Source organism: Neolamprologus brichardi, unplaced genomic scaffold (genome assembly GCF_056152115.1).
Source record: "Neolamprologus brichardi isolate AB-2024 unplaced genomic scaffold, ASM5615211v1 NODE_ptg000032l+_length_1147064_cov_1, whole genome shotgun sequence".
In the NCBI taxonomy this organism is placed as follows: Eukaryota; Metazoa; Chordata; class Actinopteri; order Cichliformes; family Cichlidae; genus Neolamprologus; species Neolamprologus brichardi.
The window spans coordinates 391,075-535,253 of NW_028270039.1; the positions used below are offsets into that span (position 1 = coordinate 391,075).

Genomic DNA, 144,179 nt, shown 5'->3' on the forward strand with positions numbered 1-144,179 from the left:
GATCATTTATGTGAATATTATTAGTTGAACCAGCAGTTGTACCATCACTCCTGAACAACAGATTGTGTTCATGGATTTGTGATCCTCACAGGTCAGCAACTACAGACATGATTTATAGAATATGATCCTGGACACTGGACAATATATATGTTTTTAAAATGAGCTAAAAAATGAACATATGTTAAACAGCAGGGGCGATTCTAGGATCAGAGCTTTGGGGGTGCTGAGCACCCAGAGAGCTGCCCAGCCAGGCAAGATAAACCTGTCTCTGTCAGTCCCTGCATCCTTAAATGTTGTCCCGAGTTCTCTCTGACTGTCACTTTGGTGCATTTAAACCCCTGTTCCTCCCTGTCCTCATCGTCTGTTGTCTTCGTCTCCGTTTTCAGTCATCACAATTTTACCATCTCTGTGCAAGTTTGCAAATTTCTTTATTAAATCATAAGATTCTTAAATTCATCAAGTCTCTCTGTGCCTGGGTCCTCGTCACAAAACATGACATCACTGTTTTGTACATTTTAATACAATTTAATCCCACATTTGTGAAAGAAAAGCAAAACACGTTTTTTGAAAAGTCTGTAACAAAACCATCAAATCTGATCAAGGTTATTTAAATGCTGCAAAAGAAGAATGGATTGGAATAAAAAAAAGTACATATGCTAACCTTAATTACTGGGGAGAATAATGAATGATGCTCATAGTGAGTAAAAAGTAAACTGAGTGCATTTTTTGGACAGAGCTGCACTTTTAATGTGTATGTATAATATAATACAGATACATCAAAAACACTCCCACAACAGAATAAATTATTACAAATAAATTATTACATAATATTAACAAAAACTATAAAAATGGACGCAACCTTGCATGTGGTAGAATGTATACAATGTATGAAAACATCTTTACTGCAGATGCTAATTTTACTAATTTAATAATACTAATTTTGTGTTGTAAGATTTATGACTTTCATGCTTTCATAGTGGTACTTGGGAGAGCTTGACATTTTATCAGGTGGTACACACTGTAAAAGGTTTGAGAAACACTGATAAGTGTATGTGTCCTTTTGGAAAACATTTAAAGCTGCTGTACAGAATCTTTGAAACAAGCTTAAAACATTTTTAGAATATAAACAGAGCACTCTGCTTCTCTTTTCAACTCCTCACTCCACCAGGGCTGTTTGGCACTTTCTGATAGTGTGCAAATGTGATGCACACAGATAACTGGACGGTCCAAAAGTTGGCCTACCTATTACTGGCTGAGGTTTTAGTAGAGTTGTGGCTGAACCACATAAAAATATGTCATTAATTTTAATCTCCCCAATCAATTATAATGTTATGTTGGAATGTTGTTAAAGAGGGTCAAAATGCTTAAACCCAGTTTGTTTTGCAGATTCTGTATAACAGCTTTAATATAGGGAGGACACAACTTCCTGACTGTGAGTAAAATCAGGTTTTTTCTCTTTGTCAGTTGAACAGTTTCTGTTGTGCCTGTCACTGCTCCCTGTCCGTTTTCTTACCTGGTTCTTCCTGACCTTGTACTTTCTCCTCATGTTCCCCTCTTTCCTCTCTCCCTCTTTGGACTGACAATCATACACAAATAGATTGTATTCAATTAGATGAAAAATTACATTAATATGAAATAAATTCTATTAAGATCGCTAACAAAAAGTCATCTCTCAGTGTACTTTCAACCAAAAGGCAAATAACCAAGCCACATGAACATCTAATAAAAGATATAAATATTGAAACACTGATCCAACATTATTCTTGATTGACGGATCATTTGATTTTACACTTTTACCTGAATGTGGCTCCTTTTTTTGAAAAAACTTCCTTATATCCATTATGAACCTGGCTGTCTCTCTGTACACAAACACACACACACACACACACACACACACACACACACACACACACACACACACCAGGAGTTATAAGGTTAATGGGCATTCAGTCAGTTAGTATCCATTTCAAACAGGACAGTGGTAACCAACAGTAGGCTGCGGACAATTTAAAGTTTTAGATTTTAAATAGGCTGTAAACATTTCAATGGGAGCAACAGGACGGTGAAATGTCGCTGAATTTACTACAGAGCAGGACGGATTGTAGAGTAGCAAACATTGTCGGAAAACACGCTTTCAACACTGCAGGTTACTTGGTGTAATGTTTTTCAACTAAAAAGAAACATGGTCTGACTCCTACCTAACTATATAAAGAGTAACTGAAGGTTAAATGCAGCTAATATGTCCTGTTTTAAGCCAGGCACTTACACCTCCGCTCCGCTGCGTCTCAGCCACCATGCTCTGGCAGCAAGAGCGCTAGAGCCAGAGCAGGGGAGAGCTGGAACAAACCATTTTGGGAGGAGGAGAGGGGGTTATCTATACCCTTGTTGTTAAAATGTTACGTCTCAAACAAGTACAGTACTGTATGCTTTTTATATTTTTTAGCAGTGTGTCACACAAACAGCAAATATTGTAAAAAAAAAAAAAAAAAAAAGTAGGAAATCTTTGGGGGTGCTTTGATTCATTTTGGGGGTGCTGAAACACCCCCAAAAATGGGCTAAAATCGCCCCTGTTAAACAGTATTAATACATTTAACACCGAGAGAAGAAGTAATTCGTTTTACTTATGATGCTATGCACAGTTTACCAATAATGCAGCTTCATATGCAGTGGGGTGTTTTTATGATGTTTTATTTAAATCATAACTATGGTAACATTATATTTCTGACTTGAGGTGTGTATGGTCAGTCTATCATCTCTGCACATTACCACACACTACTGCTCCAAGGGATACATCAGAAGGTATTTGGGGTTAGTGGCAGGGATTCAGTGTTGGGAACTTTTAAAATGTATTCCATTACAGATTACAGATTACATGCCCCAAAATGTATTCTGTAACGTATTCCGTTACTCAATGAGAGTAACGTATTCTGAATACTTTGGATTACTTAATATATTATCATGCTGTTTACAACTACATGAATGTACTATTGCTGTGATTTATTACTGTTATTGAAGGTCCCCGGCTCCGAACCGTAGTAAAGGGACCTCTGGCTAATACGGTGGGTTCTGTGTCGGCTCGAAAACTAGCTTTACTTTGTTGTCTGGGTCAACTTTGCTAGCAGAGACAGAGAGAGGCGTTGAAAGGCTGCTCCAACAGAACTTATTGTTTCAGAGGAAAACACGAACACGTTGTACAGTCGAGTCTTAATAGCTTACTTACAACTGGGCTCGTCAGGCTCTCTTCTTGGCTGCAGTGGTTATTATTATATTTACATGCTTCCAGCTCCCGTTTCTGCTCGATGACAGCTCGTACTTTTCCTTTTTCTCCCTCCCTCGCTCACAGACACATAACGGGTATGGCAGTCCATTCTCCCTGCAGCACGGACTACACTGCCCATGATGCTACATTCTTTAGAGCTATACCTGTAGCATTCTGCCTGTTAGCTTAGCACAACAACAACAAAAAGGCCTCTCTCACCCAGGAAACACAGAGAGAGAGCGTCACCCTGTGACCATGGCAACCGTAACGCTGCCGCCTGGAACAACAGAACGTAGCTGTCAAACAAAACCCAAACAGTCCTGACCCGCCACAATATGAAACAGGGAAGTACCGCCGTGTAATCCATTTATTTCAACAAAGTAACTGTATTCTAAATACCACCTTTTTAAACGGTAACTGTAACGGAATACAGTTACTCATATTTTGTATTTTAAATACGTAACGGCAGTACATGTATTCCGTTACTCCCCAACACTGCAGGGATTGAACCAGCAACCGTTCAGTTGGGAGACGTCTGCTCTACCTCCAGAGCTGTCCTACCTTAGTAAGCTCTAAGATAATGACAGATGTGGAACAACATCGCACAGCGTGACAATGCATAACATAAAGTGACAGAGTGAGTTTTGGTTAATTGTATTCTCCAGTCACAGCATGCGAGGCTGACAGGACTGCATCAGAACACTGGAAACAAATGTTAGTGATCATTTGTCCGTTTGTTAAAAAACAATAACATTATTAGATACCACGGTAACATAGTTTACCACATTATTTGCAGTAGTTTGTTACAATGCAGTTTACAATTCAGGACACTGTTTGAGCCCTTCAACAACATCAACATGCAAAATAATTGCATGAGTATTTTGACACCTATTTTCCTAGATGGGTAGATCTGAGGAGTTTGAGGGAAATCATAACACTCTGAACTCATCATAAAAGACTCAGGGGGGAAAAATGGTATTTCTAAAATGAGGGCAATGCTCCTGTAGGCAGAAGCCCTTCACTTGCATTAATTTGCTATTTTTTGCATGCGGCCTGAAACATTTTGATGAGCTCTCTAGGGGCTGCTGTCAGCCTCACCATGGCAGTACTTACCACTTCAATCTGTAGTGCTTTTCTACTGTGAGAGAGCTGTGTGTATGTGCATGCTCTGTGCAACTGCCGGTGTGTTGATTGTGAAAGGGCCATGGTTAAAAAAAACCACCTTCGGTTACAGCTACTGGACAGGACAGGAAAAATGAGAATGGATCAGAGCTTCCAAAATGAGAAAACAGCAAAGCAAAAAAATTTTAAAGAGAAAATGTGTGCAATCATGTCATTTTAGCTTTCACTCAACAGTACACTCAGCAGGACATCGTGCTGCCGAATATGTGTTTGTGGACGAGAGTGTGTATGAGAGAGAGAGGTAGGGAGATGAAACACATGAAGAGCACATTACACACAGCTGTTCTTTAAGCTGCGAGCCGCTTTTCATCTCAATCACATTTTAAATATCTCATGAACAGTGTCAGTGCTGGAGGGACAACTGTGGCACTGAGGTGAAATAAAAAAGCAGGTTAAAAAACAGAAGAACAGGAGAACCAGACCCCACTGCAGCTAACAGCACCAAAGATCGCCTCGCTCCGTTTGTCTTTTTCTAAATGAAAAAACAAATCAGGCTTTTTGCATCTGTTTTTAGTGGGTGTGAGAATCGCGCTGAATATAGAGTGTTTTGGCCAAACGCGATCTTTGCTCATCACCAACTTCCCAGGACACGCTGCACATTTGGGATTGCTTTGGTTTTAAACCTACATCTGGGTTGGACAACAACAAGGATCATATGCTTCACCACTCTACCTGTCAGTTCCTATTAATGCATCCTTTTAATATGAGTTTTACTTTCAAGGAAACAAACCACTTCATTAGAAAAATAAGATGTCAAAGACATATGTATATAAAAACGTGATCACTCCCCTCTCGCCCCTGTGGGCGGTCTATCCTTCAAGCTCCTCTACCAGAGGCCTGGGAGCTTGAGGGTCCTGCAGTATCTTAGCTGTTCCCAGGACTGCGCTCTTCTGGACAGAGATCTCCGACGTTGTTTCTGGGATCTGCTGGAGTCCAGCAGCCTCGGGGGGCTGGACTTGGGGTGAAACCCTTCATTCACGGTCAGGAGGTTCCTCGTCTTGATGTCAGTGGCTTCCAATGGAATATTGACTCATTACAGAAACACATTCAATTCAGTTTTATTTATATAGCGCCAAATCACAACAAATGTCGCCTCAAGGCGCTTCATAGATACAGAGAAAAACCCAACAATCATATGACCCCCTATGAGCAGCACTTTGGCGACAGTGGGAAGGAAAAACTCGCTTTTAACAGGAAGAAACCTCCAGCAGAACCAGGCTCAGGGAGGGGCGGGGCCATCTGCTGTGATTGGTTGGGGTGAGAGAAGGAAGACAGGACAAAGACATGCTGTGGAAGAGAGACAGAGATTAATAACAGATATGATTCAATACAGAGAGGTCTGTTAATACATAGTGAGTGAGAAAGGTGACTGGAAAGGAAAAACTCAATGCATCATGGGAATCCCCGGCAGCCTACGTCTATTGCAGCATAACTAAGGGAGGATTCAGGGTCACCTGGTCCAGCCCTAACTATATGCTTTAGCAAAAAGGAAAGTTTGAAGCCTAATCTTGAAAGTAGAGATAGTGTCTGTCTCCTGAATCCAAACTGGAAGCTGGTTCCACAGAAGAGGGGCCTGAAAACTGAAGGCTCTGCCTCCCATTCTACTTTTAAATACTCTAGGAACAACAAGTAGGCCTGCAGAGCGAGAGCGAAGTGCTCTAATAGGGTGATATGGTACTACAAGGTCATTAAGATAAGATGGGGCCTGATTATTTAAGACCTTGTATGTGAGGAGCAGGATTTTGAAGAACCAGGCAGGTTTCTGGTTGTGCAGAGTCGTTGGGGAACCATAAATAAACCTAGTAGAGTCCAGAGTTTGGAGAACTAATCTGAAAAATATAATAGCGTGAACAGTAAAACTGCAGAGGTTAAGAAATGCAGACTGAGTAGTGTGATAAGAGAGGCTGCTGGCAGATATGGATAATATGATAAACTTGAACTTTTTCCCTTTTTACAATCATTTATTAAAATGTGTTTCATATTCAGTTGCAGCTGTGAGGTCAGTTTACAATGCAGGCAGTGATTTCTTCATTCCTTCACAGTGAGCATGTTTTTATAAATAATAACTAAAATCACATTTTATCCAAGTTCATTTTTAACTTGTTCATTATGCTTTTCTTCTGCATTAATTAATTTAGGTATTGGATTTGTTTGCTAGTAGGTTGTTAAACATATTACCGTCACGATCTGTAATGAAATGATCTAAATTTAATCTTAAATACTTCTCACTGTGGACTCCTACAGCTACGAAGGAAATCCTCTTCAGTTCACGTTAAACAGCCTTGCTGTTGGCTTCTCTTTCCTAATCGTTTGCTACTTACTGTACATTCATTACGTTTCTGTGAGAAGCAGCTACTTCTCACTGCTTTGAGTCCATGGCCTTTACCAAACATCCGTTTCCTGTGTGTCACATGACTCGCGCTCTGCTGTCATTCAGTAGCTCTTAGCAAAGCACGTCAACCAGCGTCAGATTTCTTAGGTTTCTGCACCTTATCCGACAATGGCAACACTGGTGGCAAACAGGGCGATGGATGTGAACGGCCTGGCTGCGGCTTCGAGGACACATACCCAGGCTGTGACCAGGAACTACATCTCTCAGCCCCGGCTAAGTACGTTGCTAATGCAAGCTACCTGCTAACAAGGTTGTTGTGTTGCGTTCGGTGATGTAGTTACGGTAGGAAACGGGATAACTTTGACTCGATGTATAAATGTAGCATTTAAAATGGCACAAGGGACAGTATGTTTACGGACTCGTGCAATAGGTTAATGTGTAGTGTGAGAATATAAAGGTGTAAGATTGCGCTTAAGTCTCGGATATCCCATTGAACGGGGACGCAGCATTAGAGGGCATTAGCGTTAGCTAACTATCCACCTGTGGTGCTGTACACAGGGTGTTAAACAAACCAGCTTTTATTTTATAAATATTAATAATTAAATGCGAGTAATTCGGCAAATGAACCTTACTGCTGCTGTACATGCTGCGTTTGAGAATATGTCATTTCTGTCAAACAGCAGTGTAGCCACGCTAGCATGCTGCCTTTCACTAATGTCTCGGAACTATTCATGAGATATACTCAGCGTGCGGGGATATGCGGTACACTCAACTGGTCACGCATTTAAAATGTCATATCTGCGTGTTTGCAGTGTTTTACAGGCAGAACTATATTACACAGCCTACTGGTCGTATGGGCCAGATGGATGATCTGTCATGTGATCGGATCACATGAGGCAGCCCGTGGTTAGGGAAGCTGACGTTCATGCTCTCGTGACAAGAATTTCGACATCGCTTTGTAAAACGAATGACACAAAACTGTAGAAAATGTGAAGATTTACAGAGATCTTTTAAAACATGGACTCTCATGTGTCATCTGTCTCTTAGGTGTGGTGATGCGGTATCTATACAGGGGCACCTAATATTGATATGTTTTCATTCAATTACACTGTGAGAATATTACAGACAGGAAGGCAAATGTCTGTAATATTCAGTCTGGCCTGGACTGACTGCAGTCACTGCTGACATTGTTGAAGGTTTGCAAATAATTTCAAAATCATTTCTCCATGCACACTGTTCCCATTAGTCTGAAGCTCAGCTGGTTGAGCAAATGTAATAGTCACATGATCATTTCTGTTTTCTGTGAGTTTCTATCTATGCAAACAGCAACACATTTGTGATTTTCACAGGTTTATCACAGATCATTACTGTATTATTGCAAACAGACTGCAGGTTATTACCAGCTTTACCCCATATGACTGATGACTGACCGCAGACTGTCTGTGGCAGGTTTTAGTCACCGTCTTATTGTCAGCAAAAACACACCAATTATTACAGCACATGTCATATCAAAAATGTGACAATAATTTCATATTGTGAGTAAAATATGATAAAAAATATTATTATTGGGTGTCTGGTGATTCCCATCTTTACTATCTGTAGTTATTTGCTCTTATATGGTTGTAACTAAAGGTGATATTTTCATCAGCAGCACATCTGTTGCATATTTAGTTGTTTTAAGTTATTAAACTCCCCGAAAGAAAATGGAAACAATTGAACTGTCAGTCCATTTGTTGGTAATTCACTTTTGCTAAAGTCAGGATTCTGGTGTAGGCACATTTAAAGTTATAAGAAGCTGTACTGTGTTCTTCTCTTTGTGGAACTTCCCCTTCAGTCACCATCCACCCAGCTGGCTGTAGAGGAAACACCTCAGCCCCACCTCTCTGACGCTGCACATGCAGGTTGATGTCGTTACCTCATCAGAAGCTAAAGAGGACAAATCCAATATTACAAGGATTGATTTCTAAACCAAGTTGTGAACTTAAAGTGTTGCTAACCAATCACACAGCAGCTGTTGTGAAACAGTTCTGAAATGCTGCTTTTTGACATCTTCAGTTGAATTAAACAGGATTCCTAAACAACTGTCATAAAACACTAAGAACATATAAGAACATTTAAATGAGAGCAGAAATCTCTATGAACACATTAAAGCTACTAAATGTTTTAAATTAATTCATCATTTACATGAATAGTTGATACGTTAATATTTAAAAAGTGTTTTCCCAAACAAAAGCACATTTAACGCACATGTGCTCGTACAGATATTTTAATAATATTAAGTGAGAAAAGTTGATCTACAGCACGATCAATCATTTGAAAGATTACCAATGGGCTTGACCTCAGTATGCTGGATTTCCTTCACATTAATGTAGACATTTCCTCTGTAATGTGACACACAAAAGGTACAATGGGTGCATAAAACTCAGAATCCTGAACAAACCTAACCCACACCAACTCTTATTATAACATGTTGTCACGACTGCAAAATGTCAGTTATTGATCATATACCCAGTGTCTTCTGCTGATCCGTATCAGGGTTTGGAATAAACTACTCGGGGTTCTTTGCTTTAAGTCCAGGCCTGGTTGACAATCCTTGAATTCTGTGAAGAAAAGCTTGAAATGTTCCTCTCTCTCTCTATCTCTCTATCTATATATATATATATATATATATATATATATATATACACACACATAGATATATATATATATTTTTTTTTTTTTCAAAGACCATATAGGATATATATGCAGTCTAAACTAAGGCATAAAAATATGTCTTTGCTTTGTTTCTGGAGGGTTTTGTGCTGCTGAAACAGATGTTATGATGGTGCAGACATTAGTTAATATTAATGATGAATCAGTGTAGTGTACCTGGCCCATGGACATTTTTAATGGCTTTCAAAAGCTTTTATTTTTATGTTTACAAATATGAATGTGATGTAATTACTACAATATTTTATATTATTTGACTTTTAAAAATGTTACAAAAGCCTTGAAATGTTGATGGTCTGGTGCAGCCACGCCCCCCTTTAGACTCAGCCCTGTTTCCTGCAGGTATGGCTTCCATGTAAAATGTTTCGCGCTGTACAATCTAAAGGTGGTGTCACATTAGGTTAACAGGTCATCTGCATATTTGAATACAACTTGTTGTTGGTTACTGCAGGTTGTGTAAAACACACAGTGGTGGATGGAGCAGCTACAAAGTTTCTTTTCTTCAGGTCAGAGTTTGTTGATCAGGAGCTTTGATGAAGGCGTCCTAATCGAGTTTATTTATAATCATATTATTGGAATGACTCGATGAATCATTGCAGGCCTAATTAGGAGCAGAGCATGAGGTTTTAAAAGGGTTTGTGCTGCTTCCACTTAGCTGTGTGATGGTGAGTCTTGGCTGGGCTGCTGCAGAAGCCCTGAGCCATGAGGCCAGAGAGCTGTTTTTTTTCTTTCCTGCTCTTTATGCAAGTGTCAGAGAAGCAAGCATGGACTAAAAGCCTCTCAGCAAACTGGAAGGAAATGACTTAATGGTGCTCAGGCCATCTGAGAGCTAAGCAGAAAGGATGCAACATGTGATAAAACCCATCTTGTAAAAACATTGAACAATCCTGCTTCTGAAATACTCTAATTTTGCCATCTTTTTTGTCTCATCAAACACATTACCAAACAGCAGCAGTCCACACTTATGATGAGGCAGCAATTTAGAGCTAAATGATAATCTCAAGTAACTGTTTGGAAAAGTGTGTTTGTCAAATAGTGCAGGTGCTGCATTCACAGTGTGTGTAGCCCTGCTGGAGGAGACGTGTGTTTCCATTTGTCTTCAACATGCTGCTTATATTTGGCAAAGGCAATGTCTTTGTCCCAGTCTAAAGGTAGTGTGTGACATTGACTTTAGTGCAAAACCATTGAATTTATACATCATTGAATTCCAGTAATATAGGCCCATAAAAGAAACCTGTAGTTTCTGGTGTCCAGTTCATTTAAAATCCTGGAGCTTGAACAACATGTTAGTGGAGCTTGGTCTCAAGAGAACAAAGAAGCAAAGAAAGCATAATCTGCAGCATGGATGGGGCCAACTGTAACTCAGTCTGTTGGCGAGCTTTAACATGGTATAGAGATGTCTCTAAAATAAGTGTCTCTTATGTCGTCTTTGTTACACAGAACTATCTGAGAAATGCTGAAAATTTGAGTTGCTTTGAAGAAAATACTTGGCAGGTGATTGGGTTAAACATTTGTCCCTTTTTACCATGGGCTGACTTCAGCCAATCAGATAAGCAAAATGGGATACAGACATTGGCTTGTCATGAAACTATTGTTTGTCACTATGTCAGGAACATTCACAGTCACTGTGTAAAGCGTTCGTCTAAAACGTGCCGTGATTAGTCCAACTGTGAGCACGGCTACCTGGTAAGATATACGTGATCAGTGTACTGCAACCTTTGACCTCTCACAGATTCTGATGCTGCAGGTTTGACCAAAATTCACTGAACCAGCAGCAAAAGAAGATCCAAACTACGCTTCACGTTTGGATGAACTGCCTCTGACTTTTGCTGTTTTGCTTCCACCACGATGAAATCGCACTTCCTGCACAGCTCTCTCTCAGTGTGTATGTGTGGGTCATGCTTTTATACTAGAATATATTGTACCATGGGTGATGGTCAATTGGATCTGTGTCCAGTTTTGACCAAGTATGTAGGAGGGAGCTAAAGAAAACTCATGTTTGTCCCTCTGCCATGAAAGGCTAATGGGGTTTGTCATCATCTCGCTGGGTGGGTGGGCAGCGTGGACACTTAAGTTCGTAAATATGATGGCAGCAAACCACTCCAGTGTGAGCTGGAGGCCCCCGCTTGATGACCCAACAGAGCCACATCCACATACAGCAGAGATGGCATCCTACGGCCACCGAGGTGAAAGCCTTTTGCCACGTGGCTTTGCTAAACAGCCTTCAGAGGCACAAGCAAAACGTTCTTTAACCATCCCAATGATGGCGTTCACGGCGATGGGCGAGTCGTCTCCAAGTTTCTATACTCTGGTGTAGGAAGGCATGTTGGTGGGATTGCAGACATCCTCAAAGCATTCCCCACATCACCTGACTGCATCCTTAGTTGAAGTCAGTAGCACCTCACCCACACTACACCACGTGAACACCGCTTTCCTGCTCGGAGTCGCCTGATGGCTTTTGAGGTTTTCAGCTACCTCAAGAACTTCACTCCTCTTGGAACGCTGGGGCCGCCACAGACTAACCAAGCCTAATAGGGCTCCTGTAGCACCTCCCCGAGGTGTCTGGTGTCCACCATACCTACAACTGGCACCAACCTTCTTGCAGACACACCTCACTTTGAACTCAGAATGTCCCCAGCCTCCCTCACAATGCTGTAGAGGTTCTGTTGAAGATCCTAATTAAAGATCTTCTGCACCGGGGCCTCTGCTGTCCCGGACAGCTGTTAGCTCAAAGTGGTTCCAGCCTGAGCTGTACGTTCAGCTGGTGTGTCTTGCGGTGAAAAAAAAATTGCAGCAAAAAATTTTTTTTGCTGGCACAACTTCACCTGCTTCCAAGGTGCATGGAGAGAAGAAAAGAAGCAGGAACTCCAGCAACACTTGAACAACTTTAATAACAGACCAACGCGTTTCGGCTTGTGGCCTTCATCAGGGTCATAGTAAAACACTGTAAAAATTGCTTAAATACAAGACAAGAAACAGAAAAAAATTTCAAATTAACCAGTCAAAACTTCATAGATATGTCAGCTGACATATAATAGGTACACAGCAAATCCAGCATGTCCAAATTAACACTGTCAGATTTGATTTCAACACTATTAAAGTGTCTATATGGCTCCACACCAGAGAGTGTTAATTTAACTCTTTTTGGAGAGTTGGTACGTTAACTCTGATTTAGTGTTAAACACCAAATCTGTCTGGAGTTGATCATTTAACACTTGGTGTTAAGAGTTTATATATTAACTCTCAAAGAGTATTTTAGTTTAACTACGTAAGAGTTATCTTCTAATTAATTCTAAAAAGTATAATAAACATTTACTAAAAAGACGCAATGGTTTTTGAAAAACATTTATTCTGAACTGTGCACCACAATTTCAAAACATTTTCTGAAAGATGTAACAGTGTACATGTTCTCACTTTCATTAGAATTTTGTTTATCAAAAGGTCTGACATAGGTGAGCTGGTAAATGCAAATAACATCACTTATTTCTTCAATACAATGTGCATGTTCTTCATTCATCACTTTGTGGAACTTCAACGCACTTCTCCTCTCCCCCATATTCCATCTTCACAAGCATATCCTATGTGGAGATTGAATAAAAATTAGTTGACACTAATTAATGGCACAAATCAGTTGCAGCACAGTAAAAAAAAAAAAAAAAGGAATCCTCTTTGAGACATTACTTGTGTAAAGTATTTTCCCAAAAGACAAGGACACAGGCAACAGATAATACTGAACTAAATGTAAAACCTCAACCTTTTTCATTTTTACCTAAACCGTGTGCACAAAACTCTGGAGGGATCTAAATGCTAACGTAGAACCCAGTCAGGATGTCTGCTACTGCTGTTTGCTCGTTTTTTTATGGGAGATCGTTTTCAGGCTTCAAGTAGCACCATTATACCAACATTTCACATTCTAGACATTGTTTTAGGTGTATTTGACCAAAGGTTTGACTGAAAATTCACATGCAAGCTTTTTTTCAAGGCTGTGGTATTTGCCCGCAAACAATACCTTTCAGCTAGCTAAAACAGAATATTATGCTATCAGCGAGCAACACGGCTAATGCCTTTCAGCTAGCTAAAACAGAATATTATGCTATCAGCGAGCAACACGGCTAATACCTTTCAGCTAGCTAAAACAGAATATTATGCTATCAGCGAGCAACACGGCTAATGCCTTTCAGCTAGCTAAAACAGAATATTATGCTATCAGCGAGCAACACGGCTAATGCCTTTCAGCTAGCTAAAACAGAATATTATGGTATCACCGAGCAACATGGCTAATGCCTTTCAGCTAGCTAAAACAGAATATTATGCTATCAGCGAGCAACATGGCTAATACCTTTCAGCTAGCTAAAACAGAATATTATGCTATCAGCGAGCAACATGGCTAATACCTTTCAGCTAGCTAAAACAGAATATTATGCTATCAGCGAGCAACATGGCTAATACCTTTCAGCTAGCTAAAACAGAATATTATGCTATCAGCGAGCAACATGGCTAATGCCTTTCAGCTAGCTAAAACAGAATATTATGCTATCACCGAGCAACATGGCTAATGCCTTTCAGCTAGCTAAAACAGAATATTATGCTATCAGCGAGCAACATGGCTAATGCCTTTCACACAGCTTTGTCTCAACTCCAAAGAGCCACAGAAGTAAAAGCTAATAATAATAATTGAAACAATCTTTGAAAAAATGACTTACCAAGCATGGCAAACAACTCAAATATGTAGAGCAAAATGTTCTGAAACGGCTTCACTTCAGCTTCGATTGGAGCCGTGCTGGGGGCAGAGTCTGTGAATTTACTCTATTGGTGTCATAGCCCCTGTAGGAGTTCAGAGTTAAGAGGTCAAGAGTTAATGTTTCCATTGTAACACCTCCAGATTTGACATAGAAACACTCATTTTTAACACTCGATTTTAACTACTATCATTTTACACCTCAGAGTTACATTAAAAGAATGTGACTCTACTTAGAGTAAAATTAACTCTAAGACTACTAACACCAAAACATTTAACACTTTTGAATTTGCTGTGTAGGTATTGGTTAATTGGCTAAGTCACGCCCAAGTAAATACTGGACTAGATCATTACTGATGAGGAGGGGGGGGGTGACATAACCCCCATATGTCTGAAAATAACACATGCATGAAATGCATAATATGCTATAAATATACACACAGGTTAAAAAAAATAAAATAAAAAGGTGGGGGGGGGGGGGGGGGGGGGGCATCTTTAATGGTAAAAGCACGTTTGAATTAGAAAACAAGATTACATCATCACATGGGAACACATTTGTTAAAAGATCCTTATTTATGTATCTAAAATGTAAAATATCTCAAATTTAGACTTGAATTGTAGACTTAAGATGAGATGTCTAAATCGCTACTTCATCTTTGGCTAAAATAATAAGATTAATTAAATTATTACTCATGTGAGAGTAATAGTAGTAATAGTAAGTAGGTATCTTGCGGTTACCCAGTTCAAGGTTGGTACTTGACCACAGTTGAGCTTTGTTAGTATTCATCTCTGTCAGTAACAGTAGGAACATCAAGAATGATACCTAATTTGACAATATTATTGAAAATAGTAAAAAAAATTATATTTCGGCTTTTTTAAAAACTTCCTGCTGTTCAAACTGTTACTGAGCAGTGATTCCAAAACCCACTGCACTCACCAAATCTCGAGCATGCTCAGATCAGCCGCTGTTAGTTTAAAGAAAAGTCCAACATCACTATACTTTGAACAACGTCCAACCAGTTTAGGTTAGTACTTCAAGCCATCAAACAGTCTATAAGATCAGAGTGTGGAGCTGGTTTTCCACTGCGATGCCGACGTGACAGAGTCTGAGAGAAGCAGCTTGAAAATCCTCTCAGAGATGGAGCAGGAAAATAAACAAATAAAAAGGCTTTCTCATCAGACCAAGTCCTTTCTTTTAAGAGGCCTTTGTCTCTCTCATGTCAAATGCGACAAAAGCTATTAGCCCATGAAATGGCTTGTCTTTGTTTTAGTGGTGCATTCTGTCATTTAGTGCTATGAAAAGACATGGAGCAAGGCACTACATTTCTTTGTGAAGATTTAATTATTGGTAATAATGTAGTCACGATAAACAAATGTCTCATCTGTCACTATGAAAGTAATTTCTATAAAATCAATGTTATTTTTTGCAACAGTTCTATAATCCACATTCTAATTAGGTTTAAGCAGCTAGCTTGTCAGTAGGAAAAAAGACTCTTGCGTGGGCGTTTGCCATTCTTTTCATGAAAGAACATTAAAATGTACGCTGAGGATCTGACACCATTTCAGTCTGTTGCAGGAACAGAAACCAATCAGCACACACTAGTTTCACTGACCACTCACGGCTCACTTCCTGAAATCCCTCACCTTAAGAGCTGGTGGCTGTTGTTAGAAGAAATGCAGGAAATTCTCCACTGCAGAACTTAAACCTCGGACTGTAAGATGAGCATGATTTTGTTCAGGTTAAACACCCTGATGATTAAATGTGCAGTCGAGTATCTTTGTGCCCCAGCTCACAGCAGATCTGTACTGTTGCAGCAGTGTGGCCTCTTTTGTTCTCTGCTCGATAGTTTCTGTTTATTGAATCGTTCAGTTTCTTTTTGCTCATCACTCATTTTATTAAACATGAGTTTTGAAACGCGCTGCTTCCATTTCTTGTTTGTTTGGACAGAAATAGTAAATGTGTATATTTTTCATGTAATGATCCCTTAAAAATGTGTCCTGTAATTTATTATAATAATGCATTTAGGTCCCGGGTAGCCTGGGTATGACAGCTGTCATAGGATAAAGTACGTTTGGCTTAGCTTGATGTTATAAAAGCGTGAGGCTGCTGCACATAATGAGCACTGAGTTCTGTGGGGAACCCGTCTTTGTCTGCAGGACGTATTTGGGGAACAGCTTGTAAGGGCTTCTTTGTTGGACCGCTCTGAAGCCGCTGTCCCAGACCTTATCTTGACTCTAGTCTGGGACGACCCCGCAGGATGTGTTTGTGTGTTTTTAATCTTTTAATTCATTAATGCTTTTTTTAAGGATTTCTTAAGTTTGTGTAAATTGTCTTTATTTGTACCTGCTGATGAAAGAAATGAATTGAATGGATAAGCTAGCACAATAAAATGCTCTTCATCTGCTCCAAATAGCAGGAGGCTGTTGCTCTGTCAAAGCGTCGAGCTATTGTAAGTAAAGCACGAGGCTATCTGTGTGATAACCAGCTGCCTCTCTCGGTTTTCCTCTGCTAGCAAAAAGGCCCTGCGTACAAGAGACCCCACTCTGTTAAAAATGTGCTCCTGCTTCATGCCTGATTACATTTCCTCCCAATCAGAGCAGTGTGCTAGGAAGTCATCTTTATATGGAGTACCTGTGCACCTGCAACGTTAAAAGCCTGCCTCGTTTTCTAGTGGTGTCAAACCCAGATGCTGATTGGTTGGTGGAGATGTGCCTGTTTCTGACGCCCCGCCCCCTGATTTTAAAATGTTTTCATTTTTTTGATTTATTCCAAAAGTCTGTCATTGGTTAACGAAACATTCAGCTTGTCCTTCATCTGTTTGCTTCATTTTAGTTGCACTATTTCATTTCCCGTCTCTAATGTTGAAAGCACAAAGTAGTTTGCTTGGATAAAAATAATGTCGGGATATTTTTCCAGCGCTTGAACTGCATCACGGCTCAGTCGGATGAAACACTCTGATCTATAGAAGCAGACGTTGATTCCACTTCATGATGCAAAAGCCCAGCAAGGCTGAGGACTGGTAGTTACAGCTGATGAACCACACACTCGCTGTAAATAACGGGAATAAACAAAGTCAAGTATTAATTTTGGTAAGATCGACTGATTTGGGTTTTCTCTTTTGGGAAAATCAAAGGGATGATGTGCCAGTAATCATCCTGCTAAAGCCGAGTCGCTCCCTGGTGCCTCCGTCAGAGTGAATGTCAGGCGTGGAAATGCTCGTATGAATGAGGCAGAATGAGGTTTGGGCTAAAACACACTGACATTGTGTTCATTCGGCTCAAACGGTGCATTTTAATGGAAAGTTTAGCAGTGCAGGTTTTTGGTCTTTGATATGCATCAGCAGACAGGCTTGAGCTCCGCCATCGCAGACTGTGGCGGGCTAAGGTAGATCGCACTCTGCTCTACAGTGTTGGTGAAGTCAGCAGGACCACCTGCAGCACGTTAGGCTAACCCTCCAGGCCACAGCTGATCTCTGCTGCTGCAGCTCGAGATGCTGGAGCTGAACGACATTAGCAACTGTTAACAACAGCAAGCTCAGAATCAAGTATTCAGCTGTTTGTTTTGATCCATCAGGTGTGACCTACCTCTGTAAACAACAGCTGATTCAGAGACAGTTTGGTAGATGTGCCGGCAGTCTGCGTCGGGCTAACTCGTATGAATTAGCTGAGGGGTGTGTGTGTGTGTGTGTGTGTGTGTGTCTGTGTGTGTGTGTGTGTTTGTGTCTGTGTGTGTGTGTGTGTGTGTGTGTGTCTGTGTGTGTGTGTGGGAGCTGGTCGTAGGTTTTAATCAGCCAGCATTCCTGTGTCCAGTGGGGCTGTGGGAATCCCGTGAAGTAGAGGCTAAGACGTGATTGTGAGAGTGCACATCACAGCAGCCACTGCTTTGTAGCCCTCGCTTATTGTCAGAATGATGATGCTCCCCCATTTCCATCCTAGGCCAGACTCCCCCTTTCCTCCCTTCTCCTCCCCTTGAGTCCCCCCCCTCTTTCTGCTGGGAAATTGAATTGTGTTGGAATGCTCTGTGCCTCTTTTCTCTGGCACTTGAATGGGCTCTTTAGTATTTCACACCAAGGTGTCCTTCAGGGTGCGAGGTCAGGCTACCAAAACAGCTTCTAGTGGCGGATTAGGACCAATTAACATCTTTGTACACAAAGGGCTCTGGCAGCTGAACAGGCTGCAGGGTGACCCACGCCGCTGTTGCATGCCAAACCAGGGGAACGCTGTACTTGAGCTGAAGTAGCAAAAGAGGGGTGGAGAAAGTTTTCTAAACCTATTGGGAAATGTTGCTACTTCACACCTCATGAACATATAGCCCATTGATGAGTCGTTACCTTGTGAAATGAGAGAGCAAACCACTTATTTTTTTTCCATCATCACAGTTATACACGAGAGTGTTCCCTGAACTGTTGTCTTTTTTTCTTCCCCTTTCATGTACTGATGGGTTAGCGTGTTGGGCCAGGGTTAGGCCTTTAATCCGACGAGCTGCTCGTTCAGAGCCTGTACACACTTTAGACTTTGTGCCACCGAGGCGTCCGTTTGTTGTGATCGATGAACGCCACACAGGCTCGTTTTAACGTTACGTTAGTACTGATACAAGTTATTCCAGTAAAAATTAAAATTTGATTAAAATACTCTGACTTGCAGCACCAGCTGTTTAACTCGACCTACACGATGTAGGCTGAGGTGAAATAACAGGATCCTGTTTATTTGCCACTAACCTCGCTGCTCTTTGACACGCTGTGTCCAACATGTCTCTGAAACAATGCTGTGACTGTTTTACCTGATAGGACAACGACCATGACAATGCAAAGCTCCTTTTTGTTACATAGTAACATTTTCCTTGCACCATTATTATTGAGTATAATTACTAGAGGTGGGAATCACCACACATCCCACGATACGATATTATTGCAATTTTTAAAAATATTTTGCGATATTCAGATTCTGTACATAAAGGTAAACTTTATCAATATTCATTTTCTCTAATATCAAAGTCTCACACTCAGTCTTTCTCTCATTTCAGTTTGATTGTTGACAAACTGAACGGTTTGTATTACAGTCTAGTCCAACTTAACTGAATCAACCATCTGGTACAATTATAGCTATTCTGAACTCTGCAGTTTATGAAAACTATGCAGCCCCTTCAGCAACTGAAGAATTTGAAAGTAAATTAAAACAAAATATAATTTTACATTAAATAAAAAAGTTTTAAACTTAATTAAAATAAAACATGTCTTAAATTAAAATAAGTAAACTGTCATGTTTATTAAACACATTTGGACAGTGAAGGAATGTCAGGATTCTTGCTCAGAAAAAGGATCAACATGCTCTGAAGTCAGAGCACAAAAACCTTTTTGTAACAAAGTATCGATTTCTGCTGTCCCTGTATCCATACATTATTAGCAAACAAAATATCACCATGCTACACAGTATCCATTTCCCCCACCCCTAATAATTACCCTGATGCATCTCTTTTGAGGCCTGTTAGCAACTTCTAGTTTGAGTCTGTGTTCATAAACTTGGCTAATCTGTTGGGTAATCTGATGCTATGAATATTCACTGGAATTGTCAAATAAAGCTTTTTTGTTATGTAGTGTGAAGCGCTTTGGGGTCCACAGGGACTAAGTGAAGCTCTATACCAGGGGTCTGCAACCTTTTACACCCAAAGAGCCATTTGGACCCGGTTTCACGCAAAAGAAAACACTCGGAGCCACAAATACTTTTTGACATCTAAAATGAAGATAACACTGTATATATTGTTTTTTACCTTTATGCTTTGTGTGAACAACTAAGGTGTGTTGCTTATGAAATCCATGAAGTGCTACAGAGAAAATTACATTTTATTTATGTAATCAACACATTTTGAACTCTTAAAGAAATATAACAAAAGGAAAGACACCAACCTGAACTAAAATGATCCATGTAGCAAACAAAAACTGTTCTCAGCCACCACCCTTATATCGCCTTTGGGCTGTTGGAGCCTTGACCTGACTTTTAAAAAATAAAAAAGCACTATGCTGCTGAAAAATTAAAAGTAGATATTTGCAAAATTCTGCCTAAATATGTATTTTACCAGGTTAATGCGTGCGGTGGGGCGTGGTCTGCAGCGCTGCTGCAGGGGGGCGGACGCACCTGAGCCACACCCGCAATCATGCCTCGCTGCCTTTACGTCTGCGCTATCTGTGCTGTTGTGTTGTTGATGGTGTATGTCGGGCTGTGAGCTGAAAAGCTACAGCCGGCTGTATGCGTACAGCAACCGTGTGTGAAAAGTGGTCAATAAAGAGATGCTGAAAAGCGTGTTCATGCAAACATCGTCGGTCTGCCGTGATATGTTTACAATAAGACTTATGGTCCCGAACCTCTGCGCACAGCGTCTGCTAATCGGGGCTGTACGAAGTCAGTTTACGCAGGACTGTAAGCTGTCATCTGTCAGGCGTGAGCGGTGTTTGTCTTTAACATAGTTCATGGTGGAGAATAGCTGCTGACATAATGTGGATCCGAAGATCCATAACTGGCCTACCTGGGGTTGAAAGTCTCGATAAATGCACGGCGTTTCAGCGGGACACCGGCTTCCGCGAGTGTGACGCTTATTTTGAGCGATGAAAAAATAATAGAATATAATTTTATTTTTATATTTCAATATCACAATAATCTTCCAATTTAGAACTACAAGTTAAAAAAAAGAACTAAACACAAATAAAATACACTTCAGCTAAATACTAATTTATTTTCCCAAACCACGCGGAGCCGCAGTATAAGGACTAAGGAGCCGCAGTATAAGGACTAAAGAGCCGCATGCGGCTCTGGAGCCGCAGGTTGCCGACCCCTGCTCTATACAAATACAGGCCATTTACCATGCAGCTGTTTAAGGTTTAACGTATAAACATGCCAATTATTCCAGGAGTGATCATGTAAAATAGTTCTTGGTCAGTCGTCCTTGTCAGGAGCTGCAGGTTCACCGTGTGATGTGCTCTCCAGTGTAGTTACACACTCTGCCATCATGCATGTGTTTCAGAAAAGCATAATGACCAAACACAGATCCTGAATAAACAGAATATAGTTTTCTGCTGTCAGATTATGTGGATTATACACAGCCAGCAGCTTGTTATCACAGATACATGTTGGCTAGTGTGAACTGGATGCAGATGAGGCCATGTTGTTCACAGGAATATGTTTTAGCTATCAGGTTAATGAAGAGTTTAAGAGACTGTGCAGGCTCACAGTGTGTCAGCGTTTCTGAAACACCTTCAATGACCAATGTGAGCATTTGGATCATTCCTGACACGCGTGTTCGTTTCTCTGAACTACACGTGACTGTCCTCACAGATCTGATCCAGAGTTTGACTTTGCCTGAATGTTTCTTCATTTTCTACACCAAACAACACAACAGAAAGTATCACTGCTGTTCCTTTGTCTTTATGTTATGTGTCAGGTTTATATGCAGATGTCAGACTCTGTTAACACCTGTGCTGGCTGTCAGGGGGGCGGGGATGTCCGTGAGGTTGATGACACTGGTATTCTTGGTTCAGTGTTCTGGTATTATTTGGTCAGAGTGGTGCTCGTTCGTGTTGTTTAAGGAAAGCTGTATATTAAATGATGAAACCATGGACTTCCTGCCTGTCAGTGAGAAATGAGCAAAGCAAAGGTCATCTATAACCCCCCCCCCTCGCGCTGCAGTGCAAGGCCTTGTACAACAAACAGACAACTCGAGTCATTCACTGGAAAGTGGACCCTGAGGCAAGAACTGAGATAAAGGCTGTTTAGAGTAAAACATTTTATTTTGGAGAGGAAATGTTATTTATTTCTTTATTTTTTGTGTTTGTGCTGCCCTTGGTTTTCATCATCACACTTGAGCCATCTTTTATCGCGCTAACTCAACAGCCCCATCCTCCCAGCACCACCTCCCATTCAGACCTCGTGTTCAACACAGACGCACACAGTGTGTGTCTGACTAATAGAGGGTAAAATGCAGGTGTGTGGGAAATGGCTGCAATACTGTAGCGCATTGACAGGTTATTTTGTTGGCCCCTGCCTAATTAGTGGCATAGTGGATGCACCCCGCTAAGCTTTAGTGCTTTATGTTCGTAGCAGTCTGCTCTAATTTCCCCGAGCCTTTGATATCAGCCCAGAGATTGACAGTTCACACATAAAGAAGAACAGCAGACCCTGATAGAAACAATGCCGCCACCTTCAGTCCCCCACTCCAACGCTCCCTGCACGTCTGCGTTTTACCACCCAGCTCTACAGATGTTCAGAGCAGAGGAATGGCGCTGAACATTATTAATGTTTGCGTGGCGCATTTTATTGCTTACTTCACAGAACCAGGACACTCTGCTGACCTGCTGCTCTGATGTGGTCTGAAAGCAGTTGTGTTTAAAAGAGACTGAACCTGCGCTCCTTATTTACACTTTGTAATATCACCGTCATTTATGGGCTTGTTTAACTTCCTGTCTGCTGCCACAGCTTAAACACCAGTTTAGTATACTCCAGGTTAGGACAGGAAGGACCTATGTACATCTATTGATGAATATGATGGGGCGACGGCAATTTAAGGAAGGTCGCGGATGGAGTAGAGGCTGCCTGCTCTTGGATTTGTAAAGCCAGCGATCGTTGTTAGGTGCAGCTCTGCAGAAGAAACTGGACGAGTGGAGTTTTAATGAACTCGCTGCTTCAAAAATCTTCCTTCATTTTGATGATAGTGATGGAGAACAGTGCAGAGGGTTACACTTGAAATGGGTGTAGAGCACAGTGAATATTTGTAGTAATGCTAATGTGGTGTTGTAGGTGACGCAGTGGATTTGTTTTATTATCTGATTGATTCTGATTAGACTGAATTTATTTTGACTCTCATAGTCATGACATCAGCCCTGCATCTGCTCTGAATGACCTGGATTCTCAGTCACATTGACCCTCATCATCATCATCATCATTATTATTATTAATATTATTATTATTATTATTATTATTATTATTATTATTGTTCAGGGCACAGCCCTAACAGGTAAGCGCCTTCATTCCCACACCAGATGGAGACCCGTCCTTGAGTCTGTTGGAGGTTACTTCCTGTTAAAGTGCCAGATGCTGCTCTCTAATATTCTACGATCGTTGCCTCACGCTGACGAGACTGTTATGATTAAAAAGGGTAATTGAATTAATTACAGGTGATAAACTGCTTGTGTGAATGCTGTGTTCAGTAAAAGGCTTGAGTCCTGCAGTAGAGTAGAAAAGCTTTGTCCATTACTGTTGTACTGATGTTACGCTGCAGTCGCACACATTCAGGGATATCACATTGTTTTCTGTTTTTATAGGATACTAGAGGTGGGAATCACCATCCATCCCACGATACGATATTATTGCAATTTTTAAAAATATTTTGCGATATTCAGATTCTGTACATAAAGGTAAACTTTATCAATATTCATTTTCTCTAATATCAAAGTCTCACACTCAGTCTTTCTCTCATTTCAGTTTTATTGTTGACAAACTGAACGGTTTGTATTACAGTCTAGTCCAACTTAACTGAATCAACCATCTGGTACAATTATAGCTATTCTGAACTATGCAGTTTATGAAAACTATGCAGCCCCTTCAGCAACTGAAGAATTTGAAAGTAAATTAAAACAAAATATAATTTTACATTAAATAAAAAAGTTTTAAACTTAATTAAAATAAAACATGTCTTAAATTAAAATAAGTAAACTGTCATGTTTATTAAACACATTTGGACAGTGAAGGAATGTCAGGATTCTTGCTCAGAAAAAGGATCAACATGCTCTGAAGTCAGAGCACAAAAACCTTTTTGTAACAAAGTATCGATTTCTGCTGTCCCTGTATCCATACATTATTAGCAAACAAAATATCACCATGCTACACAGTATCCATTTTTCCCCACCCCTATAGGATACTGTGACGACTTCACACGTTGCAAACAGGCACACAGCTCCTCACTAACAGCTGAAGTATTCGTATCACACTTTAGGAGGAAAGTATTAAACACTTATTGATGTTTACCTGTTTAACTCTAACAGCTCCGTCAGCCGTCTTCTGGACTGTAGTTAATAACTGGAAAAATGAGTCCGAGTGTTTTTGAGATGTTTGCTATCCTCATGCTGCAGGATGGGATCAGAATCCTTCTTATGGTATCAAAAATGGTATCGAGTATTTGTGTGGATCTCAGTGTTGAGTTTGAAATTGTAATATTGCGAGAACCCGAATATGAAGTATTTAATGTATATAACATCTGCTCCGGTTCTCATGAGTCGTACGCTTTGATTGATTCGTGTGATTGATTGTGTGACGGTGTAATCGAACAATGTAAAATTCCTCCATTTCTTGACCTGACATTTGGCTTTTTGTGACATTTTAGGGCTGAAAGTGCAGTAAAATTGTTCTCACAGCAAAAGGTCAGCCTGCGGTGATTAGCAGTTTTGGCTGTGGAGAAGTCTGCTTATTGCACTGATGATAGGTGGCTCGCTGCAGAAGGAAATTGAAGTATTGTGTGTTATTTTCCTGTTCTGCTGCCTGTTGAGGTTCAGAAAGGAGTAACCTGTCTCTCTATTCCAGCCTACTCCACTGTATCGGGTGTAAATGGACCCCTGGTGATCCTGGATAATGTGAAGGTAAGGCTGCAAAGAAATTCTGTTTTCATCAGGCGTTCTGTCCGTGGTGCTGCTAATACTCGTTCATCTATTGTGCAAATCCTCTTACAATATGTATTAATTAGGTTGCAAATAGTGGCAACTCCAAATGTTTGCAGAAGTCAGTATAAATCAGCACTTTATTATCCGGTGTGCTCTTTTATAACAATGATAAAAATGTGTTTTTCTGTTGCTGTAGTAACAGTGTTGAATCTCTTTGAATTAGTTCCCCAGGTATGCTGAGATTGTTCACCTGACCTTGCCAGATGGTACCAAGAGGAGCGGGCAGGTCCTCGAGGTGATTGGAACCAAGGCAGTTGTTCAGGTAAGAAATAGTGAGTGGAAACGAAAGCATATCAGCTGACAGCCTCTGTGCTGTAAGCTCTGTGCTTACTCCTTACTTGTGCCCATGCCCCAACGTCCAGTTTGTTTGATTACTGATTGATGATCGTGGCCTGCTTGAAAGGTTCGGTTGGACTCAGGTAAGGTACATGTGCCTTAGCATGGATCTTCATCCTTCCTCAATGACAGCTTACGCCATTAAAATGGCTTTGTTATACATAAAAATATTTTTCCAGTTAAGCTGCCAAATACATGAAATGATAGATGATATGGGGACCAAAGCATACACAAGAATCCAAACCTGGTTGGGCACCATTCAAGGTCCTAGAATACATGCATTAACCATGCAAACACTGTAACTTACTATTGTGTTGTCTGAATGCTCCATAGTAGCATGCTAGCCTTTTTCATACTAGCCACAATAACCTGACAGAAGGAAGAAATGTTCCATGCAGAGACCAACAGCACCTCATACAGCTTTGCATGTTGGTTGGTTGTGACACGATGGTTGAACCAACCAATCAGCAGATATAAAGAGGTTATGGTTGGAGGTGTCTCACCAATAAAACTGAAAAAGAGCCTGGCACAGCCACCACATGAATCTACAAACACACACATGCACCATGAGCGCACACAGCCACACAAAAGAAGGGATAGCACAGCCGTAGACTCGACAATGCAACATCAAAGGAATCTACATTTAACATCATCATGATCAAGTAGTCAATAGTTCAAAATGGCTAAACTGCAATTGAACTTACTACTGATAATTAGAGCAGGAGAGTTGTAGGTCTTTGATCATCACTGTGCTGTAGTTTCATTGTAGCAAATATGTCCGTGTAGAGCACCTAAAACAAAGGCTGTGATATTTATTTGTTCAGGCAAACAGTGACTCTCATAAACCAGCACTGTTTGCCTAAAGTGAGCATTCCTATCCCAGTAGTATTTGCATTTATTTATTTATCTATTGCCTTTCCTGTCGGCACTGTAGCAATCAGAATTATTGTCTGAAGGCCAAGAAACATGCCCAACAGATTTATTTTCCTAAGTAAACCATTACGGCTTTGCTGTACTGGTTCACTTGATTGTCATATTTCATTTCACCTTTATTCTTTATTTATTTTTTACTTTCACATTTTTAACAATAGAAACAGACAGGACCGGGGGACAGGAAAGGAAAAGAGAAGTTGGGAAGAGGCTGAACAAAAGGAGAGGGAAAGAAAAACGGAGGGGTAGAGAGACGAGAGAAAACACACACAAAACGCGCTCGATCACCTGCTGGGAAAAAAAACAAGCAAAAAGGGAACAACGCTGTAGGAAAACCACAGCGACAACCTAGATAAGCATAAGTAACAGTAAATAATAAATATTGAATGATACTGAGCAGCACACAAAACCAACAACGAACGATATGTTTAGAGGCAGCAGCCAAGGAGTTTACAAGGTTTCTCCATGTAACTGTCTAATAGTAGGTGTGGGGAGCCATAGCCCTGCCCCCAATGACATTAAGCAGGCATGGAGTAGATCCAGGCCCCAGACATCTAGAGGCCCCCCAGAGCACGAGAGCCCCAGGAAGGACCACCGGAGGGGCAGCCGCAGACGGGGGGTCACCCAGCAGCCACAGGGCAGAAGCCACAGGGGGCTGCGTGCCTGCAGACTCCACTGGTAGCCGGCTATGCGCGGGTGGTCTGAACCCCAGGCTTAGAGGCCCGAGATCTGAGGGCCTCACACACCCCTGAAGGGGCCCGTCTGAGCCACAGGCGCCAGGCCCCGCCAAGCAGCCGCTGGGAGTGAGCCAGTACACGCCCGAGCCCCGGACACCAAGAACCACCAACACACCGACAGGTGGTGGCATCAGACATCAGCAAGGAGTGTGGCGAGGTCGCAGCAGATGGCCCCGCCCCTCCTTGAGCCTGGTTCTGCCTTTCTTCCTGTTAAAAGGGAGTTTTTCCTTCCCACTGTTGCCAAAGTGCTTGCTCATAGGGGCTCATATGATTGCTGGTTTTTCTCTGTATGTATTATTGTAGGGTCTATCTTACAATATGAAGCGCCTTGAGGCGACTGTTGTTGTGATTTGGCGCTATATAGATAAAACTGAGTTGAATTCCCGGCCCCCCACCCCAGACTACAAACAGAGAACGGGGGTGTGAAGAACCTATACCTCACTCCGCATGCTCATATGTGGCGTTGCTCATGGTACCCTCTGCAGCTGTTGTCATCACAGGCTCTCCCGAGAACTCTCCATGTCTACATGTATTTAAAATTGAGAGGTGGGCACCGGGACTGGAGGTGGGGTTGATTAAACAGACCATCCCTTGGCCGTTTACTGTGCCCACTCCTAAAGCCCTAAATGTATGTGTGTGTCATGAGAGTTTAAGTAATGCAAGTGTGTAAGTTGTAGAATAAAATTGAGGCCCAGGTGTCCAAGAAGGGACAGAGGTCGAATGCTTTCCCTGCACCTCAGTGACGCACCTGTACCTCTGCATGTGTGGTGGTGTGATGGAGTGGGAGGAGGGAGGCAATTCCGGTTGACGAGGGAAGGATTGGGGGGGGGGACAAAGTACCCCCTCCCTGGAACCCGCTCCTCCGCTGATCCAGGTTAGGGCTAGATCAGCCCTGGCCCAGCCCTGGCGCGGAGGGTTAGATCAGCCCTGGCCCAGCCCTGGCGCGGAGGGCCAGGGTTGGGCCCCTGTGAACGCATCCACCCACAACCCCAGCAACACAGACCAACCAGGACCCAAGCCCCCAAGGCCCAATCCGGAGGTGGAGCACTCCCAGAACCCCAAATCCCCAAGTCTACCCCAGAGCCACGCAGGGGCAGCTAGGGTTACCAAGTTGGTAACCTATGTCTGCCGACACAGACCCTCCCCCAGCTGCACGCAGGTGCCAGAAAAACACCACCCAAGAGCCGCCAGCGTTCCATCCAGGTCATGACCACAGCCCCTGGGTTGTAATTGTCAGGTCTATTGCCTTGACTATATGAGTAGTTGTTAGAAGCCCATCTTGAACATCCATTGACTGTATAGTGCACTCTATGTAGTATTTTATATTGTATTAATTGTAGACTGGGATTTCTAAACAATTTAAGTTTAAAGGGAACTCATCCCTGACCCTGAGTCAATCCATATTATAGATTGGAGGTGCTGAATCTCATTCCCACAGCTTCATACTCATACTTCCAATGCAAGCTGGAGGCCATCAGCTGATCAAGCCAACAGAACCACATAATCTGCTAAAAGCAGAGATGAGATTCTGAGACCACCCTAGTGGAAAGCCTTTGACCACTTAGCTAACCCCATAAATTCCATCTATAAAAATTACGAACAGAATGGGTGACAAAGGGCAGCCGGGCAGAGTCATCACACACCGGGAACAAGTCCGACTTATTGCCAGCTATGCGGACCAAGGTCTTGCAACGGTTGTATAAGGACTGAATGGCCCGTAGCAATGGGCCAGACACCCCATACTCCCAAAGCACTCCCCACAGGACACCCCGAGGGACACGGTCGAATGCCTTCTCTAATTCTACAAAACACATGTAGACTGGTTGGGCAAACTCCCATGCACCCTCAAGTATCCTTGAGAGGATAAAGAGCTGGTCAAGTGTTCCACGACTAGGACAAAAAACCGCACTGTTCTTCCTGTATCCAAGGTTTGACTAGCGGGCCCTTCCTGCACCCTGGCATAGACTTGCCCAGGAAGGCTGAGTAGTGTGATCCCCCTGTAGTTGGAACACACCCCCTGGTCCAGCTTCTTAAAGATGGGAACCACCACTCCAGTCTGCCAATCCAGAGGTACCGTCCCTGATCTCCAAGCAACATTGCAGAGGCGTGTCAACCAAGACAGTCCTACAGCATCCAGAGCCTTCAGGAGCTCAGGGCGGACCTCATCCACCCTGGGAGCTCTGTTTAACTGTCTCAGTGACCTCACACCTAGAGCTGTCCTCGTCCCCAGACTCTGCTTCCTCCACGTTCCAGTGGGATTAAGGAGATCCTTGAAGCATTCCTTTCACCGCTGACAATGTCCTCAGTCAAAGTCAGCAGCTGCACCCGCACTATACACCGTGCAGGTAGAGCACTGCTTTCCCCTCCTGAGTCATCTGACGGTTTGCCAGAATCTCTTCGAGGCAGTCCGAAAGTCTTTTTCCATGGCCTCTCCAAACCCCTCCACAACCAAGTTTTTGCCTCAGCTACTACCCGAGATCGCTCAGGTAGTAGCTGTAGCTGACCTATCAGCTGCCTCCGAAGTCCCACGGGCTAACCAAGCTCGGTAGGCCTCCTTCTTCAGCCTGGCGGCTCCCTTCGTCTCCGGTGTCCACCATTTGGTTCAGGGGTTACCACCACTACAGGCACCAACCACCTTGCGGCCGCAGCTCAGTGCAGCGGCTTCGGCAGCGGAGGTGCTGAACATGGTCCATTCGGACTCAATGTCCCCAGTCTCCCTCAGACTGCTGTTGAAGCTCTGCCAGAGGTGTGAGTTGAAGATCTCACGAACCGGGGCCTCTGCCAGGCGTTCCCAGTGCCCCCAAACGTATGCTGACGGGGCACTGTCTGGCATCCTCCCCTGCCACCTGATCCAACTCACTACCAGGTGGTGATCAGTTGACAGCTCACCCCGTCTTTACCCGAGGGTCCAGAACACGTGGAATTGCTCATTAATTCTAATCTTATCTCTAATAGCACCAGGCTAAGATTAATGTTAACCTAATGCATAATCCTGAACATTTCAGCATGTAGCAGCAGCTTATTTGAACCATGTATCAACCCTCAGAGACTACTGTGTAGTGTCTGTAATTGGTTAGTGAGGGGAGGAGCTCAGTGCCGGACTGTCTGCAGCTCTGCCATGTGAAGTCACGCGTCAGCTGACGGGAGCAAAGATGTCTGTTGGTGTCTGTGTTGAAAATGAGTTCCATATTAATTCTTATATTGATTAATATCTAAGCATTGATTTGTTAATGAATTAATGTTTTTGACAACCCTGATAACCAGTAAACATGTAACTAACATGCTGAGGATGTCTTTGCTTTCTGTGTTGCTTCAGGTGTTTGAGGGAACATCAGGTATTGATGCCAAGAAGACAGCATGTGAATTCACCGGTGATATCTTGCGTACCCCGGTGTCAGAGGACATGCTAGGTATGATCAACATGATTTAATGATTAAAATGCTATAGCATGCTGAATTAATGCAGTCAGCTTCTTTGCTTGTTACGCTAATTTCTAAATAAACTGTAAAATCAAATAATTAAATCAAAGCTTTTATTTTAATGTTCTTCACTGTGACTGTCTCAGTACAACACAAGGTTACATACATTTGAATAGAAGCAGAAAGTAGAGATGCTTTTCCTTTTTTTGAAGTCATCACTAACACGAGTTTATAATTGCTGGTTACTTCAAAGTAAAGCAGCACAAAGTAGACAGAATGTGCTTGCAGGTCTCATCTCATTAAACAATGATGTAATGTCTAAATGCCTCCTTACCAAAATATTTCCTTTTATAGGTCGTGTGTTCAATGGTTCAGGCAAACCTATCGATCGCGGGCCGACTGTTCTGGCTGAAGATTACTTGGACATCATGGGTATGTTAACCTCTTACTTTCCTGCTGCTAAGTCCTATAAGAATCCAGTGTCGTAAACAGAAACTTATAAAATCATTCAGGTACAATGTCCTAAAAAATCACCAAATAGTTATTGTTAGGGTTTTATTATTATTATTATTATTATTATTATTAATATTGACCAAAGCTCACTCAGCAGTGTATTCTGAACTGTTTTACTGTCCCAGGTGTGAACATGAGTGAAATACCACAATAACATTAATTTATTTTTACTCATTCATTTTTTTGCTAATACAGTTAAGTGTCCTTTTTAATAGTGTTAAACTGTTTTCTTCAGTTCATTTTGTCTCCTTAACAAAAGAACATTTCAAGAACTTTAGCTTCATTTGTGAGAAATGAAATGTTTTACGTAAACCAAACGTAAATGGTGGTTTACGACACCAACTCTCTGCCATCTATAATCCAGTTTTGAGATCCTCCCCAGACGCCTTAACGCCCACTCACATCCTGGGCCATCTGACCTCAGGAAATCACATGATAAGGTGGGGCCAGGTTTCACAATGAGCTCACCTGAAACTCTGGCTGATTGGGACCCACACCCAGTTTCACACCTTGGCTCATGTGATTAGAGGATCATCAGGGGGTCCTTTTGTCCCTCTGTGGGGGGAAACTCCCACTAGGTTTATATGTGGGACTCTCCACCATTTGACCTTAGAACTGAAGAAGCTTCTCGGATGAAGGTGAAACGTCTTCAAGTAACTTAAAGAAGTCCAGACGCTTTTCTTTGCAAGCTCCTTTGACTTTAACAGGAAATGTTTTTATTTTGAAGTTTAGGAAATTATCCTAACATTCTGCTACTCGCGGAATAGCAAGTAAATGTTCAAATGTTGAGTACACAACAGACATGAATGCCAGCCTGCTCTCATTCTGCAATCAATCAATTTATGAGCACATGTACAAACAACACAGGTTGATTAAAGTGCTGTACACAGTAGAAAGTAACACACACGAAGAACAAAACCAAAGCTAGTGAGCAAAGCTGTGTTTCAGATGGGTTTAAGGATGTCGAGTGTTGAGAGATCCTGATATGAGGAGGCAGACTGTTCCAAAGTTTGGGGCCAGTCTCCTCTGGGCTTCAGTCTTATCAGCTTCTCAGCAGTGTGTCAGTTTTCATGGCTGTTTTGAGCCATTTAAAGTTGGCTCGGCTAACGTTATGTCAGGTTGGTGCATAAGATGAGCCATCGTGTTCATGAAATTCCCAGAGTCATTAAATTTTTGTAATAAAATATCGATACTCCGTGTCCGTGTGTTGAGCCAGTATTCCCAAATATCACTATGCTATAGATTTTTTTCCCAGAATAAACCCAACCAGTCAAAGTTTGGGGTCCTACAATCCTACATTTACCATCAATACTTTATCCACTCAGTGCGTTGAATATTAATGCTGTTGTAAAAGGTAGAAACAGTAGATGTTACTGCAGTAATCACAGCCATGGGTCCTTTTATAAAGGAAGTATTTAAGTCCTTTCTTCTGGAACAGTCTTCCATAGGTTGGATGGATATGATGGTCACTCTTTGCATGTCATGTGATCAGTCTGCATCCATAGGCGCTTGATAGGATTAACCCTAAGCCCGGTCAACACCTAACCACTCTTAGCGCCGTGCTGCAGCTCGTGGTCACACTACAGGGCCACAGTGGCTCTGATCCTGTGGCAGCTACACAGTTTGACATGCTGTTGTGAAATATTGATAGATTAGTGCCGGTGAACCACATGAGTGAGAGTTCCTGAGCAGGTCTCTGTGCACATCCTTGGATAACCCCATTCAAAGTCACTAATGAGTTGTGACTAATTCTCTGCACCCCCCATTGCTCATGACGGTAGACCAGGTTATCCACTAATTGAAAGGCCTGTCAGATGTTTTCTGTGCCAGATACTGACCTGCGTAAGACGTCTGTGTTTGACTTTAAGCAGGTGGTAGGACTGGGAAAGTGCCCTATAAGTGCAGTTACCCTTTGATCATATAGTAAGCAAGCAGCGGCTTAATTGGCAGAATTCCTAACAGTCATTTGTCTAATGCAGCTGTTGTCCTTGTACTATTATTTAATGGTGCAGCTCAGAAGAGCGTGTTGAAACTGTAATAGGAAATATTCTCATTGACTCAGTATGTAGCCACTGTAACTAGAATGTAAACTATGCTCAGCAGAGTTTTATTGGAGCACATGAATGTACAGTGTAAGTTAGCTTCCACAATAACACAATATAATTGCTTCTGATTGTTCACATCAAATTAATAATCTCACTTTCCATTTAAGCCGTTGCACAGCCTTTTACTTTCATCACCATTTTCTTACTATGTTTTTTCTGCCGCGTGTTTTGTCTGGTCAGGTCTGTGGGACTGACCTGTATGATGAACAGTGAAGTGTGCTATTGCTTCCTTTGTGTCCAGCTGAATACGTGTTTCTGTCTCCAGGTCAGCCCATCAACCCTCAGTGCCGTATCTACCCTGAGGAGATGATCCAGACTGGCATCTCAGCCATTGATGGCATGAATAGCATTGCTCGAGGACAGAAGATCCCCATCTTCTCTGCCGCTGGGCTGCCCCACAATGAGGTGAGATCAGCATACCATTTTATGTCTTTAGTGACAACGCCAAGAAGTCTCAATGCTGGTAAAATGCTGGGCCACTAGGTACCACTGGAAGCACTGAATATCTCTTTATCTTTATTGAGAATCAATCCCCCGTAAACACCAGAGCATACCTGAGTATCAGCTGAGATAAGTGTGTTTAGCATTATGTTCATGTAGTGTTTGGTGTCTCTGTAGTGGCTTCAGAGTGAACTCTGATAGCATCTTCACATGATGCCACTCGAGTCAGTGTCAGTTTAGGCAGAAGACTGAAAATGAGGTGACCCTTCCCATTGCATGTAGTCTGTTGCAACAAGAATAACTTCATTAAACCTATTGCATTACTTCCTGTGTTCATTTGGTATCGCATGCAGATTTTGATAAGGAAGAAGTGCATGGAGTAGGGGTGCACCGATACCGATACTGTAAAATGTGTGTGTACTCATACTCGTAAAAGTTAACCGATACCATGAACCGATACCAACTTATTTCATTAATCAGAGGGTGGCTTGTCATTTCTGTTGTAGTTTTTTAGATTGGTCACTAGGGGGACATCCCACGCTAAACAGGCACAGGGTTAGGCGAGTGAGACTGGCAGCTCCAGATAAAAAAGAGAAACTGGAGGCTGCTGTAGCTAGGCTAAACAAAATGTCAGCAGTGTGGAACAGCCAACTTTAACTCAGGTTTTGGAAAAGCGATGAAAAATGTCAAGAGAAAATCCACGGGCAGTTAAAATAACAGAGGCTCGACTCATTTTATCGCTCTGGATGACCAGCCAATGCCGGTCGTGGAAAACATAGGATTGAACCGTCTTCTCAGCATACTCGAGCCGCGATATGAAATTGGACACTCTGCAATAATTTAAAAGTTTATTTTATTCCAAACAGAAGTGTTTATTTATTATTCTGAAAGCTCGAGACAGTGCCAATAGTTCAGTGATATTTTGTTAAATTACAATGTGGAGACTCCGCAATAATTTAACAGAAGTGCTTATTTTTCACTTGAAATTTTTTTTGTGGTCATTTTTATTACGATTTTATTTTTTATCAGCAGAGAATAAAATAAAGCCTGTCTTCCAATTCATTGCATTTGTGTGTGTGTGTGTGTGGTAGAAGTATCGGTTTTTGTACTCAGTATCAGCAAGTACTCAGATCCAAGTATCGTATCGGTTTGAAAAAATTGGTATCGTTGCATCCCTAGCATGGAGTAAAACGCAAAAATAATGTGTCTCTGTCTGGTTTGTAATTCTGACATCATCAGATGTTTCTGGGTCCAAAACTCCGTCAGCTTCAGGTCCCAAAGTCAAACGAACACTGCAGCATCACTGAGAGTTAAAAACTGTCTAAAGTCTTTCATCTTTAATAAAACGATCAGCGTTGCTGCTTTACCAGGTGTAACAATTGAGTTTAACATCCAGGCATCCATGAAAACAGAATTTATTACATTTAACAGACTTAGAAGTTAGCAGGAAGTTAGCTCGCTAGCTCGCTAGCTTCCACCTAAGCATGATATAGCATGTTCTGACTGAGAGATTTCTGAAAAATTTAAACGTACAGCTCTGCTCTCACTTCCAACATAAATGAAGACAGAAAACTAAACAGCAGTGACGTTTGTAGGGTTACTGAAGTTGGGCTAGCTGGTATATAATGTTGTGCTACGTGACCGCTAGCGACACAGCTATGTTAGCATAACATAAACACAGTGAAGCTGGAGGATGAACGCTAACTTCTTTCCACTCGATAAAAGTTAACGTGAGGGTTCCCGATGGTTAGAGACAAATGCAATCGCATGGCAGGATGCTGTAAACGGACCAAACTTCGGTCAGGAGAACAACTGAGATAATCCATCTACAATACGAGGTTAGTCATTCATACATGCATGGGCTGCAGTTACATCGTAACGGTTTAAAAACTGAGCTTTAAAATGAACAGTGGTAATAAAAACTGAGAGAGGCCGACAGTGATCACTGACTGTTTTTAGGGGCTTGTTCAGATTAAATAGAACAAGATTCAAAGCATTAAAACATGTTAAAAACACAACAGCCATAATAAATTCAGAGTAGTGTGGTTTATACGTCCTCACTTAGAGACCAGATATGGTTCGGACAGTCTTAGTTTGCCAGATCACCAGAGACCAGAGGAGGTTAAAGTAGTGCTATCCACCCACCTAATACGTGCTCTGTGGTCCAAATAACAACAATTAGAAAAACCAAACCGACACCAGGGAGTTTATGTCCCACTTCCCGCATACAGGAAAAGAATACGGTACTAATGGGAGAGCACCATTACAGTGATGGATGGTTTATCATGGAGTGGACAGATATTACATTTACAGCCACTTACATACTTTTTAATTTAGGTATTTATTTAGGTGTTCATGTGTAAAGGCTGAGGAGATAAAGTAGAATTTACTTCAAACAAACAGAAGCAGCACTTTGTTTTCTTCTCTTTAGAGCTGAGAGTAATGGATATGTGTGGCTCCTCCTCATCCTCACTCATGTCAGAGTTCAGACGTGGACAGCTTGTGGATTACATTATTATTACATTTGTTACAAATGTAATGATTATTTATTACATTACTGATAAAACAAGATAAAAAGAATTGACCTCAGGCAGCTGGTGATCAGTCAGTGCAGCCCTCGTCTTTAGTCTGTCCTTTTGAACCTTTGTCTCTTAAACTCGCAGCTTTAAACTCATCCCTGTACTCTGGGAGGTCGTGCTTTTACCAAACTGTTGTACCAAGAACTCACAGCTGCTTTGAATACACCAACAACTTTTTGCTAGCTCAGAGGTTTAAGCTACATGCTTTGGGATATGTTGAGGTCCAATTTTGTGGAAGTCTTTCAGTGGAAATGTTTAACATGAGTGAGTGGGATGAGTCATGAGTGGTAGCTGTGGTCCTTCTGTGTCACATGACAGCTGTTTTGTTTCCTTTTTGGAAGTTTTTGTGCCTCACAGTGGAAATCCATGACTCAGTTGTAGTGTGTTCATGTTCAGACACTTCACAAATGTACTACATCCCCAAATATCCCTCATGTATAAAGCTGGGTCAGGTTCAGTGTGTTCAGCTCAGGAGCACCAGCTTTATTGTTAGGATTTGATCACCAGCCTAATTTGTGCTCTGTGGACACTAGGGCTGCCACAAACGATTATTTTGATAGTCGACTAGTCACCGATTATTTTTGCGATTAGTCGACTAATCAGATCATCATCCATTGGACGTAAAACATACAGCTTATTGCACCAGCAGCATCTGCTCTTATATAACTATCATTAGCTTACAGCTTTAAGTGTTTAAGGTCTGTGCTAACTAAAAATAAAGACAAGATGATAGTTTATTAAATTTTAATGAAATTTGCAGATTGTTTCGGTGAAGTTTAATAAACTCCTTGCTATCTAAAATATAACAGGACACCGGAGTATTTTCTCCAGCATCTCACACTTCTGATAATCAGCTGTCTGCTTGACGTTTATTATCATAGCATCCACAGCACCCACAGATGCTGATTCCACAGAATCATGTGACCACAAACGCACAGGTGCCATTTTCTTTTGATCTGTCAGCAGGTACTTTTGTAAATATGTTCCCACATTTGTTTCCACGGTGCCCACAAAAGCCACCCAGGATCATTTTGCATGATTAACGTGCTGCAGAAGGGCCCAAACAAACACACAACGTGTTCTCCACCTAATTATGGTCTGTTTGGTGTCATTGTGTCATCAAGCACACGTGACAGAGCTCCTCCATGCAGGCCTTTTCCCTGTGGCCCAGGTGGCTGAACTCAAGGTGCGCAGAGAGGTCAGGGTCATGTCACACGTTCACTACAGCGACGTCTCTGCAGTCGTATGTGTAATGTGGTGGTTTATGCAGGGATTGAATGTCAGATATGAAACGGTAATGAGAGTCCTGATGGAGAGGCAGCTGCTCAGTCACAGTGGGAGTGGCTGTAGTTTCCTTGGTGATTGTCTCATTAATAATAGCAGCTATAGTCTGTAAATAGCACGTGATAGTTTTGAACCTGAAGCTTTCGTATGATTTGACTCCAGCTTACATGTTGTTTGAGAGCCTTTTGTCGACTGTTAGCCTTCTTCTGTCCGCCTGTGTGTCTGAATCTGTTTCTCATTGGTGCTTTCAGATTGCTGCACAAATCTGTCGTCAGGCTGGCCTGGTGCAGAAGTCCAAGGATGTGATGGACTACAGCGCAGACAACTTTGCCATTGTCTTCGCAGCCATGGGGGTAAGCAGACAAATCGCAGCATTCAGCTTTTCAAACTCTTCCCAGCCCATCTGTGGCTTTAATCCCCCTCTTAACCTTGATGTGACACCTTGTTCCCTCCTCCCGCCCTGCATTTTGTCCTTTATTCACCAGGTGATTTAACCTTTAAGTCCCTCTTGTTATTTCTGCACCTCTGAGCAGAGCCCCCAGCCATGTAGACAGCTTAGTAATTCAAAGGCCACCGTCAGCCTCCCGTATCAAGTTCTGTGTTCCTCAGCTGCTCCTTCCATCTGTTGTAATGCTCAATTGTGATGGCTTGACCTCCAAGCAACACACACACACACACACACACACACACACACACACACACACACACACACTTGCTTCACTTGCTAAATGTAGTCCTTCATCCTTTCACCTCACACAGTTCACATCCTGTGGTGGTTGGTGTGTGACGACTGTGGATAAGCATTTTTAACACACAGTGTGCACCATCGCAGCATCAGAGTGAATCACGCTGAAACGGCGTGCTGAACTTCACACCTCCAACTGAAACTCTTCCTCCGGGTTGTCATCCTAACGCGGGGTCAGCGACCGGGACTCTGCTCGCTGTGACGTTTAAAAATCAGGAATTATTCTTATCCTGGTCTGTTACTTTTTTAAATGTCACTGTAAGTTTATGAGGTTGTGGTGATTTTGTAAAATGAAACACTCAAACTATGTGTGCTAACTGCTGATGTGTGACGCCTGCGTGTGATTTTCACCACGGATGAATCCAAGAAAAGTTTCTGAAAACGCCTTTAATGCCACGTGTGCAGATGGATTTGTTTTCACTGCCAGTGTGCTAAACAACAACAAGTTTGTGTTGCAGAACATTCCCAGCACAAACACAAAGCCTTTGCTGAAAAATATGGAAAACACCTGATTCAGAAGGCTGGAGGACTGAAATCCAACTACGTGTGCTGGTTTGTTGGCTGCTCAGGAAATAGTCAGGCCCAGGAAGCCGTTAACAGCAGGAGAGTATATAAAAGATTTCAGAATATGTCTTTGTCAGACTGCAGGTGTAAGTCAAACATATATGTCCAAGTTCAAACTTTGGACAGCTGATCTTGAAGATGCTGCCTGTCAGAAGGCCATTCTTACTCAAGAATAGGGTGATACTGGGTGTCCTGGGCGCGGCCCGCCGGGGGGTCGTCCTGGGCGAGGCCCGCCGTGGGGTCGTCCTGGGCGCGGCCCGCCGGGGGGTCGTCCTGGGCGCGGCCCGCCGGGGGGTCGTCCTTGGCGCGGCCCGCCGGGGGTCGTCCTTGGCGCGGCCCGCCGGGGGGTCGTCCTGGGCGCGGCCCGCCGGGGGGTCGTCCTGGGCGAGGCCCGCCGGGGGTCGTCCTTGGCGCGGCCCGCCGGGGGGTCGTCCTGGGCGCGGCCCGCCGGGGGGTCGTCCTGGGCGCGGCCCGCCCGGGGGTCGTCCTTGGCGCGACCCGCCGGGGGGTCGTCCTGGGCGAGGCCCGCCGGGGGTCGTCCTTGGCGCGACCCGCCTGGGGGTCGTCCTGGGCGAGGCCCGCCGGGGGGTCGTCCTGGGCGCGGCCCGCCGGGGGACGTCGGTGTGTTTCTGATTGTTTTGGTCAGACTTTGCAGTGACCTGCCAGAGGTCGCGGCTCTGGCAGTGCTCATCGTGTCTAACAGTATAACATCAAGTCCATTAAGGAACTCTGTGGTGATTGAATGTGGTTCTCACAGCCATTAGTCACATGTGCTATATGGTAAATAACATGTCTGTGTAGCTGTGATGACAGTGAACTGCTCACCTGGTACTAATGTTGTGAACCTACCACATGAAACAGTAAGTAACAGTAATTGAAACTGAAGGAGGATCATGAACGTGTTTATATTAATGATGTAAACTGAACTGTCCTTATGTGGAGTTTTACTTGCGTTACAAACATCACGTTCCCTTCTTTACCACCTGTCCAGTATCTTTCCTTCATGCCTTCAGACGTTCCTGCGTCTCTCAGGACACCTCACAGTGTGTGAAGCCACTAATGTTGCAGAGATGATTTCTGAAATGCTCATGGCATCTGTTTCAGGTCAACATGGAAACGGCTCGTTTCTTCAAGTCTGACTTCGAGGAAAATGGCTCTATGGACAATGTCTGCCTTTTCCTCAACTTGGCCAACGACCCCACGTAAGACTCAGAAATGACCTCCAGAATAGTCTGGCTGATGGTGTACATGTGTGCTGCTGTGTGTGTTACTCGTAATCGTTTGTCTCGTGGACTGAGAGCTACTAAAGATCTTTTCTCTTGCGGCTAACTAGCATCGAGCGTATCATCACTCCCCGCCTGGCGCTGACTACAGCAGAGTACCTGGCCTACCAGTGTGAGAAACATGTGCTGGTCATCCTCACTGACATGAGTTCCTACGCTGAAGCTCTGAGAGAGGTACGACTGCCTTTACTTTCTTTGGCTGATGTTTAGGTGTTGTTTGTCAAAATAACATCAGTGTAAAAGCCAAATCCCAATGAGTCACAACGTTGTAATATAATGGTATTCAGGGCTCTAGAGTGCGACCATAATTTTCAATGATGCGACTAAAAAAGATCTTTGGTCGCACCGGTGCGACCAGCTGTTCAAAAACGTAAACACGAGCCGACGCATCACAATCAGCTTTCTCTTTCTCACACGGACACGCCGTCGGGGCTGAAAGCCGACAGCTCGCTGACTCTGATGCGTCCGCGCTTTGTGTTTCCGTCTTTTTTGCGCTCGATTCTGAGCTGCAGGTTTTATCTCTCTAACCAAAATTCACTTAAGCAGCAGCAGAAGATCCAAACTACGCTCCACATTTGATCAATGTCGTCATTAATGCCCTCTGACTTTTGCTGTTTTGCTACCAGCAGATAAAATCACACTTCCTGCACAGCTCTCTCTCTCTCTGTACTTCAAGAACAATTTGTCTCAAATCTCTGTTTCCAGCATCATTCATTCGCTTATCACCCACCAGTCTACCGTTGTTTACAGCGCTGTCGGCCGCCTAATTTCTGCTGTTCAATACTGAAGAAATGTAAACTTTTTAAAACGATGCAATAAAGTGTATCTGCTATAGAAAACAGGGCAGGAAAATCTCCTTCATGTTTTTCTGTTTTATCCTCAGTTACTTTGACACAAAGGCCTCTGCTGTGATGCTCACACCTCTGATGAAGTCTCACATGTGTCAGCGCTGATAAATCATCAGAATTATAATATTTCTGACTGTCTGAGGCAAAATCAAATTGAATGGAATCAGGACCTCGTGAATCGAATGGATTACAGAAATCAGTGATGATACCCAGCCGTAGTGAGCAGCCTCGGCCTGACAGAAGTGGATGTAGCTGTGGGTAAAAAGGTGGAAAGAACTACTGATAACTTTTTTGTTAAGTTAAGGCCTGATCCTTCTGAAATTCATAGCCAGCTCTGACACGGAGCCATCAACCTCTGGGCGCTGAAAAAGCAGCAGTGTGTCCAGAAAACACATCATATGCTGCGATAAATGCCCAAGTGTCCCTCTAACACTGCCTTTCAGTGGCAGCAGGTCGTCAGAGGAGCCGACGTGAGGATCACGTTTAACATTGTCTACAGCAGCGGTCTCCAACCTTTTTTGCGCCACGGACCGGTTTATGCCCGACAATATTTTCACGAACCGGCCTTTAAGGTGTCGCGGATAAATACAACAAAATAAAACTAGTACCGGTACCAAAAAAAAGAAGATTTATTCATAACACACGTGAAAAGACCCAGGAAAACCGAGTTAATGATAAAAACGATAACAAAATAACGCTGAAAACCGATAAAAACCCTGAAAACTATACATTTCACACCTGAGCCTCAACTCTCGCGGCCCGGTACCAAACGACTCACGGACCGGTACCAGTCCGAGGCCCGGGGGTTGGGGACCGCTGGTCTACAATATCACCAAAGAGAGCCAACGCACTTTAAGCACAAGCTTGTTAGTGAATCACAAATCAATATTGTCTGTGTGGACAGCACATGTCACATGTGCACGTGTAAAACTGCGATGTTCAGCGATGCGGTTGAAAAAGTTTGGCGCACCAGGGCAACGGTGGCAAAAAGGTAGTCCAGAGACTGCGTGTTCATTAACGCTACGGCTGGTTTTGTTGTTTTAATGCAGATAAGTTAAACAAATCCAATGACTCCTCATCCCTCACAGTCGTCGTGGTTCTTCTTTATGAAAGGTTGTTTACATTTACCACTCTGATCTGAAGAGTCTTTGGACGACTCTGGTAGCAAGAATCCACATTTTAGATGTTTTTGGTGTTTCACGAGTCCTGTAATAAAAAGTCTTAACCTCACTCGTGGCCTCGGATCCTTTAGCCCACAGTGACACCACTGAGATTCCCTCCTGACCCAGTATGAACCTTCCAGATCCCTCAGGTCATCTGGATCCGGTCTTTTAGCAGTTCCCAGAGTCAGAACCAGACACGGAGAAGCTGCATTCAGCTTTTATGCTCCTTATATCTGGAACAAACTCCCAGAAAGCCTCAGATCAGCTGAAACACTCAGTTTATTTAAATCCAGGTTGAAGACTCACCTGTTCTCAGCTGCATTTGAATAAAGCACCAAATCCACACTTAAGCTTAAATTTCAAAACTTACATTTTAACTACTGATTTTATCTGTTTTGATTTTATCTACTGTTTTGTTTGTTAGTTTGTTTTCTTGTTTTAATCAATTTTAAATCATGCTTTTTATTTGTTTTTGTTTCTAATGTCTCTGTAAAGCACTTTGAATCACCTTGTTGTTGAATTGTGCTGTACAGATAAACTTACCTAATACTGACCAAAGGACACTGAAACGCTGCTTACATGGTGACAACACTGACTCAGAGTTAGCAACACATTTTTCTGGCACAGCCTCCGAGCTGCACGGAGAAGACGAGGAGCTGATGTTGTGACGCTGCAGTGACACTTACAGGGTTAGGGAGCAGCTCTTTAGCCTTCTGGCTCATTGCAAGACTGTCTGTTTAAATTAATGTTCATTGGTCAGCTGGTTTATTTGTACTGCAAGTGTCGCTGGAGTGTCCACAACAACATTAACTCATCATGCTGCTGTGCGTAGAGGGAACATTTAGCCTTTAGGTTTTCACATTTCCATGGCTGATATTTGTTGCCAGGGGCCGTAAATGCCTCTGAAGGCTGCACGTTGTACCTCTGAGAGGGAAAACAAAAGCCAGATCTTCATGGGTGTTGGTGGATTATATATCCATTGTCACAGAGGCTTTACTGAGCAATTCTGCAGGAAACCTGAGCTGCTGCCACATCCCAGTAAATATAAATCAGCTGAATAATCAGGCTCATCTGCAGAAGCTGACGTGGTCGGCGAGTTCTTCTTCTAGTTAAATCCTAGAAGTTGTTTTTAATTGTTTTCACATTCAGTTTACCTGCATCGTCTCTCTCTCTCTGCCACACACACACATGTATATGCCACATATTGAGCAGTGTATGGTAAACACTGAAGCAGCACAGAGTCAACCCCCCCCCCCCCCCCCCCCCCCCCGTGTAAAACGTCAGCAACATTAGCACAAAGGTGATAGACTCACTAAAGTCGTGAGCTGCTGCTGAAAGGGAGGATAATGTGTCCTTCAGTCTACTAGGAAATACCTTAACTTCATTATTGTAGGTCTGGCTTTAAAAGGAAACGGACCCCCCCGGTCCCCACTCCCCCCACACCCACTGCCCTCCTTTCTCCTTGTTGCGAGGAGTCGGGTCCTCTCAACTCACTGCTTTGTGTCTCCGTAATAATCCTTTTGTGTTGCACAGTTTGCTGTTTCAATATGTTGGCACAGCACAGTGTGGGTTTTTAAAGGGTGCATGTGTGTTTGCTGTTCGTAACCTTGGCACATGTACGGCTGCACCAATAGTCAACTGAGCCTCGGACTCGATGGGTAATTCAGCGCGTACAAAGAGCCGGGACATTAACATTTAACTTCTGTTTCCATTCACGGGCGTGAAGGTTGAATTTTGCATTGACTCTGCTGTTCAGTATCGTGTGGACTGCCCATCAACCTTTCAATCCACCGATGAATAGGATCCATTTTCCTTCGCTCTTGCTCTGAATCCGGTGAACTTTTAGAACAAAGATTTGCTTTGGTCATTTTTGTAGAGGGTCTCAAACAGAAAGGCGGCATTTCCAACCAGCTCTTTGCCTCCTTTGTAACCAGAATGGACGAGTCGGCATCACTTGACTCTGCAGACGTAAAGGCTAGTGTTTGTGTCGTTTTGAGTCTGACAATAATTTGATGTCTTCAGTTTAAATCCTGTGTTGCCGCCCGTTTACCCCGAGGATGCAGAATGATGATGTACCAACCTCTGAGTTGTTTCAGACCAAATTTAAATCAGGGGTGAAAACACTCAGTTTTTAAAGTTTCTTTTCCAATCATATTGGGCTTGGAGGGGATCGTTCCCTAACCTTGGCCACAGCGGTGAGCAGCACCATCGCCTCACATCGTTTCAGACCTTGGAGTTTGTGTTGTCTACTCCAGCTTCCTCCCTCCATGGGTGGTAAATAACTGCAGATCTGTGGTTAACTGTAACCAGTCGAAAGTGTTTGGACTGGCCAGTGAGACCAGTAAACACTAGACTACATCCAGTACCAGTGACCAAAATAAATGACACAACTTTAACATTTTCCCAGATGTGATTCAAATATAAAGGAAATGGGAATGTCTGTTTACAGCCTCTGTCTGCCTCCCCAACTCCTCCTCGTTTAGGTCTCCGCTGCCCGAGAGGAAGTGCCTGGGCGTCGAGGGTTTCCTGGCTACATGTACACAGATCTGGCCACCATCTATGAACGCGCCGGCAGAGTGGAAGGCAGAAACGGCTCCATCACCCAGATCCCCATCCTGACCATGCCCAACGATGGTGAGAGCACGCCGCCACGCCATTTCTCTAGCTGTGTGTGGTCATCACAGTCTGAGTTAATCTGTCCACGAGGCAACTGAATTAATGGAGGAGGTGTCTAAAATAGAAAGAGTAGACATTTTTGATGCCGTCAGTTACCATGGCAACATGTATGAAGAGCCTGCTCCTGTCTGAACATGACCCCCCCACAACACTGCAGGGAGGGTGATTGTGTTGGCTTTAAAAAAACTCCCTGCTCTGCAGTAACAGCCTCTCTGTGCTGGTGCAGTCACGTCTTCATCGTTCCAGTGTCAACTAATGCCTTTGTCTCTTTGAACAGACATCACTCATCCAATTCCTGATCTGACTGGATACATCACAGAGGGCCAGGTGTACGTGGACAGACAGCTGCACAACAGACAGGTACGTGTCAGTCAGGCCTTTGAACCTGTGGTCTCACACGCCTCGCTTTAAACCTGAAAAACAATATTAATGATAACTGATGATGTCTGCAGACGATTGTGCCCGAGTCCTCCGTGTCCACCTGAGGCGGCTCTGTCACATCTGCAGAAAGCAGTCTGTGTACCAAGAGCACATGCTCCCTGCACACGTGTAGATCTACACGCTCACTGCACATGCTCACTGCACATGCTCACTGCACACATGCTCACTGCACACATGCTCACTGCACACATGCTCACTGCACACGCTCACTGCATACATGCTCACTGCACACGTGTAGATCTACATGCTCACTGCACATGCTCACTGCACACGCTCACTGCACACGCTCACTGCATACGCTCACTGCACACGCTCACTGCACACGCTCACTGCATACATGCTCACTGCACACGTGTAGATCTACATGCTCACTGCACATGCTCACTGCACACGCTCACTGCATACGCTCACTGCACACGCTCACTGCACATGCAGATCTACATGCTCACTGCACATGCTCACTGCACATGCTCACTGCATACGCTCACTGCACACGCTCACTGCACACGCTCACTGCATACATGCTCACTGCACACGTGTAGATCTACATGCTCACTGCACATGCTCACTGCACATGCTCACTGCATACGCTCACTGCACACGCTCACTGCACACGCTCACTGCACACGCTCACTGCATACATGCTCACTGCACACGTGTAGATCTACATGCTCACTGCACATGCTCACTGCACATGCTCACTGCACACGCTCACTGCATACGCTCACTGCACACGCTCACTGCACATGCAGATCTACATGCTCACTGCACATGCTCACTGCACACATGCTCACTGCACATGCTCCCTGCACACGTGTAGATCTACATGCTCACTGCACACATGCTCACTACGCACATGCTCACTGCACACGCTCACTGCACACGCTCACTGCACACGCTCACTGCACACGCTCACTGCACACATGCTCACTGCACACATGCTCACTGCACACATGCTCACTGCACACGCTCACTGCACACGCTCACTGCACACGCTCACTGCACACACGCTCACTGCACACGCTCACTGCACACATGCTCACTGCACACATGCTCACTGCACACATGTAGATCTACATGCTCGCTGCACATGCTCGCTGCACATGCTCACTGCACACGCTCACTGCACACGCTCACTGCACACATGTAGATCATGTTTGATGGACACTCGACCAAACAGAAACATTGTTGTTTATAAGTTTTTTGGGTGTTTTTTTACGTTGTCTGACAAAGTCAGTGTGACAGGAAACGCTAACCTGCCAGAAGGAGAGTCTTTGATCCACGTGCTGCATGTGTGGTTTTTCCTGCGATGTGTTTGACACGAGTCTCCTCTAAGGTTTGATCGAAGCTGTAAACCAAAGCTAGACTCTCTAGTGTGTTCCAAACTACATGATCCTGCACGTTTCAAAGTAACTGATCAAACTGTAGCCCTGCGTGCTTTCTCAGCTGCTGTGTTTTTGGACAGCTGCAGGGACACACGGGACCATGAGCTGTGAATGTTAGAGCACAGCTTGCTGAGGAGTTCGTCCTTATCTTGTTCCACACCAGACTTTTCATCCCAGTTAAATCAGACTTTGGTCAGAGTTGTTTGGACAGGTCTGCAGTGTGGACACAGCGCAGAGACAGATCTTTTAACACCTGTAACCTCATTCTACGTCTTTCAGATCTACCCACCTATCAACGTGCTGCCCTCTCTGTCCCGTTTAATGAAGTCTGCCATTGGAGAGGGGATGACCAGGAAGGACCACGCTGATGTGTCAAACCAGCTGGTAAACAGTCTCGCACGTTGCACCATGAATGATGTGTATGAAGAGGGCAGCAGTGATAGTTCAGTGAGCGTGTGTGTGTCTGCAGTATGCCTGCTATGCCATCGGTAAGGACGTGCAGGCCATGAAGGCCGTGGTGGGAGAAGAGGCGCTCACCTCGGACGATCTGCTGTATCTGGAGTTCCTGCAGAAGTTTGAAAAGAACTTTATTGCTCAGGGTAAGAAAAACAGACTGGTTCACAGCAACTGTGTAACAGGAATGTGTCCACAACACAATAACACAACATTTCATATACAGCATTTTATTCACAGAGTTTTCTCCTGCTTTCCTTCCTCACTGACACCTTCATTAGATTCAATTTATGCGCTCAAGTATTTATAAAAAGGTTGGTTAGAAGAGCTGCAGGAAAGCAGGGCACGATGAACTGCTACAGCTAACTGATATTTGAAGCATCTGGAGACACTAAGGGCTTTTATTTTGAAGGTGTGTCTCGACCCTCCTCCTTCATCGTGTGGGTCAGCTTCCTCGTAGTGCTGCCTGGTTGTTGTGACTGCACTTGGGGACAGAGTTGCTCCTTCAGGGTTAAAGTAATGATGGACGTGGTTTGTCTTCACCAGTGTTGGTCAAGTTACTTGAAAAAAGTAATCAGTAACTAATTACTGATTACTTCCCCCAAAAAGTAATCCCATTACTTTACTGATTACTTATTTTCAAAAGTAACTAATTACTTAGTTACTTTTTAAAAACACGATTTACAACCTGAATAGGTGATAAAGTGATAGATCTTTCAGCCCAATTCTACTTTTTCTGCATAATCATCATACAAAATGTAATCAAATGGAAAAGTCTCTTTTTAAAACTTGTTTTATTAGTTTTAATCTTTTAACTTTATGCATCAAGCAAACATTTAATTATCTGCAACATTCTCTGACTGGAAGAAATTAGTTTAACATTCAAACCTATTTTCTGCACATTCCAGCACATAAAATAAAATATTTTTTGTGTTTACACTCAGTCTTTCAAATAGATGCAAGTAAAACACAGCAGAAAATAAATAAAGTCAAAGACTAGCGGTCCTGTTGCTCTATTTTCACCTGTAAAGCAGGAGTGGGGTAGGCGGAGGGTTACCCTGGTGCAGGTGTGCAGCGGTCAGTGGAAGAATCTGCGAGTTTCTCTGTGAGTTTCCCATTACGTCGTAGCTACTCGGTGCTTGTTTGGAAGTTTAGGGGTTTTTTTCGCTGTAAAAAGAAGTTTTCTTCCCACGCACAACGGACACTAATGTTTTTGTCACTTTTTATGGAATCAAACTCAAAGTAAGGTCAGTACTTCCACGCTTTAAACGCTGCACGCTCATACTCTCTCTGCACTCGATATATGATCCATTGTTGATCTGCACACAGCTGTTGTCACGAACGTCGCACTCGCTTACGTCACTGTCATGAGACATTCTCGCAAAAAATCACGGTTTTAGTAACGCAGTAACGCAGCGTTCCTACGGGAAAGTAACGGTAATCTAATTACCGTTTTTGCAATAGTAATCCCTTACTTTACTCATTACTTTAAAAAAGTAATCGGATTACAGTAACGCGTTACTGCCCATCTCTGGTCTTCACGATCACCTCCTGTCAGCCTCGTGTGCAGGATCAACGTGCTTCCATTGGACCCTGCTGTGCAGCTCAGTGTTTGCAGTCACAGTGAAGTCTGTTTGTTTTGAATATGATTTGTAAGATTGTTACTGTTTAGTAAACAACAGATGTGTAGTTGTTATCTCACAGCAGTGAGGTCAGCCTGTAATCAGCGCTCTGCTGTGAATACCTGCAGTTATTCTGGCATTTATTGTATGTCTGAGGTTACGTTGTTCCTGGAAAATATTGATCTGTGAGGGTTCCTTCTTTTCTTCCCTTTGAGTGACTAACGTGTTGAAATGGCTTCTTGGTAAATACTGTACATACAGAGGTTTTCCTCTTCTCAACACTAATAGATTCCAGTAGCAGAGAGAAATATGTCCTGTGCATCCCCACAGCAGTATCCAAGCATGTGAGAAGCTCACGTCAGAGTGTATATGGAGGCGGCTCTGCAGACGTCAGTGATGAGGCTGCTGCAGGTTGCTCAGCTCTCACTGATCATCTCAGCACAGACGCTTTAGCTGAGTCGGTCTGAAGACTGAGCTTGGGTTAAAATAAAGCAGAGCACTTGGTCATGGAGTACACATGTCAGTGTTAATCAGCTGACTGTGTGTTACTGTAGGGTCTACAGTGTACAGCACCTGGAGGCGACTGCTGTTGACATTTGTTTCTGTATAAATACGTTTGAATTTACTGAGTCTTTTTCATTGTCATCACGTTTCTGTTTTAAAGGACACACTGATAAAAGCTACATGTTACTGCAGGTATAACACAGGTGTGTGTTTTAACTGTGATTGCTCTGTGTGTCAGGCCCGTACGACAACAGGACGGTGTACGAAACCTTAGACATCGGCTGGCAGCTGCTGCGAATCTTCCCCAAGGAGATGCTGAAGAGGATTCCTCAGAGCACGCTGGCAGAGTTTTACCCCCGAGAGTCTGCTCGTCACTGAGGCGTCACCGCGCTCTGCTAACACGCCCTGTTTCCATGTCCCAGTGATAATATCCCTCCTTTAGATTCACTGTAGTGTGCTCGTGTATGAAAAGTGTCTGAGTAAAGAGTAAGTGTATCCTAATCAGTCCTTATTTATTGTGCTGTTATATATCAGGATATCTTCTTTTTCAAATAAAGCAAAGGTTTCCTGTTGAGACCCGTGATGATACCTGAAGATGTTATTTCATGATTTAGTAACAGAAACACACGTACAGGTGCTTGTTTGAAGGACGTCAGTGCTCTTTGCTCCCCGTGTTACGTGGACCTGGATGCTTCTCTGGACCTTCTCGCTTCTTCTCTGCATTTACATTTTTGTGGTGTTTTGATTTGTGTTGCAAAAACATGAGTGAGTGTATTTTAAAGAAATCACATCTGTCTGCAGAAACAGCTTCTTGTGCAACCATGGTTCTGTGAGTTTACATTAAATTATATGACGGTGCTTTGTTGTGTGTCCTGGATCATTGTCCCCTCCTGCCAGCATCAGAGCTAGAAACACACATCTGTCAGCGGCTGTAACAGAAGTATAAATGTGTAACTACAAGGCTCCCTCATCCTTTCTTTGTTCAGCTGTGAACCAGCTCTGAGTTCCTGCTGACACAGCCAGCCTCCCTCACTGCCTGCATCAGCTGTTAGCATCAGAGCCAGTTAAGCTAACGTCATCCGTCTGTGTGGAGCTGCTACAGGATCCGATGTGCTGCTCACAGACGAGCAGAGGATAAATGAAGGCTCTGTGTTTCATGTTGGTCTGCTTCACATTTAATGTGTTTGAATGGAAAATTAATCTGAGCAGCTGTTCACGGGTTCATTTATAGTGACTGAAGTGGATACAAAGTAAACAGGCAGCGTCTTCTTCTACTGTTGATATTTCTGTATTTAATGTTGCCAGAACATTTATGAGCCGGGCTGAAATCACAGAATTATTATTGTTGTTGTTTTTAATTCTTTCGAGGTTAAAGTGGAGATTCTAGTTGTTCAGAGACAAACCTCCACGGTCAGTGAACTCGTGCTTCAGAGACGGTTTTATTACAAAGGACATGATTCTGGCACAAAACCACACAAACAATGTGCCAAGTAGAGGTGGGTTTTTATAATCGATTTATCGATTAAAGTCGATTCTGGCTTGGATAAGGTGATATCATTCATTAAAATCCTGAATCGATTTTTTTAATATTAATTTATTTTGCCCAAAACGCCGGAATCTCAGGTTAAACCTCACAAAACCACCAAACAGCTGAAACAGTAAATGAGAGCAGGAACACGGATTCTGCACAGAGACGTGAACACAAAGCATCAGAATCAGTGAGATGTGACTTTCTCACCCAACGGCACGGACACGGTCGGGCTGAAAGCCGACAGCTCGCTGATTCTGATGTTTCGGGGGTCGAGCTTTGTGTTCACGCCCTTTTTGCTGATTCTAAAGCTGTTCGTTTATCTCTCTCCAAACAATATTGACTGAACCAGCAGCAAAAGAAGATCCAAACTAGCTTCACATAAACATCTCATAAACTCACTCTGACTTTTGCTGTTTTGTTTCCACCACCATAAAATCACACTTCATGCACAGCTCTCTCTCTCTCTTCATTATTCGCTTGCTTGTTACGCACAAGTCTACGTTGTTTACAGCCTGTCGGCCGCTGTTTTTGTCCTTTTACTTACTTCCGAAAACAAAACTTAATTTCTGCCGTTCAACAGGCTTCTGAACAAATTTAAACTTTAAAATTATACAAAATGCAAAACGCCGTGTCTCTAATAAAACCTCTGTAACTTCAGAGGTGATGTTCATGTGTTGATTAATGGTTTTCTTTCGTTTTTGATCGACTGCAGAATATTTTTATAAAATCCAGAACAGGAAAATCACCTTCATGTGTTTCTGTTTTATCTTCAGCTGACACAAAGGCCTCTGCTGTGACGCTCACACCTTTGATAAAGTCTTGCGTGTGTCAGCTTCCTTTTTATAGATAGAAAAATATGTAAATGTACTGATCTGAATTATAATATTTCTGACTGTCTGAGGCAAAATTTCCCAGATTTATATCGAATCTATCGAATTGAATTGACTCGGAATCGAATCGATTCTAGAGATCAGTGACGATACCCAGCCCTAGTGCCAAGGTAGGTGTCTGTGGACAGGACGTTTCTATACGAGCTTTCAAGTCCTGTTTTCATTGTTTTATATTATTCTTTATATTTCTGGTTTTATTGTGAAGCACTTTGTGACTCGTATCTATGAAACGTGCTGTGTGAATACAATCAAATAGACGTGAGTGACGTTTCATGAAACAGCGAGAGATGAGCGTCGTTACGTTACGACAGAAATGACACGTTTATTATTGTCACGTGGTGTCTGACGTTTTGCCTGATTATTTGTATCCTCTGTGTCTTTACTGTATAAAGAGCCGAGACTCCAAAGTTTCAGGAGTAATAAGTCATTAAAGGAAGTGTTACTAAAGATCAAGAATGGCAGATATCAGCGTTACATCCTCGTACATAAAGAGGATGTGTTGCATGACACGTGTTTCATGAAGCCATCTACACTAAGCTTGTTGTAAAGGTGGCAGTTCGTCTGGAATCAAGTGTAATCCGCACATTCCGACTTTATTCTCAGAATAATCACTAATATTGTTCCTAATGTGGCCCTGATGCTCCCAGCGTCTCTTATCTTAGCTGTGCGCCAGTGTCACCTGGGCAGGTGTGTCCTGAAAGAACACTTCCTGTTGGACTTTGGACAAGGGTTTTTGTCATGGCTGCGGAGGAGCTCGACAGAATTCATGTGATTACAAACCTGTCGGATCAGGGTAAGTTTCTTTTCTGCTCCTGTAGGGTTAGGGTCCTCCAGCGTTTCCAGTAGCAACGCTGCATTTTACTGCAGTGACATCACAGTCCAGCAGTTTAAGATCCTGAAGAGCGTCTAAGATTTACTGCTCGCCCAGTGTTGAGGGCTGGGTTATCACATAGCTGCTTATTTGCCTTCTCCAAGGGTTTCTATGGCCAAAGGTGTGTACAGCAAGTCCAACGTGGATTAAACAGCTAATCTTAAATCAAGTCTGTGGTGAAAAAAGAGGTGGGACCCAGTTCACGACCCCTCGTGTCAGTCTGTGTAAAGACACTTTGGATGAGACAGAAGAGAAGCGTGGAAGGCTGATCATCCATGTAGATGACCGACGTCTGGGTTTACGCTCGCTTGCTGACTGTCGTGGCTCACTGGGCAACTTGATGAAACTTAAAATGGTCCCAGTGGGAGAAAAGTTTCGTCACTGGTTTACCTTATTAACAGTTAGTATAAGGAATGAACAATGGGCTGTGAGGTCATTGATCATTAATGTGCACTTTGTCATGAACATTGATCAATAACCATGAGTCCATTCACAGAGAGGTGGGGAATGGCTGCAATCACAGCATGTAAGATGGTGACAGATGTAACCTCAGAGATGGTCCTTTCCTTCTCACGTAAATGGCCTCCTTGACTCCGCCCTCAAACCAGCGTTCCTCCCTGTCCAGGATGTTACATCCTCATCATTGAAAGAGTGTCCACTGGCCTGTAGGTGTGAAGACTGCAGAGTCCTGACCTGACGAGGTGGCTCTTCTGTGTCGTGCCCAGAGGTTGTTTGGTTTCCTCGATGTCTGTTTGTGTCGGGGACCCGATCCTTGGGGTGGACCAGTTTTTGGCGCAGCATGTTTTGGGGTTTAAAGGTCACAGAGACCCGGTGTTTAGAAAAAATGCGTCTCAGCTGCTCCGATACTCCTGACACGTACGGGTTAGCTACAGGTTTTCTCTTAGGCAGCGGTTGTTCTTCTCTCCTGGATCAGCTGGAGCTTTCTTTAGGAGCCTTCCCAGCTCTGACAAAAGTCCAGCTGGGATAACCACGTTGACTCAGGGCCTTCTTCATGTTCTTCTGCCTCCCTGGCTGCTGTGTCAGTGGGGATGGTGCTCGCTCTGTGCTGTAATCTGCAGTCAGCTGTGACTGAGGAAGTCACTTGGATGAGTGATGAAAGGTAGCAGCTTTGGTCTTAATGAAATTAACATCAGAGGGTTAGTGAGACAAGCCCTCCAAATACAACTCGAACAGGTGGATCCACTGACACTCTTTTCTGTTTTCTTTTCACTAGTTTTGAATTTGGCTCAGTGTCACTAATTGTTGCATGAGGACAATACAGGGACTGCACAAGTAGTCCTCTAAGATGTCACATAAATCTGTGCCAGAAAGTCTCTGTCAGCACAGTCCCAGGAGCATGGGGGCGATTCAGGAGACAGGCAGGTATCGACAGCAGCATGACAGGCGTGTCTCACCTGATTCCTACAGAGCACCTGACTGGAAGACGCCTCTTTCAGCACACCAGTACGTTGCTCTCATAATGGGAAGGCAACGTAGATGCTGATGGGACCAGCATCTGCATCTGCAAGAGGCTTACTAAATGACCTCCAGTACCCCACTGGTGTAAATGTGTCTGACCAGTCAGAAACAGACTGAAGGTGGCCTCAGCGTCCTCTGCTCGGCTCCTACTCTTCCTACCTTCCTGTCCATCTCCACCGTCACATAAGGACAAATGCAAAAACATAATATTAAAATAAGTGCTCACAGTAGTTGATCATCAGTTAATTAAGTGCAGTTAATTAGCCCCACACGGCTGCTAGTTAGCTGCTAACTCTCATGAAAGAAGCTGGGGTGTATTTGTATTCACTGGATGGAGTCCTGTGGAAACTTTGGTTTTCTCTGTAGATCAAAGATGAACGTGGCTGTTGTCACTGTTGTTTTTGTGCATTTCAAAGACTGTTGTGTTAAGATTGTGGCTTCTGTCATTCTGGAGCCAAACGTGACCATATTTTAATAAGACAGAGAAGTGCTAAGTTATTACCTAATGCAAGCCTGCATCCATGAACTGTTTGGTGTCTGTGCATTACTGCAGGCCAACCTGGAGGTATCCAGCATTGTCCTCAACCTGGACAACATCTGCCTGGCTTTAGAGTCCAGATTAGAGTTGGACAGCCTGAATCCAGTGATGGTCTTCATGCAGACCTCTATCCTGCCGTTGTCTCGAGTTCCTGCTCCAGCTTTCTCTATGCTTGTCCTTAGACTCTGTGGTCCTGTCCCTCAGCACTCCTGAACACTCCTGACCCTCTCACCTTCTCTCTGGTGCCGCTCTGAAGGCCCTCTTCTTGTCCTTGAGGAGGGCTGTGATGTCCGTAGTCACCCACAGCTTCTTATTTGGGAACAGTGCACAGTCCAAGCCGGGACAATGGAGTTGGTGTAATCATTACACCAGTAATATAACCTGGCCCTTGTTAGAGTACGGATACATAACGATGTTTGAGGCATGCTCTGAAAACATTTGGGTTAAGTGTGTTTTTGTAGTATAACTGAAGTTAAAACATAATGTTGTGACTACGATCAGCTGTGTGACTGATTAACGGGACAAAAGAAAAGGACGACGCTCCTGTTTTCACGTGTTCACGTGTTCACTGTGGTTCGACTGAGAGAAAGTGAATCAAACTCCAAACCTGTGTGATAATAAGCTTTCTAACAAGTGTAATGTACAGTTGTGGTCAGATGTGCACTCATCATGAGCACAAAGGGTTTTCCAGGGTGGAATGACTGCACACATGTTTGATGGCTGTGGGAAAAGCAGGAACAGGATGAACACACAGAAGACCGTGTTGTTCAGATCAGAGGAGTAAAGTCTTCCTTTTATTCCTCTTACATACAGTCCTGTTACAAAGTAGCACAACAATCTATTTCATTTTTTTGCACAATTTATCGACACATGTATTATTGAAGGTAGTTTCCTGCTCTACGTGCACGTAAGCCAGTTATATTTAGACGTACTATATTGAAAATAGCGTGCTATAATAGTGCTGTGACACGACATAAGTGTGACTGGATGAGACATCATCACATGCTAGAGAAGCTTCCTCTGGGCTCTGTGAAGATGAGCTCTTCACTGTGACTGAGTGATGGCTTACTGGCACCCTTTGCTCCCCACAGCCCTGCACGAGTATGAGGATCTGCAGAGGAAGCAAGAAACTACAGCCATGGAGGTAAGTGTTACAATCTGATATGTACAGCCTGCAGACCTCGATCAGCTCCGTCTCTGCTCACAGCAGCAACAGTGTAACAGCTGAGAGCAGTTGGTACTCTAATAGAAGCTGGGGGGGCAGCGGGGCAGCAGGGTGACACTTCTGTCTTTGTTTATTTGAACAATAAAAACATTAACAAAATATTTTGGTTTCAAAGCGATTAAAAAGCATCGAGCTGATAATAACCTCGAGCAGGTCCAGTACTCAGTGTTGTGTTAAAGCTGCCACGATCACATTTTGTTATTGTCTAAAACGAAGCAGATATGAGGTCAGTCTGAGTGTAATGTTTGTCTTTAACTGTTTCAAACACTGAGGACAAACGATGGCAAAAAAATTATCTCCACAAGCTTAGTCCCTCTTATGATTGCTGCAATGTTTCTGTGACTGTCGCACACTGGAAACAATCACATGAGCTCCACAGCAATGGAGCTTTTCACAGGTGAGTCACCTGCCAAGCTTTTGTTTCCCTGCTCCATAACTAAAATGTTTTCACACTAAGATTATCCTTCAAAGTGTGATTCCTCACTCAGAACACGGATCAGGAGAATTAAAATAGAATTAGGATCAATATTGACTTCAATCCTGCTGTGAAGCTAATGTTGGGTAACGTAGTTAGACCTTTTGTCACAATACGGCTGTGTGCAGGCAAGAGTGGGACCCAAACGCAAACTCGCAGAGACAAAAAGTAAACTCAAAGAACAGCTTTATGGAGGGAGGGGGGCACGAAAAACAACACAAAACTAAACTGGGAAAACTAAAGCACAAGGAGCCACAGGGAAAAATCACACAGCTATGAGGGAAGTGGGAACACCTGGAGAAACAGCTGACACACATGAACAAAACGACGTCACAAGGAGAGAGTAACACTAAAAACATTGAACATAGGAACACAGGACCCCTTCAAAATAAAACAGGAAATACAAGGAGACGCAGACATGAAACACAGGAAGGGCAAGGGAGACTTCACAGGGGTTGAAAACACGAGGAGGAACTAATAAGCAAATGAACATAGGAAACCTAATAAGCTTAAACATACACTATAAGACCAGGATCATGACACCTTTAGTGCTCATCTCCCCGTTTCAGCAAATAACATCGCGTCCAGTATAGGAACAATACTTGTTCATGAACATTGTAATCTACACACAGTGTTGGGGAGTAACGGAGTACATGTACCGCCGTTACGTATTTAAAATACAAAATATGAGTAACTGTATTCCGTTACAGTTACCGTTTAAAAAGGTGGTATTTAGAATACAGTTACTTTGTTGAAATAAATGGATTACACGGCGGTACTTCCCTGTTTCATATTGTGGCGGGTCAGGACTGTTTGGGTTTTGTTTGACAGCTACGTTCTGTTGTTCCAGGCAGCGTTATGGTTGCCATGGTTACAGGGTGACGCTCTCTCTCTGCGTGTTTCCTGGGTGAGAGAGGCCTTTTTGTTGTTGTTGTGCTAAGCTAACAGGCAGAATGCTACAGGTATAGCTCTAAAGAATGTAGCATCATGGGCAGTGTAGTCCGTGCTGCAGGGAGAATGGACTGCCATACACGTTATGTGTCTGTGAGCGAGGGAGGGAGAAAAAGGAAAAGTAGGAGCTGTCATCGAGCAGAAACGGGAGCTGGAAGCATGTAAATATAATAATAACCACTGCAGCCAAGAAGAGAGCCTGACGAGCCCAGCTGTAAGTAAGCTATTAAGACTCGACTGTACACCGTGTTCGTGTTTTCCTCTGAAACAATAAGTTCTGTTGGAGCAGCCTTTCAACGCCTCTCTCTGTCTCTGCTAGCAAAGTTGACCCAGACAACAAAGTAAAGCTAGTTTTCAGCTACGAGCCCGACACAGAACCCACCGTATTAGCCAGAGGTCCCTTTACTACGGTTCGGAGCCGCGGACCTTCAGTAACAGTAATAAATCACAGCAATAGTACATTCATGTAGTTGTAAACAGCATGATAATATATTAAGTAATCCAAAGTATTCAGAATACGTTACTCTCATTGAGTAACGTAACGGAATATGTTACAGAATACATTTTGGGGCATGTAATCTGTAATCTGTAATGGAATACATTTTAAAAGTAACCTTCCCAACACTGTCTACACAGTATTTCAGGAAGTGATATCACTGATATTGTACAGCATTGTTTTATTATGAGCAGTGAAGGATATAACGGTGTCCACATCCTCTGTGAACAGAGCTCAGTGTGCGTCAGTGAAGCTGAACACACAGTGTTGATCTTCAGCCAAACTGGATCATCTGTGAGGCTCAGTTTAGAAAAAGTTTGACCAGATAATGATTTACTGATATTTAATGACAGAAACAACAGTGAATGAGGACAAAGCAGCACAACAATCTATTTCATTTGTTTGGTTTAGCACCATTTATCTACACATGTATGATGGAAGGTTACGTACACGTAAGGACTAAACATGGCTGCTAAACAGAAGGTCTGAGGTGCTCACAGAGACCATCAGGGGGTTTTCCCTTCTTCTTCATCCCTTCTTAACATTTACATAGTTTTATATGTTGTCATTGCATTTAAATGACCTGCTTTTCCAGACTGAGCTGTGGCATTGCATAAAGGTTAATGATGAACTGAAGCTACTCTGTGTGTCTTACATAAGTTCAAGAGGCTGGAAGAGGAGCGAGACGAGGCGATGAAGAAGCTCTCTGAGTTCCAGCAAGGTAAGTTCACCTGTGTCCAGAAGTGAGATCCCCATTGCACCAACACGTTTAACTCACTATTGTTTGCACATCGATGCTTAATACACACATCACAGCTCTGAGCATGTGTCACACGTGTCTATGGCGCTGACACATACAGTGGGTAAGATCTACGATTATGAAAGTGTCCAGCGTCTGTAGCTTTTAGAGCTGCACTCTTCCTGCTCTACATGCCAAAGTCCGTTTGTTGAGTAAACGATTGAAGCTCTTTGGTTTGGATTTATGTGAACAGCTGACAGTTTAAAGACATGCATACCTGACACATACGACTAAAAGGAAATGCCTTTGGGCTTTGTGACAAATCCATATTCATGAATTACTTACAATGGAAATACAGGAATAAATTCACAAGCAAAAAGTAATAAGTACAGTCAGTATGTAACACAATAACTATCAAACTATCAGAAATTAAACTGTTGCAAAGTCAAACTGCAGCTGCATGAATAAAATCTACACATGCACGGATCGAGTGGTTTTAAACACCAAATAATTACGTTTACAAGACAAAACGTGGATTTTGTTTTCTCCCGTGTCCCTACATGGAGAGAAGCTCAGCTACATTCATGCAGCCAGCTGGATCTACGGCAGCGTAAACCCTCGTCTTCATTCCTGCCAAAGCTTTTTCAAGTCAAATGCAGGGATTCAGGTGGCGATCCTGGCATGTTCTAGTGTTGGTTTCTGAACCTGGTTTGGTTGCAATCATGCTGCTGCTGGAAAGTCCAGTAATTATTAAGGCCTCCATCTGCACATCACGATCACGTTGTTCTTCACAAAGGATTTTAAAGACTCAAACACCTGAAAATCAGGTTCCATCAGTTCTGTGGCTGAACCACCGTCTCAGCTCATACTGAGCTTGTGAAGCTCGTCATAAACGTTGCTGTTGGTGAGTTCAAAGCTTATCAAGTATCACTGAACAAGCAGACTTTATCTACAGCAGTATGCACATATTCCAGGTGACCTTTACACAGCCTTAAAGAATGAAAGCAGCGAGTTGTCTGGGAAATGAGTACTTGCTGGTTCAGTGTTGTACCTAAAGACTTCATCAGTCAGTAACTCTTTGGCATTTTTCTCTCCTGTATTGCTTTTAAAAGTTGAGGTCATTTCTCTTGTGAGAAATATTAATGGTGCTTCCACTCGCAGTAAGACTTCCTGCTGTTGTGTGCATCTGCTGCCATCTGTGTCTCTTAAAACGTCTGAAGTTTGAGTCCTGTTATCATGTAAAACAAGTGTAGATTGGTTTGATTCATTTGGGCTTAATAATGATCTGCTGGCTCTCTGGCCTCCTGTTGGTGTCACTTACAGCAGGCTTTTTAGGAAGCTCACGATTTTCAGAAATGGGAGTATCTGATATACACAAATGTGCCCTCAACATCTAATTGTCGTATGTCTGGGTAGCTTTGTGTGCCTATAGATGACCTGACGCAGTAAAAGGTGCATATTTAAAACATTTCTTTTAGATTTTAGAGCAAAATCTCGGGACGATCTGTCTCCTGATATTGCTTCTAATGTAATTTGTCACTATTTATTTTAAGATCAAGCTAGCATGATGCTATATAATGTTGAATTGTTCCACGCCATTACAGCAGTGTTTCCCAACCACTGGGCCGGGCACATAGGTGTGTCAGGTGATCCACAGGTGTGGGAACAATAACATTCTCTTCCACTAGAGGGCGGTACAACTACCTGCTCTAATTAAATGGGTTTCCAACTGCCAGTAAAACAGAAGAAGACGAAGGAGAAATGACATAATCGTTATGCTGTGAGACAATGCAGCGCGTAATAGCAGATAAATATTTGAAAAACAGTCAGTGTGATGCGCAAGGTGGTTGGTGCCTGCCGTGGTGGTAACCCCCGAACCAAATGGTGGACACCAGAGGTGAAGGGAGCCACCAGGCTGAAGAAGGAGTCCTATCAGGCTTGGTTAGCCTGTGAGACTCCGGAGGCAGCCGACAGGTATCGACAGGCCAAGCGTAATGCGGCTCGCGCAGTGGCTGAAGCAAAAACTCGGGTGTGGAGGAGTTCGGAGAGGCCATGGAAAAAGACTTTCGGACTGCCTCAAAGAGATTCTGGCAAACCGTCAGGCGTCTCAGGAGGGGGAAGCGGTGCTCTACCTGCACTGTGTATAGTGCTGGCGGAGCGCTGCTGACGTCGACTGAGAAAATTGTCGGGCGGTGGAAGGAATACTTCGAGGACCTCCTTAATCCCACTGACACGTCTTCCGAGGAGGAAGCAGATTCTGGGGATGAGGGGAATGACCCGCCAATTTCGGGGGGCGAGGTCACTGAGGCAGTTAAACAACTCCTTGGTGGCAGAGCCCCTGGTGTTGATGAGGTCCACCCCGAGTTCCTGAAGGCTCTGGACGTTGTAGGGCTGTCCTGGTTGACACGCCTCTGCAATGTTGCGTGGAGATCAGGGGCAGTACCCGTGGACTGGCAGACCGGGGTGGTGGTCCCCATCTTCAAGAAGGGGGACCGGAGGGTGTGTTCCAACTACAGGGGGATCACACTCCTCAGCCTCCCTGGGAAAGTCTATGCCAGGGTGCTGGAAAGGAGAGTTCGTCCGCTAGTCGAACCTCGGATACAGGAGGAACAATGCGGTTTTCGTCCTGGTTGCAGAACACTGGATGAGCTCTTTATCCTCTCAAGGATACTTGAGGGTGCATGGGAGTTTGCCCAACCAGTCTACATGTGTTTTGTGGACTTGGAGAAGGCATTCGACCGTGTCCCTCGGGGTGTCCTGTGGGAGGTGCTACGGGAGTATGGGGTGTCTGGCCCATTGCTACGGGCCATTCGATCCCTATACAACCGTTGCAAGAGCTTGGTTCGCATGGCAATAAGTCGGACTCGTTCCTGGTGGGTGACGGGCTCCGCCAGGGCTGCCCTTTGTCACCGGTTCTGTTCATAATTTTTATGGACAGGATTTCTAGGTGCAGCCAAGTGGTGGAGGGCTTTCACTTTGGTGGCCTCAGAGTCTCATCTCTGATCTTTGCGGATGATGTGGTTCTGTTGGCTTCATTGGGTGATGGCCTCCAGCTCGCACTGGAGCGGTTTGCAGCAGAGTCTGAAGCAGCGGGAATGAGGATCAGCACCTCCAAATCTGAGGCCATGGTTCTCAGCCGGAAAAGGGTGGAGTGCCCACTCCGGGTCGGGGATGAGTTCCTGCCCCAAGTGGAGGAGTTCAAGTATCTCGGGGTCTTGTTCGCGAGTGATGGGAGAAGGGAGCCAGAGATCGACAGACGATCAACAGACTGGTCCGTCGTGGTGAAGAGAGAGCTGAGTGTAAAAGCGAAGCTCTCAATTTGCCGGTCGATCTACGTCCCTACCCTCACCTATGGCCACGAGCTGTGGGTAGTGACCAAAAGAACGAGATTGCGGATACAAGTGGCAGAAATGGGCTTCCTCCGAAGGGTGGCTGGCCTCTCCCTTAGAGATAGGGTGAGAAGTTCAGCCATCCGGGAGGGGCTCAGAGTAGAGCCGCTGCTCCTCCACATCGAAAGGAACCAGCTGAGGTGGTTCGGGCCTCTGACAAGGATGCCTCCTGGGCGCCTCCTGGGTGAGGTGGTCCGGGAGGAGGAGGCCCCGGGGCAGACCCAGGACACGCTGGAGAGATTATATCTCTCGGCTGGCCTGGGAACGCCTTGGTGTTCCCCCGGATAAGCTGGAGGAGGTGGCTGGAGAGAGGGAGGTCTGGGCTTCTCTGCTTAGGCTGCTGCCCCCATGACCCGGCTTCGAATAAAGCAGAAGAAGATGGATGGATGGATGGATGGATGGATAGATGGGTGGATGGATGGATGGATGGATGGCTCCAAAAGGATGGGAAACACTGCTCTATGGTACAAAATAGACATGACAGGTTGAACATTAGTCTCTGCAGGGGTACAGTTATTTAGTGGCTAGTAAAAGTCCAACATGCAATCTCACACACACAGCATTAGAGTGAGAGTTTGTTTACATTGTTTGTATTATAAAATGACACCAAAAGCATGAAAAAATCTGATCAAAGAACAAAGATTGATGACAGATAGGAGCACAGTGAGGTATGAGACATTAGCAGGAACATGATATCTCTGTTAGGGCTGCCACAAACGATTATTTTGATAGTCGACTAGTCAACGATTATTTTTGTGATTAGTCGACTAATCAGATCATCATCCATTGAACGTAAAACTGCAGCTTATTGCACCAGCAGCATCTGCTACAGCTTTAAGTGTTTACGGTATGTGCTAACTAAAAATGAAGACAAGATGATAGTTTATTAAATTTAAATGACATTTGCAGATTGTTTCGGTGAAGTTTAATAAACTCCTTGCTATCTAAAATATAACAGGACACCGGAGTAAATTCTGGAGCATCTCACACTTCTGATAATCAGCTGTCTGCTTGATGTTTATTCAGCTGTGTAAAAACTATAACTTTAATCTCAGCCAAACCGATTTACTCAGGAACAAATAAAACACTGAAAAAAGCCAAACAATAACATTTTAAGTTATCTAAGTGACTTATATATCATGTTTAACCTGAGTAGCGAAAGACTGCGGTGGGTTTGAAGACGGGTTTCCGGGAGTCCGGTGTTCTCACGGCTCTAGTGAGCCTAGCCCCCGGCTAGCTATCGAGCTAGTGGCTAACAGACGTCTCCGAAAACGTCGGAGCGCTTTTGAAAATATGTGGTGTCTTGATAAACTGAGCAGATATTTGAGGTTTACACAGCTACATTCTCGCCTGAAAATATGTTAAACGTTTATTTTGTGACCCAGAAAGAATAATAAGAGTAATATTAAAACTAACTAGCTGCCGCCATTGTTGGAAACTGAGCTGGGCTGCGCTATGAATTCTGGGACACAGCTTCTTCTTCTTCGGGGTTTAACGGCAGCTGGCATCCTTGTACATGCAGTGCTGCCATCTTCTGTTTCAGTCCGTTATTACACTCTTAAATCCTACTACTTATTCCTGCGTCTTTTGTGATCTTACAAAGCTTCAAACGACGCGTCGACTATTAAATCAGTCGTCGACGATTTTGATAGTCAACTACTCGTGGCAGCCCTACTCTCTGTCATTCACACTTGGAAAAGTTAGCTGCAGGCTAAACGAACGGCCCTATTTACCAGGAAGATGGCGCACTGTAATAAATGTATGTTGTTTGAAAATGATCGCAGCTGCGGAAATACGAGCCTGGATACAGATAATGGCACGTGAGCGGCACCCTTGCATCCTTTTCTGAGCTTTTAATCGCTTCCCGGGATTGCAAACACATTTCAGGTGCTCTGCTGCACCATTCAATTGATTTTCCTTACAGGTTGCTATGACCACTTTAGTGGAGACAGAATTTGAAATGGGGCACCACATGTCAAAGGATGGAGCAAATAGTTTGTCTTTGTAGCCATGACAGTTGTGTGGATTTTCATCTGAATAATTCTGGCCTGTGCTCATGTATTCAGTGATTCTCCAGCCAAAACACATATTGTGTTTGACTTACGCGTTAATAGAGGCTGCCTGACTGTGCCAAGCAGCTGCATATTAGGACCTATTACGTGATTTCATAGCTCTTAGAAAATTGCTCCTATTCACAACGAAACGGCTGGGGGTGGGGCAGAAGTGTTGGGTGGGTGGCGGGGAGCGGGGGCTGTGGGAGGATGTGACGAAAAGCCCCCAACACACAATCGTGCCTTTTCAATTGGCGATGGCAAGGTTGATGACAACATGACCATTGTGTTATAATGATAACACCACAAAGGCATCTGCCCCCCTCATCAAGGCTTCGCAGCGGCTGCAGATACAGTTTAATTCACTGCTCCGTTGACGGCGCTGATACCATTATGTAGCACGTCGGCACAGGGGTAATCACTGTCGTTCCTGAGAGCGGCGTGAAAAAAGACAAGCGTGAACAAGAGGGGGGGAAAGATGGAGGGACAATGATGGGGAGGCTGAAACTTACAATTAAGAATGCCAATTGTGATGTGTCAGAGCCCCTGTGGACTCGTGCTCATATACTTGCAACGCTTCCAGCGCTGTTTATTTACCATGGCTACCAGTAATTATAATTAACGCGTCATTTAGTTCGAGGCGCCCTCTCGTAGGTTGCCGAGTCTGGACAGTGACAGAGAAGAGGCTGAGGAAGAAAACTGGCAGCTAAGTGCTATTGAGCGCCTTACGGAGGACGGCAGAGTGGATATCGCAGAGCGCTGACGTTCATCAACTTCTTAATTAGGTGTCACCGGGGGGAAGGAATTGCCCACGGCAGTGGCACTAATGCTTAATTTCTCCCTCACTCAGCTGTAATGTTTAATTAGTTAAGTGGCAGGGCAGTCTTTAGGGTGTTCTTCTCCTGCCGAGGTACGATTGCTGTTTGGAGTTTCATCAGATTTTGTTCCCAATGTTTCAATAAAACTGCTTTAATCACAGAGTTTCATGTTAACAGTGAATCGGCTGCATGTTCACAGTTACACTCAGCTCCACGAACCTTTGAGACAGGAAATAAATCACCTTCAGTGTCTTTAGTGGGGCCAGGCTGTTGTCACTGCGTTTATGCTCTGCTGTACAGGTCAAACTTTTTCTCTGCATCGATCATCTGACCTTTACTATCCACACTTTATTTTTACTGCCTGGAAGCTTTGAACACACAACAAACATGACGCCAAACAGGTTTCATGTAAAAACACAAACTATTTTATTCTTAAAAGTCTGGTTTTGGGGGGTTTGACACATTTCCTGTAATCATCCCTGCTGTGGCCAGCAGCAGCTTCTGCCAGCTAAAGCTCCCACAGACCCTCTGGACTCCACATCCAGGTGACTGTCGACATGTTTACGTTGTTCAGAGCACATTTATATTTGTATGAATGAAAACTTGAAACCCAAAGGAAAGAAGTAAGTGTGCTGAGATTGTTTTTATTGTTTCAGGACTTTGCCTCACAGATCAAACATGATCAAAAAAGCAGATAAAACTCCTTAAAAGGTCAAACAGTTCAAATAAAGACAAAGGCGTATATCTGGCCTTTATAAAGGACTAACAAATACAAAATTTCACTCGACCCTATTTATCAAAACAAAATGGGAAATGGAGGGAGGAGTAGAGATGAAGGAGGACAACAATATGGACATGCAGCAGCTCACAGAGCTGGAGGGACTTTGGGTGGAAAAGCCTGATAAGATATTTTATTACACCTCAGCAAAAATGTCACTATGAAGGTAACCCGCACAAATCACTGTCATATTCTCTGGGACTGTCATGTTATTAAAACTTATTGTAAGGGAATACATGCAGCAGTACAAGAGATATGGAAAGTAAAACTTTATTTGTTGGACTTATGTCAGAAGGATGGACAGAGAACAATAAATATTTGTTTAATATTTTACTGGCTGCAGGTAAAAAAGCCATAAAAAAAGGCTTTTTCCTGAGAGCACAACTATGAACATGTGGATGGACATTTACAGGATGGAGACAGCAGATGTGAACTATAAGAGGGAGCTGTTTGTATCACGATGGAAGAAATGGATGGACTGTATAAAAAACGCAGGCCAGATTAGTACTAGAAGATATATTAGAGGATATATTAGTTATATTAATGGTAGTAAAATCTCACTCCCTACATGCCTTTTTCTGTCTTTTTTCTCTTTCCCTCCTTTTGTATGGATATTTTAGTAGTTTAAAAACAGGAAAAAGCAAAAATACATGTAACAAATTGTTGAAGCTGATGGTTTTGTACAGTTATTCCTAAATGTCAGTTAAAGAAAAGAAAACTAAAACTCCAGCAGTGTTAGCCTAACTGCTATTGTTACATAGAAGCAGTGTGCAGCTTTCCCACGCTCCTCTCTGCTGTGTGAGCTGTTCTCTCCACCAAACATGGCCTGTGTGATCGTTACATGAGTTGGGACGTTAAACCCAGAACGCAGTGAGCGGTAAACGTGTTGGTCGTGTATTTCCTTTGCCATTGTCATAGGTAATATCAATTAAAAATCACTTCTTGTCACCATTTAGTAAAGGATTAAATGTTCCCACCCAGGCTGAGGTGTAGCATCACACGTCATGACTCATGTTGAAATACTTGCACAACGCTCCCCTTTATTAATATTCTGGTTCTCTATCCTTTTCCTCGTCTATTCAATCAGACACGGATGAAGAAAATAAAAAACGGGGTAAATAATCTGAATATGAGCTCATAAATAAATATGAGGTTCTGATGAGGTCATTCACTGCTGAGGTGTCGACGGCGCTCTCAGCTGCAGGGATGCGTCGTCTTTTAGAAAAACCTGATTGTTGTCTTTGTTTCCATCTTTTGTTCATGAGTTGATGTTAAAGTTCTTCTTCACATGAGTTCAGCCTTTCATGTTTCATCAGTCAATAATGACTCATTTGTAAAATTAACACAGATGCTTGGTTTAAACACTGACTTGTGTTTTTTAATAACCTGTTGTCCTCATAACCGAGTCTGTGGTGCTGGAGACAGCAACAGCCAGACATACTGTTTAATACACACACTAATTCTAACATACAAGACTGATGATGAGCTTTTAAAACAGCATCGTAACAAATGTATCCAATAGTGTTCAAGCTTAGAATGTAACAACCACGTGTGACGTGAGGAAATTCACTCACATCGCTGTTGTAGGATGTGATGTTTGTCATATTTTACATTTTTATTTGTTCTGTAACGTGAAACAGAAAAAGCCATTTCCCCTCTTTCCTTTCATCTTGTCTTTTTCTGTGTTTCCTAGTCTCTCAGATGGTCATTGAAGAGGTCAGCGCCATCCAGGAGAACCTGGAGATCGAGCGAACGTGCAGAGAAAGTGCTGAAGCGCTGGCCTCCAAGGTACAGTCCACCTTAAGTTACATCAGGTCTGAACTCATTTCCTCTGCGTGCTCAGATTCAGGTGTCATTAAAGTAAAACAAGAGAAGAATAAAGGAATAAAATAATTTAGTGTTGGTTTAAACCGGTCCAATCAGTGATTTGTGAGGACATTATCTGAGGGCTACAATCACAGCCTCTCTGGTCCTCTGGCGCCGCTCCTGTCTCCACGGCTCAGTGTAGAAAATTGCGTTGGATTCTTCTGATTCACAGCACAATTTTTGGAGTCCTTGCCAAAATGCGAGTTGTGATTGAAAGTGGGGGAGCTGGCACATAGTGATTTTGCAGCCCACTGGTGCTGAACTTATCACAGTAATCATTTCTCATTCAATTTCTGCACAAAAGCCCTCAGAGTCCACCTGGTTGGACGCGAGTGTGGACAGTTGGAGACTGAGGAAGAATTACAGTGAAGGTGGGCTTTTTTCCATCAGAGTAGGTCATCTGCTGATCGCGAGGTTGGTGGTTCGATCCCCGGCTGCTCCACAAATATCCTTGGGCAAGGATTTCATCCATGGGAGTGTGGCTGTGTGTGAACGCTGGAGAAAAAGCACTTAAGCACAGAAAAGGCGCTCGTGTGAATGCGTGACTGCTGCGCTTTGAGTGCTTCAGGGGAAGAATCGTCCATTTACACACTGATCATCTGCTGACATTATCGCTTACTCATTTGTTCACTTAATTACTTAATTGTGTCTCTATGTTTAAAAGGTTTTTTAACCTCTAAACCAGCAAATAACAAATGAAATTATTACTAGTATCATTTGAGTATTAAAGTATTTGATGTTAATGTTACATCAGGTCTATATGTTTATGTTAAAGGAGTTTTACTGCACTGAGCAGTAGACAAATATTCTTATTGATCATAGAAATCTTATGTTTCAGCCATGAAACATATCTGACTCCGTGTGTTTGCTGACCCCCGCCTGCTTCTTCCACACAGTGGAGTCGCCTCCTCATCAGTAGCTCAGGGTGACAAAGATAAGCTGGATGATATTGTCCCACCTCAGATGATCAACAGTTCCTATGATTAAGGATCAGTTCAGCTTCTGACCTGTAACAGGCCAACTCTGCCTCCTGCTGAGTCTTTACCAAAGATCAGCACCAACTGTGTTACCACAGGAAGTCCGGAGCTTCCTGTGGTAACACAGTTGTTCACATTAAACCACCTGATGCAGAAGTTAGCTGAGGTATTTATACTATCCATGTAATGCCAGATGTGTCTCGTTTGATAAAGGAGACTTTTATATCATCAGTGGCATTTCTTTTTGCCTGAAAAATTAAAATTAAATGGCACAACACACTTATCAACTGTAGCAAATATGATACAAATTTGATACAAATATGATACAAATTTGATACAAATATGATACAAATATGATACAAATATGATACAAATTTGATACAAATATGATACAAATATGATACAAATTTGATACAAATTTGATACAAATATGATACAAATTTGATACAAATATGATACAAATTTGATACAAATATGATACAAATATGATACAAATTTGATACAAATATGATACAAATATGATACAAATTTGATACAAATTTGATACAAATATGATACAAATTTGATACAAATATGATACAAATTTGATACAAATTTGATACAAATATGATACAAATTTGATACAAATGAAAACTTGCCTCTGCAAATATTGAATTTTTACATTAGTCAAATATTCAATCAAAAGTTCAGAATATGTCTGTGAAGGTTCTCCGTCGTCCAGCTCATTGTAGTCTAAGGAGCTTGGAAAGAAGCGTCTGGACTTCTTTAAGTTGAAGACGTTTCACCTTCATCCCAAAAGCTTCTGAACTGAAGCAGCTTGTTAGAATTGTAACTCGACCGTTCTTAAGTAGCCTTTTGTCTCCACATTCATGCAGCACTGTTGATAAACAGACTTCTATAACTTTACTAGTCAGATAAAATAAATCTATTCCAGTTGCATTAACAGCAGTAACCAGCGGTTACCACGAGTCCAGCTTTAGAAAGTTGAGATATTTACAACCATTAAATTGGTCGAGAAGGCCGACGTGAAGCTCGAGCCCCTCCCAGAGTAGAAAAAGGTAACATGAGTATGAGGTGATAAAAGTTGACTGTTAGTGTTCACCTTGTGAGAACACTGCTGAGCATGAGCTGCGAGGCTCACGAGCAGCTGCAGGACGTAGATTTCCACTGCAGCATCTGAAGTAGGTGTTACTCCAACTAGTCGTATACAAGCTGCCTTCTTCCTAATTTACTTTTTAAATTTAGTTTTGTAAAATAAACGTTTCAAAGATGAAGAGCATAACTAATGACAGAGAATCAGACTGTATTTGGGATTATTTTGAATCCCACTTGCAGCTGACTGAGCAGAGCAGACATGTTTCAGGCTCTGTCCAGTGAAGCGGCTGCTAACAGGTAGCACTGTGCTATCTCAGGCCTGATGATTGGGAGGAATTATGATTTCCCAAGAATACTAAAAGGCTGCTTGGTGGCAGCCTAAGTAACGACTCTCCTTCAGGCTTTATTTGATGTGTTCGCTCTGCTTCACTAACGGCTTCTTTTCATATGAAGCGACGTCTATAAGCAGACACTCCCTGTGCTGTGGGTGTGTGACAGCAGTAGTCCTTGATTAGCTACTTCAAAGAATGAATCCATTTATTAATTATTAACTTACTTCTGTTAAAAGCATCACGTTTGTTCACCATAAATCCATAAGCAGTGAATGGAGTACAGTGTGAGTATGAAACGCTGGCCTCCAGCAGCAATACTCCAAAGTCACAGTTCCTGTGCACACTGTGAAGGTGTTAACGTGGTTTATTACTCATTTGCATTTAAATCAGAGCTGAACACACCACAACGGCAAGTTAAACTCTATGTTAATTTCTGTGTCCCCGATGATGGTAATTTTGCACAACAAATATCTCCAAGGCCGCTCTGAAAGAAGCTAAAGTTTAGAGCAATTCTTTAACTCGTCAACATTTTGATTTAAAAGCAGCTGGAGGGGGTTAGCAATTTACAACCAGTCAGAGAGGATGTGGTTTTGATGCTTAATGTTTTTGTGTTGCTGTATGATCAAGGCTGCGACTTTGTAATGGTGACCTCCAACGACAGCGCTAGCCGACTGTTATGTCAGCCTCGAGTCATCTAAGTATGTAATTTTAGATGTACATCTTCCACCGATTGTAGATTATTATCAGAAGAATGTGATTCTATGTTATGTATTGTTGATTGCATTTCAGAAAGAAAGATGTCGTCTGAAGGGTGTCATCAAAAGATGGAATTGCTGCAATCCGCTCTCACCGGGATGCCATTAATAAATGCTTCTTTCATGGCTCCTGTTTTCTATTTCCTTCCCTTTAGGGGCTTTTCTTCCTTCAGGTGACATCAAGAAGCGTGCATAAGAGGCATCTGTGCCACGGCCATGGCTCATTCATGCTTTACTTAATTCATATATATATACGTATATGTATGAATATATATAATGCTAATAAAGTATAATGCTGCATTTCAACAGAGAAGCACACACTGCTGTAGCAATGATTATAACGGAGGGTGAAAATATTAACAGGTAAAATGAATTTTAGTTATTCCTGCTGCAGTAGTGCTGCCATGTTGCTCTGCAGCTCTGTGAGTGTCCGAGTTCATGTTTATGTTCATTAGATGTTGGTGGTCCACAGTCGACTGTTACCAGGACAGTTTAGCAGCTAGGACATGCAGCACATTAGAAGATATTGTTTTAATAGAAGTATCAGTACTTTGGTGACAACAAGCAAAATATGATTTGAGCTCAACTTTGTTTCCTGTAAAATGAATTTGCCACAGATGATGTGAAACGATGAAGACGTGAAAACAGTGCAAATGTTCAAAGCATCAGCTGTTGCATTAATGGTCATGTTTATGTTCATGAAGGTCCCTTTGTGGAGCTTGGTGATCCTTGAAAATGTGTTCTTGAGTTGGTTCGATGTTGTGAGTTTTTCTTAACTAAGAGAAGAATTCTGCTCTAGTCTATTTGAGTTGCCTCCTGTGGTCTCAGACGATTCGCTGTTGCTGAGTTTGGCACTGCGATCTGTGTTCGAGCCCAGCGATGGCCTACTGTCCTCACACTGAAGCCTCCATTGACAATTCCAGTTAAAAAGCCATGAAACAGCTTGTCAGTCAGTCCAGTTACTCTTGAGAAAACGTGAAACGATGTATTCAGATGGCTGTATTTCCTAAATATTTAATGCAATACTTTTGTATTGCAAATACAAAAGTATTTTGTATTTAATTAATGTTAAAAGTCCACTTTGCTGGTGTGCAAGGGCACGATTACCAAAGAAATGTACTTCTGTCCAAACACTTCTGGGCTTGACTGCAGGTGTGTTGAACTTCAGTTGGCGTCTTTACAGGTTTGTGTTTGTGAGAAAACCATGTTGGTAGATGTTTGCACACTTTGGTGTCAGAGTCATTTTATTCATTTGGTCAAATAAACCATGAATGCTGCTTCATAACACAAAAGCATCTTATTCTGACAGTACATCACACTTCCTCTGTCTGCCTGCATGCTACAGCTGGACAGGCAGAACCGCTCTCTGAAGAGGAAGAGTATGATGTTGCTGTCTCACATCAGCCCTGAGACCATCGCTGATATCGACCTTAGTGATGAAGCAGAAGAGAGTGAGGACCTGCATGCATCGAGCCACGACTGCCTCCCTCCTCAGTGCTGCACCTCCAGCTCAGGTACCTGCTCCTCGTGCCGTAGAGAGTAAAGCCTGCACTGTGCTGACAGACCTCACCTACAGCATTCATTCACCAAAGAGTAACACAAGAATGTGTTCACTGGTCACAAGGAGAGCTGTGAAAGCATGTGTGCATTGGTACATTTACTGTGATAAGTTACTGCATTTCTGCTTGGTTACACATGAAGAAGACGAAGGGTTAGACCAAGGGTCCCCAATCCCAGTCCACGAGGGCCGGTGTCCCTCCAGGTTTTAGATCTCACCCTGGGTCAACTCACCTGAATCACATGATTAGTTCATTACCAGGCCTCTGGAGAACTTCAGGACATGTTGAGAAGGTAATTTATCCATTTAAATCAGCTGTGATGGATCAAGGACACATCTAAAACGTGCAGGGACACCGGCCCTCATGGACTGGGATTGGGGACCCTTGGGTTAGAAGATGGATGAAGGGAATGTACCACTGAGGTGAAATCTAGTTTGGAAATGGATCCATGAGCTTTGTGTTTGACGCTTCATGTTACAAGGACTTTACTCAAAGTCTTCACATGGCACATGGTTTCTCACATATTTGAATGAGTGGAAATCCAATTACCTGGACTGTAGAAGCCTGTAATGGTTTGGTCGGTGTGTTTATGGAGCGGACCCAAAAGCAGACACGGGAGTAACGAAGAGAGAGACGTTTTATCGGACTGAATACCAACAAACAAAAACACAAAGCGAGAGAACTAAAAGCTAAACTGGGAAAACTAAACAAACTCTGTAAACTGTGGCAGGAGACATGAAACACGTAGACGGGAATAACCCTGAGCAGGAACAGTTGTAACAAAACACTCAGACGACCTGACACAGGAGGGGAAGCAGGGAAGTAGAAACACCGCTGACACAAATGAAGCATGACGCCACAGGGGAAACAAAACTAAACACACTGAGCAGAGGAACAGTGGACCTTTCAAAATAAAACAGGAAACATGGAGATGCAGACATGACGAAGCGACAAACATCAACCAGACTAAAACTCAACTAAGACAAACTAATATGGCAGAATTTTTCTCATTAATCAGAAATATGAAAGAACTGAACTACATCCTTTACAAGAATAAAACATGATTCTAACATAAGAAGTCAAGAAGAGAAAAAATAAGCTCAAGATGCTGGGTCTCAGACCCCGACGGGTCAAGCCAGCCCCATTGCCACGTCCATCACAGTGTGAAATTTAGCTTCACCAAAAATTCAATTTACAGATGACATTAAGAGTATACCGTCTACACCAGGGGTCCCCAATCCCAGTCCACGAGGGCCGGTGTCCTGCAGGTTTGAGATGTGTCCTTGATCCATCACAGCTGATTTAAATGGCTAAATTAGCTCCTCAACATGTCCTGAGGTTCTCCAGAGGCCTGGCAATGAGCTAATCATGTGATTCAGGTGTGCTGACCCAGGGTGAGATCTAAAACCTGCAGGGACACCGGCCCTCGTGGTCTGGGATTGGGGACCCCTGGTCTACACCCTTAAAGTCAAAAATATTAGGTGTGTTGCCGCGTGTGCATAAAATAATTGGCAGATGTCCTGAGAGTTCTCAGCTGTCTGAAGTTCAGCAGATGTATTTTCTCCTCCAGCTGCCTCTGGCTCACGTCATGGTCAGTTCCTTCAGTCAAACAGTAATTATACCTCTGGTGATAATGGATTTATACTCGATGATGCTTTTCATGTCGTTGGCATTAAAAGGGACAGATAATCATGTCATTTGCAAATAATATGCTGTGATACAGGCAATACTGAAATAAGTTGACTTTTGCAAAGATTGTGGGCTTATTATCTTGAAAATTCATAATTGCATGTTAATGGACAGCTAGTCAAAGCAGCTCCTGTGATGAAACACCAGAGATTTGGCTGCAGACTTCTGTAGATCCCAGCCAAACAAACGAGTTCTCGTAGGTTCTGAGCTACATCACACAGATTGTGTTCATCTGTTCAAATCATTTTCAGTATTTCGCTTGAAAATTTCATGACACGAAATCCTCGTTCTGCTCACCAGAAGGCAATCCATCTGTACCTGAAACAGCTTTGGTGTCAGCGACCTTCTTCTGCTTAAGTACCCTGTTTAAATGTCTCAGACTGTTCCTGCTGTGAGCTGTTTGTATTAACACGTCTTTATTTCAGGATTTATTCCATTCGTCACATTTTTGGACACGTACAGTTCTTAACCAACATATTGGCACAGCACAGGTTTAAGCCACAGCTGCACTAAATTAAACTAAAAGAGTATTTTTTATGTCTTTTTAATGGTTAAACTCACTACTAAAGCTCAACATGATCATTTTAATGCTGAAATATAGTGTTTTTATGTTGTCCATGAAATTTAAGATTTGTTGTTTTACAAAAAGTGGAAAAAATAAGATAGCATATATATATATATATATATTACGGGTGCAACAATACACAAAATTACAAAATTCACGGTTCGGTTCGATATTTTTTCGATACAAAAAAACTGTTCATGCCTTTTTAATTTGTCATTTATTAAAATTATAAATATATATTTTAACTCAAAAGTACAGTTTTTAAATTTAATGTTGCTGAAACAACAAGATAATAAAAAAATAAATCTATCTGGTGGAGAAATCCCTCATCTTTGGAAAAGAGAGTTTATTACAGAGAAATGGCTCTTTCAAAATAAAAGCTCTACTATACGCTTCTTCTGGGCTATATTCTCAGCAGCATATTAAACATATCAGGTCCCCATAAGGAGAATCATGTGCTAACGGCTGTCTAAATGACTCGGGTAAAGTTTGTAGCATGCGTGCTTGTTGTTTTTGTCTGCTTCCACTTGTCTTTGCACTAGGATGATGTCGGAGTAAATGTGCAGTCATATTCGTTGTGTTCCCACTAGTGCTGTCAGCGTTAATCTGAAATGACGTTAACGCCACAACACGACAAATCTCCGTTAACGAGCTACCGCGGATCGCCCCGTGCGTGGGGCTGGACGGCCAACACGTTAACGAGCTAACTGCGCTAACGCACTAGTTCCCACCAATGTAATTGAGCATTGCTGGCACATCCAACATACTGTTTTACTTTAGTCCATGACGCGCTTACCTTCAGGGTCATACGTCACATGAAAACCAAAATAGTTCCAAATGCCAGATCTGAATGAGGGTGGGGGAGGTTCAATTTGCCATGTTGTAAGGAGAGCTTAGCTTCTGTCTCGCTAGCTTGCCCTGCACTCAGTGAATCTGCGCTCGACTACTCCGCCTAGGCTGCACTGTCGAGCGCAGATCCACTGAGCGCTCAACACAGACAGCATCGTCAGAAGGAAAGTTGATAAAATAAATAAAACATTTTGTATTGTTCGATACATACGCGTACCGAACCGAAAGCACTGTATCGAACGGTTCAATATCGATACGAGTATCGTTGCACCCCTAATATATATATATATATAACTTTTGCAGTGCTGAACTTCAAAAAAGGAAGTTTTAGTGGTTAAAGTGCTAAAGTCCAGGGCGCCGACTCAAAGAAGCATTCTTATTTGACTCATAAGTTCTAATTAAGTTTTAGTTTCAGAGACAATTTTGATGAAGTTTGAAGTATTTGTGTTTTCTTGTTTGTATGACAGCTGGTCTCGTACATTTGTTAGCCACGGCCTATAAACACAAACTAAAAAACGAGAATGTAACGCCAGTATGAATGAATTACTCTGTTTCAATCATTTGGTATTATCAAAAAGACCAGAAGCTGATCAGCATTTCAAAGAGGTTTGGCTCTACATAATAAATGTTCTTATTTGACGAAACAAACACAGGTTAACCCACAGAAGTTGTACAGTCAGTGCACCACAACATTGTTTAACTGTGCTGCTTTTTTTAGTGCTGCAAAATAAGTTGGAAATGACGATTAAGGAGAAAAATCAAGCACTCTCTGATCTTGAGGCAGTAAGAGAACAACTGAGGGTGACCAAGGAGGAAGTAAGTATTTAATATTTCTTTTTCCTGTTGTGAATACTTCGGCCAGCAATTCAGATTCCCAGTTCTTAGTAGTGAATATGTGCAAAATGTGTCCCTGCATCGTTGTTTCCTAACAATAATAACAGTGACACATTAGCACGGAGGACAGAAAGGGATCCACAGTGTGTGCAGCTGCACTTTGCATGGCAGAGGTTTGTCATGTGCTGCAGTTGAGAGGGAACACACAACGAGTCACATTTAAGGCAGGTTTGCACTGTAAGTTAAATGTTAGGACCATGTCTGTGGTCAAACTGTGGTCATAAATATTTTGTGCTTGTAAATCAAATGTTTAGTTGTGAACTGAGTTTTGTAACCTTTAAACCAAAACATGTTAAAATGTTATGTTTGTGCTTCTATAGATGAGAATTTTTCTTCCTTTCAGCTGATTGGTCAATGCCATGTCAATCACAAATGAAACAATCCAATCAGAGAACAGATGGGTTTGGCTGTCGGAGGGGTGCTTTACGGAGCTGCAGGTCCTGGAAGGATAAATGCTCTTTTACATGCCAGCCCAGCGTTTTCCTTCATCACCACGAAGGAAAACAGTCCGATGCATTTTGTGTCACAGGTTTACGAGCTCACACAGGGACCTCCAGAGACTTTAACGGCTCTGTGGACCTCGAGATGGAGCAGCATTGTGGAAATGACACAGTCTTCACTAGTATGTAGGAAGACACCAGTAGTCGGATAGTTACAAAGCTTTCTTCGTTGTGAATGAGCGATACATGTTTGGAACATTTGAAGATAAAACAACAGTAACTCTTGTAGAGGACATAAAGTCAGAGACAGAAACAACAAGGAGAAGGCGCATCTAGTACACGCAGAGCTGCAGCAAGAAAACGACAGTGCAGCGGCCAGCGCAACAACTTTTGCGCTCTCAGTTAGAAGTGAATGCGTCTGCTGTGAAAGGACCTTCATGCTGTGACTCACAGCAATGGTCCCGGGTCCGCCCTGACTTTGTGTTAAGGTAATACTAAAGTAGTAATGGTATTTCTAACCACTGATATACCAAAACTTTATCCTTTCAACAGCTACCAAAAGTTAGGGAACCTAGCTTGTATGGGACATTCATATAGAGATCCTCCAGCTTCAAACTGTACTACCCTTCCAGGACCTGCAGCTCAGTAAAGCACCCCTCCGACAGCCAAGATCTTCAACCCACACCTCCGGCAGAGCTTCAACAGCAGTCCGAGGGAGACTGAGGACATTGAGTCTGAATGGACCATGTTCAGCATCTCCACTGCCGAAGCCGCTGCACTAAGCTGTGGCCGCAAGGCAGTTGGTGCCTGTAGTGGTGGTTATCCCCAATCCAAATGGTGGACACTAGAGATGAGAGGTGCCACCAAGCTGAAGAAGGAGCCCTACCAGGTTTGGTTAGCCCGTGGGACTCCGGAGGCAGCTGATAGGTACTGACAGGCCAAGCTTAACGCGGCGTGGGTGGTGGCTGAAGCAAAAACTCGGGTGTGGGAGGAGTTTCGGAGAAGCCATGGAAAAAGACTTTCGGACTGCCTCGAAGAGATTCTGGAAAACCGTCAGGCGACTCAGGAGGGAAACGCTGTGCTCTACCTGCACTGTGTATAGTGCCGGTGGATTACTGCTGACTTCGACTGAGAAAATTGTCAGGCAGTGGAAGGAATGCTTCGAGGACCTCCTTAATCCCACTGGCACGTCTTCCATGGAGGAAGCAGATTCTGGGGATGAGGTGGATGGCTCACCTATCTCTGCGAGGTCACTGAGGCAGTTACTCCTTGGTAGCAGATCCCCTGGGGTGGACGAGGTCCGCCCGAGTTCCTGAAGGCTCTGGATGCTGTAGGGCTGTCTTGGTTGACACGTCTCTGCAATGTTGCTTGGAGATCAGGGGCAGCACCTCTGGATGGGCAGACCAGGGTGGTGGTCCCCATCTTTAAGAAGGGGGACTGGAGGGTGTGTTCCAACTACAGGGGGATCACACTCCTCAGTCTCCCTGGGAAAGTCTAAGCCAGGGTGCTGGAGAGGAGAGTCCGTCCGTTAGTTGAAGAGATCTCATCTCTGCTTTTCGCGGATGATGTGGTTCTGTTGGCTTCATGAGGTGATGGCCTCCATCTTGCCTTGGAATGGTTTGCAGCCGAGTGTGAAGCAGCGGGAATGAGAATCAGCACCTCCAAATCTAAGGCCATGGTCCTCAGCCGGAAAAGGGTGGAGTGCCCACTCCAGATCAGGGACGAGTTCCTGCCCCAAGTGGAGGAGTTCAAGTATCTCGGGGTCTTGTTCGCGAGTGATGGGAGAAGGGAGCCGGAGATCGACAGACAGATTGGTGTGGCAGCCGCAGTGATGTGCAGTCTGTTGTGGTGAAGAAAGAGCTGAGTGTAAAAGTGAAGCTCTCAATTTATTGGTCGATCTACGTCCCTACCTTCACCTATGGCCACGAGCTGTGGGTAGTGACCGAAAGAACGAGATCGCAGATACTAGTGGTGGAAATGGGCTTCCTCCGAAGAGTGGCTGGCCTCTCCCTTAGAGATAGGGTTAGAAATTTACTCATTCAGGAGGGGCTCAGAGTAGAGCCACTGCTCCTCCGGAATGAGCAAAGGGAGCCAGTTAAGGTGGTTCGGGCATCTGACAAGGATGCCTCCTGGGCACCTCCTGGGTGTTCTTGGCATGTCCCACTGGGAGGAGGCCCCGGGGCAGACCCAGGACACGCTGGAGAGATTATATCTCTCGGCTGGCCTGGGAACGCCTTGGTGTTCCCCCGGACAAGCTGGAGGAGGTGGCTGGGGAGAGGGAGGTCTGGGTTTCTTTGCTTAGGCTGCTGCCCCCACAACCCGGCCCCGGGTAAAGCGGAGGAAAATGGATGGGTGGATGGATGGATGGATGGGTGGGTGGGTGGATGGATGGATGGATGGATGATGGATGGATGGATGGATGGATGGGTGGGTGGATGGGTGGGTGGATGGATGGATGGATGGATGGATGATGGATGGATGGATGGATGGATGGATGGGTGGGTGGATGGGTGGGTGGATGGATGGATGATGGATGGGTGGATGGATGGATGGATGGATGGATGGATGATGGATGGATGGATGATGGATGATGGATGATGGATGGGTGGGTGGATGGATGGATGGATGGATGGGTGGGTGGATGGATGGATGGATGGATGATGGATGGGTGGATGGATGGATGGATGGGTGGGTGGGTGGATGGGTGGGTGGATGGATGGATGGATGGATGATGGATGATGGATGGGTGGGTGGGTGGGAGGATGGATGGATGGATGATGGATGGATGATGGTTGATGGATGGGTGGGTGGATGGATGGATGGGTGGGTGGGTGGATGGAAGGATGGATGGATGATGGATGATGGATGGGTGGATGGGTGGGTGGGTGGGTGGATGGATGGATGGATGGATGATGGATGGGTGGATGGGTGGGTGGGTGGATGGGTGGGTGGATGGATGGATGGATGGATGATGGATGATGGATGGGTGGGTGGGTGGGTGGATGGATGGATGGGTGGGTGGATGGAAGGATGGATGGATGATGGATGATGGATGGGTGGGTGGGTGGATGGATGGATGGATGGATGGATGGATGGGTGGGAGGATGGATGGATGGATGATGGATGGATGATGGATGATGGATGGGTGGGTGGATGGATGGATGGGTGGGTGGATGGAAGGATGGATGGATGATGGATGATGGATGGGTGGGTGGGTGGATGGATGGATGGATGGATGGATGGGTGGGTGGATGGATGGATGGATGGATGGGTGGATGGGTGGGTGGATGGATGGATGGATGGACAAATAACAAATCATTTTAACATTCAGATATATATTTCCAGCTCAGTATTGATCATGTCCATGGTATAGCTCTGTATATGTGTTCTGATCTCCTTTCTTGAATGGCATGGCTGTGCCTGTTCTCAGTGGTAGTGCTGTGCACACTGCAACACAACTAAGAAAAATTCAGCTTCATTTAAAACAATAACTGATCCAGTTTTTGCTGGTTAGTCACAGTAATGATTCCCATGAGCTGCGTATTTAGGAAAGATAGCTGTGCATATAAACAATAAGCTTGTAAATGTGATAGAAAAGGTTGTCTACCAATCAGAGGGTTTGTCCCCACCCCCTGGTGTACCCCAGTGATGTGTGAATGTTAGATAAAGTGCTTTGGTGTAGATAAGAAGCACTGTATGGGTTTGTGTGTGACTGGGTGAATAACACATGTAGTTGAAGGTGTTTTCAGTGTTCAGCCTGAGTAGAAAGGCACTACATAAGCACCAGTCCATTTGCCATTTCCTTATTTTGCCATCTCCAAAGTGGTTATTGTAAAACAGAAATGATGAAACCTGTTTTTATGCCGTGATGTGTCTTTACTCTGTCCCTCGCTGCATTTACAGCTCCTGAAGGAGAAACGTGATAATACTGTTCTGATTGCGGAGACACTTCAGCAAAAGAAGCTGCTGGGGAAATATCACAGAGGTTTGAGTGCTGCATTTTAATATGGTGTTTTTACTGGTTTATTAATATAATGCTAATTATTAATCTACTGGGTACAAAGAGTCAGTGCAAGAATAATTTGATACAAAGTAAATACAAAAAGTGTCCTGATTAACTGATTGTTGATACACTGACAGGAAAAAGTATTTATAAAGTTAAATACACATTCTATTGAAAAGTGCTGTACAAAGTACACACACACACACACACACACAGAGACACACACACACACACACACACACACAGACACACACACACGTACACACACAGACACACAGACACACACACACACACACACGTACACACACACACAGACAGACACACACACACACACACACACAGACACACACAGACACACACACAAACACACAAACACACAGACACACACAAACACACACAAACACACACAAACGTACACACACACGTACAAACACACAGACACACACACACACACACCTGAATTCTGAAGAAGTTGTGTACAGTCTAAATTTAAAACACTGCAGTGATTTGGAAACCTCATGAATCCATATTTAAATTCTGATAGAAAACAAAGGTCATGTCAGGGTTGGTCCTGATTCGTTTACATTTGCTGATAGTTCAGAAGACCTGGACTCTTCTGCTTTACAGCGTTGCTGCTGTAATAGCTGCAGGATGTGGTTTAGTGTTGTCTTGCTTAAATAGACGAGGTCTTCACAGAAGACGGTTGGATGGGAACACGTGTGGCTTTAAAAGCAACGTGTGAAAGCTGTCACTGCCACGGGCGCTAATGTGTTTGAAGGTTGGATAGAAAGCACTTCTGCAGAAATGAGTGCTTGTGTGAATGAGGCTGAAGTTGTGTAAGTTTCTGTGTCCTGTTTTGAATAAAATTTAGTTTTATGAGATTTGCAAATCATATCTGCTGTTTATATTTACATTTTAGACAGTGTCACAACTTCTGGTTGCCCAAAGCACAAATCTCTCCCTGTGGAAATCTTCTTGTAGTGTCTCAGTTAGCTGTGGAGGAATATGGAACTTTACACGACACCTTCAACCTGGAGCGAGATCTGAGGACACAGGCAGAGAATTATGCCAGAGCTGTGAGTGTTTGTTTGTTTGTTTGTTTGTTTGTTTGTACAGTCTTCCATGTTCTTACTCTCCACCCTCCTCATGGTGTTTTCCCAGATGGTGGTCGAGCAAAAGAAGCTGAAGAGACAGAGTCAGATCCTGATGCAGAGCTGCTCACCAAGTCAGGCTCTGCAGGATGCCCTCAGCCAGGTGACCAGACTGACAGAGGAACTGGAGACACAGAGGCTGCAGCACCAGAGCCAGGTCTGATATAAGAGACGCTTTGGATGTGGCCTGAAATAGTCTTGTTAAAATAATGAATTTCTTGTTTAACACTAAAAACTGTCCTCTCCACACAGATGTGTACAAGGCAACAAAAGGTTGGTCAGATAAAATAACCTCCAGATTAGCAGACATCGTGTGGATCTGATTCTGTTCATCTGGACGTAGCGTTTTGTGGGAGAAACGCTACGTCCAGATGAACAACTTTTGAGATTTACTTACCTGGACGATTGAGCATGCATCAATCTGATGGAATTGCTCTGTGTTTTGGATGCCAGCCTTTAATCTTCCTACACTGAAACAGTCCAGCTGTTCTCGGTTAGCCTGCTAGTGCATATCTATGTTTTTATCATGGAAAAAAAAAAACGCTGACATGCTTCCATTAGTTTCCATCCTGGCTCATTCTGCTAATAATGCAGCGATAACCATGTAATGAAGAGCAACGATATTTTGCCACATTTGAAAAACAAGCCAATTAAAACTGAATAACAGTATAAAGAATAATATATATATAAATATAATGCTGTGTAGTAATGGCTGTGGTCGTTGGTATTAAACACTGCAGAGTCTGATCTATACCTAAGAACAGACGGTGGCGTCAGTCAGAAATACCTCATTCTGCTTAAAACAGAAGAAAAGTGTTAAGCAGTGGAGGCAGCGCACCTCTGTAATTTGCTTGGACAATGCTTTTAATTTGTATGCATCCAAACACGACTTATTTAGCTGACTAATTACACAGAGTGGAAATGCCTGGTGAATTATCATGGGCCATGGCAGCACAACCACAGGGCCGCGACCTGCCAGATTAATAATTAAAAGCAGCTGAATAGCCTCCCCTTCCTCCCTCCTCCTGTGGCTCTGATGGAGAACAATTAGAGCTGAGAGGGATCACTGATCTCTTCTGGTTCTGGGGTGGAGGTGAGCCATACCCTTCATTTGAGGAACAATTAAAACACTGGTTAAGGAACTGGGTTTGTGCAGCAGATGAATGAATGTCAACTGGCAGCTGTCCAATGAGAATTATGAGAAATTAGCAACACCGGAGCTGTAGCCGTGATACCCGACACTATGCTGGCACTTGGTTTATCAGAGTCATCCACAGTCTTTTCTTTGAGGGATATTCACTTCCTAGATTAGAAATAATTCAGCCGTGTGTATTTCTTCATTGAGGAGAGAAACACTTTCATTTTGGATTAGTTTGTATTATTATATTATTACCTGTAGCTGTAAATGAAAGCAGGAGAACAAACAGAAAGTCCCAGAATGTGGACACCAGTGACGGTAACGCACGAACAGCAAAGCACTGCAGGCCGTGACCTCGTGAAGCCGCCATAACAGCGTGTTATCAGAGGAGAGGTGGTTTCTTCAAAGTAAACTTTTGTCAGTTTGTCTGCAGTTTTATGCTACAATGTAGCAAACTAGTAACATTCTGTCAGTCGACAGTTCTGTCTAAAATGTAACCAAATATGCTCCATGTTTAAGGTTACGCTGATTTGAACTAGTGTGCATATCCTTTGTAGCAAAAATATTTTTGTGTGCTTGGGCCATCTTCAGATAAAGACGATGGAGGACATGCTGGGCAACAGCGAAACTCAGAGGGAGCTCATAGCATTGAGGCACACACTGGAGCTCCTGGAGGAGGAGAAGAAGGAGTGCAGCAATAAATGCTCCAAGGCTGAAATGGAGGTCAAGGATCTGAGGTTTACAGGTGAGGTCAACAATATTGGAAGGGGGCATTGTGGAGAATGGAAACAGCACTAACAGTGTGGAGAGCACGCTGTGTGTGTGGAGGTTTCCACAGAAGGACTGATTCAAAGTGTGACCTTGAAATTCTCTGCGTGGCTTTTGCCAGCCTGGAGGATTATTAGTTGTTTACTATAATAGTTAAAAATGTCTGTCCTTGGTGATGTGTTGGCACTGTAACCGGATGTGATTGATGGGCCAGTTGAAGAGCTCCAGAAAAAGCTTCAGACCGCTAACAACCCACCCCCAGCTCCACCTCCTCCACCTCCTCCACCTCCTCCAGCCCTGCCTTCAACCACGAACCCACTCAGGTTTGACCACACACACTCTTTACATCATCAATGTGTGAAAGTGTTTGAGTGTGATGGAATAATTATACAGTAAACTGACTATAAGGAAATAAGTTGTTGATCACAGCAATCACACAGTGCAGGTCCACAGTGTAAACACAGGAGTTGTTGAACATACTGCAAAGTGATTTTGAAGTGAAGTGAATAAGGTGGAGCACAAGCCAGACCAACCATGGGACCTTTCCTCTGCAATGTTGGACTCTTGTAGGACCTCAGCAAAGAGACATGAACACCCTGCCCAGCATAGCAGCACTGGAGGACACTAATGAGACCCTGTTGGCCAGGCTAGGGTCAAACTTTACATGTGTGGGCTAGGATGAAGGTTTCTTCAGTGAACAAGAGGGTTTATTTAATTCGGGGAACATTTTAAAGAGCAGAGTCCTTTTTGAAATCTTCGTGTGGTGTGTTGGGCACCACACATGGGCAATGACAGTAGAGCCTGGGGGGCTTTGTTGAGAGGAGTAGCTGGCTTGTTGCTAGCACTGACACACCGTCACCTAAGAGAGAAGTAGAGACTGAAAGAAGATCTCAGACACAAACAGTCCAAACAAGCTTCCTCCAAATGACATGTCGGCCACTGCTTTGCATTGAAAGGAGCCGTTTCCAGTGATTCCTGCACACCTTCTAGGTGAGATGTTTCAAGCATCTCCAGCTGAGCTGACATTGAGGGGTAGTCCCACAACACACTGGAGGGATTATAGCTCTCAGCTATCTCAGGGATGCTTTGTTTACCCTGATTTGAAATCAATACCACTGTGTTTAATATGACCGCTTCTTTCACTCAGTTTTAGATTTGAACACTACTCTCTCCCTAAAGTGAACTTTTTCTGGAAACGTTAGCAGCCTAACTAACAGCTAACTGAACAATGTATTTGTGTCTTTCCATATAGCACACTGCTATCACTGATTCGAAGGAGAAGAGGCATCAGAACCGACATCCCGCTGGTGGAACAGGACTCTGCCAAGACACCAGGTACACATCAGAGACAGTGCTGTACTAACGTGTAATCACTTGTAGTCACCTACTAATCATAAGGTTGGTCGTTCAATCTCCGTCTGCTCCAGTCTACATGCCAGATATTCTTGGGCAAGATACAAACACCACCTCGCTCTCTGATCCAGTCACGTCTGTGTGTTGCTCTCTCGTCCCTTACTTTCTAATCACACTAACTAGACACGGGAAGCAGGGCTGAAACACACAGGACAAGAGACTGTCAAACTAAAACAGGAAGTACGAGGAACACACACACACTGATATGCACAAACCCAGGGAACAGAGGGAGGAGAGGGAGGGGCAAGAAGGTGAGGGGACGACAACACACAGAGACATGACCGGAGAAACAAACATGGAGACCAGAGAGACATAACCACAGGAACGCTGATGGAAGGACACAGGGACAACAAGACATGATCAGGACCAAATAACGACCTAAACTATAAATGCTGCAAAAACTCAAGCTTTAGCAAACTGAACTAGGAAACACACGACACGCAGGGAACAAAACACAAAACACTGGATCAAGAACCAAGTTACCCTGACACCGAATGGCAAACAAAATAGAGACTTTAGTCACAGTCCTAACCAGTGTTGGTCAAGTTACTTGAAAAAAGTAATCAGTAACTAATTACTGATTACTTCCCCCAAAAAGTAATCCCGTTACTTTACTGATTACTTATTTTCAAAAGTAATTAATTACTTAGTTACTTAGTTACTTTTTAAAAACACGATTTACAACCTGAATAGGTGATAAAGCGATAGATCTTTTAGCTCAATTCTACTTTTTCTGCATAATCATCATACAAAATGTAATCAAATGGAAAAGTCTCTTTTTAAAACTTGTTTTATTAGTTTTAATCTTTTAACTTTATGCATCAAGCAAAAGTTTAATTATCTGCAACATTCTCTGACTGGAAGAAATTAGTTTAACATTTAAACCTATTTTCTGCACATTCCAGCACATAAAATAAAATATTTTGTGTGTTTACACTCAGTCTTTCAAATAGATGCAAGTAAAACACAGCAGAAAATAAATAAAGTCAAAGACTAGCAGTCCTGTTGCTCTATTTTCACCTGTAAAGCAGGAGTGGGGTAGGCGGAGGTTTACCCTGGTGCAGGTGTGCAGCGGTCAGTGGAAGAATCCGCGAGTTTCTCTGTGAGTTTCCCATTACGTCGTAGCTACTCGGTGCTTGTTTGGAAGTTTAGGGTTTTTTTCGCTGTAAAAAGAAGTTTTCTTCCCACGCACAACGGACACTAATGTTTTTGTCACTTTTTATGGAATCAAACTCAAAGTAAGGTCAGTACTTCCACGCTTTAAACGCTGCACGCTCATACTCTCTCTGCACTCGATATATGATCCATTGTTGATCTGCACACAGCTGTTGTCACGAACGTCGCACTCGCTTACGTCACTGTCATGAGACGTTCTCGCAAAAAACTCACGGTTTTAGTAACGCAGTAACGCAGCGTTCCTACGGGAAAGTAACGGTAATCTGATTACCGTTTTTGCAATAGTAATCCCTTACTTTACTCATTACTTGAAAAAAGTAATCAGATTACAGTAACGCGTTACAAGTAACGCGTTACTGCCCATCTCTGGTCCTGACCTGTATCCGATTGAGATGCTGTGGCACGACCTTAAAGGTGGTTCATGCTTATAAACCCTCCACTGTGGATGAATGACAACAATTCTGCAGAGATGAGTGGCCCAAAAACCCTCCACTGTGCTGTGAAAGACACACTGTCAGTTATTACAAAGGCTGCAGTTGTTGCTGCGGTGGCTGCGGCGGCCCAGCACGTCATCAGATTGAGGAGCAATCACTTTCTCCACACAGGGCCGTGGAGGTTTGGGTTTTTCCCTTTAATTATAAATAGCTTCATTTAGAAACTACATTTTGTGTTTGCTTGGCTAATATTTAATAATACGTTTTCACACCACTGTATATATGGCCGAGGATCTAGAAAGGCCTAGTTGGTTTGCTTTATGTTTTGATGCAGTTAGAACGATTATTCTCTTTATCTCCTGATTTGGGAAAATCTCTTCTGTTTTTTGTGCGATGCATGTTCATTTTGTATTTCCTTCTGTTTGAGATGCTTTGTTTCATGTATTTCAGGAGTTTTGAATTCTGATTTTGCATTTCAGATATTTTCAATTTTAAGCCTGTTTCCCACACGTCACTCACACATTAGAAGAACAAACCAATGTGCCAAATGGTCCATGAGAAATTCAAACTCTAAATCTTCATCGCTGGCCTTTTAGGTCAGGAAGTTAAATTCTTTAATTTGTGCAATGAAATTGAAAGCCTTGACTTGTTGGAGCAGGTAGGACATCTGTGTTGCCTGAATAGGCTTAAACTGTGCCCTCATTTTTTAAAATAGTTCTTGAATATGTGCTGGCTGAATTGAGCTACACACAGGGAAATTGTTGGAATTGCATACAAGGCTGAATAGGTGCAACCCAAGGATCTTCTACTCTGACACCTGAATAATAGTCTCTCTTTGAGTACTGGAGAAAAATATTTTACGATTACTTTAACACAAAATAGTCTTTGTGTGACATTTTAAAGACATCTTAAGTGACAATAGTTACATTGTGTGTGCCACTGAATGTTTGATGTTAGAAAATTAAATATTCACACTGCTTTGAGAATGGACGCCTTTATTGTAGAATTACACTTTTTGTTGTCCTTTGTAAACGTGAGGATGGAAAATAGATGAATCGTGTGTGTTTTTACACAGAGAGTCAAAATCGATTCCAGAGTAATTCTGCTACTCTTACACACCACAAACGTCCTGTGTGTACTTTGAATACTTTGAAATTAGCAGCCTAACAATTATTCATCGTTAGCCAAATCAACCTCCACAAGTCTCGGTCGTGTAGAACAGACTGATGTGTGCAAAACAAAAAGTCATCAATCACTCCCGACTGGCTCTTTAGTGTTTTTTTAAACAACCTGAATTAACTTTATTTCAGTCGCAGAGCTAATTATGACTTTACACCACGCTAACATGCTTCTAAACCCCCCAAGTGTTGGTGGTGTTCCTAATCTGCTGCTGCTAGATAAATATCTATCACTATTATATCTATTCTCTATTCTATCACTATCAATATTTATCACTAAATATGATTCAGTTCAGTTTTATTTATGAGGCACCAAATCACAACAACGGTTGATCGAGGTGGTTTATACTGCACCATCTATGCACGTGTTGCCTCTGTCCTCAGGTCCTGCTCCAGGTTCAAGCTGTGTTGCATTTCTCCACAGCTGAGACATTATAAAAACATTGTGTGTGTGTGTGTGTGTGTGTGTGTGTGTGTGTGTGTTTGTCGGTCACTCACTGCCAGAAGTGGATGTCAGGCAGCAGGCAGTGGAGGAAATGATGCAAAGGATTAAGAAAGGTGTTCAGCTTCGACCTGTCAACCAGTCACCCAGCAGCACCAGGAAACAGGTAACCTGACCCTGACGTGGTCAAAGTCACATTTATTTATATAGCACATTTAAAACAACAATCGTTGACCAAGCTGCTGTACAATTAAGATAATTAATTAAAAGAAATAAAAACACAGGGAGACATGATAAGAGTTAAGAAAAAGAATCATAAAATTAGAAGATTTGAGTGAACACCCATGTGGACACCATGTGGACCCCGTGTGGACCCCGTGTGGACGCCCGTGTGGACACTGTGTGGACACCCTGTGGACCCCGTGTGGACACCATGTGGACCCCGTGTGGACACCGTGTGGACCCCGTGTGGACGCCCGTGTGGACACTGTGTGGACACCCTGTGGACCCCGTGGGGACACCATGTGGACACCGTGTGGACACCGTGTGGACACCCGTGTGGACCCCGTGTGGACCCCGTGTGGACGCCTGTGTGGACCCCGTGTGGACACCATGTGGACACCATGCGGACACCATGTGGACACTGTGTGGACACCATGTGGACCCCGTGGGGACACCATGTGGACACCGTGTGAACCCTGTGTGGACCCCGTGTGGACGCCCGTGTGGACGCCGTGTGGATACACGTGTGGACACCGTGTGGACACACGTGTGGACACCGTGTGGACACCGTGTGGATGAGCGCGCTTGTATTCAAAAGGCTTCTCCATGAGACTTCCTAAAAGTTAAGAAAAAGAATCATAAAATTAGAAGATCTGAGTGAGAATAAGATAAATAAATACAAACTCATTCTGATTTAAAAGCCGAGGAATAAAAGTGTTTTCAGGGTTTGAAAGTGTCCGTGTTGGGGAGGTCCTGATGTGAAGGGCCAGTTTGTTCCACAGTTGAGGAGCCGTCACAGCAGAGGCCTGATCTCCTCTTTAATCTGGACCAGCCAGGAGCATTTGATCCGCAGACCTCGGTGATCTCGCAGGATCAGTTTAAAAGATCAGAAAGGTGTGAGGGTGCTAGTTTGTGGATGCTTTTAACCTCCATTTTCTGGGTAATACTGCAGCACTGTGTTGACGGTGTTTTTCAAAAATGAAACACTTTGTTTCTTCTCAGTTGTTGTGTTGACTGCAGTGTCCTGAACCCTTCTGTAATTCATGATAATTATTAGCTCGTGCATAACTTTGTAACAAGGTCATTTCTGCTGTGAGATTCAAGTTTTCCTTCCACAGCGTCAGATCAAAGTGTTGCCCTCAGATTTGTTTGCATACAGCCTGATCACATGATCCACTCAGAACAGAACAGCCACAGAACTACTGTTTAAGATCAAAACAGAGACGTGATTGTAAAGATGTATAATAAACTCAGGCTACGCCCACACGTACCCGGGTATTTTTGAAAACGCAGATTTTTCTATGCATTTGCACCTTTCGTCCACACGTAAACGACGTTTATGGTCACTGAAAACAGAGATTTTTAAAAACTCAGTTTTTGCATTTACGTGTGGACGAGAAAAACGGAGAAAACGCAGATGTGCGCATTTTTTGACGTCACACTGTGTGCCACGTTATTGTTTCGGTGAAATGAATTTCTACAATACTGTTAATTGTTCTCTCTGCAGTGTTTAAATGCTTACATATACACACACAGTTACTGTCCCTCCACACATACGACTCGCTTCTGCTTCTATGCCCCAGCTTTGTTTACTTTTTCCCACCGAGGCTTCTAGACTTCTGATTGGCCAACATTTCTGCACGGTTAGGAATATAGCACCACCTGCTGCTTTGGCATGTTCCTAGCAGCGTTTTCCTTCATTTCTGCCTTTACGTGTGGACGGGATTATTTTTTAAAACGAAAACGGAAAATCTCCGTTTTCAAAAATACCCGTGTACGTGTGGACGTAGCCTTAATGTGGAGTTGACACTGAGGTCTGTTACATAGAAAAACGGACCTACGGAGACTTGATGATACTGTTTCGTGATGGAGCCATGTTGAGGTTAATGTGTGTGAGTTCATAATGTCAGCAGCTGACACACAAAGGTGACCTCACTGACAGCTGGTCAACTTTTTATTTGGACAAATGAACGAGTGGCTAAAGACAGAATATGGACATGGACACATGAAAGGGCAGCGCGGTGGCAGAAAACAACTAATCTTTGCTGAAATTGCCAAACTGCACGCCGGCTGCAGACGTCCGCTGTGCTCAGCCCTCGCTGGGTTTTTGTACATTGAGCATATATTGTTCAGGGCTCTCCAACCCATCAGTGTGGGAATTATCTAAGAGCTTGTTGTTTTGATAAAACATGACACATGGCAGAGACATCTTTTAGTCTGCTTGTTCCTCCGCCTCAGCAGCTCAGCCAAATTAGATAGCATTAGGACCTGCGCTACAAGGTAATTATAAATAATGAGGATGGGAAAATTGACGTGACTCAAAATGATTGTGTGTTGACATATTTGCTTCTTGTAGAAAGCATACTTCCTTGTGCTTGCCTACAGTGTCTCGTCTTTGTGGTAAGAGGTGCAGTTTAGCCTCTAAGTGCTGAATGAGGAAAAATAAGTATAATGTGTCAGACTGCTGCTTATTTACCAAACCCATCTTTTTCCTCCTATTTTCCTTTTATCAGGCGGAGAAGCTGCCCTCTAATTCTGCTATTCAGGAACTTAAAGGAATCATGGTAATGGGCCTTTAAAACAATCACACGTCCTCACAAGCCATATTTTACTAGTTGAACTTTTGCTGTGTTTCCACATCTGAAATTACTTGTTTGTTTTTCATGTCATACAAAGTTGTGCTTGGAATACGATTGAACATGAAAATACACTAAAGTCAGAGATCAGAGGAGCAGTGCTGCATTTCCTCTCATGCTAAAAATACAACATGAAGAAGTCTTAATTATACTGCAGTTAATGATGCGTGTTTGTAATGCAGCTGCTGCTTCTCTTTGTCCTGATCTGTGTCATTGTGTTTGAACCAGGAGAATTTTAACAGGACTGTACGACAACCAAAGGCAGCGTCTGCGACAACGACCCGAGACGACGAGCTGCAGAGGATTCTGCTGAGGCGGCGGGACGCGCTGGACGCCTAACACAGAGGTGGGGCGCTGGACGAGATCAATACTGATAGGTCATTTATCTGGATGACTCGTCTCTCCACTCAGTTTGTTTTGAGCTTCAAGAGGACAATGGACGGACGTGTGGCTCCTCCGAGAACATTATCTCAGTGGAGTCGGGCAGTCTGATTGTTACAGGATTTAGTTCAGCATACGTGTGTTTTCATCACAACGTCACAGGGCTGAGAGTCGGTGTGTTAACTTCAGTCTATCAGCTGTGACAAACACCATCTGTGTTCATTGTCAGCCATCGGTGGTAATCGAGCATATAATTCACAGAGGTCAGGGAAAGAACGAGCCCGTGCATGTCCTCCAGTGATGATGATGATGCAGACATGCTGTGGTGCACCTTCATGTTCAAATTCAAATTCAAATTCAAATTTTATTTGTCACACACACAACCATACACAGTATGACATGGGGGTGAAATGCTTGTAGCTGTGCAATGCCCGACCATTAAATGACAGAAAAAAGTTTTACAGTATTTACAATTTACAGGTTACAAAATTTACAAATTAACTTAGAAATTTACAGTAAAAAATGTGCAAATAGCAGAAAGAGCTTATAAAGATTATAAATTATAGGATTATAGGAAATGTGTGGTGATGTGATGTGGGGGAGAGTCCAGTCCTACACCTGGTTCAGGGCCCGAATAGCCTGGAGGAAGAAGCTCCTCCTCATTCTCTCTGTTTTGGCCTTAAGGGAGCGGAAGCGCTTCCCAGAGCTCAACAGTGAGAAGAGTCCATTGTTGGGATGGGAGAGGTCCATCATGATCTTCCTAGTTCATCATACTGTCCCCCCAGACATACATCTACAGTCTCGCTGGCTGATCTGAGGCACGTCTGCAGGCACCTGTGGTTTTTATCAGCTGTGTAAGACTTCTTCATTCAGCCGAGAAGCATCTATCTTTGCTTTAAGGTTACTGACAAAAACAAGAGCAGGTGCTTCATTTTAGCTTTCTGTGTCTTCCTGGGGACATTTTGGATCTACTGGACCACACGGTGACAGCAGCTCGTCTGACTGAACACCACCAAGCGCTTTAATGCTTACCACTGAGAACAGGAGAGGTTCATCTGTGCAGCTGATTACACAAGACTAACATTCAACCACTGAAACTGTAGTTCTGCACCTTAATAAAAGAAATATTAAAGTATTTTGAAAATGAATGCTTCACTAATTTGTTTTAGCACTAAAGATAAACGATCCTTTTGAATAAACAGCTTGCACATCACTGTTACCTGTTGCATAAACCTTATATTTGATAAGCAGCGTGGCACACGATGAAAGAGTCGCTCCCACTGTGTGCTCACGCCGTCCTGCTTACCTGCTGGAGCCTGACAAAGGTGACGCTGCTGATTGGTTTAATGTGTGTGTGTGTGCAGGTCGGCGTCCTCGTGTCTCCCCGCAGTGTGGCGCCGCCTGAGGATCCACGTGTACAGAGGATGTGGGAAGACTAATGTGGAGTGTTATTACGCAGCCTTCTGCTCTGTTACAGCAGTACACACTTACAATAACCTCTGACTGCATTAATGAGATTACAGTCAGGTGGATTCTGGGTCACCGTCAGAGGGAAAGACGCGTTCCTGTTGCTGTGAAGAAGAGTCAGTGTGTCAGTAACTGGACTGTTCCAGTAAAATAAAGGCATGATACACCACCTGCAGTTCATTGTTATGCACAGTGACACACAGTCGCCTCACAGCCTCGAGCTGCTCCATGTAGACCAGTATTAAACTTGTAGCCTCCCAGTAACCAATCACAGGCCGCCGTGATAGATTTAGTTTTCAACGGTTCTCGTCACTGACACATATTTTATTTGGGGAACTGTTTTTCTGTGTGCACCCTCACTCGACGTGTTGACCCTTAACATCAATTTATGGTCACTTTACTTCTTTAAAACACAGAAATGTATTTGAGCTTATTTGAAGAGTGTGTTTGATGTCCAGTTTGTGAATGATGGCGTCCGTACAGTCATAGAGGATGCAGCAGATCATGCAGGTGTGACTGTGACCAGCTGCAGTCTGCAGTGTCTGTGGAGTGAACACGCTCAGTGCGAGCCTCACCACAGGCTTACAGCAACCAACGAGTCACATCAGTGGATACAGCCATCGTTTACTTACAGTTTGCATTTTGGGGGATTTTCTATGAAAACAACAATCGACAACGGTTAAGGTTATCACTTACTGAACATAATCACTTACTGAACATAATCACTTATTGAACATAATCAAGGATCAGTTTGACTGAAAGTGTTTTACAATCAGATAAAAGATAAAAATGTGTTTTCCATGTGGTCTTCACTAAGCAGCTCTTTAATGCTCTCAGGATGAATATTCACTGATTTCCCTTTAAACTTTATTTGATCTCTTATTGTATAAGCTCACATTTACCCCCATTTACATAACCTGCTTTATTTAAATGCATGTTTTGCTGTTAAAAAAGCGAACCACGGTTTACTTTGCAGCGCTTTCACAGCCGGAGACGCTGTGACAGTCGTACCACCAGCCTCTGTTAGTCCTGAACTGTTACGTTATGACGGCACGCAGCAGCTATTTTCTCCTCACGACTCGTTTAATTAAATGTTTTACAAAGCGTCTAAATAAAACGTGTTGAACATGAGGTTTGCGTTACCGCGTTCGTTTGAGTGTCAGCTCTACCTGCAGCCTCTCTGCAACGCCACCATTGTTTTGGACTGGCTGTAGAGGTGGCGTTTTTAATCTGCACACTGTTGTATTTATTTTTACAAGACGGAAACCATCGACCTTTTCACAGAGTCCAGAAATGCTGAACTTTCCCCCACTGGCTGCTTTGTACCATGTCTAAAATCTCAGCGGGGCCAGGCACGGATTGATTTGACCACATGGCCGAGCCGCTCCAGTGTTTTGTTTTCCCCAACACCTGCCCACATTTCCCACACACTTTCTTCACTGAGAGAGTGAAACATGAGAGTTGTGAACTATGGCTGGTGTCCATCACCTATTGTGTGCTGCTGTTCATTAACGCTTTAGGCTTCATTTAACACTGAGGTGCAATTTCCCGCCCCGACACAGTGGACAGGAAATGTCACTGTGGATCAAAGTCTGTGTTCTAACAAGTTCATCAGCAGCCCTGCTTCAAAGGCTTCCCTTCGCTCTTTCATCAGTCTGCTGAAGCACATGTTGCAGAGGAAGTCCTGGTTAAGTTTATTTACCAGCACGTTGTTAGGAACAGGAAACGCTCAGCAGATTCGACAAACGAATCATTGGTGTAGACAGCTGACAAAGCAGCGTGAGGATGTGTGGGATTATCTAGCTGGAGGTTAGAGTATCAGTGTGCAGTTGACCTGCTTGAGCGAGAGTAAATGAAAACAAGAGATTTATGTCTCTACCTCCTCATATCCTCTTTATCTAATGAGGTTCTTCTAGTCGAGGCTGTGTGGGCGCAGCTCAATGCTCACATATAGTTTTCAATTCAACTTTATTTATATAGCGCCAAATCACAACAAAGGTCGCCTCAAGGCGCTTCATAGATACAGAGAAAAACCCAACAATCATATGACCCCCTATGAGCAGCACTTTGGCGACAGTGGGAAGGAAAAACTCCCTTTTAACAGGAAGAAACCTCCAGCAGAACCAGGCTCAGGGAGGGGCGGGCCATCTGCTGTGATTGGTTGGGGTGAGAGAAGGAAGACAGGATAAAGACATGCTGTGGAAGAGAGACGGAGATTAATAACAGATATGATTCAATGCAGAGAGGTCTGTTAATACATAGTGAGTGAGAAAGGTGACTGGAAAGGAAAAACTCAATGTATCATGGGAATCCCCGGCAGCCTACATCTATTGCAGCATAACTAAGGGAGGATTCAGGGTCACCAGGTGACCCTTTGCATTCAAAGGAGGAGAGACGCTGGTGTCCCCTGGATGCACTGCCTCCGTCTTCTTTTCCTCAGCAGAAACAAAGTCAGCGCTTCGGTCTCTTTCCTCTGCCTCAGCTCAAGCTGCTGGACTCGCTGATGCCGACTGATGGACGGTGCCGACATCGCAAACTAAGGCAAAACATGCAATTACCCGAGCCGTGCTATGTCCTTTTCTTCCTTCTTCTCGCCACTGTGTTCCCTCAACATCACACCGATACAAGCTAATGTTTTGTTGCTTCTGTGTTTTTGTTCCTTCAAGGACCAGCAATTAGGGAGGTCCTGTTAGCATGTGTGGGAAACACTTCATTTGACCTATTTTGATTGTCATTTCATGTATTTTCAAAAATTGCCTGCTGGGGAGCTTCAGATGAGCGCTGCTGTGTGTCCAGCCTCGGTTTGTGTCTGCACATTTCATTGATTAGAGGCCGCCTTTACTTATTTACAACAACACTGGGTGTGAGCTGCCGAACAAATCACAACAGGAAGAACTTTCTTCTTTTCCTTTCATTCTTTTCACACTCTCAAAATGTTTAAAATGAAACTAAATGCAAAATCCTTACTTAACCCCATAAAACCTGAAGCATGAAATAACTGCCAGGAATCTTTAACTTGGTGATAATGGAGTGTTTGTTGCACCTTTATACAAAAATATATCAAATTTTAATCTGCATATATATGAGTTTTATATATATGCAGATTACATTTGCTACATAAGCCATATTTTTGTAATTCAGTCATTAAAAATATGTCATGCAATTTTTATCATTTTTTGAGGATAAAGAAAAGTCACACTGATGATGTAGAAGTCTCAGCGGTCCCCAACCCCCGGGCTCCGGACTGGTACCGATCCGTGAGTCGTTTGGTACCGGGCCGCGAGAGTTGAGGCTCAGGTGTGAAATGTATAGTTTTCAGGGTTTTTATCGGTTTTCAGCGTTATTTTGTTATTGTTTTTATCGTTAACTCGGTTTTCCTGGGTCTTTTCACGTGTGTTATGAATAAATCTTCTTTTTTTTGGTACCAGTACTAGTTTTATTTTGTTGTATTTATCCGCGACACCTTAAAGGCCGGTCCATGAAAATATTGTCGGGCATAAACCGGTCCGTGGCTCAAAAAAGGTTGGAGACGGCTGCTCTAGTCTAAGGAGCTTGGAAAGAACGTAGGAGGAGCTTCTTTATTTGTAGAACCAAATGGTGGGGAGTCCCAGGTACTTAAACCGTGATGGGCAAAGTGTGTTAACTCGTGCTTCCAAGAACACCTGAATAATATAAATACATATAAATACATGAAAAACCCATTAAACCGAGCCATGCAAGACTCCAGTGAGGCAGTTCAGTGTTCCAACATCATGTCAGGAGGGATATATATTCATCCACACAACTAAAGGCATTGAATGCAAGAGCAGCTGAACTGATAAAGAACATCGTGGCTTAGCTGGAAACCTGTACTCTCTGTGGCCAACTACCAAGACTACGTGAAGCATCCTCTGAAAGTCTACTGAATCCAGTATTACAGACAATCCCTACTGTGGCCATCACTGAAACCCAAAGATCGAGGCAGCACAGAAGAAAGTTAGCACAACAAAAAGGTGTGATGAAGAAAATGGTCCCTAAGAGGCACAACAGCTGTTCACACCTGAGGCCTTAGAAGCTGTCATGACTCACAGATTTGGCTAACTGCTAGAAGAGGTATACCAGAGACACAGAACATAAAAGAATAAACCAGACGTTCTCCAGGTGGACTCTCTGTGGCACCGTCCATTAGTCAGCATCAGCGAGTCCAGCAGCCTGACCAGATGGCACTGAGGCTGGAGAGAGAGCAATACTGGAAGTAGAAAAGTGGCTAGTGGAGCTAGGATTAGATCACAGCAGCCTCCCTGAACAGGAACCATTAACTATCACAGTGTCAAACATCCAAGAAAGAGTCTCAAGTATGAAGAGTTGTACAGCACCAGGCCCTGATGCGTGTCACACCTACTGGCTAAAGAAGCTAACTGCACCCCATGAGCATCTGCAAGCAAAGCAGTTCTCACTCAGTGGTACCGTTAGCTAACAGTTAATAAGCTAACAGTTAATAAGCTAACAGTTAGTAAGCTAACAGTTACTAAGCTAACAGTTGCTAAGCTAACAGTTACTAAGCTAACAGTTAATTAGCTAACAGTTAATAAGCTAACAGTTAATAAGCTAACAGCTAATTAGCTAACAGTTAATAAGTTAACAGTTAATAAGCTAACAGTTACTAAGCCAATGCAGCCACTTCACTAAGTTTACTGATGTAACTGAACTTAGTGAAGGTTACAAATGATCTTCTTATGGCCTCTGACAGTGGACTCATCTCTGTGCTTGTCCTGCTAGACCTTAGTGCAGCGTTCGATACTGTCGACCATAATATCCTATTAGAGCGATTAGAACATGCTGTAGGTATTACAGGTATTGCACTGCAGTGGTTTGTATCATATCTATCTAATAGACTCCAGTTTGTGCATGTAAATGGAGAGTCCTCTTCACTCACTGAGGTTAATTATGGAGTTCCACAGGGTTCAGTGCTAGGACCAATTCTGTTTACATTATACATGCTTCCCCTAGGCAGCATCATTAGAAGACATAGCATACATTTACACTGCTATGCAGATGACACCCAGCTCTATCTGTGCATGAAGCCAGATAACACACACCAATGAGTTAAACTGCAGGAATGTCTTAAAGACATAAAGACCTGGATGGCCGCTAACTTTCTTTTCTAAGCCAATGATACATCAGTTGCCACACTCTATACCAAAGACATCAGAATGTCCTTCAGACTGAAGAAAATGTAGTGAGATGATAAAAAGGGGGAAGGAAGGCAGTCACAACTGAGGAGATCCAAAGATCATGGAAGTATAAGTACAGGCACTAAGCACCAAGCATACAAAGGCACACAGTCTGCACATTCATATGTGTTTGTGCACCACTCTGCATTTAATCATTAGTTGTTATCGATCTCCGACCCTCTTCCACAGCATGTCTTTATCCTGTCTTCCTCTCCTCACCCTGAACCAGTTGCAGCCAATGACTGCTCTTCCCTGAGCCTGGTTCTGCCGGGGGTTTCTTCCTGTTAAAAGGGAGTTTTTCCTTCCCACTGTCACCAAAGTGCTGCTCATAGAGGGTCATATTATTATTGGAGTTTTCTCTGTATTATTATTATTTTCTAATTTCACTTTTATTTCTACAGGTAAATCTCAATGAGAAACAAGGTCTCATTTTCAAGAGCGAACTGTTTTAAATAACTATACAAAACTACAGCATATTAAAACACACTATAGTCATTCATATAACCAATTAAAATAAAAGACAGTAACAATACAATATTAAGAAACAGCCATCCAATGCTCCATTGCCCTTAGTATTTGATTAAAACCCTTCAGTCCTGTTGTCCTGTTGTAATTTGTTCCAAGCAGAGATGGGCAGTAACGCATAATCTGATTACTTCTTTCAATTAACGAATAAATTAAGGGATTACTATTGCAAAAAAAGTAATTAGATTACCGTTACTTTCCCGTAAGCATGCTGCGTTACTGCATTACTAGACCGTGATTTTGTTTGTGAGTGTCTCATGACAATGACGTGACCGCTGTGGCACCGGATAAGAAGCTGGGATAGTGTACAAGAACATCTGTGCTGCATGTGGAGGAGAAGCCTCTGATTCTTGTTGAGAACAACACAGTGGCGGCCCTGTGGGAATTCAAGCTGCAGGCCAACCAATCAGACACAGTGGTGGTTTCCAAAGACAGATGTGGCCATCCCAGTGGGCAGCCACATCAGGAGCACGCGTACTTTCTTCCCCATTCTCGTTACTCGTGTTTTGTTTTTAAATCACAAAAGCTCTGTAGTACTGTGCATGAGATGAATGGGACAGCAGTGCAGTGTCTTCAAAACTCATCTTAGAATTCACTGTTTAAAGGTTTTCTTCACCAATAAAGTGATCCAGGTGTCAGGTATCCCTTTCCTTGTCTTCTTCCTCACCTGTCCTTCGTCTTTTTGTACCTCTGTGTAAACCAAACACTAGCCCGCTTTAACCCCTGACTGTGGCACTATAAACTGTGCATAAATTATAACCCCTGGTGATCAGTACTATGATAAAGTGATGTGACAGACACATGGATGCAGCTTGGTGTCTGGTCCATGCAGCTCCTCCACTTTTGCAGGAGCTGCACCTCTGGGTCTTTCCTCTTCTGTTGTCACACACAGACACAATCACTTCCTCTGCAGGATGCGAGCCATCAGGCGCTGCCCAGTTACACGGGAGCCTTTTGCTCACGTCCCGTGCTGACAAGGGGCAGGCAGTGTTTGATAACGCTGTCAGCGCTCTGTGCTTGTATACGTCTGTTTATCAGCCTTTTCTTTACCCAGCTCCTTTAAAGCTCCCACAGGCAGCGAACACGATGACTCAACTGTCACTCTTAAATCAGATTGCTAACAAAATGTGTCACCGTCAGCTGTGACATTAAAATGTTTCACTGTGGTCTCATCTTTTAGTTCTTTTAAATTAAGACTGCGATAAATGAACCTCTTTTCAGAGCTGTGAAATTAATTCCATGAATTTGATATTCAGTTAAATCTTTTACTGCCTGGAGATATTCTGGATCGATGCAGGAAAACATGCTTCTGGGCCACGCGTGATCATTTTCTCTTTTATTTGCTGAAAAATGCAAACACTGAATGCACACTGACACTGACTCAAAATCTAATTTCATCCCATTTCCAAGATTTACAGAAGACTTGACCTCTGAACTTGAGGTCACTGAGACACAAACCTGTCTGAGATTGTTAGTACACACACCTGACACTGATGACAACACCCCCTCATTCTTTTACTGCTGAGGAGTAAACATACAAACGTTTCCTTCAAACACCATGCAGCAGATTGAGCAAAGATATAAAAGCTTCCATGTGCACTTGTTCGGGGCTTGAACTGACTTGAACTTAAAATCGTTCTGGTTTTTATTTCAAATTTAAACAACATCATTGTACATAGCACTGTGTGTGATTTCCTCCGAAACTCAAAATGTGAATATATTTGATGTTTTTCTTGACAAGAACTCACATTTCAAACTGTTAGAGTTTTTCAGAGCTGTAAACACAGCAGAGCGGTGCTCACACAATGGTGACCCTGGATCGATCCACAACGGTTATAATCGCCTCAGCAGATTATTACAGGTGGTGTTAACTGCAAAACTGAATTGTGAAAGGTAAATATATTATCATGAAGACACGTTCAAAGATCTGTCTGAATCAGATGTGAGCTGTGTTCCTCCAATCCAGACCTCGCTGCCTCTGCGGTGCCTGAATGCTTATGTGGGCTGTCAGGGAACAGTGGAGGAGGGTGCTTCTCCTTAAAGACTGGATGAGACAAAATTAAATAAAGTGAATGTACAAAAGCTGGAGCGTAGACACCTACGACAACTGGATGGAAATAGCATTTGTGCGGCTGGGGAACGTTAACCCTTTCACTTCGTGTAGAATGAACACAAACATTAAACACAGATAAACATGCTGAATAATGCCGGCTTGTGGCAGCTGATTAGACAGACGTGTACTCATCTCTCATTAACCCTCTGCTGCCCCTGCCTGCTTTTTCAGAAATGATGGATGGGAAAGTATTTGTCCTTGTGTGTAATTAGGTGGCCAATTAACAGATCCAAGGTAGGGGGTTTTCACTCTTACACTCACACACACAAACACGCGTTTGTACAATTCCTCACACACCGTGTCCTTTCATATCCAGCAGTAAGAGAGAGACGTGTTCCCAAACCCAGACACTACTACTACCGTTCTCTCTCTCTGGCTTTGTCTGGCCTTGTTTCTCTGTCCAGCCAAAGAAAAATCACAAGGAAGGCTGAGAAAAAAACCTACCAAGGATTCCCTGTTGGGCCAGTTCTTCTTCTATAGAAATCAGCCGGTTGTATTTAGTCATCCTCTCAGCCCCACTTAGACCTCCCAGTTTGACATAGTGCAGGCCCAGACCCACAGCCTGAACGAGAAGAAAAGCACAGTCTGAGACACAGCAATATTTCATCTATTTACACTGCTTGTTAATCAAAATAGATGAACGGTTCCACAGCAAACGGATGGACAGTCGGGGTTATTAGTGACCCTTGTACAGGTCCAGTTTTTTATCACTTGATATTTGATCTCGTTATCTTAATAAACAATCCTCCTTGCAATTGTTACCTGAGATACTACTCATTTCCATGAGTCTGCTTAAAATGGAGTTCAGAGCAGCATCATACAATAAACTAATGGCAGTCTCTGGTTTTTGTGCAGCCGACAAGGAAAGAATGGACTATCTTTTATTCTCTTATCTGCTTTTTGTCATAATATGAGAATTCTGAGCTTAACCAAAGGAATTAACTGAATATCGAAAAACTCTTTTGTTCTCGTCATCATAGCAAACCGCATCTTTCTAACATTCTCAAATACAACTGATGTTAATAATAAATTGTAACATGGTTACCTATATCCACCACTCTGAAATTAACACAACAATAACCAATTAAAACTTTGAAATAGACAACGTTACCTGAATGAGAACGCATAAATCGACTAAAACAAAGACAAAAAGGTAACAAGAAGCACCCAAAGAGCACAAACCTCTGCTGAGGCACCTCACGCTCCAGGGAGTATTTACAAAGCCCACACTTTTGTGAACTATAGTTTCTAAATTATTTCCAAATTAAGCTTTGTTTCAACTTTAGACCGATAAATTTGTAGCTGACCTTGAAAACAATGCTGGATATAAATCAAATATCAACTGATACACACACACACATATATATATATCAACCACCTGACAAAGATCCTGTGGGACACAGATACAGGTGGAAAAACTGGTGATGGCTAACCAGCTGGACATAGGACATGTGGGCAAGCAGGGGAAGAAGGGCGTAGTGATAGATGTAGCTATACTCCCAAAAAGTTTATTCTGTTCATCTGGATGTTTTTCAGTGGGAGAAACGTTTCGTCACTCATCCAGGTGACTTCTTCAGTCTCAGCTGACTGCAAGACTGAAGAAGTCACTTGGATGAATGACGAAACAGGATCTTAGCTCGGTCATTCTCCACCACCCTTGGGGGCGTCTCCCAGTTTGACCTCAGGACTTCCAGGCCACACTCGGCACAGATGTTCCTGTACACTATGCCGGCCACTTGGTTATGGCGTTCCATGTATGCCTTGCCTGCTAGCATCTTGCACCCTCCTGTTATGTTCTGGATTGTCTCTGGGGCATCTTTACACAGCCTGCACCTGGGGTCTTGCCTGGTGTGATAGACCCCAGCCTCTATGGATCTTGTACTCAGAGCTTGTTCCTGTGCTGCCATGATTAGTGCCTCTGTGCTGTCTTTCAGTCCAGCTTTGTCCAGCCACTGGTAGGATTTCTGGATGTCAGCCACCTCCTCTATCTGCCGGTGGTACATACCGTGCAGGGGCCTGTCCTTCCATGATGGTTCCTCGTCTCCCTCCTCTTTCTTGGGTTTCTGCTGCCTGAGGTATTCACTGAGCACGCTGTCAGTTGGGGCCATCTTCGTGATGTATTCTTGGATGTTCATTGTCTCATCCTGGACTGTGGTGCTGACACTCACCAGTCCCCGGCCCCCTTCCTTCCGCTTAGCGTACAGCCTCAGGGTGCTGGACTTGGGGTGAAACCCTCCATGCATGGTAAGGAGCTTTCTTGTCTTTATGTCAGTGACTTCTATCTCCTCCTTTGGCCAGGCTATTACCCCAGCAGGGTACCTGATCACGGGCAGGGCGTACGTGTTGATGGCCCGGATCTTGTTCTTACCGTTCAGCTGACTCCTCAGGACTTGCCTGACCCTCTGCAGTACCTGATCGTGGGCAAGGCATAGGTGTTGATAAGAAATGTTTGGAATCATGTATGATTTTCGTTCCACTTCTCACGTGTACACCACTTTGTATTGATCTTTCACGTGGAATTCCAATAAAATTGATTTATGTTTGTGGCTGTAATGTGACAAAATGTGGAAATGTTCAAGGGGGCCGAATACTTTTGCAAGCCACTGTATTGTGTAGATCAGCTGGTATTGTGTACTGGTGATGGTCACAGTAAGAATTGTCTGTAGACCTGCACTCCTATCATCTAGTAGATCTTCAGAGGGCACAACAAGTAATCTTGGTAAGTGGCTACGGGGGGCCCAGGTTTCAAGCTGGACCCTCAGGGCACTTGAGTAGGTCACTTGAGCAGTGCTGTTTAGCTCAGTGGGCAAGCAGTTGACCAAAGTCCACATGACCAGAGTACAGTGGTGTAGGTTCAAGCCTGACTGCAGAAACTGCATGGTGGTGTCATTTGTGGCCCCAGTTTCCCAACTGGTGGACTGCACATCAAGAGGCAAACAGTCCCCAGCAAAAGGAGTAGGCAGCCCTGGTGGGTTAGGGTGAGGGAATTTGTTTACTCCCTGGAGGCAAAAAGGTCGACCTCTGCTCTTACAAAGTGGCACCAGATCTGGTGGACCATCTGCGGATGGAGTCTCCGCTCCCCTGGCCTGAGCCCAGGGGAGTGCCCCTGCCAGATAGGAATCTGGAAGTAGGCATAGTTTAGCTTGATGGTGGCAAACCATCAGGCTTTGACAGCCTGCCTCACCCCCGGGTTCATCAGCATCTTGCATCTTAGGGGCTGAAGATATTGGTTAAGACCCCTTGAAATCCAAAATTGAGTGAAGTCTCCTGTCCCGCTTAAGAACTAAAAAGTAGTGGGGAAAGAACCCAGCTTGTCAGTTATCGGCATCCACTTCCTGTGTTGAACCTTTTCAAGAGGGCCAAGTTTTTCCCGCAGTATCTGGAATTGCTGGGGGTCGCTCACTGAGGAAAGGATCAAGATGGTCATTCAAGGTCTACGGAAGAACAGCAGGCATTAGCCCTCAGTCAAGATAGACACCAACCAAAGGTCTGCCTCCAGAGCTGACCAAGTCGCCCTGCGCTGGGGAGACAGGGATGGGGCTGGTTGGCCTGGTCCGAGGGTAAGTCTGGGACTTCAGAAGCTGGCTGATGTGTGGAAGCCCTAGACCTTCTAGAACTGCTAGATCTCCTGGGGAGGCCCCTTGACACCTCCTTGGCACAGCAATGACTATCTTGAGCCTGCTGTAATAGTTCAGCTGCTTCCAAGCCAAACATCGCTGCAGGGTGAACAGGGAGTCAATAGTCTTGGTCATCCTGTCAGAGCTGGGACTGAGACGGCCAATTTCCCCAATTCAAATCACTTTTAGTTTGAATAAAGCGATATTGATTCATTAAATCTCAAATCTATTTTTAAATATAAATGTATTTTGCCAGAATCTCAGGTTGTAGTGGATATCCCTGGACCTGCTTTCATTTGCTCTTTTAGCTGTTTGGCAAGTTGTCGAAATAGTTTCCTGAGCTTTAAGATAGATATCCCCTTATTTGCACGTGACAAATAAAGGGCTAGGTATCTGATCTTAATTTATAATATTTGAAAAAAAATGATAATGATTTGGAAATTCGAAAATATTGCCATCAAATGGAAATCATTGTAAGTGAGTCTGTGCTGATAAGCACAATACTTCTGAAACTGGTCAGTGCAATAGTGTGACTCAACTGGTGACCAGCTGGTTGCATTCTGTCACTATTTGTAGACGAATATCTGTTTTAAATCTATGGGTTTGGCTATACTTTTAATGTAAGTAGTTCATGTAAATTTCTGTTTAATGTGAATTTCTGTATAAGCAGATGGCTGCCGTCTGCTTATACAGAAATTCACATTGACACTGTTCGCCACCATGGTAGCATCACTCATAAACCAGGAAGAAGACTTACTATATCTGACAAAGAATCCTCACTGCATGGCTCACTGCATGTAGTTCCCATCAACACAGAACCTATATGCCAACAAGACACAAACAGACAGTTAGCTGCTACAGTAATGCACCATTGTGGCAATAATTTCCAATATCTTTATATACGTATAGACTGTCAAACAGGTGTTACAACATTTGCTGGAAAACCGGCTATTTGTTTAAGCTGAGAAATGTGAATTTCACATGGAAACAGGCTCCTTCTTGGGCTTCATTACTGAGCAGGGGAACATCAAACCAGACCCAGTGAAGGTCCGACGAGTACTCGACTGGTCCAAACCCCCAGATTGGAAGCAGCTCCAATGCTTTTTGGGTTTAACTAACTTTTATCGCAGCTTCATCTGGAATATCAGTAAGATCGTCTAATATCTCACTCACCACTCCCAAGGTTCCCTTTCAGTGGGATCAGTCTTCTTAGGCTGCTTTTAATCACCTCGCAGCAGTATGAAGGTAAGCTACATCCTTTTGCTTACTTCTTTCGTGAATTCAATGTGGAGGATAGAGAACTCCTCCTCATCAAGTTAGCCCTGGCATCACTGGCTCGAGGGAACGCCCCAACCATTCATAGTCTGGACTGATCACAAGGACCTGGCGTATCTTCAAACTGCAAAACGGATGAGCGCCCATCAAGCCAGGTGGGCACTGTTTTTTACACATTTTCAGTTCTCTATCACCTACAGGCCTGGCTCACGGGATGTCAAGCCCGACGCACTGTCTCAGCAGTTTTCTTCCTCAGAGGACGTTCTGAAGGAGTCCTCAATCTTCCTCATGTTATCAGAGCTGTTACATGGGGGATAAAGTCCACAGTTTGTGAGGCACAGTGCAACAAACCTGATCCCAGAACCAGGCCGCCCGAGTGGCTCTACGTTTCAACCCTGGTCCAGTCCTGAGTTCTCCAGTGGGACCACACGGCGAGGTTCACCTGGCATCCAGGTATCAGTCAGACCATCTCTTTCCTGGAACGCCTGGTGGCCTACACTTGGCATACCAGGGAGCATATTTTAGCTTGCTCTACTTGAGCTCAAAATAAGCCTCAAACCTTTCCTTTTGCAGGCCTACTTCGACCTCTGCCGACCTCCGGACGACCATGGTCTCAGATCGCACTTGATTTTATGACAGGCCTCCTCCTTCTGCAGGAAATATGGTAATTCTGACTATTGTTGTCCAATTCTCAAAACTAGCACATTTCGTGGCTTTTCCTAACAACAGAAACCACCCACATCCTTACCAAACCTGTCTTTCAACTTCACGCGATCCCCTTGGACATCGTATCAGACCCGGGACAAGTTCAACTCTAGAGTTTGGTTAGTTTGTCTTCAGGATTTCACCTGTAGACTAATGGCCAAACCGAATGTACCTACCAGGAGTTGGAGGCAGCACTTTACTGTCTCACCTCCACCAAACAGAGCACCTGGAGTTCTTACCTGACTTGCATCGAATATGCCCATATTAGCCTCACGTCTTCTGTTACCGGGCTGTCGCATCACAGGGCTACCAACAGCGGCTGTTCCCAACAGTCGAGAGTGAGTGTATGGTTCCCTCTGTTCAACATCATCTACGCAGGCACCTCCACATCTGGAGAGCCACCTGAGCTGCCCAATGGAAAACCGATGGACTGCTTTCAGCGCAGTACGTTCCAGTCTGAATCAAGTCCAGGAAACTGGCTCCCAACTTCAATGGGCAGTTTGAGATTGACTCCATGGTCAACCTTGTCTCAGTCTAGTTGAAGCGTCCTCGGAGCATGCACAGAAATACTCTTTTCCATGTGTCTCAGCTCAACCCTTACATGTCGGTGATGTTCTTCATTGGATCGTTGTACTTACCTCAACCTTCCTGGAACCCTTCTTGTTTCCTGTGGACCCTGTTGGATGAACGTGAGCGTGAGTGGATTTCAGTGTGGAGTGAGTCTGTGAGCGTGTGAGTCACAGAATGTGTGAAGAGGAGTGTAGACGTGTTAGCCTTGCCCTGAACATCCCCTGGATGCCCTGGACCTCCCCTGGATTCCCTGGACCTCCCCTGGATGCCCTGGACCCCCCCCCCTGGATGCCCTGAACATCCCCTGGATGCCCTGGACCTCCCCTGGATTCCCTGGACCTCCCCTGGATGCCCTGGACCTCCCCTGGATTCCCTGGACCTCCCCGGGATGCCCTGGACCTCCCCGGGATGCCCTGGACCTCCCCTGGATTCCCTGGACCTCCCCTGGATGCCCTGGACCTCCCCTGGATGCCCTGGACCTCCCCTGGATGCCCTGGACCTCCCCTGGATTCCCTGGACCTCCCCGGGATGCCCTGGACCTCCCCTGGATGCCCTGGACCTCCCCTGGATTCCCTGGACCTCCCCTGGATGCCCTGGACCTTCCCTGGATGCCCTGGACCTCCCCTGGATCCCCTGGAGTCGTGATCCTTCATCACTGTACATATGTATATATCTTACCTGGTGGTTCTGTAAAGAAACCTTCCTTTACCTGTGTGACTCAGAGTCCTGCATTGAGTCCAGCCTGACCAGCTGTGACAGCAGGATTAGACCACTGTGGGATTGGTTAGTTTTACCCTTCTGATGATGTACAGGCTTTTTATTTAATCCAATCCTCATTTAGAAAGATGCAATATTGGGTCATAGCTGTGCATGTTGAATTACACCAAGAAGCATGTAGTATGTAGTATTTTACATGTATGTTAGATGTTGAAAGAGAGAATATGTTGGATCAGTTCTTTTTTCAGTTTGGAGTGTAAGAGAGTAAGGTCAGCAAACTTTTAAGAGTGAACCTGAGATGAACATCACTGTCTGCTGTGTGTAAATGTGTACCAGATGCATTGTACCATTAATTATACAGGTTACGGAAGAAATCATTGACTGTTGAAGAGGAAGCATAAGGAATACTCCTATTGCAAACATTTTATTTTTGCAACTAACTGAGTTGTTCACTGTTACTTGGACCTGATGTAACTGGTAAATGGACTGGTTCTTACATAGTGCTTTTCTACTCTACCTGACCACTCATTGCACTTTATGCAGTTTGCTTCATTCATCCATGTGCCATCTTTCTCTTCTCCAGCTGTTACCTTGTTGCTCTGATGTCATGTGGATCAGGTCACTGACTGTTGTCTCATTGATATGTTTTAAGATATGGCCTCTGACTCCAGGAAGGGGAGGTCCCTGTGACTTGTAGGAGACGTCAGAGAGCAGTGAACACGAGTTCCCAATCATACTGCTCAGCTTCTCCCACTGGTCTCTGTCCTTATGAATTAACAGACACAGGAACATGAATACACAGCAATATGAACATGTTGTTGACAGCAAAACTATATTTAGAGAAGACACAGAAATAGTCCAAGATTTATTTACTAGCCCTGCTTACCTCTTTCCTAAATGGGTCTATTAAAGCCACCACTGCTGGGTATTTGCTGATGAGGGTTTGGTACAGGTCGACTAACTCATCGGGCGATTTCAGAACTCCAGTTGCAACTTCATACTTCCCTTTATACTACAAGAGATTAGAGAATCCATCAAGACGATAAATCTTGTTGTTTTTTTAAACTGATATGCTTATGATGTATTTGCTTTGAAAAAGTTCACAACAACATGTCAACACATTATTTTCCATAAAGTGTTTGACTATTTTTGGTGAACTTACAGGGTCCAGGAGCTCATGAGCAGCACAGTTCAAAGCTAAATGGATCTGTGTGCCCAGTGGAAGTCCAAGGTTGGTGCAGGCTTCGGCGATCAGGTCCAGAGGCTGCTCGGCTCGCTCGTGGCTTACAGCCAGGGCCCCACTGTCACATACAAATGCTTCGCTGGCCTTGGAACAAGCACATGGTTCACATAAGTAACTATTATATATACATTAACACCTGTGAGACACTTTATTGGGTGCACCTACTCAGTAAAGCTAATCAGTGGAACAAACTCGCTGCATTTAGGCATGTAAACCTTGGGCGACTGTGGCTCAGTGGGTTGGGAAGCATATCTGTAACCGGAAGATCCCCGGTTCGATCCCCGGGCTCTGTGTCCTTGGGCAAGACACTTTACCCTACCACCTACTGGTGTTGGCCAGAGGGGCCGATGGCACGATATGGCAGCCTCGCTTCTGTCAGTCTGCCCCAGCGCAGCTGTACAGCTGCTACAACAGTATGAATGAACTGTGTGAATGTGAGAGTGAATAAATAGTGGAATTGTAAAGTGCTTTGGGTGCCTTGAAAAGCGCTATATAAATCCAATCCATTATTATTATTATTAAACATGGTGAGTAGAACTTGCTATGGTTGGAATAGAGACAAAAGCTGATTTTATTGAATTTCAACATGGCATGACTTTTGGTGCAGACAATCTGGGGAAGAAGAAAGAAGAAGAAAAAACATCCAATGCGGCTCTTCTTTGGATGAACATGGCTTGTAGATGGCAGAGGCCAGAAAGAACAGCCAGGTTAAAGCAGGAACTATAATTAGCCACTTACTAAACAATTGTAATCAGATAATCACCACATGTCTGAATTCAAAACGAGTGGAGCAGAGGATGAAGAGTGAAGCTGCAGTGAGCAAGGTGCTCATCAAAATTAGACTAGATCATCCTAATATTTCATTTTAAAATGTTAGTTCTAACCTTTAGGGCCCTACATGGTCAGGCTCCTCAATATTTATCTGACCTGCTGAAACCACATTCATCTTCTCGGGCTTTAAGGTCATTAGATCAGAGACTGCTGGTGGTACCGCGCACTCGTTTTAAACCTCGTGGTGATCGGGCCTTTCAGGTTGTGTCTGTCTCTTCGCTGCACGGACTCCATTGATTCTTTTAAAAAACAGCTGAAAACCATTTTTATTTAGAAAAGCATTTGATTAATTTCTTCTTATGCTGTTTTTATAGTTTTATTGTTTTACATTGTTTTATTTACTGTTATATTGTTTTTATATTCCCATTTCCTGTGTTGTAAAGCACTTTGTGATTTTTATCTGTGAAAACGCTATATAAATAAATTTTACTTACTTACTTACTAATATTGACTAAAACTTCTGACTTGCTTTCAGCACCTCACTGGAAAATAAATGAAATAGCTGTGAGGGCAGAAGGCGGTCCAACCAAACCTGGTGCTTGTAAAGAGACAATGTTGGTGAAAGTATGTTTTTGGTTAGATATTTTTGCTGCAAAGTAGCTTAGCTGAAGCTACATGTGGATGACAATAGACAAGTTTAAATTAATACTGTATATCTGAATGAGATAGTCCTCATCACAAGGTTATTGGAAGCCAAGAGTGTCAAACTCCCACTCTGCTGATTTTAGATCTAGGGCTCAGTCAGCAGCGCTGAAAATAAAATGCAAACCATTCAAAGGTAAATAGAGGAATCATTTAAGAAGCGTTTTAGATCTTCAGATAAGCACAGATACATTAATTTAAAACTTAACAATGAACACTGAATACAATTCTGTTATATTTTTCAGGAAATCTCTGAATCCTGCTGCCGTGTGCGTTCTCTGCCCTCATACAATCTGCTGAATTCAGTGCCTGCTCTTAAAATTAATAAACAGCAATGTCCCTCACCCCGCCATTGGTTAAAGTTTCCATTATTCTCATCATCTCCTTCTGTACCTCAAGAGCCATTGTGATGATCTGTGGAAGAAGGTCAGATTTCAGTATGTTTTATAAACTATAGAGTGAAAAATGGAGAATATAAAGAAACCAAGGTGACTTCCTAATAATCTACTGCATCAAAACAGCAAAAGAGGAAACACGCAGATCTACACACTAACTGCGAGCTAGTCTATGGACAACAGGGAGAAGTAAGCCAAAGGTTTCTGTTTTGTACTTGTTTGACTTGTTGTCCCACTTTGGGGATCAGGATCACTTCCTCCAGTAAATTCAGTTTTCCCGGCGAGGTCTTGCCACAGCTGAGCAATGTCACCAAGGAAACAGGGATGTGAAACGGAGGCTGAACAAAACGAATAACATTATTATATGTTGTTTCCAGCGTCAAACATCCAGTATGTGTTTTCATTATCAAACCTCCTGGTTCCTCAGAGCTGCTACGTATTCGTACAGATGGACGCCCTGTATCTGTGCCCCAGTTTTGGCCACAGCCAGTGACACTGAGCCAACAGCCAAGCTTCCACGTAGAACTGGCTGTTGTGGTTCCGCTGCAGGAAGTGGCTTTTCCACGGTGCTCTTTTTACCTGTAATATAATAAAAATCCCAAAAGAGTTTGGAGCATATTTCTGGCTTGTAACAGAGAAAAAACCTAAGATTAATCAGAGAAAGAACCTGAACCTCCACAAGAGAAACAGTGAGAAGTAAAACTTCCAGTCTTGTTTTGAACTCTTTCACAGTTTCTTTGTTTTTAATCTGACCACAGTGGTGATTTTATACAGTTTTTATAACACAGTGACCCAAACATTGAAAGTTTTCATTTTAGGGTAATGCTTTAATAATAATAAGACCCCAGAATTGATTCAAGATGGCTCAAAAGGTGCAGGACTACGAGAACTTTGATTTTACTGATCGCTCACAAACTCCTGTTTACACTAACAGAAAGCTTGAGCACACAGCCAAAGTTTGAAGAAGGACAGGAGGAGGTCATGCAAAGGGTGGATGACATGAAGATAAATGATTCCCTGTGGTGACCAAAAAAGGGAGCAGCCAAAACAAGAAGAAAAACTGTGTGTGAGATATTACGAATTATTAGTTTTGTATTAAACTGAATGTTGTGAAGCAAAGAGCAGAGAGCTGGAGGGAGACATCACAGCGATTAACAGGATGAAAATAAAATAAATCAGGTTTGTCTCCTCTCCTAACAGCAAACACAACACCATCAAACCTTTTCACTTACTGCCTCATAAAGAGCGACATCGATTGATTCAATCCTGAATCGATTTTTAAATATAAACGCATTTTACCAGACATGTCACAGCTGCAGGTTTCATCACTCTGACCAAAATTCACCGAACCAGCAGCAAAAGAAGCTCAAACTACGCTTCACCTTTGATAAACAGCGTCATGAACTCCCTCTGACTTTGGCTGTTTTTTGCTTCCACCACCATAAAATCCCACTTCCTGCACAGCTCTCTCTCTCAGTTTACCATCAAACCTCTGTTTCCTGCATTATTCATTGCCATTACGCACCAGTCTGCTGCTGTGTGCAGCGCTGCTGGCCACAGTCGTGTTTGTTCAAAAATGACCTCCGACAACAAAGTCTGATTTCTGCTGTTTAACAGCAAAGACGTGTAAACTGTTACAAATGATTGCTCAGCTGTGTCTGTAATCAAACCTTAATAACTCTGCTTCACTTCAGCAGCATCAGGTCATGTTCAATTCAATTCAGTTTTATTTATATAGCGCCAAATCACAACAAAAGTCGCCTCAAGGCGCTTCATAGATACAGAGAAAAACCCAACAATGTTCACACGTTGATTCATGGTTTTTTTTACCTGCTATAAAAAGCCAGGCCAGGAAAATCTCCTTCATGCTTTTCTGTTTTATCCTCAGTTACTTTGACACAAAGGCCTCTGCTGTGATGCTCACACCTCTAAGTCTCACTGTAGCTGCCGTCATAGGCAACTCTCGCATTTAAGTTCATTTTATTAGATATGTAAGGTTGAAACAATTAGTAGTTGAAATATTAAGAAATAATAAATAAATAAATAGTAATTCATGTTTTGTTCATTAGATTTATATGTTTAAATGTGTTATTTGTGCTAATTGTGCAATTAGATAGGAACCTTTTCTATAGTTCCGTCTGTTGTTGCTAAGAGGGTATTTTTTGGCTGGCACACTCAGCAAGCTAATTGAGAGACGAGCCACGAGGTTTGCACGTCTACAGTAAGATAAATAAAAGAGTGCCTTTTTTAGACCTCCCCACGACGTAAGGATTAAAGTTTTATTCCCTTTGAGTGAGGCCGATGAGGTAAATGTTTTCTTTTGTTTATTATCGTTGTATGTAAATGCGCTAGTGTTGCGTGATATTCGAGTGCAATTACCGCAGTGTGAAGTGTATTTTATTGATCCTTTTGTTGGAATGTTTCGTTATATATAATGCTTAAGGGCTTTATTAAGAATATTCATTTAAGTTTGTAATTCTTTTTAGTTCTGACGGCATTGTATCGGCTGTGATTGGACATCATTACATGTTAAGGCATGTCGAAGAATCCTCCTGTCCGAAATAAATGTCAGTTAAAACGCAAAGAACAAGTTGAGCTTTATTACGACTCAAGGGGAGTAACACTCACAGTGTCAGCTTTGTTTTATACACAGACATAAAATATGGATATGTGCTGATCAATGATCAGAATTATGATATTTCTGACTGTCTGAGTCAAAATTGAATCGATTATAGAAATCGACGATTGACGATACCCAGCCCTAATTGTATATATATATATACAATTAGGGCTGGGTTATGGTTAGGTTATATATATATATATATAATATATAATATATATTATATATATATATTATATATATATATATAATATATATATATATTATATATATATACATTTGATGACTAAAGACAGAAAGCTCAGGGCAGGACTTACCACTCGCTCACCTTTATTAATGCTCTTCTTCTCTTTCGTCTGTGGAGGAGATGAAGAGGGAATCACTTCAGGCCGCTCCCTGTCCCGGACCTCTTTTTCCTCCAGACAGCGCTCCTTAAAGAAAGTGCTACATCATTTCAGATGAGCAAATAAAAATGGTTTAATCAACGTAACAATCCCTAACAAGCCTGATTCCTAAGGAAGATGTAGCGTGAATGTCAGTGGACTGCAGTAAAACCTCCCAGTTCATGTCCATGATCCTGGCTTCAGTGGCCACACAGATGTGTTAAATGGTTTTTGTGACTGAACATGATATGACACGTGTTCCTTAAGGTGACAAATAGCACTGAAAAATACTACTAATGAAGCACTACTAATAAGCAGTATTAGGTGCTACCTGAGTATATGGTCGATTTTTAACTGGTCACAAGGATCTCGGTCTTTCAGCATGCTGTTCAGAGGCTCATTGATCCACAGCACAGCAGCCATCACGTGCTCAGTCCTCTCATGACTCTCAGGGACCAAGTGGCTCGAAACAGCAGCTGATGACATGCTCTACACACCACAAACATGAAGGACTCCTTCAGAAGGGTGAAAAAGGTGATTTACTAGTACAAGGTAAAAGTTCTTATGTTGCAGGGTATTTACCTCTCAGTATGAAGTGCCAGGAAATGACATCATCTACCTTTTCCTGTCGTTAGGTGACATATAAAATGTAACTATATGGCTGATTAGCAAAAGGCGCTGCTGTTCTCTTGCACGACAGATTTTTGCAACTCTCTTATCTCTTTTTTCACTTCTCAGACATTCACTGTCAACTTAACTCTTTAGGAGCTCCTGACTCTGAAGTAGACTTCCTGGTTCCCCCACTGTCTTCCTGTCAGTTATTTTCAAGCTTTAATCTTCCCTCCATAACTGATGTATCTAATCTCATTAAAAAATCTAAGTCATCCACCTGTCACCATGACCCTCTCCCTACTGTGTTAGTTAAAGCCTGTCTTCCCTCGTTGGCTCCTCTCATAACCAATATTATTCGTTCCTCCCTGAACACTGTTTTGATCCTGAAGCACTGAAAAAGGCTTCCGTTATCCCATCTCTCAAAAAGCCTGGTGCAGACCCCAATAACTTTGACCATCTTCGCCCTGTATCAAATCTCCCCTTTATTTCAAACATTCTTGAAAAAGTTGTCGCCGCCCAGCTTCATTTACATCTCAGTGACCATAATCTCTATGAACAATTTCAATCTGGTTTCCGCCCCAATCATAGCACAGAAACTGCTCTGCTAAGGATTACCAATGACCTTCTGATGGCAGCTGATTCTGGTCTCCTATCCATCCTCATCCTTCTTGATCTTAGTGCGCCGTTTGATACCATGGTTAGCTTCCATTGGTATTAGTCACACCCCCCTTGCCTGGTTCATATCTCTCAGACCGCACTCAGTTTATCCAACTTAAATCCCATTCTTCAACTCTCTGTCCTGTTTCTGCTGGTGTGCCCCAGGGTTCAGTATTGGGGCCTCTTTTATTCATTATTTATATGCTTCCTCTTGGTCATATATTCCGAAAATATAATATAAACTTTCACTGTTATGCCGATGACACCCAGCTCTACCTTTCTTCTAAACCCAGTTCATCCCTCCCACCTACCTCCCTCTCAGACTGTCTTATTGAGATTAGATCCTGGTTCTCCTCCAATTTCCTCAAACTCAACAGTAATAAAACAGAAGTTTTACTTGTTGGCTCACCATCTATCCTAACCAAATCCCACAGTTTTTCCATTAACATTGAACGTTCTCCCACCCTTCCTCCCCTCAGGTTAAGAGTTTGGGTGTCATACTTGATAATACTCTCTCATTCCAGTCTCACATTAATTACATAACCCGGTCTGCTTACTTCCACTTACGTAATATTAACTGACTCCGCCCCTTCCTTACTCCCCATGCTGCTGCCTTGTCCATAGTCTTATTACGTCCCGTGTTGATTACTGTAATTCCCTCCTATTTGGTCTCCCTAAAAGCTCCCTTCATAAACTCCAACTTCTCCAAAACTCTGCAGCTCAGATCATAACTCTACTCTGTTAAGAGCTCATATTACAACAGTTCTTCAGCAGCTTCACTGGTTGCCCCTAGAAACCAGGATAAACTTTAAAATCTTACTTCTCACGTTCAAATGTATCCATAAATCTGCTCCTTCATATTTGTGTGACCTGCTCCATATCACCACTGTTTCCCGCCTTCTCAGGTCATCATCTTACCCTTTCATCCTCACGTCTCATCACTGTGGTGAACAGAGCTTTCAGTCCCTCTGCTCCCCGGCTCTGGAACTCTCTTCCTCCTGCACTAAGAAATATTGACTCCCTCTCCATATTTAAGACACAGCTCAAAACACACCTGTTTAAACTGGCTTATTCACTTTAATGCTGATTTTATCTGTTGTCACGCTCTGTTTTAACTTATTTGATGTATTTTATGACTACTGTTCCTTTTATTAATTCTGTTCTTTGTAAGGTGACCTTGGGTTTCTGAAAGGCGCCCTCGAATAAAATGCATTATTGTTATTATTATTAAAAAATCCTCCTGACTAAGGTTATGTTAGTGCACAAGCATACAAAGCTTGATGACCAGAATAAGCCCTGAGGTCTGGGGACTGAGCTGAGCAGGGTGCAGCACCACCCAAGTGAAGCTGGAGGCCCACGTTGAGCAGAACAACACCAGGTGGAATGACGAGAACTGAGGTGGGCAGCACTGACGCGAGCACGTGAGTGAAGGACTTCTTCAGTAGGACTGGTTCACAGCGCACACCCTGGCATCCAACAACAACAGTTACTTTGTAAATTAGTTTTTATTTGACTCAGTTTTTTCTAATATGGAATGACCAAAGTGTTTCTATTTTATTGGTATTTATTCAATAAAACCCAACATTTCATTAATGCTCTCCTAACATATACTTGGAGTGCAGAGTGATCATACCTATGGAGAAATTGCTGCGCCTGCACAATCACCTCTACCTGCGCTGCCTCCAGCAGTGTGGTGTTAGGGTTCATATCATTTCAACCGTTTCATTTCTCCTCATAGGAGGAACGAGGCTGCAGGTTAGCCATGTGGGTAACAGTCAGTGTTTGGGCCCCGGGTACACTGAGATGTACTGCTGTGTTAACCAGCACCAGTGCAGGTTAGATGAATGTCAGACTTTCCAGCACTATCACACAATCAATTCGATCAGGTCAAGTCAAGTGGCTTTATTGTCATTCCAACCATGTGCAGTGGCACACAGTGACTCCAACACCATGTACATGTGCTACATGTGACAGACAGCCTGCACAAGTGCAAAAACCAAAACAAAGACAGTGCAAGAGACATGTGCAAAGCTCAAACCAGGTAAACTCATGTGTATGAAAATGCTGGTGGCCACGAGTGCGACCCCTCAGACATTTAGTAGACTCATGTTTGAAAATCCTACGTGACTTCCTTCTTCAGCTATCGCAATTACAAGATTTTTGGAAAACTTGACCTCTGACAGTCAAGGTGACTAAAACTGAAACGTGTCTGAGTTTTTTAAGCGATGCCTCTGTGGTATGACTTTCAAAACTCCAAGGCGCCTTGTTATCGAGTTATCAGGGCCACCTGGCAGGGTGACAGCCTGGCTGAGGGTCATCTTATCTGTTCACTAAACTGAGAGCTGATTTAAGGTCGCACGTCGTAGCCAAACAAACCCTGCTCCTGCAACAACATGTTCTTCAACCCTGTGGCTTGCTCTCCAAACTCATCCATATAACACTCAGCCACAGTCACATAAGAACGCTCTGAGTTCACCAGTTAAAGGCCACAATGAGACAAATGACTTTTACCTTCTCCTTGTTGTGAACAACACAGTAGACCTCTGCCTCAACAGAAAGCCGTCCTCTCGCGTCATAAACCTGCCGTCCCGTCACTCTGCTGATTCTCGGTGGTGCCGCGAGGTTTGCAAAGTAATCCGCCTGAAGGGATGGTTATGGTTAAAAACACCTCGCAGTATCTCAGTGACGTTATTTAACGACTTCTGTGTCCTCCTTACCATCAATGACAGTATGGTTCAGCAGTTACAGAGTAAATACAACATGTGTAGAAAACATTAAAAACACTTTTTATTTACATTTTAAATTCACCTGTGAAAGCAGCAGCATGTGCTGACCAGTGGCCACACTCTCACAGCCAAGGACGTGCACACAAAATAAATCGTGTAGCCAAACTGCAAGTCTTGTTGCATGTTTTTACAGAACCAGATATATATATACAAATATGTGCAAGAACGCACATGAAGCCACATTACTGATGTTAGCAGGTAGAAACAGCCGACTGTTTGTGACTGCTCGTTATCATACGCTGACGTTTGGTTTGGGGAAGATTACCTGTGAGGTGATAATGAATATTTACATGTTTTCTTATGAATACACGGAGGCTTCAGTGGCTTCAGCTTGATCTACACACTGAGTCTCCACTGAGGTGGTCTACACGCCCTTCAAAGCCAACAGCACAAAAACGTCTGACAACTTGGAAGTTCTTAAAAAATTACCAAAGCTGACAGCTGCAGATATCGCCGTCACAACCTTTGACCTCGTTCGTAAAGCTTACTGCTCCACAGCAGAGCACTGAACAAACCGTGGAGTGTTTGCAGTAACCTTATTAATCCTGTCATGTGCCGTGGCACAGTCATCAGCACAAACACCTTTCAAATTCTTTTTAAATTTTAAATGTGTTCATATTGTCTGTTCTTATTTAACTCACTTAATGTACAGAATTCACCTGCTTGCTGCATACATGCTACTACTGCACATTCACCTAATGTATATCATATATAATGCTCTTCCTCTCCCCCCTTTTGCACAAGTCGAGCAGCGTGTCAGGTTACATTTCACTGCGTGTTATACTTGTATAACTATGCATGTGACGAATAAAGAATCTTGATATCAAATGAACATTTATGACAGGACGTGCTCTTACAGGCCTTTGAGATCTAACAGCACGAAAACAGCAGAGGAAACGGGCGAACGCTAACGCTGTCATTCCAAACCAAGGGCGTAGATTCAGTTTTGGCATTGGTGGGGGCGGATGATTCAAACACCGAACCCTGCCCTGTTTCTTTTTTTTTTCATTTTGTCTTTGCTTCTTGATAAAAGGAGAAATATACTTGCCTACATATGCTATTCTACATGCTTTTAAACCATTTAAAATTACAGTTCATAGTTTTATATGTGAATTACATAATGTTAAATTACTATTAAACAAATGACTAAGTATTTTATACTTTAGTTTACTTCAGCCATATTCCATATAAATCAGATATCATACAAAAATAAAAACAGCTTCAAATGCAGTCATGACAATAAAATAATATGACTTTAAGGACTTAACAACATTACTTCAGTTACACCAACATCTCTGACACATCAGCACTAAGGGAACACTGAATGACCTGCTGGTTTTTGTCCATAAAACTACTCATCTAAGATTACCACAAAGTAAAAGATCTCTCAGCAACATTATGCAACATTTTAGGCACTGTTGCCCCGATCAAATCAGTGAGCTGGGATGTTTTACTCTAAACATGAACTACTGTTACAGCAACAGACATGGACTACATGTCCCACACAACAACTCAAGGAGCCAAACACATGCCTGCTCGTTAACTGAGATAAACTGCTGGCATATTTGTTTTACATCTATACTGTCCAGTCTCTCCTGGTGGCCATGGTAACACGTTATTCGTGGTTACATACAATTTTAGACTGATGTGGGCCAAAGCCTAAAACGATGTGCCGGGAGTTTGCTGTTCTCCCCGGTTCAGATATTTGAAGTTTGCACAGCTACATTCTCGCCTGAAAAATTTTAAAAGTTTATTTTGCAACTCAGAAAGAGTAATAAGAGGGGCACTGAAATTCGGGATTGTCCGAGAAAAAACGGGAGGGTTGGCATGTATTGCCTAGCATAGCCTGTAATGTTATTATGATGGACAGATTTTATGAGTGAACTTGACTTTAAGTGACTTACAGGTTTCTTTGAAAAACACTTTCTTATATCCAGGTTCTTTTTGCTGCCGTCCCCCTCTCCTCCTTGCAGGTCCTCGCAGCGCAGGATTGCCGCTGCTAAAACTAAACAGAGCTCCCTGAAAGGCTCAGCCAATCACATTGACCATATTTGTCACATGACGTAGGAATCGAGTAGAGAACGTAATTTATCTCTTTCTGCACCGCTGGGTGAATGAGACGTTGACAGATCGTTTTTTTTTTTAAAATTTCTATCGGTTTTCTTTTTCTTTACTCGAAGAGATCAAATTATTGGTGGGGACATGTCCCTTCCGTCCATGCCAAATCTACGCCCTTGTTCCAAACTATATTTGTGCTCATAATGTTTGTTGTGTTTCCACTTTGGTTCTTTCAGGTGTGCGATGTGGTTTCCAGCGTGCTGCCTTAGCTGTTAAATGGCCACCATGAATCACACTCGTGTAGAGATTAATGAGTCCTTGTCATTGTTCATTTGTTGGTGCTGAAGTATTAATACACCCAACTGTGAGATGTACATGTATAGTTTAAAACCGTCATGACACGGAAAAATGAAGTGTTTTCACAATGACCGCATCAAACGTGCTCAATGAGTTGTCACGGGCTAATGGCTGTGCCCAGGCTGACCGTCCTTTCCATGATTTACAAAATCACATCATGTTCCATTCAATGTAACGTGAAAGTAGAGAAAGAACAACTATAATCTCATCAGAGAACACAACAAAGAAGCCTTTGGACACTTGAGTACTAGTGTCTGTTTTCATGTTAACCTTACACTACAATAAAACTGAGATTTCTGCCTTTTAACACATAATGTCAATATTGCAATAAAAGAAACCAGCCAATACACACTGACATCTTCTAAGTTTGCATACACTGCATTTAATTTAACACTTGTTAGCCAGGAGCTAGCCAGTTAATTACTGTGTATTCAACATAATCTAGTTAGCATAACTTGTAAGTCCTCAGTTCGTCTTATAGCTCACGGGGTTTTCTTTAGAGGACTAGGTTTGTTAAGTAAAGACGAGTAAAGATAATTTGCTGCAAGCTGCAGCACCTTTGCCTGTGGAAAATCTCTGAGCTTCGGCACTGATGTATCATTTAAAAGGCAGTAAAAACACACCGACTGTACACTCGAGGCCTCACCTGGTTGCAGGAGTTGCATCACCAGGTATATTTGCAAAATTAGAAAAATTGAGTGGTGCACAACTGAGCGGCATGACACCAGAGTGTCACCAGTGGATGCTAATATTAATGGGTAGGCTGAATCCAAAAGTGGGTCAATAGACTCCCATGTTCAAATGGCAAATGTTACAACCTGAAAAACACCGTGGTGTTATTGGTATTTGAAGCCTGGTACAAAACCAGATCGGGCCTCTGAGAGCGATATTTCTTCTTTCGTCTTAGAGGCTACTGGAGTTTAGGGCACAGCTGCTTCAACTGACCAATGAGCAGCCAGTTAACAGCTGTTGCTGTCTGCTTCCCAATAGTGGGAAGAGTACTGGCTTGGATTAGTCAACATGATTCCCACCAGTGACAAAATATTTCAACATAGTGTTAAAAATCCAACTTTCTGAATCGGTGTGTTTACTGACATAGTCACTCATACGTCACTAAGAACTAACTGATTCGTGTGTCACAGGTGACGTCAGGTGGCTGGGGCCATCTTTTATGTACAGTCGTTTTGTTTGCTCGTTGTGATGACTGTGACACACCGTCACGCTGCTGTGACAAACAGCACCTCATATGTGCTTAAAAACAGGAAATACCTTCCACAGAAGAACAATAAATACACTTCAAACCACCTTCTGTTTCTGTTTGTTTGTTTTCTAACCTCACAGGGACAGAAAGAGGCTCACAGTCCTACCAGGTAGCCGTGCTGGTCCGCGGGCCGGTGGAGGAAGAGCTGGTGTAGGGCTCGCTCTATGTCCTGGGGGACTCTGCTCACTCGATAAAACTCCGCGGCGGCGGTTTTCATTTCGTCAAAGTCGCGCTTGTCTTCGCAAACACGTTTACTAAACGCTCGGTGAGACATTTTCGAGCCTCTCTCTGCGCGGTTTGTGGTTGTTGTTACCATAGAAACGTTGTGTTCACGTGACAACGGCAGGCCAGGTTTTTGCATTTCTTTCAGTTAGACGGAAAAACCGGTGACCGTGGATTAAACTTGGAGATATTTCCCCGTGACAGTGTTTATCTGTGTGAGCTCGTCCCGTTCCTGCAGACCGGGGATGTAACGACCCCTCATCAATTAGTTAATGATTACTTTGTGTTCCCACTGTAACGATATACAGCTGTACACTAATATTGTGTTATCATGTCTTATACACCGCAGTCACGCAGGTTACAGATGCTGTTCAGTCTGTGCATTTCAGCGTGAGACCAGAACAATTTACAAATCTGTGTAGTTCAATATCTGACAATAACTGACACTGACAAATACAAACGTGATTTGGGAGATTTTCAAGTGTCAATTTAAATTTTTCAGTTTTATTGATGGAGTGCAAAATTGCAAGTGCACAACAACTCCCTAATTCCTAATCTATAATTATTATTATTATTATTATTATTATTATTATTATTATTATTATTATTATTATTATTTTATTTTATTTTTATCATTATTATTATTATTATTATTATTATTATTATTATTATTATTATTATTATTTTATTTTTTATCATTGTTATTATTATTATTATTATTATTATTATTTTATTTTTATCATTATTATTATTATTATTATTATTATTATTTTATTTTTATTTTTATTTTTATTTTTATTATTATTATTATTATTATTATTATTATTATTTTATTTTATTTTTATCATTATTATTATTATTATTATTTTATTTTATTTTTATCATTATTATTATTATTATTATTATTATTATTATTTTATTTTATTTTTATCATTATTATTATTATTATTATTATTATTTTATTTTTTATCATTGTTATTATTATTATTATTATTATTTTATTTTTATCATTATTATTATTATTATTATTATTATTATTATTATTTTATTATTATTATTATTATTATTATTATTATTATTATTATTATTATTATTTTATTTTTTATCATTGTTATTATTATTATTATTATTATTATTTTATTTTTATCATTATTATTATTATTATTATTATTATTATTATTATTATTATTATTATTATTATTATTATTATTATTATTATTGGGGTTTATTTATACAGCGACTTGAGGTGACTGTTGTTGTTTGGTATTTGGTTGAGTGTAAGGAAAACAAACGTGTGTCTATTTCAGAGCTGTGGCCTGTTTGATACACAATCGATGACAAAACATTATCACACCAAGTCTGACATGCTAACCTGTCTGCACGATACTCAAACGAATTATGTTTTGATTCATTTTTACAAAGTTTTTCAGTAAATCCAGCAGCAAAAGCTGAATTTGTGTTCTGGATTTGCATGGACCTGCTGCAGAGTCTGCTCTAAAATAAATCACTTATACAAGAATGTGCAGAGTACGGACAGGATAAGGTCACCGTAACTTCCATCGGAAAGTTGCCCTAATAAACTATTAGAATGACCAACAACATAGTCTTGCACTGATATTTATGGATGCAATTTGTAATGTTTTTGATTATTTCGTGTTCTAAAGTCCGGCCCCGGGACGGATTTCACCAAGTAGCAACTCGGTCAATGAATCTTATCAGGAAAAATTCACATCACGGTAAGTTTCATTTTTATCAATGACATCATGCTTGCTTGGTTAGAAAATAAAATAGATTTGACATTAAATGAACAATAAGAACAGGAGCTGTTTACAGTCACATCTCACACAAAGAAATATCAAACAAATAGGTTTTCATGTTGGATTGAAGGTAAAGCACCAGCATGTCACAAATGCAAAGAAAAAACAGCAGATATGAAACTAAACCGTGAAATAACCTGGTCGTGTTGACAGGCCGTACAGCAGCAAATGAAGCACAGGCCGCTCTGTCGCTGAGCTGAGCTGAGTTGGTGAGAGTGTCACACACACTGCCTCAGCTGCGTCAGTGCATGATGGCAGTCTGCAACACGAAGCCTGCAGCCGTCCACAATGAAAGCATGAGCATGCTGAGAAAAGGTTCAGTGCAAAGTGAAAAACAAACAATATTAGTGATCAGATAGACTTGATGGAAAAAACGAATATTGGCGTTTGACGCAGGAAAAATGAAGGACCAACAGGACCGAAGAAAGCAGCTGTTTCTGTGAAGAAGCGATAAAATACTTTCCTGTTAGATTGGATTGTCCCTTAACCTGTAAAAAAAGTTTTCCCTTCCCATCTCCCTGACTGTAGAGGAGGTCATTTAACGATTTGCCGGGAGTCCGGTGTTGACACGTTAAACAAAAATAAAAAACAAACAAACAAACATTAATTTCATGTTTAATCGGAATATTGCTGAACGATAATATTCTAATATTTTCTTGCGGTCTGGGAAATGATCAGGACAATATTTGGAATGAGGCCTTAACCCCAGCGCGTTTCATTACGCCCAGTGTCAAGTTATTACCGGCTGTGAATTGAACTCGCAAACATCCAATCTCACCACTGACGCCAGCAAGGCCGTACAGGGCCGGCAGGATTCCTGACATCAGAAATATCTGACAACGAAAACTACAGGAGCAAAAAAAATATTCACAATGGCCAAGTTATGCTGAAATCTCTGCTGGCCTCTCCCCTCGCTATAACTTTATATTGAAAGCGCAGGATGCAGCAATCATCACCATCATGTGGAAGTGCTCGTCCCACACTTCCACAGTAAACTTTGGATTTGAAATCCCATTGGACAGATGCGTTTCTTTGGACGACCTCCTCGGGGGTTCGCCCGGGGCTCGTTTTCTCTTTGTATTCAACATTTAGATTCATCATTAAACAACAAATTCAGCTGTAGTTCATTTATTCTGCTAACAAACAGAATCCAGTGTGAGCCTGCCGTCAGATGCTTTTATTTTGAAAAATGTCAAATTTGGTTTAATGCAGGGAGAAGACAGAGGGGACTTTCGTACATCGCAATAAACACTGGACATGCATTAAGCAGGGATATATGACAAGTTGTTGCTGTGTGCGCTCGTGTCGCCGCAGCTCGTGGCTTTGTGAGCCAGCGTGTCTGCAGCGACGGCCAAGGGGGACATTTCCAGCAAGTGGCGCGGATCACTTCCACATAAATAAGGAAGGATCAGAGAGTCAAGAGCTCCTTCATGGACACAGAATGAGGTTTACGGTTCAACTGCTGTATACATAAACACACCTGCCTACAGTACGCGCTCATAGCTCGCTCCACACTCGGCTTTTCTCCATCAAATGTCGGCTTTTCAAATACCACGTCTAATGTCACCTCTATTATAGATTACAGATGACCAGCATCCTCCTAATAAACCAACACATCACACACGTGCATGAAATACTATAGATACAGGTGTGTGTGAATAAAGAAATAACAGAATAAAGACGTGAGATCAACGATCATTTATTTAGTTTGATTTTTTCGTTTCTTTTTCACCGGACGTCCGGGAGTCCCCTGCGGCAGCAAAGGGCCGCGTCGGTTCCCTCACCGAGCATATCCGGTGTCCGTGGTACCAGAACTGTATTTATGGCACTACAGTGATTATGGAGAGATGGCACCGTGTCATATTCTTAAATCATTTGAAGCTTTTACTTCTGCTCATAAAAACATTTCGTTCAAACATCAGCTCTAAATCTCAGTTGTAGATCAGGTCTGTTCTTCAACTCAAACGCACTGATTTTATCGCCCTAATTAAAAACGTCCTCACTGAAAATCAGAAGCTCTTCAGTCACACTGACATCACATGTTAAATACGTCATCTATCAGGCCTGGAGCGAAACCTTTAGAAGTAAAACAAACTCAAACTCATCCAGGACTGTCAAACTGAAACACTTTTAACACACCAGCTCCTAAAATGTCCATCCCGAGCCAGCCTCCTCCTGGACGCTCTGAGACTGTAATGGGCCCATCATGCGCTCCTTTTTGTTCGTCCTCTCGGAGATGGTAGGCTACATCAGCAGGGTGCCTACGGGCTTATAAAAAAGAGATACAACAGCAGCTGCCACGAAAATGATTCGCGCGTGATGACTAGTTTGGGCTAAGTGACACAAATGGCATATGAAATTGTGCTGCGTGAAAAGTGTCTGGCGCTCATTTGTCACTTAGAACTCTGAATGTCTTTTTAAAGTGCTGGCGCCCATTGAAATTGTCAGCTCGCAGTTACTGAGGAGCTCTGGGAATCCTCACACGGGCTTTGTTGGCAGGATGAGGAATATATTCTTCCCCGGAGGTTTGGCCAGAGGATGCAAGTCCTACCCAAAGCTTCTCGGAAAATCACAGTTTACGCCAAATTTTGGTGTTTTAAAACGAATAAAATGCTCGGGGATCTTATCTTTTGTCAAGAAAAGACGCACGACGATCTTTCTAAACTGTGCAAGTGTCTTTCTCTGCTGATCATGCTTTACAGGCCATTCAGAGGCGCACAGACGACTCATCCCATCACAGTGAATGGGATGGTAACTGTTTATGTCAACAAACACGGATCATTCAAACGAATTCCCGTTTTAATTATCAGAGTGCTGACGTTAAACAGCTTACGCGGGGTCTCCACGGGTCACGCGAATAAAAGTCCGGCCTAATTAGCGTATTTTTCCCCTCCAGCCCCCCAAAAAAGAAAGAAAAAAAGCAGGAGGCTCGCCCAGCTCTCTGCATGGTCGCCTTCTCTAATTGCGTCTAATTAAAATCCCATAGTCATGTTTTCAAACTTTACCAGGTGTGGCTTGAATGGGAACACTGGTGAGCTTCCACAGTCTCCGGCTGATATCTACACAAGAGTCGTTTGTGGTGGTGAAGCGCAGCGCTGATGCTACACATTTCCTCTGAATGTGTGTGTGTGTGTGTGTGTGGCCAGATTTCTGTTTCTGGACATGCAGAATAAAGAGCAGCTATTTGCAGTCACAACAGGACGGCATCTCTCTGTAATCTCATTTTTAAATTAATGATCCTCATCAGTTTGATGCCAACACATCCAAACTTGTCACGGGTTCAAGTATTCTGCAGCTCTCTCACACACGGCTTACCAAATATTTTAAACGTGTAATAAGTCATCAGTTTTTCCATAAATGTCATAGTTCCCATGAAGTATGAGGCAGATTATAAAAAGGCTTAAGAGTCCACAGACATGCTTTAAACAATCTTGTTAAATTTAAACCTCTGTAACGCGCTCACATGTCGTCATTTGTCAGCCGTGCTTTCTCTGCGTACACACCTATGTTTTCTCCACGTGTGCTTAAGCAGCCTAAATCCCCTTAATCGAGGATATGGGATTTGTGTGTGTGTGTGTGTGTGTGTGTGTGTGTGTGTGTGTGTGTGTGTGTGTGTGTGTGTGTGTGTGGGCTGAAGCGAGATGCAAATAAAATGGATTCACCCATATTTATATCAAAGCTAAAACGATAAGTGGGTGTAGTTCCCTGTTTTCACAGGTGCATCCAGAGTAAAGCAGCCCGAGCTGAGTGCGGGTGTGCCGGCCACAGCCCCGCATTCAGACCGCAGCCGAGGGAGAGCTGCTGGGGAACCGTGGAGGAGGACGACGACTCAAACGTTTGTTTGCACTATGTACTCTATGGCCCATCTCTCTCCCTCTGTCTGTTACACACACACACACAAATATATATATATATATATATATATATATATATATATATATATATATATATATATATATATATACACACATAGGCATCTTTTATCCAATGTCATAATGAAATACTTCTTTCAGGCCGGAAAGGTGTCTCTACTTTCTGCACGTACCGCCCTCTAGTGGCGCACACAAATACTTCATCTTCTTTACCGTCATCCCATAACATAGTGTAAAGTTTGAAATACAAAAACAGAGAGATTTCTGTGTGTATATATATGTATATATATTTACACACACATATATGTGTGTGTAAATATATATACATATATATACACACACACACAGACAAATGTATATATAGGCCTGTTTGTCTGAGCAGACAAATATTAAGGCAGGAATTTACTTCGGTGTCACAGTGTAACACTTCTTTATAAGAGGAGGATTTACCTCATTTTACACACACAAAATTAGTTATTATTTCTTTTTTTCTGGTGACATTATTTTGTAAATTTTGTAAATCTAAAATCAAGTAATCCCGGCTACTTTATGAAAAGAAGTCAGGTTTGTAAAATGCACGACCCTTTTTAAACCATGTTGAATTACAGGAAGCAGGAGCAATGAAAAAGAAAATGCTGGGTTGTAAAAGAATATTTTCTATATTTATCAGATATAACCTACATTATTATGTTAACACAAGTCAATGTAGATTTAGTAAATTGTATCGTTGTGTATTTTTCAAATGTGTTTTTTGTTTCGCTGCACTTTTTTGCACGGTGGCTTTAAAGTGGTTTTTATTTTATAATGATAATGTAGAAACATGCTTGTAAATTTAAAGACCATTTTAAATAAACCACTGCTTTAGTTTTGCAACGACATCAGTTAAAGGGTCCATTTGTAAATATCACGGTCACTGTCAGTGCTCAGCTAAAAGTGCTTCATCAGTGTGATAATACTGTACATGTGAAGTGTGGTGCATAAAGACAAAGAGAAATCTGACAAAATGTGCAGAATATTACTTGCAGATTTTTTTTATTTTACTACACATTTTAGGACCGTGTCTATTTTTCCTCTCATGGAGAGAAAATCCAACATTCAGATAATAGAAATGTATTTTTAAAGAGCTTAAGAAATTAAAATAAATTAATTTACAAAATTAAATAAACACACACACAGACAGAAGACTCAGTAAAAACTGCAATAGCTCAAAAACTGCTAACAAGACATTTATGTTTTTAATATTAATTAAAATAATTCCATAAACCTTCAACATACAATTGTAATTTCTTAATGAACTGGGTAGCTCTCTATAAATGAACACATCATGATTATACTCAAATCATGCACGTGAGTAAACAAGTCAAACTCACTTACCCTTTGTGAAATCAATCCTGCAGACAGTTTTGGTTTTATGTGCAAGATTTTTTGGGGGATGTCTTAAGTTTTTTGTTGTAACCCCAATTTACTACTCAAAGCATAAGAAAATTACAGTTTTAAAAAGTGTCTCCATCTCTCTGGATAAGAATGAAGAAAAGACAAAAAGTCATATTTTCACTGGATCTGTCCTTGAGTGCAAAGCCAAGAAGCAACCTCTGCCCTCTCTGTTGTCAAGTGGACATCAAATGAACTAAAGTTTCTCTCATCTGTCCGCCACAACACATCAAGACATAAGGCAGTGTGAAACAATACTGAAAGACACAAGTGGGGAAGGCCTAATACTGAGCGGCCACTAGATGGAGTAAGATGCTGAGCATCATGTGAAACAAAACTCATCCTCAAACGATGCCAAACTTTGGATAATCCCGAGGATAAAACACAAAACAGAAGAAATACACCAGGTCCTACTGATCTCACTGCAGTGGTGTAGTGTAGGTCTGGGAGCTTTCTCGAGCACTTGTGACCATCACTTATTTCTCACATTCTGTTGATTTGCACTGCACTCCTTTAAAACCTTTAAAAACAAGCATCAGTGTTATCAGAGCTACAGTTCAGTTTGATATGATCCTGTCTTTGGTTTGGGGGTTAACCTCTCTAAATGTGCACACATTTGGAGTTTGTGGACTGAAATGGTCGTAAGTGAATGAGGGGTTAATTTTGGGCAGGGAGGTCCACGAGGGCAGCAGGAAAGTCTCCAGAGGTAGATTCAGGTTTGTCTTCCTTTTTTCGTTTTTTATGGCTTTGATTTATTTGTTGATTTAATTCAAGTATTTATTTTTAGCACGATTAGATTTACATTGTTTTTATATCTGTGCACACACACTTGTGCATCATATTTATTGTTTGTTTCTAAAGACTGAACCAAAACTCTTTGAAACAATATCACACCAACGTGTTGGAAAAGCGCATCGTTGTGGGGAAGACACACACGGTGCAGTGAGAGGAGACACAGTTGGTCTAATATGAGCCACAGGAAGCAACACTATGTAGCAGTGTGTATGTCTGTGTAATCAAGTAAACTGATAATATGTTGGGCATGCTAATGCTTACATATGTTTACTAGTAGATTTTACATTGTTGTGTAATTTTTGTGCATTTTGTTGTGTTCAAGTGACACTTTAATATTTGTTCCAGTGGTGTTGCATAAACACTTGTTATCTCTGGGCCACGATACAAAGAACCACATCCTCCTATTTGTGGTTGGTTTCTTCTTCTTTGTCTCTGATTCTGTTCGTTGTTTTTTGCACACTTTGCCAATTTCTGACATGTGGTGTTTGTGACTTCAGAATCTTTTCTTACCAAAAAGATTTTTGTTGCATACTTGACATCAGGAGGAAAAATTCATTGTGGTAAAGGAGATGAGACAGCACAGTATCTATGTCAGAAGGTGGGAGCATCAGGACAGCGATATCAGAAATGTCTTCTTGGAGAAATATGGGTTATTATCTCTTTGTAGGGATAGTTCTGAGGATGATTTGGACTCTGAACACAATATAGACACAATAGACATTTAATATTTTGTCCAGTCAGGACATTAGTCCATACAAATAAAATCCTCTAGATTGTTGGCAACCCAAAGCCAAAACGTTACAGGAACGTCAGCCTTAACTCAGTCATCTAAGAATAGGTCCATTTATTTTCTAATTGTTTTTTTGTAATCTTTCACCAGTCATAGGCATACTGATTCCATGTTATCAGTAGCATTTGCTTGTATATTAAGAATTTACCAACAGTGAGTTGTAACCACTACTACTAATTTACTCTTTAAATTGTTTTAATTGTCTTTATTTTTTCTTGGGAGTTCAGGGGCATTTAGGGCTTCTTCATCTTCCTCAGAAAAAGCTTGTAGATGTGCACCAACAGGCATATGTGGACCTGACACACACAAACAGCTTGAACGTCCATTTTATTCACAATAGCCACCAGGACAGCGACAACAACAACAATGGTGGCTTTCCAGTCGACGTGTCTCATGCTCAGCCCTCCTTCTCCGGGCTGCTAAAAAAGAGAAAGCATGAGCAAATTACTCTCAGCTGCCCTGCCAGCCTTCCCGGCACTGCACCCCCCCGCCTCTGCAGGGGAGCCACAAACAACACACCGCCACATACTTCCACCACCCAACTGAGGGCATGGAGCCATCTGACTGAGCCTACTCCACCTCCCGTCCCAGAGGGTGTAACAGGAAATCAGCCAAAACCATCTGTGCCTCTGGCCTATGGATCATCTTGAGCTTACAAGGCTGGGGAGCCAGATAGCACCATCTAATCCGGGCGTCGGCATCATTAATTAGGTGAAACCATTTCAGTGGTCTGCACAGAGGGTGAATGGGCATGTCAGGGGGTAAGTGATGAAAAGAGTTGCCCGCCCACCGGATTGCCAGACACTCCCTCTCGACTGTGTTGTATCTGGCCCCTCTCTCTTAGATAGTTTCTGGATGATGTAGACAACAGAGTGGTTGACCTCCCTTACCTCCTGGGACAAAACGGTCCCAGTTCCATGTTCGAGACATCTGCCTGCAGAACAAAAGGCAGGGAAAAGTTAGGGGTGTGGAGCAGGAGCAAGCCTTTTTCACCTGGTCGAACACCGCCTGGGACTGCTCCATCTACTGAGCTGGATCTGAGGCACCTTTTCAGGTGAGATTGGATAAGGCGCTGCTCAGCTTCACAAAGCCGAGCATGAACGAGCGGCAATAACTCCCTCACCTCCTTTTTGGTCCTGGACACAAGCAGAATACAATGGTGTTAGTTTTCCCGGTCTGTTGACACACCTGCCTGCTTCCCAAGTGGTAGCCCAGATACTGTACCTCTTTCTGTGCAATCGCACACTTCTTCAGGTTGGCCGTGAGCACTCAGGTACTCCCGGGCTGCGATCACCCAGTCTACATGTTTTGCCCAAGTGTCAATATGGATGGTAACTTCATCCAGGTGAGCATTAGCATATGCAATGGCTGGAAAGTGACTGGGGCTCCAAACAAGCCAAAGAGAAATGCAATAAATCGGTACAAACTGTACGGGTGGAGAATGCTGTTTTTTTTTACGGTGGAGACCAGAAAATCTGCCTGTAGCTCTTAGTTAAATCCAGTGTCATGAAAAGAACGAGCAGCGCCTCACTGCTCCAGTGAGGGTGAGCATCAAACTGTGACACTTCCTCAACTTGTGGTAGTCCACACAGAGTTTTACAGACCCATCTTTCCTCACCACAAGAGCTATGGGGTTGCCCCATGTGCTGTGGCATCTTTCTATTACTCTGATCTCCAGCATAACAGCCAATTCCCTCTGAACTATTTGCAAATATGTTCAGGTAACCTGTCTGTGAAGGTTCTCAGTCATCCAGGTCATCGTAAGGAGCTTGCAAAGAAAAGCGTCTGGACTTCTTTAAGTTGCTTGAAGACGTTTCACCTTCATCCGTGAAGCTTCTTCAGTTCTAAGGTCAAATGGTGGAGAGTCCCACATTTAAGCCCAGTCGGAGTTTCCCCCCGAGAGGGGCAAAAGGACCCCCTGATGATCCTCTAATCGCCTGAGCCAAGGTGTGAAAGCGGGTGTGGGTCCCAATCAGCCAGGGTTTCAGGTGAGTTCATTGTGAAACCTGGCCCCACCTTATCATGTGATTTCCTGAGGTCAGATGGCCCAGGGTGTGAGTGGGCGTTAAGGCGTCTGGGAAGGATCTCAAAACTGGATTATAGATGGCAGAGAGTTGGTGTCGTAAACCACCGCCTCTGTTCAAAGATGGTCGCTCACAGTGGACATAGATGCTTCTTTCACTCCTCTTTCAAACCATCTGTCCTCTCTGTCCAAAATGTGAACATTGGCATCCTCAAAGAGTGACCTTTGACCTTTAGATGCAGATGGACAGCTGGGTCTTGTCCTGTGGAGGTGGCTCTTCTGTGTTGTGCCATGCGCTTGTGAAGTGGCTGTTTGGTCTCTCCGATGTAGAGGTCTGGGCATTCCTCGCTGCTGTACAGCAAACACCACATTGTTAAGTCTGTGTTTTGGCGTTTTGTCTTTCGGGTGAACCAGTTTTTGTCTGAGTGTGTTGCTGGGTCTGAAGTACACCGGGATGTCATGCTTGGAGAAAACCCTCCTGAGTTTCTCTGATACACCGGCTACATAGGGGATGACAATGTTGTTGCGCCTGTCCTTCTTATCCTCCTTCGCTGGTGTCTGATCTTCTTTTCTGTGCCTCTTTGCTGACTTTAAGAACGCCCATTTAGGATAGCCGCACGTTTTGAGTGCTTCCTTTACATGTGTGTGTTCCTTCTTTTTCCCTTCAGGCTTAGAGGGAACATGTTCTGCCCGGTGGTGTAGGGTCCTAATTACTCCAAGTTTGTGTTCCAGAGGGTGATGGAGTCAAACAGGAGGTACTGGTCCGTGTGTGTGGGCTTCCGGTAAACTTCGATGTTGAGGTTGCCATTCTCTTCAATGTGCACAGCGCAGTCCAGGAAAGGCAAACAGTCGTCCTTTGTGTCTTCCCTGGTGAACTTGATGTTTTTATCCACAGCGTTGATGTGCGCAGTGAAGGATTCCACTTCTTGTGTCTTGATTTTGACCCAGGTGTCGTCTACATATCTGTACCAGTGGCTGGGTACTCTTCCTTTGAAAGAGCCAAGAGACTAACCTATAGTCGATGTCGATATACACCAGCACACCCGGGCATGTTTCATTACAGTGCTCTATGAATTGGTATGACCAGGCTGGGGGAGAACATGTCTCCAAAACGCTGTTGCACTGCAGCAACATCTGCTCTGTGGGCCTGTGTGAGATGGTCAGGAATGGTGTTGTTTGGCACTTCCAGCCCCAACTCATTGCTCTCCCCTTCACCAGGCCCACCAAAGAAGTGGTTTCAGTCTCTCTCCATGCTTTGGGGAGGTTAAGGTGATATACCTGTGTCTCCTTTCTTGTCTGAACACACCACCTCGCAGTCAGCATCCCCCACTCGCTGTGTGACCACAAAGGGTCCTTGCTACTTGGCGAGTTTTCATTCCAACATCAGTGTCAGTAGAAAAGTTTACCTGGCTGTTGTGGATGGTGTAGGATATGCTAGCCCGTCCCATGCTGAGCTGTTGTGAGGTGGGACCCTGTAGGACTGCAGGGTCGGGATTTACAAAGTGTAAATCTCGAGGCTTAATGACCTTTGTACAAGCACTCACACAAAGCTACGAGCACAAATAGCAGTGTAGAAAGTTCCAGGCAGCCAGAGTGTGTCTGTCCAACCAATCAGAGAGCTCATTACATCACACTGCGTGGCTAATTTGCATTGCTTCAGGGTTTCAGAAATAAAATAGCTAATTCAGTAGTTAATCCCATAGTTAATCCCAAAACGAATCTATTTGCTAATATAACAGCAAATAGATTAGCAAACAGGAAAGGGAAATGGATTTTCAAATTAGGAGTGGAATTGCTATTTTAAATGTACATAGAGAGACGCTGTACACACAATCACACTCCCCAAGCGTACTCTAAGCCCCGGGTCTAGGTACCCTTGCCCCTAGAGCGGGAAACTGCACCCAGACCCAGGTAGTGTTACCCTGGTTCAGTGTTACCCAGTTCAGCAGTGCTGCCCGGCCCCCCAGAGCCCGGGGTAGCCCACACGACCCCACCTCAGAGAAAACTGCACCCACCCCGTCATCCACTCATCTCCCAGACTACACAAGACAATAGACGCCCAGGCTGAGATCTTCCTCCACCTCTCCTGTATCTCCCCCTCCTGCAGAGTGAGTTCCTGAAGAGAGGAGAGCTCCTGCAAGGTGTAACAACCTCCCCCACCAGTTGAAGAGCCCCCCATGTGGCTCTATGCACTGGTGGCACCCCGCGCCAGTGCTGAGCCCCCATACACCCACCCGCCCCCAACCCCGGCGACACACCAACCAGGACCCAAGCCCCCGAGGCCCAGCCAGGGCCCCTGCCCGGAGACAGAGCACCCCCCCACCCCCACTAGGTGATGGAGCTGATCAAAGGAGCCCAGAGCAATTGATCTGATGTGGTGGCAGAGGCTGTATCAAGACTAATGTAATCTAATAGATAATTTCTATATTGGTTAGAATTAAGATTATTTTTATGTTTCCAGTTCATGAGGACCGTTTTCTTGGCGATGCATAGGGCAGTGAAAACCATATGGGCTATATTCTTCTCTGTAGTGACATTATCTAAGCTGCCCAACAAACACACTAAGGGGGAAGTTGGACTGTTACATTTCAGACACTTTGATTAGTCTTCACATATCTCGCGCCAAAACTTCTGAACTGGTGGACAGAACCAAAGAGCGTGGATATAATTGTCCGGTGAATTGGTTTGGCAGTGTGAGCAGTTGTTGGTAGACGTAAAGCCCATCTTGAACATCCGATGACCTGTATAGTGCACTCTATGTAGGATTTTGTATTGAATTAATTGAAGACTGGGATTTCTGATTAGATGAAAGGTTTTTAAGCAAATCTGAGACCAGAAGTTTTGGTCTAACTGATAAATCCGCTTCCCATTTTGCAGTAGGAAGTGATATTGATTCATCTGTTTTAGAAAGCATTCTGTATATTTTGGAAAGTAATTTGGGGGTTTTAAGAGTAAGAAATTGAACCACACTTGGTGGTGTTTGTAGTTCAACTTGACCCGGTTTAAATTTCTTTTTTATTATGGATTTAATTTGTTGATATTCTAAAAATCTTTTCTTGTTGATCCCATATTGTGTAACTAGTCTGTGGGCATCCCTGCCTGGTGCCCCTCAGGAGACAGAAGCTGGAGGATGTCTGGTCATTTGTTTTGACACGAGCTGTTGGGGAATTATATATTATTTTTAACCAGTTGATGAAAGAGGATCCAAAACCAAATTTGTGTAAAGTTGCAAATAGAAATTTCCAGTTAACTCTGTCAAACGCTTTTTCTGCATCTAGAGAAAATATTGTAGTTTCAAGCTTTTTACTGTATGAGTAGTCTATCAGATTAAGTAACCTATGTGTATTTGTTGATGAGTGCCTACCTTTTATGAAACCAGTTTGGTCAGGATGAATTAAGAGGGGGGTTATTTTCTCTAGTCTCTTCGAGAGAGCTTTGCAGATTATTTTAAGGTCTACATTTATAAGGGATATTGGACGATAGCTTGAGGGATATACAGGGTCTTTGCCTGGTTTTAGCAGGAGATTAATGTTTGCTGAATTCATATTTGATGGAAGTCTGCCCTTTTCTTTGATTTTCAACATCTTGTATGAAACCAACCCCCAGTCAACATCGAGTCTGTCCCTATGATAATGGTTAGTCCACCTGGTACCAGTTCAACCATCAGTGATTCTGGGGCACCGGTGGACTCTCAAATGATAGCGTGCCCCCTTGGCCGGTGGCGATGCAGAGACATCTTTGAACGGATGTCCGCCTGTTGGCTAATCTATTTCTATTTCTATTTATTTATTTATTTATTTTTTATAGCACTTTTAATTACAACAGAGGTGTTGACCTAAGTGCTGTACAAACATACAAATTACACAATAAAATAACAATATCAATTAACATCAATGCCAAATAGCTAATAACAAATAAATACATAAATAACTCTCATGAAGTATTAAAAATGTCTTTCAGTCTATTGGTCCCTGTGTGCTCACAATTATCAATACCTCACTGGTTTCTGGTCAGGTCCCTGTTTATTGTAAGAATGCTGTCATTCACCCACTGTTAAAAAAACCTAAGCTTGATGCTTCTCTTCTCAGTAGCTACAGACTGATTTCAAAATTACCTTTCATTTCTAAGATTTTAGAAAAGGTTGTGGCTAAGCAGCTTATAGCTGTTCTAGATGAATACAGCATTCTGGATAAATTCCAATCTGGCTTTCGTAGAGCTCACTCTACTGAAACTACACTTCTTAGAGTCTCCAACGGCATTTTGATGAGATGTGATGCAGGATAATGCTCCGTTCTGTTGATGTTGGACCTGACCTCCGCCTTTGATACTGTGGACCATCATATTCTGCTAGATAGGCTGAGACACTGGGTGGGTATATCAGGGGCTGCTTTGGACTGGTTTGAATCCTATTTGCATGAATGATCCTTTTCTGTGGCTACCTCTAAGTACAGTTCCTCTTCTACTTTTCTTGCTTATGGTGTGCCACAAGGTTCAGTTTTGGGGCGTTTATTGTTCTTACTGTATTTACTTCCTCTTCAACACTTATTGAGCACTTTTAAGGACATTTCGTATCATTGCTATGCAGATGATATTCAGTTATATATCTCCTTTAAGCCCCATGATGTTTCCAAGCTACAGATTTTGCATAAGTGCATAGACTCCATTAGATGTTGGATGGCTGGAAACTTTCTTCAACTAAATGAGGAGAAGACTGAAGTTCTTGTTTGTGCTCCTAAAAATGTTGTACCTAGTGTTATGGAAAACTTGGGTCCACTTGCTACATTTGCAAAACCGTCTATATTTGGTGTTAGCATTGACTCAGCTCTGACTTTGGATGCCCATGTAAAATCTCTGGTTCGTTCCTGTTTTTATCACTTGAGAAACATCGCTAAGCTGAGTTCCATTGTATTGTGCTCCGAATTAGAAATTGTTATTCATGCATTTGTTTCATCTCATCTGGACTATTGTAATTCTTTGTTTACTTGTTTATGTAAAGTCTCTTTGGAGCGTCTGCAAGTCGTTCAGAACGCTGCTGCAAAGCTTCTGACCTCCCAGTCCTCCCAGTCCTCCCAGTCCTCCCATGTCACACCCCTGCTGATTCGCTGCACTGGCTCCCCGTTAAATTCAGAATCCAATTTAAGGTTTTGACCTTGACTTTCAGGGCTAGGACCAACATATATAAGTGAACTTTTACATCCATACATTCCCAGCAGGTCCCTGAGGTCATGTGACCAGGGCTTGCTTGCTGTCCAACACACGAGGCTGAAAACAAAAGGCGACAAAGCTTTTGTAACTGTGGCCCCCAGATTGTGGAAGTCTCTCCCTTTGAGCCTGAGAGCTGTGGACTCAGTGGTCACTTTTAAAAAACAGCTAAAAACCCATCTTTTTAAACTTGCTTTTGGTTGATTTTTATTTTTAGGTTTTAGCTTCTGTGAAGCACTTTGTGATTTTTATCTTGAAAGGTGCTATATAAATAAAGTTTTACTTACTTACTTAAAAACCAGTGAGTAGAAATGTGTTTTAAGATAGGATTTTAAAAGGTTAAGGGTAGGAGCCTGTCTAATGTGGAGAGGCAAATCATTCCACAATTTAGGCGCCACGACCGCAAATGCACCTCTAAGAACCAGCCTCGACCTTAGTGTGGCCAAGAGTAAAATCGCCTGATGACCCGATCTAAGAGCTCTAGGGGGCATATAAGGCTGCAGTAGGTCTGACAGATACCCTGGGGTCTGTCCATTCAGTGCTTTATAAGTCACCAATAAGATTTCATAATTGATTCTAAAACGTACAGGGAGCCAGTGAAGCGAAGCAAGCACCGGGGAGATATGTTAATTTCTCTTAGTTCATGTCAAAAGACGAGCAGCGGCATTCTGAACCAGCTAGAGCCTTGATAGACAAATCTGACCAATGCCTACATATAAAGAATTACAATAGTCCAGTTGGGATAGGATGAAAGCATGAATTGTCCGTTCTAGGTTTTTAAAAGACGAAAAAAGATGTCACCCTGGATAAAAGCCTCAGTTTAAAGAAAAACGGTTGTACAACTAGACTAATCTGTTTCTCAAAGGTGAACTTATTGTCAAATATAATCCCCAAATTTTTAGCATGCGGTTTGATAAAAGGTTCTAAATTGCGCAAATTAAAATGTGAGGTTCAGGAATTGCAACTTGGTTGAAAAATGATCACTTCGGTTTTATTTTCATTGAAATTGACTAAATTAGAGGCCATCCAGGCCTAAACTTCACCGAGACACTGAAATAAAGGTCTATTGACCTCCCCCAGCCTCTGAGTAACCTGGAGGGGGCCTGTGAACAGGGGCGCTAGCTTGGCAGTGAAGCTAGATTGATCATCAAAACGTGGTGTTTCTGCCTAGCATGGCTGTGAGCCAGTGCCTTCTTGGCTTGATCGTGGGCCTTCTGAAGCCACACTTTAAAGGTCTCCCGATAGGGCATGGATGACTCCTTGCTCTCCCCAGATGGCTTCGTAAGCAGGTCCAGGGGTGTCTCCAGCTCCCTACCATACAACATCATAGCAGGGCTTAGTCCTGTACTCTCAAGGGGGCCATGAACTTATCCCACGAAGCGTGCTTATCACCCACGTATGCGTGGATGGCCATTTTGAGAGTTCTGTTCACTCTTTTGGTCTCTTTAGATTGTGGATGATAAGCCGTCGTGAGGCGATGGGTCGACCCAAGAGTGGAGAGAACATTCTCAAACAGTTCACTGATAAAAGGTGAGCCTCTGTCAGAAATAAGGTACCTAGGGGCCCCGTGTCTAGCAAACACCTCGCTAATGAACTTACTGGCTGCCACTTAAGCAGTCGCATCCCGAACAGCACACAGCTTGAGCAAGTAGTCCACGAAGACCAGTATGTAAGGGTTCACCAAAGCTGTGTGAGGCAGTGGTCGGACAAAATCGAGCCCTGTGTGCACCCAGGGCCTCTGAGGTGAAGTGGGGACCATGAATCCCGCTGGCTTTCTTTGACTGGGTTTTGTGAGTTGACAGACTGGGCATGACAAAACGTAGCGCTCAACCTCAGCTGACATCTTGGGCCAGAAAAACCGAGACTGCATTCTCGCTAGTGTCTTAGCAATCCCCAGGTGACCTGCAGTAGGGTGGTCATAATAATAACTACACAGGGTACCATGGAGAGCCGTAGGAGCATACAAATTGAGCCCCTCCTTAGGCCAAAGATCGTGCCAACATTTCGGGCCTCGGTGCTAGAGCAGGCCATCGTCGACCACCTCTTGCCAGTTCCAATGTTGATATGAACCGACCTCATGCTAGGGAGTCGAGAGATTCGTCGACCCTTGGTAAGGTGTATGAGTCATTCCGGGTCACTTGGTTCAGCCTCCTCAAGTCCACACAGACCCGTGGGTCTGCGCCCAAGGATTATGCCATCTTCCAGCATTTTCTGGACCTGTTCTTCAGTGAGTTGTTTTTTGCAGGGGCGGTGCGGTATGGGGGGAGGTTAATAGGCCTCGCTTCTCCCGTGTCGATCACATGTTCAGTTAAAGGGGGGCGCGAATAGCGCAGCGTGAAAAGACTTGGGTTGTGGGTTCTCTGGGGAGATGTCCACTTCCCAGCTTGCCCCTTAGTGCTATGATCCAAATGTTTCAGTAAGCTCTTTTGCAGCTTTTTCGACTTATTCATGCAAGTTTTCCACTTTAAGGTTGAGGTCAAGAGGTGTAGAGTGAGGGATGATGTACTTTGTCAGGCTTGGAGCTTCAGCATCCGAGTCGCAGCCATCTTCCTCATTCCCTGTGTCTGGGTGGGACGCCATTTCAAAAGTGTGTGGCTGAAACTACTCTCTCCCACAAAAGCGTTCACACACCATACCTAAGCATCAATATCAGTCAAACGGAGAGAGTCCGTGCACCCTCCGATGCTTTAGTGTTCCACCAATCATTGGCTTCCTGTTAAATCCAGAATTGAATTCAAAATCCTGCTCCTCACATACAAGGTCTTAAATAATCAGGCCCCATCTTATCTTAATGACCTTGTAGTACCATATCACCCTATTAGAGCACTTCGCTCCCGCTCTGCAGGCCTACTTGTTGTTCCTAGAGTATTTAAAAGTAGAATGGGAGGGAGAGCCTTCAGTTTTCAGGCCCCTCTTCTGTGGAACCAGCTTCCAGTTTGGATTCAGGAGACAGACACTATCTCTACTTTCAAGATTAGGCTTAAAACTTTCCTTTTTGCTAAAGCATATAGTTAGGGCTGGACCAGGTGACCCTGAATCCTCCCTTAGTTATGCTGCAATAGATGTAGGCTGCCGGGGGATTCCCATGATGCATTGAGTTTTTCCTTTCCAGTCACCTTTCTCACTCACTATGTATTAACAGACCTCTCTGCATTGAATCATATCTGTTATTAATCTCTGTCTCTCTTCCACAGCATGTCTTTATCCTGTCTTCCTTCTCTCACCCCAACCAATCACAGCAGATGGCCCCGCCCCTCCCTGAGCCTGGTTCTGCTGGAGGTTTCTTCCTGTTAAAAGGGAGTTTTTCCTTCCCACTGTCACCAAAGTCCTTGCTCATAGGGGGACATATGATTGTTGGGTTTTTCTGGTCTAACTTACAATATAAAGCGCCTTGAGGCGACTGTTGTTGTGATTTGGTGCTGTATAAATAAAATTGAATTGAATACCTTTTCCTTCTCTGTCACATTGGGCCTGACATTTTTCCTTTAACGTCACCTTTACTGTTTTTTATATTTATATCTACATGACTTCTTCTCATTGCACTTTTGCAAACTTATCGGCCTCTTTCCATCTACACAGATACGTTCAGGAATAAAAAAAGTTTTTCTATTCCTCTGTGTTTGATTCTATGTATTGAATGAATTATATCAAAACAATATCTGGTCTTCCAAACATATTACAAATATTGCCATCAGTAATTTGTTTATTCATTGCAAAGCTTCTTTCTGGAATAACAAACACAACACCCACTTTTTTATCTAATAATTTGGATGCATCAGTATATATTTCCACATGTTCTGAATACTTTTCCCTCATATGATCACATACCTGGGTTTTTACTCAGCCCTCTTCGCGTATGCAGTAAATGAAAATCAGGAGTTGTTTGGTCATATAGCAATGGCACTGCTGGACTTATATTTTTGTTACTAGTTTGTCTCTCATTCATTTTCCCCTCATAATCCACCAAAACTGATTATTTGTACACTTCCTTTTTCTTGACTAAATTTAATTATACTCTGTGCTATATATGCGATGTCCTTTTAACTTTACTAAGTAATTTAAAGCAGTTTGGTGTCTTCTGATTTCTAGCAGTTGTTTACCCATTTTAAACTCACAGTGTGGACACTGGTGTAGTTTGAGTGGCCCCACATCACAGCCTCAGCGCCTGATACAGAATTTTAATTTAAAGCTATTTAACAATGTTTTAGCCGCTGAACCACAAACCAGAACTGATCTAAGGAGACCTTTATATAAAGCCTTTAATGCTGTCCACTCTGCACCCCACTCGCTGCCTTTTAAATATCTTAAAATATTCAAAACCTTTTTACATTTCTCAGTTATTTCCCCAATATGTGTTTTCCATGTAAGCCTTTTATTACAACAGATACCTAAATATAAAAAAATCAACCTTTTCTGTTTCATTTCCATATAATTTGAGATTAAACTGCTAATCTACTCTCTTTTATGTCAAAATAATCCACTTTGTGTTTGTAACAGAGAACTTAAATCCCAACCCTCCTCTTTTGGAGCTGTACTTCAGTCATGATGAACCTTATATTTCTTCCTCTCTTCCAAATGACTCCATCATCTGGAAACAATGAAACTCCCATTGATTATATTATTAAATACCTCATTAATCAATATGGAACATATTACTGGACTAACAATACTTGTGGATTACCATTCTGTACCTCATAACCTGCACTGAACTCTTTTCCTACTTGTTCAAAGATTCCTGATCCATTTCTACATGTTTCCTGTCGATCTGATGCAGCTTGACCAGGAGTCTTTCTTTCACATCATTTGTCTTCTCAGTATCTAAAAACACAGCTGATACTCTCTGCTTGGGTCGTCTTACTTCATGTTGTAGACACAGAGCTGGATCCATCTTGCTTCTTCTTTCCTAAAACCACTATGAGAATATTTGATCTTACCATTAGTTTCTAAGAAATAATCTTTCATTCACTATTTTTTCCATTATTTTCTCCAGATGAGATGTTAAAGTTATCGGCCTGTAACTTCCAGCTAAGCTTGGATCCTTTCCTGGTTTACAGATGGAACAATAACAGCCTTTTCCCACCGATTTTTTACTTTCACCCCATATTCTGTCAGATAATTTTACTATTCTACTCTTACCAAACTTACGAAGGTTTTTAATCCTGCAGTAACTAATTAGATCTGGTGCTGGAGCTGTATTTCTTTCTTTAAAGCATTATGTAACTCTGCCATTGAAAACATGACAGTTATCAGTCCTTCATGTTCACCTCTTTCTTGTAGGGCCTCCACATGTTTCCTTTGTGTTTCTGCATTATTTAAACTTTCTATGCTGTGAACTTTGCAAATGTTCCTGCCGATAGTTCGGCTTTACTTTTGTTATTAACTATTTATCTTTCATTATTGGATAGCCATACTCTTTCCCGTAGACAGACATATATTAATATCTCCAAAGTGTTACAGTATTTCATCCAATATTCCCTCTTATTCCCATTTTAATTATTCTTCTAACTTCTGCCTGTTTCCTTTTAGAGCCTTATATTTTTAACACACATTATTATTATTTTCAGTGTTTTAAATGCATTACTCCTGGTTTTAATTATGCTTTACATTCTTGTGTCCAACACACAAGAATGTAACACACTAACCTTTCCTTTTTATTACCTCTTTTCTTTGGGATAGACTTTAAAGTTTAACTGATTAATTGGCTGATCAACATCTTCCATCTCCATGTTGTCATTATGATGCCCCATAAAATGCTGTGTGAGTTCAGTCACTGCACCAAACTCCCTCCAGTCCAAGTCTTCTTTAACCTTTTACATGGATTATAAACATGGATTACTTTGATGCCTCCTTCCTTAGACCACACCTCCACAATCATTACTTCAACTTCTACTGCCATGCTTAGTTTGTTATACTTCACTCAATGAACATTGCACATTCTCGTCCATTTCCACCAACTCTGTCTTTAAGTAACCTTCGATAAGAAAATCTAGATTTGGTTTAAACCAATGTTTCTTGTGTACACATGATGTCTGGATTTAAATGTAATGAACACATCTGTGCCCTGAAGCGCCTGTCCATGTGCAGTGGCTGGCGTTCCATTGAAGGATTCACATTAAGGTATAACGTGTGAGTCTGATGAACCTTCTCCATGACTAAGATACCGGGACAGATCCTTCATATCGGAGAACTGATCGTTTTTGTTTTGTCTCGTTCTGAACCGTTAATGACAAGTTTGACTGGATTCCAGCCTGCTTTTTCCATCTGGTCCTTGTTCTTTGTACCTCTGCATCCTTCCTTCTCGCTGACTATTTTCCTTTCCTTCCTTTTTACAACCCGTTTGTAGTTTTGTAGTCATTTACCAAAACGACAGATGGTGAGTATTTGGCGCTTTTTTCCCCAGTAAAAAAAACAACACAACACAACAAATCAAACAAACAAACACCCACTGTAACCATATTAATTTATTTCCTTGTAAATCCATAATCTAATAAGACATTGTACTTTCCTCAAATGACACAGTGTGTAGTGTCTTATAATCCTTATTATCTGTCTTTGGTAGCATAAATAAGCAGGTTAGCTAGTAGTTACAGTATGTAAGAGCTGTTAAAATACAGGTAATACATAATAAATACTGCACAGTAAGGATCTGTAAGACTCCCACATGTCTAAAACCATAACTGTGAATCATTTAACCAATAAAACTCTTAAAAGTCATAAATCAGCCATGATCATATAGCTTAATAATAAAACGTTAGCATTATTGGACAGCCAAGAACGTAGTGTGATTGTTAGTGTGCAGTAAATGTTTGTACACAAATGCATATAGTTATCTTAATAA

General features: G+C 42.9%; 3 protein-coding genes across 5 annotated transcripts; 2 read left to right on the forward strand and 1 right to left on the reverse strand.

Moving 5' to 3' along the window:
* Window positions 1-6,828: 6,828 nt before the first annotated feature.
* Window positions 6,829-49,806, forward strand: atp6v1ba (ATPase, H+ transporting, lysosomal, V1 subunit B, member a). Its single transcript, XM_087836975.1, has 14 exons — window positions 6,829-7,050; window positions 24,784-24,839; window positions 25,084-25,182; window positions 30,240-30,333; window positions 30,697-30,774; window positions 33,226-33,365; window positions 37,516-37,617; window positions 39,678-39,775; window positions 39,907-40,030; window positions 44,351-44,501; window positions 44,821-44,903; window positions 46,649-46,753; window positions 46,839-46,968; window positions 49,187-49,806. The coding sequence occupies exons 1-14, from the start codon at window positions 6,942-6,944 to the stop codon at window positions 49,324-49,326; spliced, it is 1,509 nt and encodes a 502-aa protein (XP_087693101.1). The 5' UTR covers window positions 6,829-6,941; the 3' UTR covers window positions 49,327-49,806.
* A 2,286-nt stretch (window positions 49,807-52,092) lies between these two features.
* shtn1 (shootin 1) lies at window positions 52,093-92,659 on the forward strand. Its single transcript, XM_087836972.1, has 16 exons — window positions 52,093-52,162; window positions 55,349-55,401; window positions 58,065-58,125; window positions 66,873-66,967; window positions 71,550-71,718; window positions 75,585-75,682; window positions 80,104-80,185; window positions 81,185-81,279; window positions 81,365-81,511; window positions 83,084-83,237; window positions 83,475-83,583; window positions 84,513-84,595; window positions 87,966-88,069; window positions 90,639-90,689; window positions 90,990-91,107; window positions 92,507-92,659. Exons 1-15 carry the CDS (start codon window positions 52,108-52,110, stop codon window positions 91,098-91,100), a joined length of 1,467 nt encoding a protein of 488 aa, XP_087693098.1. The 5' UTR covers window positions 52,093-52,107; the 3' UTR covers window positions 91,101-91,107; window positions 92,507-92,659.
* Window positions 92,660-99,654: 6,995 nt separating this feature from the next.
* On the reverse strand, window positions 99,655-121,482 carry eno4 (enolase 4). Of its 3 annotated transcripts, XM_006807066.2 has the most exons (14): window positions 121,296-121,482; window positions 117,239-117,367; window positions 113,790-113,947; window positions 113,404-113,519; window positions 110,868-111,034; window positions 110,671-110,793; window positions 110,406-110,474; window positions 108,507-108,671; window positions 108,231-108,356; window positions 107,935-108,109; window positions 104,835-104,896; window positions 100,905-101,022; window positions 100,316-100,391; window positions 99,655-100,226 (listed from the first exon to the last, which is right to left on the reverse strand). In XM_006807066.2, the coding sequence occupies exons 1-14, from the start codon at window positions 121,461-121,463 to the stop codon at window positions 100,181-100,183; spliced, it is 1,698 nt and encodes a 565-aa protein (XP_006807129.2). In that variant the 5' UTR covers window positions 121,464-121,482; the 3' UTR covers window positions 99,655-100,180. The 3 variants fall into 3 exon arrangements, with proteins under 3 accessions (XP_006807129.2, XP_006807128.2, XP_035770859.2); XM_006807065.2 differs by having other exon boundaries at window positions 99,655-100,391; XM_035914966.2 differs by lacking the exon at window positions 117,239-117,367 and having other exon boundaries at window positions 99,655-100,391.
* Window positions 121,483-144,179: the final 22,697 nt, after the last annotated feature.

What these genes read in the sequence shown, in the direction of transcription:
- atp6v1ba (XM_087836975.1), top strand. Translation starts at nt 6,942, where the DNA reads ATGGCAACACTGGTGGCAAACAGGGCGATGGATGTGAACGGCCTGGCT. An exon ending in GGTGTCAGAGGACATGCTAG is followed by an intron (nt 30,334 to 30,696) that starts GTATGATCAACA and finishes TTCCTTTTATAG; the next exon opens with GTCGTGTGTTCAATGGTTCA. An exon ending in AGATTACTTGGACATCATGG is followed by an intron (nt 30,775 to 33,225) that starts GTATGTTAACCT and finishes TTCTGTCTCCAG; the next exon opens with GTCAGCCCATCAACCCTCAG.
- shtn1 (XM_087836972.1), top strand. Translation starts at nt 52,108, where the DNA reads ATGGCTGCGGAGGAGCTCGACAGAATTCATGTGATTACAAACCTGTCG. An exon ending in CTGAAGCGCTGGCCTCCAAG is followed by an intron (nt 66,968 to 71,549) that starts GTACAGTCCACC and finishes TGCATGCTACAG; the next exon opens with CTGGACAGGCAGAACCGCTC. An exon ending in TCAACCACGAACCCACTCAG is followed by an intron (nt 83,584 to 84,512) that starts GTTTGACCACAC and finishes CTTTCCATATAG; the next exon opens with CACACTGCTATCACTGATTC.
- eno4 (XM_006807065.2), bottom strand. Translation starts at nt 121,463, where the DNA reads ATGTCTCACCGAGCGTTTAGTAAACGTGTTTGCGAAGACAAGCGCGAC. An exon ending in TTGTTCACAACAAGGAGAAG is followed by an intron (nt 113,948 to 117,238) that starts GTAAAAGTCATT and finishes TGTGGTGTGTAG; the next exon opens with AGCATGTCATCAGCTGCTGT. An exon ending in TGGGACAACAAGTCAAACAA is followed by an intron (nt 110,475 to 110,670) that starts GTACAAAACAGA and finishes CTTCTTCCACAG; the next exon opens with ATCATCACAATGGCTCTTGA.